At 65.4% G+C, this 130,582-nt stretch overlaps 12 protein-coding genes across 17 annotated transcripts; 7 read left to right on the forward strand and 5 right to left on the reverse strand.

Moving 5' to 3' along the window:
• Positions 1-2,695: 2,695 nt before the first annotated feature.
• On the forward strand, positions 2,696-6,205 carry DPP7 (dipeptidyl peptidase 7). The gene is made up of 13 exons (XM_047093759.1): positions 2,696-2,803; positions 2,878-2,991; positions 3,071-3,210; positions 3,292-3,455; positions 3,628-3,763; positions 3,837-3,918; positions 4,029-4,195; positions 4,369-4,429; positions 4,746-4,864; positions 4,943-5,099; positions 5,225-5,289; positions 5,650-5,720; positions 5,845-6,205. The coding sequence occupies exons 1-13, from the start codon at positions 2,722-2,724 to the stop codon at positions 6,044-6,046; spliced, it is 1,560 nt and encodes a 519-aa protein (XP_046949715.1). The 5' UTR covers positions 2,696-2,721; the 3' UTR covers positions 6,047-6,205.
• Positions 6,206-6,932: 727 nt separating this feature from the next.
• LOC124522354 (endoplasmic reticulum mannosyl-oligosaccharide 1,2-alpha-mannosidase-like) lies at positions 6,933-19,508 on the reverse strand. 3 transcript variants are annotated; one of them, XM_047093757.1, is made up of 13 exons: positions 19,272-19,508; positions 18,662-18,770; positions 17,849-17,964; positions 16,173-16,327; positions 15,770-15,882; positions 14,268-14,453; positions 13,423-13,571; positions 12,884-13,072; positions 10,789-10,979; positions 9,798-9,918; positions 8,809-9,006; positions 8,550-8,681; positions 6,933-7,852 (listed from the first exon to the last, which is right to left on the reverse strand). In XM_047093757.1, exons 1-13 carry the CDS (start codon positions 19,380-19,382, stop codon positions 7,640-7,642), a joined length of 1,983 nt encoding a protein of 660 aa, XP_046949713.1. In that variant the 5' UTR covers positions 19,383-19,508; the 3' UTR covers positions 6,933-7,639. The 3 variants fall into 3 exon arrangements, with proteins under 3 accessions (XP_046949713.1, XP_046949711.1, XP_046949712.1); XM_047093755.1 differs by lacking the exon at positions 19,272-19,508 and adding an exon at positions 16,432-16,633 and having other exon boundaries at positions 18,662-18,751; XM_047093756.1 differs by lacking the exons at positions 16,173-16,327; positions 19,272-19,508 and having other exon boundaries at positions 18,662-18,751.
• Positions 19,509-20,589: 1,081 nt separating this feature from the next.
• UAP1L1 (UDP-N-acetylglucosamine pyrophosphorylase 1 like 1) lies at positions 20,590-27,150 on the reverse strand. Its single transcript, XM_047093881.1, has 9 exons — positions 26,852-27,150; positions 25,970-26,174; positions 25,588-25,763; positions 25,113-25,285; positions 24,828-25,021; positions 24,213-24,353; positions 23,462-23,647; positions 22,824-22,890; positions 20,590-22,371 (listed from the first exon to the last, which is right to left on the reverse strand). The coding sequence occupies exons 1-9, from the start codon at positions 27,138-27,140 to the stop codon at positions 22,288-22,290; spliced, it is 1,515 nt and encodes a 504-aa protein (XP_046949837.1). The 5' UTR covers positions 27,141-27,150; the 3' UTR covers positions 20,590-22,287.
• Positions 27,151-31,663: 4,513 nt separating this feature from the next.
• On the forward strand, positions 31,664-36,520 carry SAPCD2 (suppressor APC domain containing 2). Its single transcript, XM_047093855.1, has 6 exons — positions 31,664-32,249; positions 34,654-34,766; positions 35,319-35,465; positions 35,807-35,914; positions 36,025-36,147; positions 36,221-36,520. Exons 1-6 carry the CDS (start codon positions 31,664-31,666, stop codon positions 36,347-36,349), a joined length of 1,206 nt encoding a protein of 401 aa, XP_046949811.1. The 3' UTR covers positions 36,350-36,520.
• Positions 36,521-48,289: 11,769 nt separating this feature from the next.
• On the forward strand, positions 48,290-53,239 carry ENTPD2 (ectonucleoside triphosphate diphosphohydrolase 2). Its single transcript, XM_047093691.1, has 9 exons — positions 48,290-48,406; positions 49,685-49,802; positions 50,324-50,474; positions 50,657-50,816; positions 50,897-51,124; positions 51,590-51,844; positions 51,927-52,046; positions 52,831-52,965; positions 53,036-53,239. The coding sequence occupies exons 1-9, from the start codon at positions 48,290-48,292 to the stop codon at positions 53,237-53,239; spliced, it is 1,488 nt and encodes a 495-aa protein (XP_046949647.1).
• A 1,965-nt stretch (positions 53,240-55,204) lies between these two features.
• NPDC1 (neural proliferation, differentiation and control 1) lies at positions 55,205-61,066 on the forward strand. 3 transcript variants are annotated; one of them, XM_047093785.1, is made up of 9 exons: positions 55,205-55,497; positions 58,124-58,270; positions 59,395-59,529; positions 59,625-59,798; positions 59,884-59,950; positions 60,027-60,111; positions 60,202-60,281; positions 60,508-60,604; positions 60,697-61,066. In XM_047093785.1, the coding sequence occupies exons 1-9, from the start codon at positions 55,386-55,388 to the stop codon at positions 60,763-60,765; spliced, it is 966 nt and encodes a 321-aa protein (XP_046949741.1). In that variant the 5' UTR covers positions 55,205-55,385; the 3' UTR covers positions 60,766-61,066. The 3 variants fall into 3 exon arrangements, with proteins under 3 accessions (XP_046949741.1, XP_046949740.1, XP_046949742.1); XM_047093784.1 differs by lacking the exon at positions 55,205-55,497 and adding an exon at positions 55,613-56,331; XM_047093786.1 differs by lacking the exon at positions 55,205-55,497 and adding an exon at positions 56,245-57,855.
• A 5,403-nt stretch (positions 61,067-66,469) lies between these two features.
• Positions 66,470-68,322, forward strand: FUT7 (fucosyltransferase 7). Its single transcript, XM_047093787.1, has 2 exons — positions 66,470-66,562; positions 66,660-68,322. Exons 1-2 carry the CDS (start codon positions 66,557-66,559, stop codon positions 67,674-67,676), a joined length of 1,023 nt encoding a protein of 340 aa, XP_046949743.1. The 5' UTR covers positions 66,470-66,556; the 3' UTR covers positions 67,677-68,322.
• Positions 68,323-70,260: 1,938 nt separating this feature from the next.
• ABCA2 (ATP binding cassette subfamily A member 2) lies at positions 70,261-91,173 on the forward strand. 2 transcript variants are annotated; one of them, XM_047093818.1, is made up of 49 exons: positions 70,261-70,377; positions 74,132-74,225; positions 74,496-74,498; positions 75,181-75,292; positions 75,370-75,533; positions 75,844-75,971; positions 76,174-76,272; positions 76,611-76,829; positions 77,165-77,535; positions 77,769-77,928; positions 78,707-78,835; positions 78,955-79,122; positions 79,191-79,287; positions 79,745-79,918; positions 79,994-80,096; positions 80,176-80,290; positions 80,505-80,695; positions 80,893-81,043; positions 81,117-81,321; positions 81,456-81,620; positions 81,710-81,890; positions 81,988-82,200; positions 82,639-82,835; positions 82,923-83,105; positions 83,340-83,524; positions 83,672-83,792; positions 84,073-84,306; positions 84,389-84,595; positions 84,849-84,951; positions 85,066-85,385; positions 85,459-85,672; positions 85,765-85,870; positions 85,967-86,078; positions 86,158-86,218; positions 86,290-86,464; positions 86,637-86,752; positions 86,832-86,979; positions 87,055-87,178; positions 87,300-87,432; positions 87,556-87,673; positions 88,297-88,475; positions 88,547-88,688; positions 88,763-88,897; positions 88,981-89,084; positions 89,180-89,272; positions 89,368-89,470; positions 89,604-89,741; positions 89,818-90,024; positions 90,424-91,173. In XM_047093818.1, exons 1-49 carry the CDS (start codon positions 70,312-70,314, stop codon positions 90,457-90,459), a joined length of 7,302 nt encoding a protein of 2,433 aa, XP_046949774.1. In that variant the 5' UTR covers positions 70,261-70,311; the 3' UTR covers positions 90,460-91,173. The 2 variants fall into 2 exon arrangements, with proteins under 2 accessions (XP_046949774.1, XP_046949775.1); XM_047093819.1 differs by lacking the exon at positions 74,496-74,498.
• A 3,618-nt stretch (positions 91,174-94,791) lies between these two features.
• CLIC3 (chloride intracellular channel 3) lies at positions 94,792-97,022 on the forward strand. The gene is made up of 6 exons (XM_047093794.1): positions 94,792-94,919; positions 95,719-95,828; positions 95,912-96,037; positions 96,185-96,291; positions 96,372-96,547; positions 96,626-97,022. The coding sequence occupies exons 1-6, from the start codon at positions 94,884-94,886 to the stop codon at positions 96,782-96,784; spliced, it is 714 nt and encodes a 237-aa protein (XP_046949750.1). The 5' UTR covers positions 94,792-94,883; the 3' UTR covers positions 96,785-97,022.
• Positions 97,023-97,502: 480 nt separating this feature from the next.
• PAXX (PAXX non-homologous end joining factor) lies at positions 97,503-99,308 on the reverse strand. The gene is made up of 7 exons (XM_047093795.1): positions 98,922-99,308; positions 98,777-98,837; positions 98,472-98,521; positions 98,201-98,391; positions 98,055-98,123; positions 97,800-97,884; positions 97,503-97,699 (listed from the first exon to the last, which is right to left on the reverse strand). The coding sequence occupies exons 1-7, from the start codon at positions 99,047-99,049 to the stop codon at positions 97,660-97,662; spliced, it is 624 nt and encodes a 207-aa protein (XP_046949751.1). The 5' UTR covers positions 99,050-99,308; the 3' UTR covers positions 97,503-97,659.
• Positions 99,309-107,192: 7,884 nt separating this feature from the next.
• On the reverse strand, positions 107,193-110,471 carry PTGDS (prostaglandin D2 synthase). Its single transcript, XM_047093906.1, has 7 exons — positions 110,300-110,471; positions 109,484-109,623; positions 109,296-109,372; positions 108,475-108,591; positions 108,223-108,324; positions 107,549-107,574; positions 107,193-107,344 (listed from the first exon to the last, which is right to left on the reverse strand). The coding sequence occupies exons 1-6, from the start codon at positions 110,411-110,413 to the stop codon at positions 107,549-107,551; spliced, it is 576 nt and encodes a 191-aa protein (XP_046949862.1). The 5' UTR covers positions 110,414-110,471; the 3' UTR covers positions 107,193-107,344.
• A 6,857-nt stretch (positions 110,472-117,328) lies between these two features.
• Positions 117,329-129,617, reverse strand: LCN12 (lipocalin 12). The gene is made up of 6 exons (XM_047093703.1): positions 129,331-129,617; positions 127,635-127,714; positions 127,445-127,561; positions 127,182-127,323; positions 125,469-125,586; positions 117,329-117,445 (listed from the first exon to the last, which is right to left on the reverse strand). The coding sequence occupies exons 1-6, from the start codon at positions 129,615-129,617 to the stop codon at positions 117,329-117,331; spliced, it is 861 nt and encodes a 286-aa protein (XP_046949659.1).
• Positions 129,618-130,582: the final 965 nt, after the last annotated feature.

Genomic DNA, 130,582 nt, shown 5'->3' on the forward strand with positions numbered 1-130,582 from the left:
GGCCTCACAGGGCTTCTCACGCCACAATCCAGAAGCACAAGCACCAGCCCAGTAGGACTTCGTCCAAAGCTGTGCATCAAAGGATGCGGAGTGCACAGAACCAAAGCCCACAGAACGGGAGAGAGTATTTGCAAACAACGTATCTGATAAGGAATTTATATCTAGAATACGTTTTTTTAAATGTCCAGAACAATAAAAAAGTAATGCTCAACAACAGATAAAAGCACCTTTCATGGGGCGCCTGGGTGGCGCAGTCGGTTAAGCGTCCGACTTCAGCCAGGTCACGATCTCACGGTCCGTGAGTTCGAGCCCCGCGTCGGGCTCTGGGCTGATGGCTCGGAGCCTGGAGCCTGTTTCAGATTCTGTGTCTCCCTCTCTCTCTGCCCTTCCCCCGTTCATGCTCTGTCTCTCTCTGTCCCAAAAATAAATAAACGTTGAAAAAAAAAATTTAAAAAAAAAAAAAGCACCTTTCATGACACGAAAGGGGGCTCAGCGTGTAGCGTGTGTAACTGGGCGTGCACACAAATGTGGCCCCGACCTCACGTGCAGCTCGCTCAGACCCAGATCACGGGCACCTGTGCGGGGTTCCCTGTCGTCCACACCCGCTGCTCTGTTGCTTGCAGCTTCGAGGGCTGAGGGGCAGAGCAGGTGGGGGGAGACAGGGCCTGTCTCCCCAGATCTATGGGCTGTGGAGGGGGGAATCAAGACCCAGCTTTGGCCCCAAAGCCACTGTCCCCCCTCCCCAGGGAGTCGGAAGAAGGGCTTCTGGACCCCCAGACGTACCCGCAAGCTCCGGGCCACCGGGTGTGGCAGGACAGTCAGAATTGGAATCCCCTTCTGGGCCTTCCCGGTGCTGCCGGGAGGGTTTGGAGGGAAGGATATGCTGGGTCTGCAGCTGGGGTAGGAGGGTCAGGCAGCCGAGCTGAGAGGAGAGGACGAGAGGAGGGCCTGCCTGGGGAGAGGCTGCCATCCAGGGGAAAGGAGCCGTGAGCCCTTCTGTCCTGTCCTGGCTTCTACCCTGCAGAGGCCATGGAGACCCTGCGAGGGCAGCTCTCTACTCAACGCAGGACAGGCAGCCCTGGGTGCGGGTCCCGGGACACAGGAACAGGGACACGGGGAGACGGGGACATGGGAGCTTGGGGGCATAGACACAGGATGGGGTCAGGGGGACACAGGGGGAGGGACATGGCACAGGGACACAGGGACTGGGACATGGGATAGGGACACAGGGATGGGGACAGGGGCACAATGATGGGCAAGTAGGGACACGACACGGGGATGTGGGGACACAGGGACGGGGACATGGGGTCCCAGGGACCCAGGGGATGGGGCCACAGGGACGGGGACAGGGAAACAACGGTGGGCAAATAGGGCTAGGGACACGGGGACATGAGGGACACAGGGAAAGAGGGACAGAGACACAGGGATGGGGACACGGGGATGTGGGAACGCAGGACCACAAGGAGCGGGGCACGGGACAAGGACAGGACATGGGGATGGGGGCACGGGGACAGGGACACAGGGATGTGGGGATGGGGACAGGGCCTGTGCAATGATTGTGGTGTGGCATTCGGTGACCATGGGGTGACCACACCCCTGGGGTGGTATGACATGACCAACAGTCATTGTCACCATGCTGGTTGCCACAGTGACAGTCCTGGGACAGTGTGGGGCGGCTAACTGGCGGCTCCCCGATCAGCCTGGCTTGGGGCCCCGGGTTCTCAGGCTGCAGCCAGAGCGCGGGACCCCAGCCTTGGCCTGTGCCAGTGCTAGACAGGCCGGACCTGGGCAGAGACTGGGGTCGTGCTGGCCAGGGACAGTCTTGGCACGGGGACAGGTGGCTCACCTTCCCTTTGTGGCCTTGGGCAGGGGGTGGCTCTGCTGATCTGGCCCCTCACGCATGCCCAGGACTGGATGCCAAGGGAGAGGTGGCCCCCCTGGTGTCTGGGCACTGGGTACGTGCCGCAGCCCCTGGCGCTGAGGGGCCAGTGGAGGGAATAGCCTGAGGGGCTGGGGTCAGGGTCCCAGCTCCCAGCTCCCAGCTCCCAGCAGGGGCCTGGGGCCGCCGCCTCCAGACCCGGGCTCTCAGCAGCTGCGTGTCTGCACTGTCCGAGCCCCCGCCTGGGCTCCGAGGCCCGTGCTGCCGCCACAAGGCCTCACACTGTCGCTTGGACAAGCCCCTTCCTCAGAGCTGGTGGCCTTCTGCGTGAGCCCCCTCCTAGCTGCCGCCACCCCATCTTCCCGAGGCTCCCCCACTTCTCCTCGGGGGTCAGCCCATGTGGCCTTCGCAGCCCTGCCCTCAAGAGCCCGCCCTCCCCCACGGGCCGTCACTAGGGGCGCAAGGTGGCCCAGGGCATCACCCGGCGGCCCAGAGGCTGGGAGAGGCCTGGGTGTGTCCCGGCTGGGGGGGGGGGGGGCAGCTGGGACACTGGCAGGTCTCTCCCACCTCCCCGTGACTCAGCAGTGGCCCCTAGAGGACAGGTGGCTGGGTGCACGTCCCCTGCCCCGACACCACGCCCTGGAGCCCTCTCCCGCTTCCTGTGTCTCCAAGGTGACCGTCTCCGTAGCGACACGGTGGGTGGCAGGAACCTGGAGGACCGGAGAAAAGGCATCACGAGCCAGGTGGGGCGGGGGAGGTCGGGCCCAGAGTCCAGCCCCGCCCGGGCTGTCACGTGAGGGTGGCACGCCGGTCATGTGACCGCAGCCCGCGGCAGAGCGGAGATGGGGACCCAGCTCCAGCCGGCCCTCCCCTCGGCCCTGACCCTGCTGCTGGCGCTGGGGCTGTGCAGCCCGGAGGCTGGGGGTGAGTGCGGGCCCGTGGGCGCCCCCCGCCGCCGTGCCCAGTGTCCCCATGCGCTGAGCACCGCGCCCCTCCAGCCCACAGAGTCCCCCAGTGTGACTTCCAGGAGGGCTACTTTGAGCAGCTTCTGGACCACTTCAACTTCGAGAGGTTCGGCAACAAGACCTTCCTCCAGCGGTTCCTGGTGTCAGGTGAGGTGGCCCTGGGGGTCCCGGGGCCCTGAGGTTCCGCCCTGTGCCTCACCCGCCCCCTCCCGCCTCTGCCCGACAGAGAAGTTCTGGAAAAGGGGCGAGGGGCCCATATTCTTCTACACGGGCAATGAGGGCAACGTGTGGTCCTTCGCCAACAACTCGGGGTTCATCCTGGAGCTGGCGGCACAGCAGGGGGCCCTGGTCGTCTTCGCGGAGCACGTGGGTACCCGCGCTGGTGGCAGGGGAGGGCGGGCGAGGGCGGGCGGGGCCCGGGCTCAGCCTCTCGTCGGCCACCCGCAGCGGTACTACGGGAAGTCGCTCCCTTTCGGAGAGCGGTCCACACAGCGCGGGCACACGGAGTTGCTGACCGTGGAACAGGCCCTGGCCGACTTCGCGAGGCTGCTCAGCGCGCTGCGGCGGGACCTTGGGGCCCAGGACACCCCCGCCATCGTGTTCGGGGGCAGGTGGGTTCTCGCCCGTCTCATTTCTCCCTGAGGCACAAACACGTGGCCGGCCCCAGGGCCAGAATTTCTGGAAGTCTCAGGTCCTCCTGGGGCCACCGTGGGCTCCAACAAGGGAGAGCGGAGAGGGGTGTTGCGGAGGCTGTGGCCCCAGGCGCTCTGTGTCCCCGCCCAGCTACGGGGGGATGCTCAGCGCCTACATGAGGATCAAGTACCCGCACCTCGTGGCTGGGGCGCTGGCAGCCAGTGCACCCGTCGTGGCTGTGGCCGGCCTCGGTGACTCCTACCAGTTCTTCCGGGATGTCTCGGCGGTGAGTGAAGGTTCTGGGGCCCACGGGCCGGACCAGGCTGTGGTGGCAGCTGCCACGATCCTCCTTTCTCCAGGACTTTGAAGGCCACAGTCCCAAGTGTGCCCAGGGCGTGCGGGACGCATTCCGGCAGATCAAGGACTTGTTCATACAGGGAGGTGAGCAGTCCCCCCCCACAGCCCACTGACCGCCCCTCGCCTCCCTCCTTCCCCCCAGTCCTCACCCGACAGCAGCCTCCGAAGGCCATCGTCCCGCCTTCTTCTGGCAGCTTATGACACGGTCAGCCAGGAGTTCGGCACCTGCCAGCCCCTCTCCAGCCAGAAGGACCTGACCCAGCTCTTTGGGTTTGCCCGCAACGCCTTCACGGTGCTGGCCATGATGGACTACCCGTACCCCACCGACTTCATAGGGCACCTTCCTGCCAACCCGGTCAAGGCAAGGAGACTCTGGCTGGGACCTGTGGACAGAGAGGGGCCCGGCTGCCCCGGGGTGGCCAGTGGTGGCCAGCCCGAGAGCCTTGAAGCCACTCTGGGGCCTGGGACCAGCGAAGGGTGAGCTGGGGAGAGGGCTGCAGGCCCAGAGTGTGGGTCTTTGGTTGGCACCCCTAGGTTGGCTGTGACCGGCTCCTGAGCGAGACCCGGAGGATCAAGGGGCTCCGAGCGCTGGCTGGTGCGTCTGCCCCTCGGCCCTGGGCCTGGTGCTGAGCGTGGGGGGGGTGGGTGTGGCTTGGGGGCAAGGGTCACGTGGAGGCCAGGAGCACAGCTGCCCCCGTGCAGTCCCTAGCCCGGCGGGGGCCGGTGGGGGAGGCTCTGCTCCACGGGGTCTCCGACAAGTTCCAGCCCGGCCACCGCCTGGCCACCCTCAGCAGCCGGAGCAGCAGCTGAGAGCCCCGCCCCCAGGAGCCCCACGCCTCACGGGCACGTGTCCCCCACCGAGGGGGCAGGGTGGCCGTGCAGGCCCCCGGCCCCAGCACCCCTCTCGCCAGGGCTGGTGTACAACTCCTCGGGCACGGAGCCCTGCTATGACATCTACCGACAGTACCAGGCCTGCGCGGACCCCACAGGCTGCGGCTCGGGCCCTGACGCCAAGGCCTGGGATTACCAGGTCCGGGGGTGCCGCACGGGGGTGTGGGGTGAAGTCGCCCGCCCCTCCGGGCTGACCTCGGTGTGTGGCGTCCCACAGGCCTGCACCGAGATCAACCTGACCTTTTCCAGCAACAACGTGACCGACCTCTTCCCCGACCTGCCGTTCACGGAGGGCCTCCGCCAGCAGTACTGCCTGGACACGTGGGGCGTGTGGCCCCGGAGGGACTGGCTGCGGATCAGCTTCGGGGCGGGAGGTGAGGCTCGAGATGGTGGCATCCTTCCCTCTGTGCTGAGCTGACCCCCCCCCCACTCCCCTGATCTCCGTGGCTCAGACCTGGGGGGCTGGGCCCGCTCTCCACCCCCACATCTGTGCTTTCAGACCTCAAAGCTGCCAGCAACATCATCTTCTCCAACGGTGACCTGGACCCCTGGGCAGGGGGCGGGGTGAGTCTCCCTGGGTTCGCCAGGCTCCGCTCGAGAACCGGCTCTGCCCTTGCCAGGCTGCACACGTGGTTCTGTGGGTTCTGTGCCGCCTTTGCTCTTGTTCCCGCTTTATCCCCTCCTCTCCTTTGCTTTTTTCCCTGAGTTCTTTGCGTGAACTGACACCTGGCTCGTTCATCTCTGTCCTTCCCTTTCAATGAGGCCGTTCAAGGCCACGTAGTGTCTTTAAGTCATGGCCTCGGCTGTGCCCCACGGGCTGGGACACGAGGCCCTGGAGCAGGTGGCACCGGGCGGGCAGAGGTGGGGTCGGCCGTGGCCCAGAGCACGGCGAGTAGCCGACGGAATGTCCTTTGGCCGACACAGATACAGAGAAACCTCAGCACCTCCGTCCTCGCTGTCACCATCCGGGGGGGAGCCCACCACCTAGACCTCAGGTGCAGTCCCGCCTCGGCAGGGGAGCGACGTGGGGCCGCAGGCCGTGGCCGGGTGTGGGCTGAGGTGGGGTGAGGCTCGGCTCGGGCCTGCTGCCCGGCTGAGGCCCCCGCGCCTTCTCCTTAGAGCGTCTCACCCACGAGACCCCACGTCTGTCCGGGAGGCTCGCAGGCTCGAGGCCAGGCTCATCGGCGAGTGGGTGGCCGCAGCCAGAAGAGAACAGCGGCTGCAGCTGGCCCAGCGTGGGGGACTCGGGGGGGCTGAGGAGCGCGCCCCGACTCGGGACCGGACAGGCCCGCTGGGGAGCAGCTCAGGGCGCTGGGGGTGAGGGGCTAAGGCCAAGGGAGGGGCCAAAGAAGCATCTGGTGGCTTGGCTGTGCACAGCACAGCGCAAAGCATGGTGTCTGTGGTCCTCATGGGGTGACAGACCGGGCACACTGCCACACCTCTCAAACCAGCCTCGTGTTTAATAAAACAAAGCCCTCAACCTGTGTGTGGTCTCAGGGCAAGGGGTGGGCGCTGGGGCCCCCTGTGGCCGGCCCAGGCGTCCTTCCGGGTGGCCCACTGGAGAGGGGGGCCACAAAGCTCTACCCACGACCGCTACTGCGGCTGCACCCCTGGGTGGGCAGCTGCCAACCAGGCCCCTGGGTGCAGAGGGGCAGCCAACAGCCATGAGGGGGTACAGACCCCACTTCTGAGACAGGCCCTGGACCCTGTTCCAGGCACAAAACACACGGGACTAGGGGCCAAGAGCAGAAGGCAGCCCCAAGAGCGGCCACCGGCCCCCAGGGCTGCTGGAGCGATGGGAGTATAGAGTGTCTGAGAACTGAGGTCCTGCCCAGCACTGGGAGCCTTGGTCTCTGCAAACGCAGAGAGACTCAAGCTTTTCAGGCAAAGAAGACCTTCCGGAAAGAGTATCACATAGAGAGGAGCTGGGCCTGTCCCACGGGGCCGCCCGGTTCCAGGAGGCAGGATCCCAAGCAGAAGCTGGGGTTTGTTTCTGGAAAAGCGCCCTGAGTCCGTGCTCAAGGAGGGAAGCAGCAGGTGCTGGAGGAGGAGCAGGTGCAGGGCATCAGCTCCCACGGGAACCTGGACTCCGTGTCCACACCGCCTCCTCCCAGCTCTCCAGCCTGATGGTGACGGTGAGAGTGTGACGCATGCCCCACCCACGGCTCAAGGAACACAGGTTCCATCACAGACACGGGAGACACCAGTCAGGGCAAATCCACGTTTATGCTGCCTGGAAAGTCCGTTCTGTCGGGTGGTCCAGGAGCAGGATGAACTTGTCCACCCGCCCCTCCCCGCCCCTGCAGGGCCGGGGGAGGATCCCTGAGTCCAACATGTAAACACCACAGCCGGCCAGGTGCCCGGATTCGCAGGAGGTCGCAAGTGCCCCCCCAGGACTCCCGGGTCAGGGCACATTCACAGACTCTGAGACCCCGGGCTGAACCGCATGTCGGGCTGTCCCTTCAGCTCATCTCAGAACACGTGTGGGTCCAGGAGACCCAGAGCGGCCCCAGGGGACAAGCAGAGACACTGGGGCCACACAGAAGACGTTTGGGGATCAGGAATGTAAGTCATGATTCAAGCAGGAAGGTCCCCAGCAGGTGGGGCCTCGGGGATTCACGGCGCTGACCTCACGACACCGTCCGACGTCATGAGAACCACAAGCCAGAAGTGCAAAGCCAGCGGCAAAGCACCGGGCGCCCAGCTGCCCTGACCACCTCTGAGGCCCTGAGATGTCAGGCTCGGTAACCCCCTGGGGAATGTCATCAGCCTGACCCTGGAGCACGGACAGTCGGCCGAGGGGACACGCCGCGGCCAGGGTCAAGAGAGCGAACCTACCCAAGGCCAGGGTTCCGAGGACAGGTACCCACAGACGCAAGACGTGTGAGGCCCCCGGGCAGTGCCCACAGGGGGGTCACCCCACCCTAGGCGGGGCCCAGATGGGCAAGGGGTGAGCCTCAGTGTTGAACACGTAGGCGTCCAGGCTGAGCAGGGCCGGGTCGTCGGAGAAGAGCAGGTACAGGTACTTGAGCGTCTCCCCCAGGAAGAAGCTCTCCATCTTGTCCCGGGGCTGGGGATTGAGGGGATCCTGGACGTTGCTGATGGAAGAATAGCCACCCGAGGGGACCTGCACGAGAGCGGAGACCGCGGCGTCACCACGGCTGCAGGCCCAGCCAGCTCCCCACGCCGGGCTCAGCCCTCGGGGGCGCCGGCGGCCGCAGGGCCCCCGGCCGGGGCCCCTGCGCCTCACCGCGGCACCCGTGGCCAAGGGCCGGGTCTGAGGCAGACGACGGCGGACCGGCCCCCCGGGAGCTCAGCCGCAGCTCCTCCAGACGGCCCCTCAGAGACGCCAGCCGCCCTCACGTGACCCGACGTGCAGCCCGTGCTCCGGAACCCGGAGGCGGCCTCCCGAAGGCCCCGAGCACCTGAGGAGGCCGGGACCCACCGCCCGGCCGCCACAGGGCGTACGCGGGTCGGGTTTTGGCGCTCGCGCTCTGCCGGGGTGGGTGGCGGGCCCCGGACACGGCGTGACCTCCGAGCCACGGCCCAGAGGGCGAGACGGGTGTCGGGGCCACGGTCACGGCGCCGTCTGGGGTGGGAAAGGGCTGCCCGGGGCCACACGGAGGATCCGGGAGGAGAGTCGCCCTGTGCACACCGGGCCACAGAGCCTGGTCCCCGAGACCCTGGGGCACGTGGCGCCGAACTCCCGAGGCCACGGCGAGCCTGCACCGCCCCCGCCCCCGCCCCCCTCTGGCTGCCCCGCTAAGGGAGCAGGGACTCGGGGCGGGGCGGGGCGGGGCGGGCTGGGCAGGGCAGGCGCTCACCCGCGTGTACTTGTTGAAGCTCTGCAGGATCTCCCAGCCCCAGTCCTGGTACTTGCGCTCTCCCGTGAGGCGGTGCAGGTAGAACAGACTCTCCACCGTCTCGGGCCGCAGCAAGTTGTGCCTGTCGGCCGGCTGGGCGGGGGACACAACACGGGCTGAGCTCCGCCGGCTGGGGTGGGGGGTGGGGGGTGGGGGGACACGGGAGGAGCTAGGCCGAGCCCGCAGGGCGCCCCCACGTCCAGACCCCGGCCCGGCTCACCTTGACCTGCACGTCCTTGCGGTCGCTCTGGGGGTACAGGTTGAAGTGCACGATTTCGGGGCTCAGCCCCGTCTCCATCTGGCGGTTCATCTGGTAGCAGGTGTCCATGAGCGCCCGGGCCAGCTCCATGTGGTCGGCGGGCAGGCCGTGGTGGGCGCCCAGAGCCAGCGTCCCTGGCAGGAAGCACACCAGGTGGTCCTGAAACCAGAGCGGTTTCCTCACCACTGTGAGTCGGTGGCCACGTGGGGCAGGGGCGGGGGCCGCACCGGGTGCAGGGTCCAGCGCTCCCTCAGGCCCCCCGCATCCCCAGGGGTCGACGGGCCTGAGCGGGGACTCCTCAGGGCCCACAAGGGCAGGAACGTGGAAAGCGACTTCACTACGGGCCCGGCCCCTGGAGCTCCACATGGGCAGGGGGGGAGGGTGGCGGACGGACACCCACCTGCCAGGGGAGCGGATGCTGACCCGGGTCTGGCCCTGGCCCCACAAACACTGATGGAGTACCAGGGGCAGGGGACAAGTAACTAGACCCAGGGCAGAGGGCAGGGAGGAGGAGAGAGGGCAGGGGGGAGGAGAGAGGGCAGGGGGGAGGAGGGAGGAGAGAGGGGAGGGGGGAGGAGAGAGGGGAGGGGGGAGGAGAGAGGGGAGGGGGGAGGAGAGAGGGGAGGGGGGTGGAGAGAGGGGAGGGGGGAGGAGAGAGGGGAGGGGGGAGGGAGTGGAGTCTTGGGCAGGGGGGCGGGGTCCTGGGGAAGGCACAGGGTCCCCGGGGGACGGGAGCGGCACCCCGGGGGAGGGGCCGGGGACCCATCACAGACCCCAGCCCCCCTTGCCGCACACCGCCGCGCAGTCCATCGTCGACCTGTGAGGGCCCACGCCCCACGACCAGAATCTGAGCCATCTCTCCAACGTCCAGACTCGCGAAGCCATCGGGGGCCCAGAAAAACGGGTGGGTGCGGCCCCCTACGCCCCACCTGCATCACGACCGTGCTCACCATCTTGGCGCTGAAGCGGCCGTGGGCCAGCTCCCCCACAAAGGTGAGCTTCCTGGGCTCAGACCTGCGCAGCAGATGCCTTTTGATTCCCTCGACGGCTTCGAGGTAGTCTTCCAGTAACCTGTGAACCGGCAGGCCCCGTGGGCTCAGGGCAGGTGGGTGCGCGGCCCGACCCCCCGCCCGGTTACCCAGGAGCGGGCACGTGGCCACGAGCTGCCATCCCCACGCTAGTGGCCAAGAGGCCTGGCCCTGTCTGGGGTGGCACCACGCCAGCCTGGAGATGCAGGCTCGTGGCAGTCGGCGGCCTGGGGCACACACGGGGCTGTGCCCGCCGCTCCCCCGAACAGGGTCGTTCCTCTCAGCCGGCCCCCGTGGACCACCCGGGACCCCCACGTGCCCACCAGGGTTCTCTCAACGTCCCCACGTTCAGGCGTGGGGAACTCCGGCTCCCCAGGCGTGATGCCCTGATCTCTGCCCGTAGGGGTCGGCCTCCTGGAGCTGCCCACCCCCAGCGGTCCTGGGCCGTGGTCACCCCCTGGCGTGAGACTTCAAGGATTTCCAGTCCCTTCACCAGAGTGACCTGCGTTTTCCCGACCGCACGACGAGGCTCCCCGAGGCACTGCCGTCTGGGAAGGCGCACGTCTGAAGCGTCAACCAGGCAGCGCGGGGAGGCCCAGGGGCCCCTGGCCACCTTCCGCTGGGGAGCGGACAAGCAGAGCCGCCTCCACGACCCCGAGGACGAGAGCTCGGCCGGTGAGCCGGGGGCCCCTCGGCCGGGCCCAGACCCCAGGCCCTGCCTGGCGCAGAGGGGCCGGGGACCTCCGTGACCAGCCAGGCGTCCTCTCTGGCACGAAGGCCGTGCCGGGAAGGGACACATCCCCCGCGGAGGGGCCGAGTCCGGGTCCGGCACGGCCGCTGCCTCCTGACCGAGAACTCGGGACAAGGGGAGCCTCGGGGACCCCGTCCCCGAGGCAGCAGAAACAGGCCTCACTGCGTCTCCTTCTTTCCGCCCTGGATCCACTGCTTCAACAGGTACTCGTAGTAGCTGTCGGCCCTGGCGCCCAGAGTGAACACTCCCATGTGAGTGAAGAGGCCGCTGTGCGTGTTGATGAACATGGGCACCAGCCCGTCCTTCTTCCCCGACAGGGAGTGCACACGCCTCGTCACCTCCTCCGCGGCCTCCTGGGACACACACACACACACACACACAAGGGGAGAGTGCGGGTGAGCCAGGGGGACGGGGCTGCTGGACCTCGGGCCGGCCGAGGAAGGCGGGCCTCGTCGGCTCCCCCCTCCTCCGTGACAGGCGGGCCCGTTCCCAGCGGAGGACGGAAGAGGACGGAAGAGGCCGGTGTCCCGGCCCACGGCGCTCCCCTGCCCGGCTGCACCGGGCAAGGGCTTCTGAGGGTGGCCCCAGCCACGCGGCAACCAGGTCCCCACCCTCACACGCGGCTGCCTCGATGAGCGGGCAGACGCCGAGGGCCCCGAACACGGGGCTGAGCTCCTCCTCCTGCCAGGGGACCGTGTCTGAAGGCCACAGCCGCGGTCCCCGGGACCTCCTGCCCAGGCGTGGCCGTCTGCTCCCGCTCGCTGGAGGGAAGGCAGGCGCGTCTGCTTCCGAGCCCGCGGTCGCGGCACACCCGCCCGCCGATCCTGTTCATCCTTCGAGACCCAGCCAACCTCAGCTCCTCCCGGGCAGCGCCACGCATCTGTGCTCCGTGGCCCTGTGCGCGTTTGCTCACGGCGCTCGGGACCCTGCGTGGGGAGTGACTTCCTGGCCTCCACCCGCCACGGACGCCCGCCCCCTTTTGCAAAGTCCTCTGAGCCAGGGACGGCTTCAACTTCCCTTGGGTCTCCAGCAGCTACAGGGATCTGGCATCGCAACGGCGCCCGGCCGGCGTCTCAGAGCAAACAGAGAGACGCTGAGCTTCCGGAGTACGAGCCAACGACAGGAAAGCCGCTAATCCGCCGACAAGCAGACAGGCACCCGGACGCCCACCTCCACCCGGGAGACGAACACGGGGCCTGTGGGCGTTTGGAAAACGCCACACGTCACCAGGACAAAATCCACAGCCCAGAGGAGGCACCCTCACGTGCCCACCGCGAAGGCTACCGAGAAAGACCGGAGGACGAGCGCGGCTGCCGCGGAAAAGCCAGAGCCCCGTGTGCGCCTGGAACCTTCTCCCGGGAGCGCCGCTCTTACCAGCCCCGCGTGGGAAACAACCCAGCTGCTCCTCAACGCACGAGAGCCCGGACAGCACGTGGTCCGACCGCACGATGGCAGACCAGCGGGCCACGAAAAGGGATGCTTCGGACACGTGCTACGACACGGGTGCGCTTCTCCCGGACGCTTCCAGCGCGGACGAAGACGTCACGCGTGGCGACAGAACCGGCCACGGACGGCCCACGCCGTACGTAGGACCTCACTCACGCCGAGCATTCCAAACAGAGAAAGCCACGCACGACAAGTGGATTTGCGGCCACCGAGGCAGGGGGCCCGGGTGGGAGCGCTAGGGTGCGCTGGCCTACTTCCTGAGGCGAGGACCTGGTTCTGGAATCAGACGGTGGCGGCCGCTGCCCACGTGGGACTGTGGCGCGACGTTCAAGCCAAGAGGCAGAACTTCCTGACGTTCAAATCGCAGCTCAGGTTTTTAAGGAAGAGGAAGAGTGACGAGGCAGAGCGCCAAGTCCAGAGGGTCCGCCGCGTGCTGGAGACTCACCCACAAGGAGAGGGACCCCGGCCAACGGGGGTCGGGGCGAGGGTCAGGAGCGAGGTCCACGAGGACCGTCAGCGACGGCCTAGCAAGGCCGACACCCACGACTGTGGGCCCCTGCCTCGCTCCCGGCACGGACCACCCCCCGGGGGCCACCACAGCACGAGGCAGGGGGCAGTTGGGACCCCAAGGACACGGGCCCGCGCTCGGACTCAGCCCCCAGTCGACACCCTTCCCGCCCGCGCAGCTGAGGAAAGGCGAGGAACGAGGGACCGGAAAGCACACAGGACGGTGGTCCTGCGGCCCGGGGTCAAGTCCACGCACGCCTCCGCTTGGTGTGACGCCTCCGGCCGGCAGGCCGGCCCCCCGTACCTGAAACTTCTTACTCCCCGTGAGGCGGGAGAGCTCTCGGAACTCCAGCTGAATGCTCGTGACCTCGGCCACCGTGCTGTCCGAGGTCCAGCGGGGCGGGTGGGCGGCTCCGGTGCCGATGTTCACGTCCGAGTATGGGATCCTGGAGGGCGTCTGGAACGCAGGCAGCAGCCGATTCCCAAAGTCTTCCTGACGACGCGACACGACGAGGACCGAGGTTTCCCGTCACACGGCAGCCTCGGCTCCGTTCCACGACGCCCACCCCCGCCACCCCGCCACCCGTGCTCACCCCCGTAAGTGGACACGGGACCTCACTGGCTTCACGTGGCCTCGGCGCTCAACAGCGGCGACACCGAGGAGCCCCGAGAGCGCTTCCCCACGGGTCACGACGGTGACAGGGACCTTCCCACGCAGCACGTGCGTGGGAGCGAGACCCAGACGACCGGGGAGACGGGAGACCCGGAACAGACCCCCGCCCCCGCCCCCACCCCCGGGGGCCCCTCAAGCCGCGGGACCTCCGCCGGCGCCCGGACACTCACGGCCTTCCTCAGGAAGAGGTCGTCCCCGGACAGGTGGTAGGCGCTCAGAAGGCCGCCCAGGATCCGGATCGTGCTCTCGAACAGGTTGACGTCCACGTCTTTCTGAAACCGGAGCTTCTTAGACACCCACTTGCGGGCTTCTTCAAACTCTGCGACGGGAGACGGGGTGGGAGCGGCAGTAGGTTACAGGTCCCGGCGCCCCCGTGACCGCTCGCTGGCTCTGGGGCCACGTGCGTCCTCGTGTCCCTCTCTCCCGGGGGGCCTCGCCATCACTTCCCACGGCAAGGGGACACACCGCGGAGCCCCCTGCACCCGGAGGACGGGCAGCCAGCGTGCCGTCGTGAGCACCAGCCCTGACGGGTAACGGCCACGGCACAAAGGGCCACGTGAGTAACTCAGGGGGAGCCTCTGGCCTCTACGGAACACCGGAAACGGACTCCGAGAGACCGATTCGGAAGTACCCAAAGACCCGTAGCCTCAACCACACCCCGTCCACGTGGCCTGAGAAGGGTGTGGTGGAGAGACCCGGGACGCCGATGGCCTTATCGGATCACGTGCCGCCTCCCACCAGGGAGCCCCTTTCCGGCTAGGACAGGAGCACGGGCTGGAACTGCCCCCGGACGCCAGCCCAGGCCTTCGGCCGGGAGCCGAGGGGGCGACTGCCCTGAGCGTCCCCGGGACGCCTGCCATCGAGGGACAAAGCGACTGCCTGCCACCCAGGGGAAGGGAGAGCTCCTCAGACGGAAACAGTGGCGTCTGCACCCTCCAGGGCACGGCTCGCTCACTCGCGCGCCCAAGCGTTCCACCGGGGGAACTCGGCCGCGTGCTCGGGGACGAGCAGGTACCTTTTTTCAGACCCAAAATCCACATGGTGTCCAGGGCGTCAATCAGCGTAAGTCCCAGGCCAAACCACTCGCTGAAGGACCTGGACACGGGTTTCAGCTCGTCGTGGCCCCAGGCGAACTTGCGGTAGCCGGTCCACGCGTGGCGGAAGGCGTCTATCACGGCCCTCTGACGCTCGTTCGGGGAGGCTGCGAGGAAGACGGCGGGTCGTGGGGACCGGAACCGCCCAGGGTTCAGACACCGCCCCTCTGCAGCCCCAAGCCGCGGGGCGCTCAGTGGGGTGGGGGGACACCGTCCGGGGCCGCAGGTCGGCAGCGGACGACCCCGAAGGTCGGGGCGCGGCACCGCCGGGCTCGGAGCCGCACGGCTGGACGCGGCTGCCAAGGTGGCGAGGCCCCCAGGGCCCACACGCGACGGCTCGGCCTCTCATCCGCCTGGCCTGCGCCCGTCCGCCTCCACCAGACGCCCGGCGGGCACGACCCTCTGGAGCTGCGGGGAACGCGCGGTGGGCGGCGGTGTTTGAGGCAGCAGACCGGTGCCTGCCGCTCCGCCACGGCAGCCGCGCTGTGCGATCCGGCCGGGGGAGCATCAGACGTGGCGGGCGGGCCCCGGTGACCTCCACGAGAGCGCCTCATCTCACAGGCGCCCGCGTCGTGCCTCAGCAGCTCTGGGTGTTTTCGGGGAGGGAACAGCGTGTGGCAGACACACCCAAGGCCGCCCTGGGGCCCTTCCAGGGTGGCCTCGACGCCGACCGAGGAGGTTTCTCCCCTCCACACGTCGGAGGACCAGGCACGAGTTACAGGGCCACCAGGCGGACAGAAACGTGGGCGTCGGCGGCTTCGCGACACGTGTCCTCTCGGTGTGGCCCGAGGCCCAGTCGTGTTGGTATCTGCGGCTCTGACATCGGTCCTCAGAGCCCCGCGACCGCTCTGCCTCCCCGCACACGCCCGGGCCGCCCGTCCCGGCTCTGGGCTCCTTCTTCCTCCTCCCCTCAGTGGCAACAGCGACAGGACTGGAGGGTCACAGCCTGGGCCCCAGGCTCAGCTGACCCGGCGCGAGCCCCCGCTCCGGGAGGCAAATGGCCATGGCCGCTGCCGGCCTAACCTCGGTTCTCCCGTCCGTGGAACGGGCCTACGACAGACCGATGACCTCAAAGGCCGCCACGAGAACCAAAGCAGACAGGCCGCACGGAGCGTACAAAGCGCCAGTGCCCCGGGGGCCCTCCACTACAGGTGCCAGAACGCAGGACCCCAGGACCCCACCGAGCCGGGGCCGTGTCTCCACTCTCCCCAGGCCCCGCGCCGGCACGGACGCGGGCAGTTCCCGCACAGGCGGCCTGTGGCGGCCGCGATGGGCCTGGGACCGCGGGCCGCCGTGGAGCCCCGTGTCCTCCCCAAGGCTCTACAGAGAGCTGGGGCCCGCCCGGGTGCCCAGCTGGGTGTCCACGCGCCCTCTCCGTCACCATGTCCGGGTGAGGCCCGACGGGGCGCAGGCGGGGCCTTACCTGGTTGGTTCTGAATCCCGGGGGCCTGTGAGGAAGGCTTGGTGGGGGGGCCCTCTGCCTTTCTCGAAGGGGGTTCGGTGCCCTGCTCCGGCTCGATCACTGCACCCCGCCAGCTTCAGGGAGAGGAGGAAGAGGAGTCAGCCGGCTTGAGGGCAGAGATGCAAACGCCCGCGGTCACAGCCTGGCTGGGCTCGTGGCGGCCCTCCGCTCCATGCGGCACGACGCGGAGAAGGCAGGGCCCCGCCCCCACCGGGGTCCCGCTCTCTCCACTGTCTGCTCTGAGGGGAGAAGCCGCTTCAGACAGCGCGCCGACCCTATCCCTTTGTTTTTCAGGAAACGTCAAACGGACCGGCCTCTGCGCATCTAGCGACCCGTGCTGCCTCGTCTCTGACGCTCCCTGTACCTGACCACCGTTCTCTGTGTGCTCTCTTCCTGACGAGCGTCGCCCACCACCTCGTCCCTCCGCCTCGTGTCATCCTGCCTCCGGTCCTTGGAGTCTTTGTCGGGGGCTCTAATCTGCAGGTTGGGCGGTCCCCGTCGGAAATGCCTCTGAGGCTTCTAGATCGAAACAAGAGCCACTCGTGAAAACAGTTCAACGGCCCAGGAGCTGCCACTCCGTTTCCACCTGGGATGCTCTCCCTATCAGACCCAACCCCACGGACCGCGTGGAATGGCTGGTGGAGCACGGCCCCCGGAGGAGATGCCTTCCCGCTCCCACGGCAACATGCAGATTTGGCCAGAAGATCCTTTCTCACGATCTCCGGGCCCTGACCAACCAGGACGGAGACTGTGCCAACGGGCTGGCGCAGCCCTGGGCAGTGGGTTAGCATCCCGGCCCGGGAGGGTTCCAGGCCGTCACAGACCCTAAAGGTAGCAATAAAGGGTCAGAGCCACGTCCCCGTGGATGGAGGCGCAAAGAACACTGTCCCGGGCCTGTGCCCCAGGACTCCCACCCTTTGTGCTCAGAACCGGGTGGCCAGGGCACCGGGTCCAGGGACGGAGCGCAGGGGCCCAGGCGTAGCCCGTCGTCAGCAGAGGGCAGGAGGAGGCCCCTCCTCCGCAGGACACAGCAAGGAGGCCGACTCAGGGATCGAACACATCTCTGCCGCTCAGTACCCACAGGACCCGTGAAGAGGTCCTCGTTGTAAAGACGCCAGTGCCACGGAGCCGGGACCCCCGTGGCCAAGAGGATGGGATCTGGCCGCTCACAAAGCACCGGGGCTGACCCAGGCCTGGGGCACAAGTGCCGGAGTCCGAGCAGCAGGAAAGGTCCCAGCGGCCCCGCCACAAGGGGCCCTGCGCCCCGAGGCCCGGACCCGGGGAGCCGTGCACACCGACCCCGGCCGCCACCACAGACGGGATCACGGGCCTCCCGAGCAATGGAAGCGTGTCTTTCGGCGGGCAACCGTGCAGGCGGGCTCTGCTCCCATCGCCGTCACGAGAGCCCAGGTGCACGAGAGCGGCCAAGAAGGGCGAGAGACGTGCGTGTCGGCTCCACGAGGGAGGACGTGAGCCGTTTGACACACAGCCTCCGAGTAAGACGGTTTGCAGAGAGGCCTCCTGGCCGCTCCCCGTGGGGCCCGACCCCAGCCCCCTTCCCCACCCACGCCCTCTGAAACTGCAGCTCCCTGAACAAGCCCAGCTCCCCCTGCCTCGGGCAACGTCACTGGACTCGAGCCCTGCTCTCCCGACTCTACCCAGGACCGGCGGCTGCCCAGTCTCACACCGCAGTTCAGCGTCCCGTCCCCAGCCTCATCCCTGGAGGCGACTGCTATTTTTCTCCCGGGATGGACACCACGGCCACCGGCCTGCTCCCGCCGGCCTGCAGCTCCTCCAGACAAGGGGCGGGTCTGTTTCGCTCACCAGCAGGTATCCAAGGGGAAGGAAGGAAAGAATACTCCTCCTCCTTGCCCCAAGCGTCATCCTACTGGCTCAGAATAATGGGCGCAGGGCGCGAACATCAGACAAACAACAAGGGAGAGAACTGCTCCCCCGTCCGTGTGGAACATCACGCGCGGTTCTGAAACGCCCGTGGGACCGACCCCGGTCGCAACCCCACGTGTAGTTCACTGAACGTACCTGGGGTAAAAGCCCCGGCGAGTTTTCTGGATTAGCATCTGCCTTCTGAGGAGCCGGCAAGACGGGCGGATCTGCTGGTCTCGCCTTCCGCTCTTCCGCTGACCTGCCATCCACGGCTAAACGAGAGAACAGATTTGATCCCAAACGTGCCGCACAGCCCCAAGGAGAGCCCGAGCGAGCGCGCGGAGGAACACGTCTAGGTGGGCGCTCCTCACCACGAGAGGACACCGTGAGACCTGGGGAAGGTCCTTTAAACCAACTCAAGAACGGCCAAGGGTAACCAAACCTTCCTCAAAGCACTTGGCAGCTTCTGTCCTGCAGCCCAGCCCACACGGACCTCCCCTCAGCGGCTTCCCCTCCAGGAAGCGCAGACGCTGGCCTATGTGCAGCTGTCTCCAGCCGCCTGCAGCGGCTCCTGAGCTTTCCTCCCCCACAGGGGTTCCCTACGCCCTCACCCAGACTGCCCGGGCCGCTGGGAACACACGGTAACACGTGTGAGGAAGTTCAGGGAGCGTGTCCGGTCCGGACGGGGCACGCGACCTCAGGACCCGAACGTCTCCGTGAGGCACAGAGAACGGAGAGGCCGGCCGGCCCTTACACCGGACACCCAGGAAGCAGGCGGGCAACATCACATTAACTCGAGCCACGTTCTAGCAGGGTGGCGAAAGACACCCTCCGCTCCTTTTCCTCTGCGCTTCTCGCCAATTCGCAGACGCTCCAGGCGCTTAAGGCGCACGGCCAGACCGCTTCTGCCCAGCCACCCGCAGTCAGTGACGCACACGCATGGGGTTGAGGCACACGCGCAGCCGGTACCTCTCCACTGGTCGGCCACGCTGATGTAGGACAGGAGCCCGCAGAGCACGAGAAACGTGAGGAAGAAAAGGATCACGTTGCGCTGTAATCTCGACAGCTGCTTCCATTTCTACGGGACGGAAAACAACACAGCTGGGACCCGTGCGACCGCTGCAAATTCAGGGAGGACAGGGGGTAACTCCCAAGGTCCGGTTTCTGAACCGGGGGAAGCGCCCCGGCGGCAGAGACTGACGAGCCGCGGGGATATTCCAGACGGTATAGGGGAACGGAAATAAACAACAGACGCAGAAGCCATACGTGTCCTATCGCAGGGGCAGTGAGGAAAGGCTCGCGCGACGCGCGTGTTCCGTCTCAGGCAGCCGGCGGGACCCCGCATCTGCCCCGATGTGGGGTGTCGATGCCCTGCAGCCCGAGACCGCGGGGCTCCTGACCCACCGCACCGAGGGGCAGCCTACAGCTTTCCCCCTCCCCGACCCCGCCCCGCCGAGCGCGGGCTGTAAAGACGGCCTGCGGCCGGCGACCACCGCTCCCCGGGCCCGGACGAGCGCCTGCGCTCCAGGCAGGGGGCGGCGGGCGGGCCGCGGGACCCCGGCCCGGCGCCGACCCTCACCCTCCAGCACGAGCGCCGCCGCCAGCTTTTGCTGCCGTCGTAGCTCTGGCCAAGGCTCAGCGTCACCGAAATGAAGTCCCGATGTGGCGCCGGCGGCGGCGGCGGATACATGACAGCGGTGGCGGCGGCCCGGGCGACCCCGCCCACTGGCGGCGTCAGGAGGCCGGGCTCTGAGAGGCGCCGGGGACTTCGCTGGTCCGACACCCGCGGGCAGCCATCGCAGCGCCGTCCACACCCCGCCCATCGCGCGCGCGGCCAATGCGCCTGCGCCGCGCCCTCCTATTCCCCACCGCGCCTGCGCCCGCCCTCGTGGGCCCCTGCGTGCGTGTTTACGTCCCGCCGCGTCGGCGCACGGCCGCACCTGCGCCGTGACGCGCTTGCCCGCCCGCGCCTGCGCGCAGCCCGCTGGCGCAGAGCCTGGGACTCGGCTGGGCGCCGCGTCCCCGGGACCGGCCGGGTCCGTGGTGTTGGCAGGACGTCCGGCGCCCCGCGCCCCCGCTCCGGGGCTCGACTCCCGGCCCCGGGCGGACTTCCCGGCCCAGAGCTAGTGGGGGCCGCAGCTCAGCGAGAGGACAGCGGGTCCGGTGCGAGCCCGAGTCGAGGCGGGGCGGCTTTCGGTGTCCGCTCTTCGGAGCCGATGGGCTTGGGGGCGCGCGGACGACCGCCGCGGCGAGTTGTGCGCGCGTTTCCCCTCAGTAGACACGCGGCAGGGCGGAGCGAGCCCCGCAGCGCCGAGGGCCGGCCCCCTCGGGTGAGCCCGCCGCCTCCCGCAGTCCAGGCCGCCGCACTTAAGTGTGTGTGGCGGGCTCCCCGGCGTGTGCGCCTCCCTGGCTTGTCTGAAGCTGCCCCAGAAAGCGCCTCCTGCTCTCCGCCCCCCCCCTTCCCTAGCGGGGGTCATCCCCGAGGCCCCTGCGGGTCTTTTCCCCACACAGGGCTCTGCCGGTAGTGCCAGCGGTGCCCTCGTGCGTCCGTCCCTGCACATGCCGACAGCAGGGAGAAGGTGGTATCTGGAGGGTGGATCACCGGGCTCTCCAGCTGAGGGCGCGGGAGCCCACCCCTGGAGACCTAGCCGGGGTGGGGTGGGGTGGTTCTTCCCCCCGCCCCCCCCCCAGGGTGTCAGCCTCACTAGGTGGTCCCTGGCCTCCCTGAGACCCTGGCGAAGAGCTGGGTGGGAGCTCGAGGGGACTCCTGGGCCGCCCAGAGCAGGTGCGGGCTCAGCGTGTGGACTCTTGCTCTCTTGGATGCACGGAGCTGGGAACCCCCAGTTGCCGTTCCCAGCACCCGTGCGGGTCAGAAACTGCGCTCGCCAGGCCAGGGATCAATCACGGCATCTTGCGTTTATTGGGAATCCGCCACGTTCTGCGGGAAATCAAAGAGTTTGGCAGCCTCTCAGAAGTCCGTGGCTTCCTTATCGGTTGTCTGGCGAGGGACAGTTTTGTGCTGAGGGGCCCGTCCTGCCTCTTGAGTGCAGTGTGCACAGCAGCGCGCACCTGTGAGCAGTGACCTAGGGCTCCACCCGTGTTCCTGGTTTGGGGACGTGCTTCAATCCTGTGGAAAAGCCTTTCCGAAGGCTCTTGTGCCTCGGATCTCTGGGCCGCGTTTGGAACTTTACGCGCGGCTGTGATTCTTTTACAATAAACGGGGTCTTTAAAAACAGGCCGTTTCAGTAGCTTCCCCAGCTGGTGTAGGAAAGAGGCTGCACGGTCGTTGGGCAGTGGCAGTGAGGAGCAACAGCTGTGGGCAGGACCCCGGACCTGGGCCCCCGCCTTGGCCGGCCCTCCTCTGTCCCAGGCCCTCTGCTTGCCAGCGGAGCAGCTGGGAGAAGCGTCGTAAGGCACGCGGTTCGGTTCTGAGGCCTGCGAAGGACTGGCACAGCGCGGGTGGGAGCAGAGTCCTCCTCTGGGCTTTGGGCCTGGCCCCGACCCCGCCGCCACGCCCAGGTCCGGGTGCGGGGACACACGTCCACCCTCCGCTAGTCCACTACAAGCCCCTGGAGGAGTCAGCGGCCTCTGAACCCACCGCCCAGGTGACCTCCTTGCCCTGGGGAAACCGGCTTCCGTGGGGGTGTCGCCGCAGCGCGAGGGCGTGGGAGCAGGCGGCCTGGAGGAGCGGGAGGCTGCATTCCACGCCGCCCTTCGCGTCAGCGGGCGGGGAGGTGCCCCGTGCTGCTTTCCGGAGGGGAGAGCCGCAGGCACTGGGGCCCGGAGCAGCAGGGCTAGGGGCCAGGGCCAGCGGGTCTTCCCCAGCCTCGGTGGGGCCGCGGGGGTGCAGCGTGGGGACCGTGGCCCCGTACGTGGAGTCTGTGTCTCCCTCAGAGAGCGCGGGAGGTCCGTGAGCACCGAGATCTGTCAGAAGCTACTGGCAAGCTGGTTGGGGGACGGTGCTCCCCGCCTGCTTATATTTCAGACCAGTTAGCCACCACGTGCGGCCACTGGAATTGGTCCGACTGGTTGTTGGGGAAAAGACCTAAAATTCAGCAGCCTGAACCAACCGTAGCCCTGGCCGAGGAGCCAAGGCCTCCAAGGGAGATGGAGAGAATTCACGTTTAGGTGTGCAGGCTGTGCGTGGGGGGTGGGTGGGGGTAGGTGGTGGGCCCGGGGGGGCTGGAGGGCTAGGCCGTGACCCCCCCCCCCCCCCCGCCTTGCCAGGTACTGGGTCAGCTGCAAGAGAGGGAGGGAGCAGCACCTTTGGACAGGTCACCCTGCGGGGGACGGACACCGTCCCCTCCTCTCGCCTCGTCCGTCCGTGGGTCTGCAGAAAAGCTGGAGTGGCCGGCGCTCCCCGCCGGGCGGATCTGCGCGTAGGGCTCGAGGTGCCGCCGTCCTCACGTACGTCTCCGCTCCGACAGAGGCAGGCCTGCTGCCCTCCCCGAGGACGCCGCACCTCTGCCTCTCGTCCAGACCTCACAGCCAGGAGCACGGCCAGAGAGCCCTGTTTGGTCACTTGTGTCCCCGGGAACGATGACGGGAGCGGCGCCACCCCTCAGGACCCTGGGGTTGGCAGGCCAGAGAGCAAGTCAGGGCTGCAGAGCCCTGGCCCGGTTCTCATCCAGGATCAGCGGGGATGGGAACTCCCGGCCTTGCAGATACGCCTCCAGAGCCTGGAAACAAGGATGTCATTACGTCCACACGTTAACCTCTGTCCCCAGGTGGGGTCCATATTCTGCCTTGAGTCCGTGTGGGGTAGGGCCAGACTCGCTCCCAGCACTAAGGGTCGGATGCCACTTGCAGACCCAGGCCCTCTTGAGCCCAGATCTTCTCAAAGGGTCCGCGCCAGCATTCCTTCCTTGCAAGGCTCCCACAAAGCCTGGCTGGAACCCTAGCCTCTGGCCTCACCTGATACCCTCCTGGCCTCTCCTGGTCCTTGGGGCCTCCTGATGCCTCACCCACCCTACATCCTAGAGGATCCTCTGTATTTGAAAAACTATTTGTCTCATCGGTAACGTGACGCAGAGCTGTGACTTTCCGCCCCAGCATCCACCACTCCCCAGCCCTCCTCCCGATCATGCATCCCTACCCCAGAAAAGACCTGAATGAGCCAGTCAACTCTCACCTCTCCAGAGTATGATACCAAAGGCGAGATCTCACAGATGGCAGGAGGCTCTCCGCTGCTGGGCAAGCTGTGGGAGCCCACGTGTCAGCACCTGCTCCAGGGTGTATGCCCTGGGGCTGGCCTTGCCTGGCCCAGCTCCCATAGATCTTTTCTCAGCACCACTCCCTTCCACGGCACCCCCAGAGCCCTCGGCAAACTGCCCCTGACTTGAGTGATCAGCTCTGATCTGGGCTGGAAGACACCCCTCAGCCCTGCAGGTAGCCCGCACAGGTCCCCCTGAGCAGCGCGATTTAGGTGGTGGCTCTGTCGTTTCCTTTTCCAGTCCCGAAACGTGACCTGCGTTGCTGTTTTTACACGTCATGCCTAGGTCTTGCTTTCAGAGCTTACAGATGAGTCAGGAAGGCTGGTAGCCACCCACCTTCCCCGAGGCCCTGAGCAGACCTTGAGGAGTTGGGCTCAAAGCTGCAGGCAGTCACTGTATGGCTGGGCCGGGTGCGTGGCCACCCATACTCAGCGTGGTGCTGGAGCCCAAGCTCCCATCGCAGCTCAGACAGCAGTGGAGCCGGCAAGGGCCTGGGGTGGGGAGCTGGACCCTGACACCCTTGTCCTTTGAGGAGCATGCTGACGGGCACACTCACCTGGGCAGCTCAGGGAGCCGCGCCCCACACGCGTCCAGAAAGCGGGCCCCTGCCTGCAGGGCCCAGCGGTAATGCTGCAGGAGCAGGGCGCGCCGAGTCGTGGTGGGGTTGTCGCCGGCAGCCGAGGCAGCATTCTTCAGAGGAGAAAACTCCTCCTCCCGAGACACTTCGAAGGCCACGAAGTTCCTGTGCGGACGACAGCTGGTGACCAGACGTCCTGACCCAGAGGCCCTGGTCCTGGGCAGGCAAAGCCTGCACCGGGCTCACGACGACTAAATGGTGGTCTGTTCCACGCAGGAGGCCCACAGTCGCTGCGTGTGTCTTTGTTTCTGAGATCCCTGGGGCTGCCTGATTTCCCCCCACCCCCCACCCCATTCCCACCTGCCAAACCCACAGACCCTGAGGCGCCAGATTGAGGGCCGAGTCCCCTGGGAGTCCCCCAGCTACCGGCCCGGGAACAGCCTCCTAACCCCGGCCAGGAGCAGACGGAAGGCTCAGGAGTGGCAGGGGTGGCCCCCAAAGCACAGCCCCCAAGACTCCAACTGCTCCAGATGTCCCCATGCTCACACTGCAGGGGCAGTGTGCGCCCCCTTCTCCTGGAGCCCGCCTACAGCCCCTAGCCCCCCACTGCAAAGGTGCACCCCCACTGTCCCCCACAAGCCTCCACTTCCCAGCCCAACTAGGTCTCAGAACCCACCACCAAAACAAGGAGAGGAGAGAAAGAAAAAAATAAACGACTTTTGCCACTAACTTAGCGAACGGGAACACATCAAACACAAACTTCTCCAGCTTTATCCCATTTGGTTTTAGCGGCTTTACCAGATTTCCCTCCTCATCCACGTACGGGACCTTCTTCACAGCCACGTGTGGCTTCAGCAAGGGCTCAAACTCACTTGGGGGGGGGGCGGGGAGACAGGAGAACAAAAGAAGGAAAGACACGGTTCAGAGGGGACACCCCTGGGAGCCCCCTCCCCACCTCTCTGCACACCTGGCCAGGCAGGATGGGCCGACAGATGGACACCGCAGGGCACAGGAGCCCCGGGAGCTGAGCCCTGTCTCTGGAAGGACACAGGCACCCTCTTACGCTCCCCAGCCCGCGAGAGAGACTGGCACCACTGGCCACATCCCCGCCCAGGTGAAATGGCAGCTGGCACGTCGCAGGGCAGAGGTGGGGCCTGAGGCCACAGCCACCGTGTGGGGAGGAAGAGCAGGCCAACCGGGCCCCAGAGCCTTATAGCAGCTGCTAGAGGTCTGGTGGCGTTGGCCGACTTAAATGCACCCCAACCCAGGCTGGCCCCTGACCGCAGCCCCACTGGGCTCAGGCCAGCCTCCCTGGCCAGCACCCTTGGCCACCTGGTGAGCACACCTGACGACAGCCCGGAGGAAGCCTCGAGTGAAAAAGTGGTTGCAGATGTTGCCCAGGTGGTAGAGGAGGCTCCCATCGGGCCCGCGAAGCCGTGCGGTCTCGGGGCTGATCTCGCTGTACTCCACCACCTGAGGGACTCCGTCCACCTGGCACACCACCCCCACCGGCTCCTCCGGGGACGCCTTTTCCACCACCTGCAGCCGAGGCAGAGACAGGAAAGGCTGGCTGGGGCGGGGCCGGGGCCGGGGCGAGGCAGGCAGCCGGGCGGTGGGCGGGGAGGCTCACCTTGGCCCCACAGTCTGCGCCGCGCAGCACGCAAAAGCCGACGAAGACAGGGTCAGCCAGCCGCACGAGAATGTTGTCCACACAGTACACGTGCACAAACTCCACTCCCCGACGCTCCATGTCCTCTAGAATCTGGTGGTCTGACAGTGCGCGGTACAGCCCTCCGTTGCCATCTGCCAAGGGAGAAAGGGACCAGTCCCCGGGGCTTCAGCCATCCAGTCCAGAGCCTGCTGGAGGCAGGAGAGGCCCCTGGGGCTGGACCTTGTACCTGAGGCAGCTCTGTGTCACTATCCAAGTAGCCCTATGGCTGTGTCACGCGACACATGGGAATCAAGGCCCAGAGAGAGGAGGCCAGTCGCCCAGGACCACACAGCCTTCTAGCGTGACGTTCTGGCCGCGTGCAGCCCTCCTGACCTCCGATTAGCTCCTTGTTCTAGACCAGCCAGCGCTTCCCTGACTCAGGGGCGCGGCATACCTGGGGCCATGGCAACCTTGTCTTTCTTCTCCAGGATGGCCCTGCCATCAAAGGTCACGGCAGGCAGCATGCGCTGCTCAAACATGATCACGTTGTTGGGGTCCAGGTGGAAGAAGTCGTGCTCCTTGAAGAACCTGGCGGTGGGCTCCAGCGTGAACTCACTCGTCATGATGTACCTGCGAGGAGAGGCAGGGCTGAGCAGGCCCTTGGAAGGGCCCGGCCGCTCGGGGATCCAGGGCTCCGATAGGGGCTGGCCTCGGAGTCCGGGCTGGGGCTGGGGCTGGGGCTGGGGGTTGGGACTCGAGTCTTGGTGCGGGGCGGGGCTGATGCTGCGTGGGCAGGGGGATCATTCTGGGGACAGGGTGAGGAGGGAAAGGCACACCAGGGTATGGCGCACTGGGTCCCGCTGCGCTCGCTGGCCAGCTGCTCCACCCGCCGAATCCGTTCTGCCTGCAACTGGTACAGGCTCTTCCCGCTGGGCAGCCCCACCTGATACATGCCCTTGGGGTAGGTCACGCCTAGGCGCGTGCCCTGCCCACCAGCCAGCAGCAGCACAGCCACCTTGCTCAGGGCGATCTGGTGGAAACCTGGGGGCAGAGGGTGCCGTGAGGGGACCCCTGGGACCTGCCATATAACCACCCCCTCACTTCAGAGCAAGCCAGACGTGTGCCCAGGACTCTAAAACTTCTGAGAGCCACAGAACAGAGATCTCCAAACAACATTCCGACCTCGTGTGGGCCAGGGCCCCATCCAAATCTGACCTTGTCCAGACCCATCAGAGGTCCTGATCATGTCCCCCAGGGCCTATTCCCAGCCTGGGTCCTTCAGAGGGAACACCAGGTCAGACTGGTCAGAGCAGTCTGGTGGGGGCCCTGGGCAGCTTCCCTCCAGGAGCACCTGCCTCACCCGTAAGGCCAAGAAGCCAAGAGTGCACCCGGGGCCAGCGCGGTTGTGAAACGGGGCGCGTACAAATGTGCGAGGGGTTCCCTGCTGTCAGTAGGCTTGTGGCCTGGGCAGCTGACCATCCAGGTGTGCGCCTGCACAAAGCGCTCGCTGGAGGGGGAAGCCGCCTGAGGGCGGCTGCCACCTTCGCAGCTTTTGGAGTCCTACACCTGAGTCGCGAGCTGGCGTGTGAACGGAGACTCCACAAAGGAACGAGGCGCGCCACACTCCTCCAAGTACAAGCTCTCCTGTCACCCCACTTTGGGCAAGGCCCCCTGCGCCGGCCTGGCCCACCCCGACCGGGGACCCCCGCCCCGCCTACCTTCCTCCTCCCAGAGCCGCCGCGTCTCAGGGTCGCACCGGCTCGCGCTGCCCACGCGCTCAGGGGGCAGGGGCCGCAGGCGCGCGGCCAGGCCGGGCTCCGGGCCCGGGGGGCACGCGCAGGCCGCAGCCGCGCGCTGGCAGTGCTCGCGCAGCGCCTCGGGCTCCAGCGCCTCCAGCTCGGCCAGGAGCGCGGCGCGCGGCCCCGGAGCCAGCTCGGCGCAGAAGCGCAGCAGGTGTTCCTGGCCCGCGCGCTGCAGCCGGGCGCGCACGTCCCGCTCCGAAGCCATGTCGCCGCGGTCGGCCGCGCGGGCACTCGTGACTCGCGCGCTCCTACCGGCGTCACGGGACCCGGCGGGCGGTGGCGACCCCCGGAGGGGCGGGGCCGGGGCGCCCCGCCCCCGCCCCCGCCCCGCCCCCGAGTGCCCCTCCCTCCTCCGGCCCCGCCCCTCCTCCAGGGGCCCCCTTCCCTCTCCCGCCTGACTCCGCCCCTATCCGCTCGGCGCCGGACGCTGAGGGGCCGAGTCAGAGGGCTAGCGACGCCCGAGGCGTGGGGACCCGGGGGCCCCGAGTCGGAGAGCCCCGAAACCCCTGATCCCGGCGCGTGAGGGCGGACTTCAGTTCTAACGTACCCCCCCCCTCTGGACCCCACAGCCCTGAGGGTCAGGGCACCCGACGTGGAGACTGTGTTTGCCTTGACCAAGACCCCTGCCGTCTGGGCTGGGGAGGATAGAGCCGAATCGCCAGTAGGGTCGGCTGTCTGGATGCCGCCAAGGCCTCCCAAGAGGGCCACCCAGCACCGGCGGGGTCTTCCTCCTTCACACCCTTCGTCCTTCGCATTGCCACGTAACCAGAACCGCTCAGGTTCGCCCTTCGCCCTGCCGCGTTATCTTAACTATGACTTTAAAATATTTTCCTATTATTAAAATAGCGATCTTGATGTCTATAAAGTCCCTTGTGAAAAATAATGAGAGTAGCTTGGGCCATCTGGGGACAAAGCTTCCAAAAAAAAAGTTTTTATTAAATCTTAAAGTAAAACAAATTCGAATGGCAGTTTGGGACCCGAAATGAGAAGTGACCTCTCCTCCAGATCTGCCCCAGCTAACCCCTGTTAAGGCTGTTACATCCACACGACTCGTGAAACAGAATGCTACGGGCACCAGTGACAGTCACGACAAAGTTTATTACAATGAGAGGCAAGGCCGACCGATCGGGACCAACACTCTTGATAAGAGTGCGCCCGGAACAGCCGGGGTACAGAGTTTTTATAGCCGATCACATCGTTTTATCATCACCTGGGAACAGAACAAAGAAACAATTTCCAGATGAGTTAGAAACAGTCGCCCAATGAGGTGTTTATTTTAGACTCTCTGCCTCTAAGTTGCAACCAGTGGATCTCCTTGACCCTGCCTCCGATGCTCTTTTCTTTGAACCTTTGTTTCCTTAATTGGTGAAGCCTAATTTACAAGAGTATGAGGGTGTTATTTTTCAAGCTAAGAGTTAGCCCTACACTACAATTTAACCCTTACAAGGCAATTGTGTCTCCGTGCAGGCGGGTTCTGTACATAGAAACTCCCACATGTTCCTTTCTTGGGTTAGGAAGGAGAGCTTCACAGCCCCCTGGGGGTGCACTCTAAATTCTGGTGGACTTTTCAAGGACGGCCTTAGGCCTGCCTCAGGACCTTTGCATTTGCTGTTCCTCCTACCTGGACCACTCTTTCCCAGAGACTTCCTGCCACACTCTGCCAGGTCTCTGCTCCTGTGTCACCTCCTTGGGAAGACCATCCCAGCTCATGTTGGCTCAGACAGCACCTTCCCATCCATCTCTGTTCCTTCCTGCCTTTCTGTGTTCTTTGCTGCCCGACTCCCCTCAGAAAGGAAACTCCACAACAGCTGGATGTAGTTTGGTTCACTGCTGTGCCCCCTCACTCTAGATGAATGCCCAGCACACAGGAGGAACTCAAGAAATGTTTGTTGGGTGAATGAGTGTTGAATCCCACATCTAGCACAGTGACTGGGCCACAGCAAGTGTTCAGGGAGTGCTCTCTGAATGAATGAATGAATGAATGAATGAATGGCTGCTCCAATAGTTTGTGGCAGTTGAAGGGCAGTTTGGGGCAGATGTTGGAGGTGTGCATGGGAGGTAAGGAACCAAGGAGCGGAGTAGGTCCCACACCCCAGGCCAGAGTCTAGGGGAACCCTTACCCCCTGCACATGTGCCCTTGAAGGCAGGTGTCACGTGAACTCAGGGCTCATCTCAGTCAGAGTGACCCCCAAATCTCACTTCAAGGTGGGGGTGGGGCTGAGATCGGGAGGGTTTGGACAATTGAGGCTGTGTAGCCAGAGGCACCTAAAGAGCCAGAAGAAGGAGAGCTGACCCACCCGGGCAGACAGGTGGGAGTGCCAGGGAGGCAGGGGTGAGTAACAGCCTCCTGGACCACCCGCCAAAGGCAGGCTTTTGGCCAAGGTCCCTGGTTGTTACTGCAGGAGTAGAGACCAGAGAATCACCAGAACTCGGCAGCTACCTGTCCTTGACTCCATGCTGCGTTAGGCAGGGGACAAAGGGGCCCAGTCCCCCTGTCCACCTCCAAGGAGCTCCAAGCTGGCACAGTGAGAACATGATCACCACGGGGATGGGCCCCTCAAAAAGCACAGGGGCCACAGGGGACCCACCTGGCTCGGGGCTCTGGGAAGCCCTGCGGGGGAGATAGCAACACTGGAAGGTACAGAGCTAGGAAAGTGTCGGGCCAGGCTAGAGAGGAGGAAGCGGTCAGAATTCAGGACAGGAAGTACACGAGGGCCACGCCTTAGTCCCACACCCAGAGCTGGGACTCACTCCAGTTTTTTCTGTACCTTCCTCCAGGGCCTAGCCAGAGAAGCCCACCGGGAGGCCGGCAGGCCAAAGGCCAGCGGGGACTTCCTCCTCCATGGCTCCAGATACTCTGAGCAGGCCTTGCTTTCTCTGCACGGTGGACTCAGGCTCACAGTGGCCCTGGCCTGGGTGCTGCTGGCCACGCTGTCCTGCTGTCCTGAGCTGTAGCAGCATCGCTTGCCGCTGCCCGCTGGCCTCCACACCCACACGACACCCCCCCCCCCCACCACCACCACCACGGAGCTGTCCCTGGGCCTCCCCATCCCACCCAAGGGTGGCGTTTCCACTGTGACCTCCAGGATGAGGCTTCCCATGTGCCGGTCACCCACTAAGCCTCCACTGCGGGCCAGGCTGAAGCCAGGCCTTGGGGTGGCCCTGTCCTGCTTCCAGAAAGCACAGGGAAGGACCCATGGGGAGAGAAGCACAAGAACTAGAAGAAAGCAGCCTTATGCTTTGAAGGTCAGGACATCTAACCAGACTTCCAAGGGTGGGTCAGGTACCTGAGTGGGGTTTCAAAGGACGCACAGTGATGGCCAGGAGCAGACAGGGAAACATGTTCCTGGCGGGACAGCTACCATGTGCAAGGGCCCAGAGGTGAGAGAACGCTGGGCACCCTAAGGATGGGGGATGGGGCAGGGTGTGCTGGAAGGAGAGGAGGAGGGAGAGGCGAACTACAGGAAAAGCGGCCTGAATGCTGTTCTGGGACTCTGGCTAGTTCTGTCCCTGAAGGGGAAGGCTGGGATGAGCTAGGCTCCACGGGGAAACTCCAGGCTCACAGCTTTCTAGGTGCTTCCAAAATTCCTTACCATAAAGGAGCCTCAACTCTGAGGCGTGTGAAAGGTAATAAAGGAAGGCCGCATTTACAATGGAGTCAGGAAGCCCTGACAGGGGGGCTCTCATGAACAGGGCACCTGTCCCAGCGGACCGCACGTCCTGGGCAGGAAGAAAGTCACCTTACCGCCCTAGCAAGAGGAAGTTCTCTCCTGGACGAGACCGCAGGCTAAGCCCCGGCCCCCTCCCAGACTGACCAGACAGAATGACTGGATGCTGGCTGGAAATGAAGCAGGGGCCGCTGGGGACACAGGGCTGCCTGGCCGGGAGCGCCTGGGGAACCGCTGGAGGAAGGGTCCGGCCAGGGGAAGAGCCTGGAGCAGAGGAGAGCTGGTCACCAGATGGGGATCTGGGGACACAGGAAAAAGTGGCTTTGTCCTGCAGTAGGCAGGAAAGGCCAGGCTATCCCCAGGGACAAGGGGAGGAGCCGGCAGCAGTGTGGACAGACAGGCCTCTGTAAGGGGAAGCGTCCTGCCGGCTGGAGCCCAGTCCTCTTGGGACTCTCCTGGCAAATGCGCCCCAGAGTCGAGGTGCCTGGGCCCGGGGACCCTCAGCGAAGAGCCCCCAGGGGAGTCAGACAGGGAAGGTGACTCCCAGAGGAGGTGTGCTCCCCATCCTTACCCCACGAGGCCACCTGGGGACAGGTTTTCGTAGGGCGCCGGGCCCCGCCCCTCCGAGAGGGCTGAGCCGCCGCGAGAGGAGGAGGGGGAGGAGAAAGGGGTCCGCTCGGGGCTCCGCCCGCCACCCGCGAGACCCGGAGGAGGCCGAGTCGGGACCCCGCCCCCAGGCTAGTACCCGTGTCTCGGCGCACCCCCGGCCCCTCCCCGCACGGCGGCGGGAGCGCGCGGGGCGGGGCGGGGCCCTCGGCGGAAAAATCAAACCGGGCTGGCGGCCTCTCAGCCAATCCGGGAGCAGACGGGCCGGCTTCGGCCAATGGCTGCCGCGAATGCTAATGAGCGCTGACGCCACGAGAAGGGTCCATTCAAAAAGTCGCAGCTATTGTCGCGCCGGGTTGCGCGCGCCGGCCGGGCCCCGCCGTCGGGCCCCGGGGGGACGCAGCGCGGGCGCCGCGGGGACCGAGCCCAGGACGGAGCCCGGCGGCGGCAGCCCATGGCCGGAGCCGCGATGGCCGAGCCGGGCCACGGGCCCCCCGCCGCGCCCGCGCCCGGCACGGAGGGGCTGCCGCGCGCCTTCCTGCAGAGTCTGCGCACGCTGTTCGACATCCTGGACGACCGGCGGCGGGGCTGCGTGCACCTGCGCGAGATCGAGTCCCGCTGGCAGGGCGCCGACGCGCGCGAGCTGCCCCGCGGCGTGCTCGAGGGCCTGCGCCAGGTGGCCCCGGCCAGCGGCTACCTGACCTTCGAGCGCTTCGTGGCCGGCCTGCGCACCTCGCTGCTGAGCGCCGACGGCGGCCCGCGGGGCCAGGCGCGCGCCCCGGCCCGGGGAGGCTGCCCGGCGCGGCCCGGGGGTCAGCCGCCGCCGCCGCCGCGCCTGGTGTTCGCGCCGGCTGACGAGCCGCGGACGGTCCTGGAGAGGAAGCCCCTGCCCCTGGGCGCGCGGCCCCCGCCAGCCGTCCCCGGCGGCGCGGCCCGGAGCCTAGAGAAGCTGTGCGGACCCGCAGAGGCAGCGCCCGGTCCCGCGGAGCCCGAGCGGCCCCAGGGCGCGGCGCTGGAGCGGAGCCCGAGCGCGGACGCTGGTGAGTGCGGGGCGGCCCCCAGCCCCGCCTCGTAGCCGCCCCCCGCCGAACCCCCGCGACCGGCGCCTCAGGCCAGAGCCGCAGAGGCGCTGCGGCCCTTCTCCTACCGCGGGGGCCGGTAAGCGCCTGGAGGGAAAGCGGCCTCCTGGGTTCCCGGTGTGCTCAGGGGCCAGCCCCTCCCCCTCCACAGCGGGAGGCCATCGTAGGGCCCAGGGGCTGGTGGACGACTCCCAAACTCCACCGGGAAGCCACTGTAAGGCCTGAGCTGAGCACTGAGGACCCCTGCCCCACACCTGGGGACACTTAGACCCTCGGTCGTATCCGTGGTAACTGCCTAGGCAGAGTTTTCCTCTAGTGCAGAGGAGAGAGGGGCCCAGGCTGGGCGGGGCCCTCGCTGCCCTTTTGGGTTCTCGGTCCCGCAGCTCCGCTCAGACGGCTGGGCTTGCTGCCTCCACCACTGAGGCCAGGGCCCGCCGAGGTGGCCCCGAAGGACCTGGCCTGGTTGCCAGGAAGAGCGAAGCGGTGGGTGAGTCTCCAGCCCAATCTTCAAGCCTGCAGGGGCGACACCAGGGAGAGACCCAGGCGCAGCCGCTGTGGATGGACGGCCGGCTGCTTGCCTAGCTTCCGGTCCAGTTGGCAGTGCTGGGAGATGGCTGAATGGCTCCCCTGTGCCCCCCCGCCCAGTGTCTTCCCTGGAAATAGCACCTGCACTATGGCTGGCGGCAGGGTCCAGACCCCTCAGCCCATTCAGCCTGCACCTGTGCGCTACCTGGTGCAGGCCTCCCGCCACCCCCCCCCCCAAAGGCCGCTGCCAGCCCTTTCTATGCCTCCACTGCTCTGCCAGCTTCATTGGACCTCCACCCCAGCCTTGCCCGTGTCCCCCAGCCCCATGACTGGTGCTTGGAGCCACAGTGGCTCCTGGCCTCTTTGGTGCAGCCGTCCAGAAGCCCACCCCAGGCTGGGGGCTCCCCCTGCTCCTCACTGCCCAACCACTCTGTCCCTGTGGTGTGGGCAGGCAGGGGGCGCTTCTGAGTGCAGGGCTAGTGCCGTCCCTGTGGCTGCACGTAGTTGAAAATCAGCCGTGGGACTGGGGTTTGGAGGCCTCAGACCTGCAGTCCTGTTCTGTCCGGGTGCCCGACACCACAGAACAGCTTTAGTCTCAGGCCAGGCTCTCACTGTCACCTTTTCCAGGCAGAGACCCAGACGAGAGGCATGGCATGTTTTGGCACTCCAGGCTCCCCCAGATTTCCAGGAAGAGAAAGCCCTCATACTCACAGAGCCCCCCCCCCCCCCGCTCCAGAGATCCAGGGCCCCTTCCCTATCCCCTGCTGGAGCTCAGTGCACCCAGGCCTGCCCTGGCCCCCTTGGTGCAAGCTGCTAGCTCAGGCCGAGACGGGGACAGACAGGGCTGCGTCCGCCTGCTGGGCCCTCTGAACATCCAGCGTGCTGTCATCTGGGCATCTGGGAGCTGCCCCCACACCAAGCCCGGGGGTTCTGAGGTTCCATGGTCTCTAGCCTCCCTCTGCTGTATCTTCTGTGCCAGCCATGCAGCATGGGCAGGTTGGGACGTGAACTCTGGGCTGGCTCGGAGCCCGTCTGCCAGGGCCGGCTGGAGGCCTGCAGAGACCTGGTGCCAGCCCTGTGGACATGTTCCCTCCTTGCACCACCGCCCCCAGTGCAGGGGGCAGAGCCTGTGAGGCTGAGCCTGGTGTGGGGGGATAGGGCTCGGGAGCCAGCAGGGTGACCTTCTCCACACCCGCACCCTACTCTGCCTCGCGGGTTGCCCTGCACGCGCTCCCTATCCCCCGGGGAAGTCAGCTGGCCCCGATGGCTTTTCAGCCCCAAGCACACTCAGCTGCACACACTTCACCTGAACGGACTCCCGTCACCCCTGAAGGCCCCGGCAGACCCGGAGGGAGAAGCAGGGACGGCCAGAGGCCTGCTCACTCCCCCTGTACTTAGCAGCCCATGAGCCCCTGCAGTGTACTCGAAGCACCCCGGGCAGCGGGAGTGCTGAGAAGAACCGGGTAAAGCCCCTGCCCCAGGGCGCTCGTGCTGGGGCATGTGTGTGGGCGCACACATCTGTGTTGTGTGTACAGGCAAGCAGCCTCAGCGGTCACACGGCCCTTACCAAGGGAGGGGTGAGGGGAGCTGGTGGGGATGGAGTGGGGAGCCAGCCGCCAGCCAGGCACAGAGGCAAGGTGTGTGCCGCGCTGGGCCGTTGCCCGTGCCCCCAGGATGGGTCGAGATGGGGAGGGCCCGTGCAGAGGCTCTGAGTTGCCCGTGGCTCCAGAGAGACGTAGGCCTGGACTCCCAGCTGTGCACCGCCAGGCTTGGGGTGGGGGACGTTGGGCTTGATCAGGCAGGCCTGGAGGTGACCCAGGTCCTTGCTCCTCTGCGGCAGGTGCAGCGGCCTGCAGGGCCCGGGAGCTAGGCATGGGCGATGCCCATCGGGCCCCCCGCGCCCGAGGGGAACGTCGGAGGCACACCATCACCAACGGCGTGGACTGTGACCTGGTGAGTGAGGGCTCTGGGGGATTCTCCGCCTTGCCTGGGATAGGACTTGGCCCCCACGCTTGGTCTCCTGGACCACCCCTCTGCCCGGGAGGTGGCAGTCAAGCCTGGGTTCTGGGGGACCTATGGCTGGAATGTGAGTTAATTACAAACATCTGTCCCCTGTCTGGGTTTGAATCCACCCGAGACGTGGCTCTAGACCACACGAAGAAGCCCTTTAGGGAGAAAGCAGCCTCCGTGCACCATGCAGCGGGCACGGCCCCTCCCCGGAACTGCCCCTGCACCAGCCGGCCTCACGAGGCTGTCCTTTGCCAAAGCTGAGCTCGGGGGTGTCGCCTGCGTTCCTTTGGGGAAGCTGCGTGGAGGGGCCGAGAGAGGACAGCCCGCCCGCAGGGGGACAAACGGGGCGGCGCTTCCCAACACGGGCACGCGTAGGACTCACGTACAGGCGCGCGCGCCGGCAGAGCTGTGCTGGCGCGGCTGGCCTGCGTGGGCGCGCGTCGTGTGTGTGCGCGCGCGCGCGCCATTCACACGTGTGCGTTGCCGCACGTGCAGCTGAAGCAGCTGAAGGAGCTGGAGCAGGAAAAGGAGGTGCTGCTCCAGGGTCTGGAGATGATGGCCCGGGGCCGCGACTGGTACCAGCAACAGCTGCAGCGCGTGCAGGAGCGCCAGCGCCGCCTGGGCCGGAGCAGGGCCAGCACCGTGAGTAACGCCGCCCGGGACCGGGCTGTCCCCGTCCCTAGGCAGGGTGACCCCCTCCCTGCACCTGCAGGCACCACCCACCTAACCCCAGGCACCCCCAGGCAGGCACGGGATGCCCTATTCCGGAACACATCGGCCGTCCCTCCTCCCAGGGTGCTGGGACCCCCACCCCCGACACACACGCACACACACCGTGATGTCCCCCACCGGCAACACCCGTAGGCTCCCTCTCTGCTCAAGCAGTAATTTGGGGAGACAAGGGTGCCACCTGTGAGGGCTCTTCTCGAGGCACGGTGGCTGGTCCTGCGCTCTGACCTTCCCCTTTTCTGCTTTCCTCTCAGGACCTTGGGACCGAGGGGAGCCCCCTCCCGCTGGGCCGGCTGCTGCCCAAGGTCCAGGAGGTAGCCCGGTGCCTGGGGGAACTGTTGGCCGCGGCCTGTGCTGGCAGGGTGAGTGCCCCCCAGACCACCCAGCGCCCGCCTAGGGCCCGTGCCCGTCTTGGCGCCACCCCTCACCCTTGTCCCGGAGGCTAGGCCTGCCTGACTGTGCCCTCCCGTAGGCTCTGCCCTCATTGTCCTCGGGGGCCCCGTGCCCAGCCCTGGCCCCCACCTCACCGTCAGCCCCAGGCTGGCAGCAGCAGACCATCCTCATGCTGAAAGAGCAGAACCGGCTCCTCACGCAGGTGAGGTGCGGGGAGGGGTGCAGGGTGGGGGCTGGAGGCCCGGGGTGCCCTGACCGACCTCCCGCCCGTCCAGGAGGTGACCGACAAGAGTGAGCGCATCACGCAGCTGGAGCAGGAGAAATCTGCCCTCATCAAGCAGCTGTTTGAGGCGCGCGCCCTCGGCCAGCAGGATGCTGGGCCCTTGGACTCCACCTTCATCTAGCCGGCCACGGCCGTGGGCGCGGGCGCGGGGCTCTTAGGACCTGGCCTGGCAGTCAGCCTGGGCAGGTGCCTCCTTGAGCCCCACTTAGGCTAAAGATCACCTGACTGGCCTGGACACGGGTTTCTTCCTCTCTTCCAGCCGGGGCTCCCCCAGGGCGCCCCCCCCACCCCCAGCCCAGGTGGGGCCAGCAGGCAGGCTGTGCCCCGGAATGTCTTGTGGCTCCAGATACGGACTCGGTCCTGGCCTGGGGGGCTAAACCGGGGTGGGGCTTCATTGTGCTGTCACAGCCTGAAGCTGCTCCAGCGGCTGTCAGTGGTCAGCGGGGGACTCCCCCTCGTGTTTACCTGGTCTCCGGCAGCCCTGGGCAGCCCCGGCTTTGTGGCAGGCCTGTCCTCTCTGACCCGGGGTCTCGGGAAAAGATAGCGGTTTCCCCTGGCCTGCACTTCCGACCACAGCCAGCAGAGGGGCCTCACACACAGTAGCCAAGAGCTGCCTTGGAGCCGCCGCTGGGGGTTTCCTCCCGGGTCTGAGTCAGGGTCCCTGAGGGGGGCTGGAACACCTGGGGGCCTAACGGGTGATTGGGCGCAGGAGCCCCAGGTCTAGGGGCTGGCTGTCCTTCAGCCGGGAGCACGTGGAGGAGAAAAGGGGTGGTTTCTAGTAGTGGGGTCTGCCTGTGTCTGGTTTTGGGGGAGAGTGATCAGAGTTCATGCCTGGGCCGAGGCTGGCCTGCTTGCCCCTCCTCACAGATCCCAGACCCTAAAATAACTCGGGCCAGCTGTCACTCCTCCTTGCCAAAACTAAGCCCCACGGAGCGACCTGTGACCCAGGCTCAGGGCCTTGGGCCCGCCAGACACCCCAGCCAGGGCAGGATGTAGTCACCAGGGTTGCTCTGGTGTGCCCCTGTCCTGGGGAGGGCCCTGTCCCCAGGAGTGATGTCCGCATGGGCCTCCCGGATGTGCCCCAGGGTTCCTCATAGGCCAAGCGCCCCCACCAGGACCTACCCCACATGATTCGGGGCCGGACAGTCAGCTCCCACCTCCGGTCTTTGCAAATGCTCTTCTGTCTCCTGGAACACCCTCCCCCTGCTTCACCCGGCTTGCTCCTACCCGGCCCTCCAGGATGGAGTGAAGGACCGCCCAGAGGCCGGAACAGTGAAGGTGGCAGCCTCTGGGCGGGCGGGCTCGGCAGCGGTGACCTCCGGGGCGTCCGCCACGCCCGGGGGTTCTGCGTTCCCTGTGCTGCCTTCACGTGACTCGGGGGGCAGGAGGTGGCGCATTGTCCGCCCCAGGCGTCTTCTAGCGGGAGACCTTCCGCAGAGCGTGCCCCTCCAGCTGAGGGAGATGTGGAGTGGGCAGGCAACTCGGATAGAAACCCCTCGTCCTTGGGGCTCTGTGTGGGGTGAACAAACGGGTCCTCTCTGCAGTCTGAAGTCAGGCGACCTGTGGGGCGCTAGAGGCCTCAGGGGAGACTTTTAAGCGGTCCTAGTCTGCTGGCAGAAGCCAAACCCTGCTCGGCAAAGCGCCGGTGACATTTGGGGCCAAGTAAGTGTTGACGGGGGAGGGGCTGTCCCCTCCTGTGTGACGCTGACCGCCCTGGCTGCTGTCCACGCACTCGGTTCTGACAACCAAAATATCTCAAGACGTGCCAAGGCGTGGTGGCGGTAGAGACGCTGTCCCTGCTTGAGGATCCTGTCCCAGAGGAGACCCTAACTTCACTTGGTCTTAAGCGTTCTCGGAGGTCAAGTTCCAAGGAAAATGAGCATCTCCAAGTTAGATTTTTTTGCAAACACTGTGAGGAGCCTCCACGACGAGCCAGCAGAAACCACCGATTCTGCAGACGGTTCAGACAGTGGAGCGATCAGAGAATATAAGATAATTTTTATTCGTCTAAAGAAATAAAAAGGATTCTTGAAAATATGAACAAGAATGAGTCCTCATACTTTCTTATTCTGTGAAAGTACAGTCTATAAAGGTGAGCAGTAAAGCCTAAAAAAAGAAACTTAAAAATTGAAATTTAAAACTCAAGTGGACTAAACTTGAGATGAAAATGCTAGTGAAAAACGAGCTTAGGAAATGATCCAGAACGCAGCCCAGAGACAGACCGGAAGCACAAATGAGAGGGGGCGTCCTGGAGGGCGGAGGGAGAGGGTCACCCATCTGGTTGCATTTCCTAAGAGAGGACGAGGAAGGAGGCACGGTATATGAAGATAAACTAGCTTAAAGTTTCCCAGAGTTGTCTGAAAACCTCAATCCTCAGGCCCAGAAATCCCAACAATTGCCAGCCAGGCTGAATGGGAAGAAACGCACATTTTCTCTTACAAGATCACGAAGGAGCCGAGACGAAACCAGTGGCCTCCAGGGGAAGTGCCATCAGAGCTGGAGGGGAGCGGCTTTGATGGCCAAGACGTAGACTCGCTGCCCTCCAAGGCCAGACCCAGAGAAACTCAAGAATGAGGGCAAAATAAAAACACTTCAGAAATAGTTGAAAGTTTACCACCGATAGGACTTCACTAAAGGGCAATCTGGAGGAAGGACTTCAGAAAAAAGGCAGAAGTCAAGAAGGAACCCTAAATAAGGATGAGTTTTCTCCTGCTGCAGAACAAATTAGCTTCAAGCTCAGTGGTTTAAAGTAAGAGTTATTGTCATTTTCTAAATGTTTACTTAGCATGAGAGGAGAAGGGGGGAGAGAGAAGCCCAAGCAGACCCCGCACTGCCAGCGCACAGCCCGACGCGGGGCTTGAACTCACGATGAACCGTGAGATCGTGACCTGAGCTGAAACCACGAGTCGGACTCGTAACTGACGCCCCCAAATCTATAGTTCCTTTCTTGCCATTTCTGTGGGTGAGGAGCTCAGGAGCAGTTGCACTGGCCAGTTCTGGCTCGGAGCCTTCTGGGCCGCCATCTCCGACGGGCCCGCTTCCAAGAAGGCGCCCTCGTGGGCTGTTGGCGGAGCACCTCCGGGCTCGTCACCTCCAGCTTCCTCACATCACTGCAGCTGCACCAGAGCAGAGACCCAGGAGAAGCAACAGTGAGGGAGCCACGTGCCTGTGAGGACCTGGGCTCAGGAGTCCCGAGTCACACCCTCGTTTCACTTAACTTTGTTCGTTAGAAGCCAGTCCTCAGTCCAGTCCTTTCTCAAAGGGGTGGGAGGGGAATCAGGCACCACCTTTTCAAGGAAAGAGAATCAAATAATCTGTGCACATTCGACAGTGCTTGAGTTGTTCGAAGAAGGGACAAGATACCACTTTAAATTTTATTTAGTGTGTCTTGAAATAACTGGGAGAGCCAGGGACAACACCTTCCCAAGAAGGGAGGCGCAGGCGGACAGGGTGAGAAAAGGAAAAAAAAGTTCGATCTTTAAGAAAAAGCAAAAAACCCCAAAGCACAATAAGGTGATAGAGCTACATCGGTAATCACAACATAGGTGGATGGATTAAACTCTAATTGTCAGATTGCAGTTTTACGAACTCGGATAGCTGTTTTAAGAGACAGACCTAACATATGGCGTCAAAAAAAGAAAGAAAAGCTTGAGTGGTTGTGTTAATATAAAACAAAATATATTTTAAAGCAAAAGACATTGCTAGTGATGAAGAGAGTAACTAATGATAAAAAGCTTGGGGCGCCTGGGTGGCTCAGTCGGTTGAGCGTCTGACTTTAGCTCAGGTCATGATCTCACGGTCCGTGAGTTCAAGCCCCGCGTCGGGCTCTGTGCTGACAGCTCGGAGCCTGGAGCCTGCTTCGGATTCTGTGTCTCCCTCTCTCTGCCCCTCCCCTGCTCATGCTCTGTCTTGCTGTCTCTCTCTCCTAAACATTAAACAATAAAATAAGAAAACAACGACAGTGAGCTGAGCTGTTACACCCCAATCAGAATAGCTAAAACGAAAACTAGTGATAACATCATATGCTGGTGAAGATGTGGAGAAATAATCGCTCGTATGTTATTGGTGGGAGTGCCAAGTGACATAGCCGCTCCGGAAGAGACTTTGGTAGTTCCTTTAAAAACTAAAATTAACACGCGGCACCTGGGTGGCTCAGTGGGTTGAGTGTCTGACTCTTGATTTCAGCTCAGGTCGTGATCCCAGGGCTGTAAAGTTCAGTGTTGGGCTCCGTGCTGAGCACAGAGCCTGCTTGGGATTGTCTCTGTCTCCCTCACCATCTGCCTCTCCCCCACTCATGCTTCCTGTCTCATTTTCAAATAATAATAATAATATAGAATACCATATATGATGGTTTGTTAATTTTATGTGTCAACTTGGCTGGGGTATGGTGCCCACCCGTTGGTCAAACAGCTATTTACATATGGCTGTGAAGGTATGCATTAGATATGTTTAGGATTTGCATAAAGCAGATCGCCCTGCATAATGTGGGTGGGCCACATCTAATCAGTTTAAGGCCTTCGACCCCCCCAAAGAGGAAAAGATTCTGCATCTGGAGACGCTCTTTGGGCTCAAGACTGCAACGCTGACCCTCCCTTGAGTCTCCAGCCAGCTGCCCTGCCCTGCAGACTTCACACTTGCCAGCAATTACTTTCTTGGGCATTTATCCCAGGACAGTGAAGACATTTTCATGCAGGAACATGTGTTCATAACAGCCTTACTGGTAATAGCCCCAAACTAGAAACTACACAAGTGTCTTTCTCTAGGTGATTAACCCAACAGAGTAGATTCACCCACACCCTGGAATACGATTCAGCCATAAAAGGAAGGAGCCATTGCTGTGCTCAACAATGTGGGTGAACTTCAAGGAAGTTGCTGAGTGGTAAAAGCCAATCTCAGAAGGAGAGGTTGTACCTGATCCGTTTACACAACAGTTGTGAAGTAACACAATTACAAAGGCTGAGAACTCACGTGGGTGTGGCTAGAAAGGGGTAGCATGGGAGCGTCTCGTGAAGGTCAGTTGAGTTTCTTGGTTGGTGGTACACATGGCTGCGAGTGTGATAAGACTACAGAGAGCCACACGTGTGCACACGCACAGACACGTAAGTGCATGTAAAACTGGGGGAATAGGGGGGCGCCTGGGTGGCTCAGGTGGTAAGTGTCCCGATTCCAGCTCAGGTCATGATCTCACGGCTCATGTGTTCAAGCCCCACATTGGGCTTGGTGCTGATGGTGCACAGCCTGCTTGGGATTCTCTGTCTCTCCCTCTCTCTCTGCCCCGTCTGTACATCGTCTCTCAAAATGAATAAATGAATCTTTAAAAAAAAAAAACCCAAAACACAAAAACAAATGAAATGCCCATCTAGGGCACTGGGGAAAAGGTATAAAGGATTTCCGTGCACATCTGGACTAAATTCTTCTATGAACTCAAGCTATAAATGGATATATGTCAAGACTTGTCAGAACAGTAAAAAAAAAAGAATTGATGAACCTACCATCACAGTTGGAAATTTAATACACATCCCTAATAATTGGTAGGCTGTGGTAGTTTTGAACACTACTAATAATTTGATGTCACGGGCAGAATTAGATTAACGCGTTAGTCAGTCTTACTAACTGGAGAACACACATTCTTTTCAGGCACACGCGGAACAGGTCTAACTGTTTACGACCACATGCTGGGGAAAAAGCCAGTCCGACAAATGTCAGAATATATTTGAGGATGGCTCTCAGACAGACCTCGCGCTCTAATCGGGATGCAGGGAAGTTCCAAGTCAACACCAAAAAGGGAACCAGAAGGAGCCCAGACTTCTGGATATTGAAATACACACACCTAAACAGCTCAAGTGTCAGATAAGAAAGTCCAGTGAAAGTGGGAAAAGTTGACCTAAATGGAAGCAAAAAGCATACAGCAGCCAACATACACAAGAGGGAGATGTACCCAGACACTTAGATACTCACATCAGGAGAGAAGAAGGCTAGTCAGTACTGAACTGGGCATTGAACTTCAGAATTTCAGAAGCCGGAAAAAGACCTAGCAGAATAAATAACAAAGCATATGGAAGGAAGAAATTATACTTAATTTTTAGTGAACATTTACTACATACTTGCTACTTTTCTCGATCCTGGGGAACAGACAACCGGAACAGACACAAAAATTCCTGCTCACATAATACGCTCAAGGTGGAGTGAAAGAGACGGGAGTACAAATCAGCGAAACAGAAAACAGGCCTCAGAGGGAACATCGCTGAAGGGGAATGCGTGGCTGAGAAGACAGACACCTGGCCAGAGGAGTCATCCGGGCGGACGGAAATGCTAGAAAGAACATGACCTGTGCGGCAGGAATTAGGCAGATACTAACAGCTCGTGCCTGTCCGCTTGAAGTGGATACGTTGCAGGAAAAACTCCAGGCCTGCGTGCTCCTACAGGCAAGTTCTCAAGGAACAGATAATGCAAATGCGATGTAACTTTTTCCAGAGGTTTGCGATGCTAATATAACCCTGATGGTCAGACCGAAGAGGGACTTCACAGGAAAGGACAAGTACAGTCTAACTCACTGTTAATCTTCAGAATAGAACTGTCACAGGGCGGGCGGGGGGTGCGGGGGGGGGGTGGGTTTAGCTGGTGGAGCATTTCGGCTCAGGTCATGGTCCCAGGGTTTCTGGGATCAAACCCTGCAATGGGCTCTGTGCTGAGCATGGAGCCTGCCTGAGATTCTCTTGCTCTGCTGCTCACGAGCTCGCTCTCCAAAAAAAAAAAAAAAAAAAGGAATAAAATTGTGAGTTATTTTGCGAACCACGGGAAAGCCATAGGCACATCCAACGGGAAGGAGAGGATGTTGTGTTATGGAGACGCTGGAAGCTGGGAGGCGTTCTTCTGAACCCACGTCCACTGGAGAGAAGCAGGGGGTCGGGGTGACGGCCACTGGTGAGCGGCGGGGGGGGGGGTCGGCTTCTTGCAGGAGAGGCGGTGCATCTGTCCCCGGCGGGGCGGGAACCGGGATTCTTTCCCAAGGACACTCTTCCGTGGAGCCTGCGCTGGGGGCTCCTTCCCGACGGCGCAGCGCCCCCTTCTGGCTGCGTTAGCGAGGTTTCTCCAGGAATGTGCCCACGCAACGGGTGTTTACATTCAGGGCCGCTTGTGGCTGAAATACCGACAGGGTTTTTCAAGGGACTTGGTAAGCTGGTTCGAGAGATTTCTGTGGAGGAGCTCAGGGCTCCAGCCAAAGAAGCAGGGAGAGGGGACTTTCCTCCCAGAGATCGAGACGCGCTAGCGCTCCCTGGCTGAATGCCCTGTGGTGTGGGCACGGGCCCGTGTCGCAGACCGGCCGGGGGCCAGGCACGCCCCGCCCGTCAGGGCAGAAAGGCCAGCCCACGGGATACAAGGCCCGGGACGACCGGTTCCCCAGGCGGGAGAACGGGAATCGGAACCCCTTCCTCTCACCCTCCACAAAAAACACGTCCAGGGGCGCCTGGGTGGCGCAGTCGGTTAAGCGTCCCACTTCGGCCAGGGCACGATCTCGCGGTCCGGGAGTTCGAGCCCCGCGTCAGGCTCTGGGCTGATGGCTCAGAGCCTGGAGCCTGTTTCCGATTCTGTGTCTCCCTCTCTCTCTGCCCCTCGCCCGTTCATGCTCTGTCTCTCTCTGTCCCAAAAATAAATAAACGTTGAAAAAAAAAAAACAAAACACGTCCAGGTGGATCAGACTCACAATCAGCAGGACGCAAAAACCTTTCGATTTTTTCCCCGAAGTTAATTCACTTCCTTTGAGAGAGGCAGAGACGGTGTGAGTGGGGGAGAGGCAGAGAAAGAGAATCCCAAGCAGGCTCTGCGCGGTCAGCATAGAGCCGGACGCGGGGCTGGAACCCATGAACCGTGAGATCATGACCTGAGCCGAAACCAAGAGCCTACGCTTAACGGACTGAGCCCCCCAGGCGCCCCTCGAACAAAGCCTTTACAAAGCGAGTCAGGAGAACACCCTACGACCTCCCGGTAGACTACTCACACGAGACCCCATAGGAGCAGAAAAGCAACACATCTGGACTAATTCAGAGTTTCCGTGACTTCGCTGCCAGGACGAACGTTCAGAGTCTACATAAAGAATGCCTGCAAGTGAATGCGAAAACATAAACAACCTCTAGAAAAGGCACTAAGGGCCTGAACAGGCACTTGCACAGCAGACAGGAAAAACACCCCGTCTCTCCAGAAACACAGGAAGCGCCACAGAAATCTCGAGGGTCCATGTTCACCAGCTTCTCACAAACCGTCAAGTTGTGACGTCAATTCCAAACGTCGGAGAGGACGCAGGGGAACCAACACTGTGTGTCTGGTCTTGGGAGTGCCGGATGGCGCCCTCATTTTGAAAACAATGTAGTGTTTGCTGGGGATGCTCACACACATGCATACAACCACCCACTTGTTCCTAGGAAGTTCCCCCAGGGAAATGCGTGCAAATGCAAATGCAAATGCAAAAAAACAAAAACAAAAACCAGCCTGGAGCTAGAGACCCCTGCGTGCTCGTGCTCATGCTCATGCACTCGGATGATGACGTGCAGGCTTGGGGGAGCCAGGCCAGAAAACGGTGCAGCAACCACAATACACCAACCACAACTTCAGAGGTCTACGTGGACGGACCTCAGAAGTCACCTGAGCGAAAGAAGCAAGTTACAGAACCATCTGTGCAGCACGTAAACATAAACTGCGGTCCAGCACCAGGAAACGCAACAGATATATTTATTTAGGGGGAAAAATATATATGAACGCAAATGCGTGGATAAGTGGAACACTATAGAGAGAAATATGAGACTAACGAACGTAAAACCCAAGAAAGTGCGTGGCTCCGACTGGGGCCACGGAGGGGTCTTTGATGTACCCGTTCCCCTCTTGTGTGTTTGTTTGTTTTTTAATAGGTTTCACGCCCAGCGAGGAGCCCTGTGCGGGGCACAGGACCCACGACCCTGAGAAAAAGGCCTGGGCTGAGATCACAAGCCGGATGCTTAACCCACTGAGCCGCCCAGGCGGCCCCGTGTTGTTAGTCTTCCCACCGTGCACAATTGCCCCACCTGCTCTCCTGTGTGTCTGCTGTGCCTCACAAGGCGCCACAGCCTTTTCCCCTTCCCGGGGTCCCTTTGGTCAATCCGCTCTCCTCAGGACAGGTGGTGGGTGGGCCTCCCCTGTGCCCACACCGTGCGGTTCAGGAGCACCCCTAGCTCACTGTGCATGCACAGATCCTGGTGCACAAGTGTTTGCTGAATGACTGAATGAGCACGTGAAGAAAGGGAGCAGTGAGTTGTGAACGTGAATGAAGGGAAGGGTCACCAAAGTGGACTCTGGATGTGGCCGGAAGGGGGAGCCAGAGCCCTAAAGGCCAATCACAGGAAGAATCATGACTTACAGGCCCCACCAGGGAAAGATGCGCACTACCTCTCCTATGGGAAACCCACCCCCTCCCTGAGACCCACCAGTGGCCGTCACTCTGAACTCTCGCTTTTCTCCAGTGGACGTGGGCTCAGAATAACCCCTTCCTCCGTCTCCTCCATAAAACAGCATCCTCTCCTTTCTTTGTCAGATCTCTGCCTGTAGTTTTGCTGGAGTTTGTAAATGGCCAACTGCGATTCTGTCATCCCCAAGTACACCAATTTTTGCTAGTCAAATAGACTGTCTTATTTTTCAGGTGAACAGAGTGAAGGGCCTTTACCGGTTAAGAGGTTTCAGCCATAAGACGCGGCGCCTCCCAACGGGGAGACTGAGGCAGGCATAGCCAAGATGTCAGTGGGCCTCAGCAAGGGTCCGCGACCTGGGAGGCCTGGATCCCTCTGGCTGCACCTCTGCAAAGGCATTCCTCTGCCAGGACCCAGGGCCAGGCCACATGTAGCACATCTGGAGCCCTCCTCCCCCCCCACCCAGTCACCCCTAGGTTCCCAGAGGCCCCTCCCATGGTGAGTTCCTGCCAGGAGCCCCCTTTCGTGCCCCCCCCCCCGCCCGCCTCCCACTCAGGAAGGACGTCTCTGCACCAAGGAGGGAGGTTGCGGCCCCGGTTCCGTCTCAGAGAGAACTCACTCTCAGGCTTCGTCCTGGCTGCCCCCTGCTCCCTGCCTGCTTTCCTTCTCTTCCGGGACTAATCTGGGCCCTGGGCCATGAGCCCTCCCGCATCCAGGCCTCCACTACCCTGGCCCCATCCTCTCCCGGCTGGTGGGTCTCCGTCCGAGGACCAACCAGAGCATCAGGGAACCGTGCCTGGGCTCAGTGCGGTGAGGTGTGGGGGCCGGGAGGGGGGCCAGCACAGGGTGGGCGGGCCTGTAGGCAGCGCCCCGGCTGCCCTTTCTTGCGCTGGGCTCCCTGTGGGCCGCCTTTGTCTCTTTCTTTTCAACTTAATCTGCAGGCCTCTCCCTCCTCTGGGCTCTCCCTGTGGAAGAAAGGCCTAGAGGGAGGGGCGGGGGGGGTGCCCGCAGAGCCAGAGCCCTGTGCTGGCCACACCCGGAGACTCTGCTGGGGCCCAGCCAGACGGGGTTGCGAGCAGGCTGAACCATCTCCGGGATTCCCACCCTTTCTGCTGTCGGGGTCCAGAGCTGAAAGAAAAGCTCCTTCACTGGGCCAGTGACACCAGCCCCTCAGCCTGGGCAGCATCCCAGCCCAATTGTTCCTGCTGGTTCCAGCCAGCCCGGGTGCTGCCCAGACCCTGTCCCCATCAAAGGCCACCCTTTGGCCACCACCTCCCTGCCCCCAGTCACTGGCGCTCGGGGTGGTCTTGCCACATGGCTCCCTGCTGTTACATGGCTGGGATTCTTGGTGCCGGAATTCCTGTTTTGCCTAAGGCCCGGAGTGGGGGTGGCTCCCGGCCAGGGAAAGGGGTGATGCTTGGCTAGGCTGGCTCACAGGGTGCCTGGGGAGTTAAAGCACAGAGGCCAGACGGTTCAGGGGATTAAGGGCAGAGCTGAGGTCCAGGGCTGGCTGAGCGCTTCCCTATCCCAGTCAGCATCCAGGGACCTGTTGGCGGACAACCAGGGCTGGGAGATCTTCTCCCTTATCTCCTTGTCCGGTGCACAGAGGACCCTCCTCCTGCTCCCCACCCCCTGCCCTCCCCAGTCCAGGCTTCTGGGCACCCCACTCTCCAGGCAGAGGGGGTGTCAGGGATGGGCCAGCCCCTGAGCCAGGAGACTGGCACTGGTCCATATGAGCTTGGGCTCTGGTCTCTCAGGTCACTGTAAGCGTGACCACCCTGCCCCTTTCTCTAGGTGTGTCCTCACCTGTCACCTTGGCACTACGGCTGTGTGTGGGATAGGTCTGGCTTCATGTTGCTTGGCTGCCCTGCTTTGAGCCCTCAGCACCTTGAGGGCAGGCCCAGACTGGGTCACTCTGATGTCCCCAGGGCCTGACTGTACGTTTGCAGCTACCTGCCGTGCGGCCTACAGCTGGGTCAGCACCACTGGCTGGCTGCCCCTTGATTTCATGGAGAGTACGGCAGGACCCCAGCCGGGACCGGTGCAGCTCCTGTCGCTAGTGGTGGCTCCTTCCGTCAGGATCGGGCCGGAGAAAAGCTGGCCACGCCGGCGGCCTGGCCCTCTGAACGAGGCTGCCTGAGAGCCAGCCCAGCCCACCCTTCCAGGCCAGGCCTCCTGCCTAGACTCTCCTGGAGAGGGCTGGGGTTTCTCTAGGTCCTGCCCAGGGGAGGTGGGGAGAATCCCCCAGTGCCCACAGGCCGACCCTGGTAGCCAGCACGAGGGGTCAGGGGGACGCGGCAGAGGGGACGAGTGTCGGAACTGGGCGGACAGGAAGCAGGAGGTGCTCGATGGCCGCGACCGGGGGCGCTGGGAGGGGCGGCGCGGGTGATTCAGCCGACACTTCTCCCACCTGCGCTCGCGGGGCGGGCGGGCAGTGGGCGGGGCGGCCAGTCAGTGGGCGGTCCTGGTCCGCCAGTGGGCGGTCCTGGTCCGCCGGTGGGCGTGGCCAGCCGTGGCCTCTGTCCGCGCCCCGCCCTGGGCGCCTACCCCCGGGCCCCGGGCCCCCGGCCTCCAGCTCCCTGCCGCCCGCCCCTTCGACAACGCCTGGTGCGCCCGCGCCCCCGCCCATGGCTGGGAAGGTGCTGTCGCTGCTGCCGCCGTTGCTGCTGGCCGCGGCGGGCCTCGCCGGGCTCCTACTGCTGTGCGTCCCCACTCGAGACATCTGGGAGCTGCCCGCCCTCAAGGTGCACGCTCGGGCATCCGGCGCGGTCCGCGGAGTTGCGGGCCCCGGCTGGGAGGCTTGGACCCGAGCAGGGCCAGGCTGCGCTCCCGCGGCAGCCGGGGACCCCCCCCCCCACCCGCGCTGCGCTGCGCTCCTGGCCGGGCGGGGGGTGGAGTCCCGGGAACTCCCCGCTCGCGGTGCCCGTCGCGTAGCCTGTCAGGGACGCGGCCGAGAAGCTGTCTCTCCGCTCCCCAGATGCAGCCCCAGGACGCCCCAGGCTGCGGCTGGATCCGCCGCCCCCAGCCCTGTGCTGCGCCCCAGGGATACATACCCTCCGGGTTCAGTCAGATGGGGTGCGGCGGGTGTCAGAGCCTAGGGACCCCTCCCCACCCACCCGGTGGCCCTGACAGTGCGGGGTCTGCCCTTGAGGGGCGCCCGGTGGGAGGACAGGCCCGGCTGGTCCTAGAGGCGTTGGGGTGGGCTAGGCCAGATCTGCTCCCGCCAGGCTCCTGCAGTCCTGCCGGCTGCCTTGACCCTTTATTGGACTGGTAGGAAGAGAGCTTTGCTGGGGCCATGTGGGTGCTCCAGGCCCCAGCAGCCCAGGATGGGAAGTCGCAGGAGTGGGCGCTCTGTAGCCAAGGGCCACAGCTCGGGGGCTGCTGAGGCTGGGCGGCGGTTAGCCCGCTGATGCTGCTGTTCCCGGATTGGGGAATAGGCCTGGAGAGGCCCCTTTCCCCTGCTCAAGAGGGCACGGGCTCCAGTGGGGCTCTCAGTGCTGGGAGCCTGGCCCTTGGAACTGCAAGGAAGGCCCACGTGGCCCCTCTCAGCTCTGCAGGACCCAGCTCAGAGGTGCTGGCCTCGAGGCTCCGGGAGGGGGTGCCTTCAGGCATGCTCCCACATCCTGAGGCTGGGCTGAGGTCAGAGAGGTAGGGACACAGACGTGGAGAAAGCGTGGGTGCAGGTGTTCCTGCGACTGGGTTTCTCTACTGCAACCTGGGGACCTCACGTCCCTAGGGCGTTTCCGAGGGTGGTCCCGGGACTTTTCTGACACTGACACAACCCTTCAGCTTGCCCTTGCCAGGAAAGTTCCTGCAGTCAGAGGAGAAAAGGCTCCTGGCTGTCTACCCCTGCCCCCATTCTCTCCCCTACCAAGCCGTGTCTCTGTGGTCGTCCCTGCCGCCTGAACCCCAGTACTTCCTTCATTCTGGAGGTTCCAACCTTGCCACAGGGTGGGGGTGGGGGGAGACCCGGGGAGCCAAGGGGCGTGGCCTCAGGTCCCCACCCTCACCCCCATTCCCAGTACGGCATTGTCCTGGACGCGGGCTCTTCGCACACGTCCATGTTCATCTACAAGTGGCCTGCAGACAAGGAGAATGACACAGGCATCGTGGGCCAGCACAGCTCCTGTAATGTACGCGGTAAGGCCCCCTGCGCCTGGACACCCACTCCACTCACTGTAGGACCTCAGGCGCCCTCTCTGGCCTTAGCCTCTGAAGTCAGGCGCCTTGGCTCGATGCCACTGGGGCCTGCTCCAGGAAGGAGCTGCAGGAGCCTCCCAAAGAGGCTGGGACCCTGGGCCTGGGAGAGGCTGCAGGCAGTTCATTCTAGAAAGTAAGCCTCAGGCAGTGACTGGGAGGTTTGGGCTTTGCCTGGCCCAAGACTGGCACACCCAGGCAGGCCCCTTGGGAGGCTAGGCCAGATTGACAATGCCTAGTGCTTTATCCTGGCACCTGGGCCCACACCCATGGGCGGGCAGCAGCCTCAGAGACTCTGGGTGGCCCAAAGGCAGGTAGGCCCTTTTGTCTCTGAGGGCTTAAACTGGGAAGGTGTGTCCAAGCTGCCACCGGGCTTGGGAGCCCAAGGTCCCCAGCCCTCCTGGCCCATGGCTCTTCCAGGGGCTGGCTGTCAGGCTTGGGCCCATCTCCCTGTCCCCCTCCAGGAGGGGGCATCTCCAGCTACGCAGACGACCCTTCCAGGGCTGGCCAGAGTCTCGTTGAATGCCTGGACCAGGCGCTTCAGGAGGTGCCCAAGGAGAGCCATGTGCACACGCCCCTCTACCTGGGAGCCACAGCAGGCATGCGCCTGCTCAAGTGAGTGTGCCCTTGACCTTCCTGGTCTCCACAGACCCTCAGCATAGGGTGGGCCCCACACACCCTCAGCAGCGGCCCTGAGCGGGGACCCACGCGGCCGACCGGCCACACACGGTGCACCCCAGCAGCAGGATCTTGGCTCCCTGGCGAGGATGGCCCTCAGAGTCCTCCCTGTGTTACAGCCTGACCAGTCCCGAGGCCTCGGCCAATGTGCTCGCGGCTGTGACCCGGACGCTGACCCGGTATCCCTTCGATTTCCGTGGTGCCCACATCCTCTCGGGCCAGGACGAGGGGGTGTTCGGTTGGGTGACGGCCAACTACCTGCTGGAGAACTTCATCAAGGTGGGCCCGATGGTCAGCCCAGCGAGCCAGGGGGCGTGGCACCCACCCACCAGCTGACCCCCACCCTCCGCTCCCCACAGTATGGCTGGGTGGGCCGGTGGTTCCGGCCAAGGAAGGGGACGCTGGGGGCCATGGACCTGGGGGGCGCCTCCACACAGATCACCTTCGAGACGGCCAGCCCAGCCGAGGATCCAGCCAATGAGGTCCGGCTGCGGCTCTATGGCCAGCACTACTGCGTCTACACCCACAGCTTCCTCTGCTATGGCCGTGACCAGGTCCTCCGGAGGCTGCTGGCTGGTGCACTCCAGGTGCCCCACCACCCCTGGCCCGCCTGCACCGCTGTGCCCTCCTGGAGGGAGGGGGGTGAGAAGAGATGGGAGCTGAGGGTTCAGAGCAGAGCCTGGACCGAGGAGGGCTCCTCCGGCAACAGGAACCAAAGCTGGGTTGTAATCAGCTGGCAGGATAGATGCGGAGGGATCCTTCCTGGGGAAAAGCCAAGTGGTGGTGGTGGTGGGGGGGGGGGGGGTCTGGCGAGTGCCTGACTGGGGGAAAGGGGGGCCAGGGCCAGGTCTCCAAAGGCCTGGATTTTGTCCAGCATATAAAGGGAAGCCATAGATTGCTCCTGAGTGCAGAAAGCGATGTTGCCCAAGCGGGACTTACGAGAGAGTCAACAGGCAGGCCCTCTGGGGAGGCTTTCCAAAGGCCCTGGGCAAGGGGTAGCGGGCAGACTCTGGAGGGAGAGTGATGCCTATCACAGCCCTACATTCCCCTAGACCCACGGCTTCCACCCTTGCTGGCCGAGGGGCTATTCTACCCAAGTGCTGCTTCAAGACGTGTATGAGTCTCCGTGTACCGCGGCCCGGCGGCCCCAGACCTTCAACAGCAGCACCCGGGTCAGCCTGGCAGGGAGCAGCGACCCTGCCCTCTGCCGCGGCCTCATCTCAGGACTCTTCAATTTCTCCTCCTGCCGCTTCTCCCGATGTTCCTTTAATGGCATCTTCCAGCCCCCAGTGGCTGGGAACTTCATGGTGAGTCCAGGGGGTGGGAGTGGGGGCGGGTGCCCTGTGGCGTGTGGGGCCTGCTCATGGGGAGACCGTACCCCCCTTGCAGGCCTTCTCTGCTTTCTTCTACACCGTGGACTTCCTAAGGTCTGTGATGGGGCTTCCCGTGGCAACCCTGCAGCAGCTGGAGACAGCCGTAGTCGCCGTCTGCAACCAGACGTGGAGTCAGGTGAGGCCTACTCCCGCCTTCCCCGGGGTTGCCCCGGTCAGCTGGAGGCCCCGGTCAGCTGGCATCATGCCTCCCTGAGGCCCGACCCTAGAACCGAGATCTGGAGGACAGAGCGAATAGCAAAGGCCCCGTGGCAGCAGGGCGCACAGAGGGAGATGGGGTGGGGACTGGTTGCAGCGGGAAGGACCGGCGGAGTTTAGGGGTGGGGAAGCCAGACTTTGAAGACAACACCCAGGCTCCTGGGGTCTGCCCCCGGTTAGACGCTGTTACCAAGTAAAGGAAGACGGAAGCGCTTGCTCAGGCGGAGTGTCAGGTGTCTGCCAGACCCCGGGAGAAACACAGTGTCTGTGGGCTCTGGTGGTGACCGAGGCCCCGTCCTGTCTTCTCTGGGTCTAGTCGCGGGCAGACTTGGGGGGGGGGGCGGGGAAGCGGGGGACAAAAGGCCAGCCCAAGGCCCATGCGGAGGGCCTGGAGCTTCTCCTGTTGCCCTGACCACGGGCTAAGGTCGCTGCCAGCCTGCTGCGCCCTGGGTGGTCATCCCTGCTGTGCCCCCGGGGGCCCACCTCCAAGGCAGGGGTGTCCACTGCCATCCATCCACAAGTCACACTGTCCTTCCTGGAGGGCACAGTCCTGCCCTGGGCGGGGAGGAGGTGGCCCCTCTGGCCCCTCACTGCCCGTGGGTGTGTGTTGGGGGGAGGGGTGCGGCACGCCGCCGGCCAGCGCTCCTCGTGGGCCGGGACCTCCAGGTGGCGGCCGGCCCGACAGTCTCCCCCGCGCGTCCCAGCTGCAGGCTAAGGCTCCAGGGCAGCGGGCCCGCCTGCCCGACTACTGCGCGGGGGCCATGTTCGTGCAGCAGCTGCTGAGCCGCGGCTACGGCTTCGACGAGCGCGCCTTCGGAGGGGTGACCTTCCAGAGCAAGGTAGGAGCTGGCGGGGGTGGGGGTGGGGGACCCCCGGGCCGCGCGGAGGCTGAATGCCCCTCGCCCGCAGGCCGGGGACACCGCGGTCGGCTGGGCGCTCGGCTACATGCTCAACCTGACCAACCTGATCCCCGCCGAGCCGCCGGAGCTGCGCAAGGGCACAGACTTCAGGTCCTGGGTCGCGCTTCTCCTGCTCTTCGCCGCCATGCTTCTGGCCGCCGCGGTCCTGCTGCTGCGCCTGGCGCGCTCGGCCGGGGCGTCGAGCGCCATCTAGCGGCGGGCCGGGTCCCGGCTCCCCGTCCCACCCGTGACGCCTCCGCCCCCAACGCTGCTCAGGCCGAGACGGGGGGCCGGGCCCACGGGGGACCGGGGTGGGTGAAGGGTGCCACCTCCGGCCCCTGCCTGCCTGCTGCAGCCTTCTCCAGCCTCCAAGGTCTCCTGCTCCTCCCCGCGCCCCCCCCCCCCACTTCCTGGGGGTGGGGGATTCAGACCCCCCCCCCGGAGCCCTGGGCCGGTGACTTCAGGACTGGGTGTCTAGGGACCCCCACCCCGCCCTCGGGAGTCTGGGTCTGCATCGGGGCGGTCAGAGCCCACAGGCTGGGAACGCAGCGCTTCCTTGTGACAATTTTGTAATAAAAGCTTCTTCCTAGAGCAGCGGAATGTTCCTAGGGTGGGGCCTCCTTGCTGCTGCCTGCCCTCCCTCCCTCCCCACAGCTATGTTGGCCAGGAAGGCCTGCTGCTGGTCCCCAGGGTGGCCCCGGGCTCCTTCTCCTTCCTTCTTCTCTGGGCCCGGACCGGAGCGGTGAGGGAACCCTGGTCCCCTGGTCCCCTGCTCCCAGTGTGTGGCCTGGAGTAGCTGTGGGGTGGCCGAGCCAACACAGACCCCGTGTCCCCTGAGTCTTCTCCGGCCAGCAGTGCCCCTGCGGCACCTCCAGATCTGCATCAGTGACCCAAGCAAGATTGGAGCTGGGCCCTGGCCTGGAATTGGCCTGGGGGTGGGGGTGAGGGCGGGGAGCGTGGAGGTGGTGCAAATAGTGGGCAAGGCAGCTGTCTGGCTACAGTCAGTGCTGGACGAGTGAGGGGGGCGGTGGACAGACCCTCGGCAGGAAGCGGTGTTGGGGGCTGTTGTGATCAGGGCCAGGAGGGCCGCGGGGCCCATTGCTCAGAGAGACGAACCCCGTGAAGAGGCTGGGCTGTAAAGCCCAGGGGCCGCCACACTGGGACGCGGCTCCCTTCCTGCCTGGGTGTGGTCTTCCGCACCCAAAGAAGCACCAGGTGCCCCCACCTGCCGCTCCTGCAACCTCCTCCCCCAAGCACTGTTGCACTGTTCGTTAATTTAATTTTTTAATTTTTCCCCAGCATGGGAAGGCATGGTCTTGCCTGTGTCTCCCTGCCCCCAACCTTTCTAGAGAGTGAGTGCCGACACCATTTCTGTCTGGTCATTGCAGCGCTTGAGGGCAGCGCTTGCTCTGGGGTTTTGAGCCATTTCACGAGCCCGAGGGCAGCCAGCCCTACCTTTGGGATTGTGACACAAAGGGCTGAGAAGACGCATCGGGTGTGGAGGCTCACCCCTGTTCTCTGGGCAAGGTGAGCCGGAGGGAGGTTTCCAGGTGGCAGGGGTGGCTGTGCTCTCTGGAGGCAACCGGTGCGCTGTAAGGGTGTGCATCCATAGGTGCGTGCTGCCGTGAGACCTCAGGGAGCTAAAGGCTGTCACCTAGGGACCGTGGACAGCTCCCAGCCGCTCCAGGTCGCTCTTGCCCCCTGGCGGCCTCACTAAGAGCAGCCGCCCCATTCCCCCGAGCGGTCACCAGCACCCGCCTGGTCCTGCGAGGGTCTGCTGCTGTCCGTGTGTCCCTGAGGGCCCAGGTGCGGACGCACCTGTCCACCCGTGTGCGCCTAGTGTCCCTGTGTTCCTGGGGCTCGCGCCTCCAGGCCCAAGGCAGGTGCCCCGCTCCAGCGGGGCGGAGGTTGGGTGGGAATTGACGACAGAGAGGGGACCCGAGGGAAGTGTGTCCCGCGGAAGCCCACCCCAGGCCTAGCCGGGTTTGTGGAGGACAGAGAAGGCCCCCGGCTGCAGAGGCCACAGAAGTCGGGGCGCCCCGAGGCCCCGAGCGAGGAGGTGGAATCGGAACTAGAGGAAGGGGGAGGGGGCGCAACCTGGAGGCGCCGGCCCGCCCCCGCAGGTGGAGCGCGCAGGCGCACTCCCCGAGCGCCTCCCGCCGCCGCGCCTGGATCCCGGATCCTTTGCCGCAGCGTCAGCGCCGCCGCCGCCGCCTCTTTTCCGCCTCCTTTCCTCCTCCGTCTCCGCCTCCGCTCCCTCCTCCTGCTCCGGCTCCTCCGCCTCCCGGACGCGGCGCCCGCAGCCCGCGCCGAGCCCCGGGCCGCGCGGTGCCATGCTGCCCCGGCGGCGGCGCTGAAGGATGGCGACGCCGGTCCCTCCGCCCTCCCCGCGACACCTGCGGCTGCTGCGGCTGCTGCTCTCCGGCCTCGTCCTCGGCGCGGCCCTGCGCGGTGCCTCCGCCGGCCGCCCGGGTGAGCCAGCGCGTCCAGCGCAGGCCGCGGGGGCGCCCGGGGGCCGGGGAGCGCTCGGCTGCGCGGCGCCGCCGCCCTCGCCCGGCCGCAGGCCCCGCCTCGCCCGGGATGGGTAAACAGGCTGGGCCCGGAGGGCGCGGCGCCCTAGGGGCCGCCGAAGGGCTCCCCCGGATGGCCCTTCTCCTGGGTTCCTGGCGGCGAACCCGAAGTTCACGCGCGTCTGGCCTTTGTCTCTGGATCCGTGGGCTTGTTGTGTGTGTGTGTGTGTGTGTGTGTGTGTGTGTGTGCGCGCGCGCCTGTGTCTGAGGAGGGTTCTCTCCGGGTGGGCCCGCTGCTGGGAGTCTGTCCTGTGCGCGTCTGTGTGTGTGCGCTTCTCGGCCTCCGCGTGTCCGGGCCTGGCTCCGGGTGCCTGCCGGCCTTGCTGCTGGTGTCCGTCCTGGGGACTGCCTGTCCCCGTGCGTCGGGTGGCAGTGGGGACGAACCTTACCTTGCTGCGGTGGGGGAGTCTGAGTTGTCCCAGGCTTAGGGGCTTGTTCTGGCCTCAGTGGGGCAGGAGGGCTACCAGTCTGGAGCTTCCTCCCTCACCTCCTGCCCTGGAGGGCCCCCTTATGCGCTAGGGGCTGAAGGGCATCCCCCAAGGTATGCTCCGCAGAGCCCGAGGAGCCCAGCGTCCTGGGAGACGGGCAGTGAGGCTCCAGGTCCGAAGGTCTGCGGGAACCCAGGATCCAAAATGCACCCCCACTCCAGGGCTGAACTGGGAGACTGTGCTCACACATTCATTCACTTCTCCTGGCAGCAGCACAGGAGAGGTGCTATTCTTAGCCCATTTTACAGGTGAGAAAACAGGTACAAAGAAGTTAAGTGACTGGTAGGTGGTACAGCTGGGGTGCCAACCTGGGCCGTGTGGTTCTGTGGGAGGCCTCCAGAGGCCCCTTGGGCATAGCACCCCTGGACAGGCGGCTGGGGCACGGCTGGCCAGGGATCGTGAAGGCTGCCCGCTGAGAAGCTGACACTAGAGCACGAAGGGTGCGGCCTCCCGAGGAAATGCAGCCTCTGTGCTGAGCCCCTGGGGTGGGCAGTTGCTGTCCCAGCTGCTGATCAGCCTTATGCTCTCACAGCTGTGGGATGTGGTGCCAGCCAGTCTCCAGCTGCCGCCGTTCCTGGGGCCTCGTCCTGCACCCGAGGCGGGGGGCGGGGGGGGGGGGAATTTCCCAGGATTAGCGAGGCAGCAGCCATGTCTTTCTAGGCTGGAGGACTGGGAGTGGAGGGAGGCCTCTGCAACCCAGACCCTGGCACCAGCTTTGCGCTTTGGGCCTCTACCCCTGGCCTAGTGCACTCTGGGTTCTCAGCACCAGGAGCAGGGACTGTCTGGCTTCCTGGGCACCCAGCTGGTGGGTGGGGTCCAGACTGATGGGCTGACACAGGCTTAACGTTTAACTAGCCCACGCCCCAGGCCGGCTTTCTGATACCGGTGCCTGTTGACCGGAGGTAGTGCAGGATGGGGTCCCCGGGATGGGAGTCTGCCTGCTTGCCGCAAGGACTGCTGGGACTTCCTGCCTACAGACAGGAGGCTGGGAGTATCAGGTTACCAAGGAAACCAAGTCAGGCCAGCCAAGGTCTGGAGAAGGACAGGGCTGGGGAGTCCCTGATCCCTCACATACCTTGGGCTCTAATCGTCCTCCTGCAGTATACGTGTGCGTGGGGGGGGGGGGGGCTAGGTAGAGAGGAGTAGTCCTAGTCCTCCAGAGATGCCCCATCCCAGCCTCCCCAACCAGAATTGATGGGCCCGCTGGGTATCTTCCGGGGTCCTCTGGCTCTGCTGCTCATACCTGGGGCCAGCGTCCCAGGCCTTGGGAGAGTCCCACGTTTCGAGGCAACTCTCCTGCATCTGAGAAGGGAAACGGGCGTGGAGGCCTACTAGCTGTGCATACAGGACTCCCCGGTCCCTGGCAGCGTGGCTGCAAGAGTGACCCTGGCCCGGCTTCCGTATTTCAAGCAAGTCAGATTTGCTGACCGCATGCTAGAGCTCCCCAACCCAGCAGTTTCTCTGTGCTCTGGTGACAGGCCAGAGGTCAGACGCTGGAGGAAGGGCTGTCTTCCCTTGTTCTGGGCTGTCTTCCGGCTCTGCTCTGGGGCTGGGGGATGGCATGCTGGGACTTGCAGGACAGTCCTGACGTGGTGGGAGAGGTGGGCGGCCGGCATCCTACGCTGTCCCTGTCAGAGACGGGCCTGGGCCCCACCTTCCGGGGCTCCCAGCCTGGATGGAAGGTCCAGGGCTTGTTCCGGGCACGTTGCAACTGCAGGCAGGACCCGGAGGGCCGCACGGCCCTGGCCAGGAGCACTGTTGCTGTGCAGCCGGTGAGGGAGGGCTTCCTTACGGGGCTGGCTCAGGCCTCCCAAGTGGACCCTGGGGAGTGGGTGGGGCAGGGAAGTTCCAGTAAAATGTTGGGACTGCTTGTCTTCCTGGTCCTGATTTCTGGCTGTTGGGAGGAAGGGCCTGCCCAGAACAATGGCCGGAGCCAGGCCAATGGGTCAGCTCAGTGGGGGAGGCGTGGCCAGGGCGGTACTGTCTCTGTGCAGGGGCTGAGCCAAGCAGGGCGGTGACCCGGCTCTGCTTCCTTCCTAGATGCCGCTGTCTGTCCTGGGAGCCTGGACTGCGCCCTGAAGAGGCGGGCACGGTGCCCCCCTGGCGCGCACGTCTGTGGGCCCTGCCTTCAGCCCTTCCAGGAAGATCAGGAAGGGCTCTGTGTACCCAGGATGCGCCGGCCTGTGGGTATGGGAGAGAAAGATGTCCTCCCCCCTCCCCTGTCCGGACACAGTCGCCACTCAGCCTTGGCTCCTAGGTCCCTCGAGCTTTCTCAGGTGCCGGAGACTCTTCTGTCTCCGAGTAGCCTGGTGATCTTTCCAGATAGCACCAGCCCAGAGCCTGGCAGTGCGCCGAGGCCTGGGGCAGTTAGCCCCTACCGGGACAAAGGGTGTGTGGTGTGAAATGCTGGGGTGACTCCGGGAGAGAAGGGGGTTAGGGCTCCCCAAGTCCTATCCCCTGGGCTGCCCCGCCTCCTCGCCCAGGGTGACCTCTTTCTCCGTGGCTCACTCACCCTGTGCAGTCCATGTGGCTTACCGACCGATCTGAGCCCAGGATGTCTGGACAGCCAGCCAGGTGTTGAGTGACTTCAGGTGTGAAGGGGATTACAGAGGGATGCCGGGGGAGCTGAAGTCTGGCGGGGCAGGAGGACCTTCCTGGCTGTAGGGGAGGCAGGGGAATGAGATGTACAGGCTTGCTTCTAGAAGGTGGCAGGCGTCCTGCTCTTTCGATGCTGTGCAGAGTGTCGGCCTGGAGCCTCTGTCTGAGCTGTGGAGCCCACGGCAGGGACGGGGAGGAGGAGCCGAGACACCAGCCCTACTCAGAACTCAGAGAGCTGCCCTCAGTTCCTACTGATGACCTGGTTGGGGGGGGGGACAGAATGGGGCCTCTCCCCTCTTCTTGAGGAGCCACTGCCTGTCTTGGTAGAGAAGGGGTGGAGTGATGCATGGGTAACAGGTAGGGCGAGGAGCACCCTGCCCTTCTCCTCCTAGCCTCTGCACGGTCCCCTAACTCCTCTGCTCCCTTGCCCCCACCCCCACTTTCCTGGGAAAGCTGCCGCTCCTGTGGACTGCCTTCGGCTGTCACCATGGCAACTCAGGATGGCCGGGGCTGGCAAGCTGGTACCTGGTCCTCTGGCCACCACCGGCTCCTGGGAGGAGCCTGGAGGGAGAAGGAGGCCTAGGCCTGGAGTCTGCTTCCCGGACCGGCCTCACCTTCTCTGGAGGGCCGCCCGCAGCTGGCGTTGCCAGGGATGGGCCAGGAGCCTCTCCATCTGATGGCCCCTCCCCCCACCCCACCCCCCACCCCCCCAGGGGAGAACCTGCCCAGGCCGAGACTGGAAGACGAGATTGACTTCCTGGCCCAGGAGCTGGCCCGGCAGGAACCCCGGCACTCCAGGCTCACAGCCCAGCCCCAGCTTGAAGGCGGACAGCAGCACCTGGAGCCCGGTGAGCCCCAGCCGGTCCCCCTGCGTCTCCCCACCACTTTTGACCCCCCAGGCTGGTCCTGTGCTCTAACCTTACCCCCTGCCTTCTCTCTGCAGCAGCCACCCTGGGGCTCTCAGAGCGTCGCCAGGACCCCAACCTGGGCCTCCCCTCCACTCGGGGAGCCCCTGCACCCACGGTCCACACATCCTTGGGCTCCCCGGTGTCGTCTGGGCCGGTGCACATGTCTCCCTTGGAGCCCCGGGGCGGGCACGGTGACGGCCTCGCCCTCGGTAGGTCTGCGGGTCTGTAGGTCTCCGTGGGCCGGACGCAGGGTCCCGCCCAGAAGGCCGTCCTCACCGCGCCCCCTCCCCGCAGTGCTCGTCGTGGCGTGCTCGGTAGCCGGCGCGGCTGCTCTCGCCGTGGCCGCTCTCTGCTGGTGCAGGTGAGCGCGGGGCGGGCCGGGCGGACTGGGGACCGCGGGCGGCGACCCCGCGGGTCTCAGGCTCCACTCCCCGCAGGCTGCAGCGAGACCTCCGCCTGACTCAGAAGGCCGACTACGCGGCCCCGCAGGCGCCGGGCTCCCCCGCGACGCCCGGGATCTCGGTGCGTGGCCCCGCCCCGCCGCCCCACCGCCCCGGCCCGGCCCCTCCCCGCCCCGCCGCGGCCTGACCTCCCTGCCCTCCCCCTGCACAGCCGGGCGACCAGAGGCTAGCGCACAGCGCGGAGATGTACCACTACCAGCACCAGAGGCAGCAGATGCGGTGCCTGGAGCGGTGAGAGGCCCCACCCGGTCCGCCCGTCCCCATACCGGCCAACCTACCCGGCCCGGCCCCGCCGGCTTCGGCTCGCCCACCCTCCTCCCCCCGCCCCCCCCCAACCCCCCAGCCCGCCGCCCCTGCCCTTGGGCTCTGGGGCCAGACGCTCCGAGGCCCCCCTTGCAGCCCGGGCCACCGGCGCTGGAGGGCGTGGGAGGACCGAGCCGTCCCGCCCCCCACCCAGGCATAAAGAGCCGCCCAAGGAACTGGAGTCGTTGTCGTCCGACGAGGAGAACGAAGACGGCGACTTCACGGTGTACGAATGCCCCGGCCTGGCCCCCGTAAGTGCTGGGGCCGGGGGTGTGGGGGGGGGTACTTACTGCCTCCTGGGCCGCTCCCCCGTGCACCCCGAGCCTGACACTGGCCTTCACAGACCGGAGAAATGGAGGTCCGGAACCCGCTGTTCGATCAGTCGTCGCTGGCCGTGCCCCTGCCGCAGTGACCCGAAGGCTGCCGCCCACCGGCTCGCGGCCCGCACGGCCCACGGGTGGGGAGGGGCAGGGCTTGGAGTTTCCCCCTACAGAGACCGTGTTGAAGGTGGGCGTGCTTGTGGCTGGGCCAGGGCACCAGGGCGGGAACCCCTCATTGAGCAGACTCAGCCCCGGCCTGCCAGGGACCACGTTCCCCTTGCACCTGCCCTCTGGAGTGGGAACCGCAAATGAGGGGGTGGGGCGAACCCCCTAAAGACCAGGCGCGGATGAGGCACCCTGGAGACAAAACCATTAAAATACGTTTCAAACCCACCACCTTGGTGTGTGCTGGAGACCGGCCTCCGTCCCACCATCTGGGGCTGCGGAGGATGGGGGTGCAGTGGGGACCTGGGGCTCCTCCCACGCTCCGAGGGTGGGGGAGGGGCATCTCTGCCCCCTGCTGGGGAAGAGAGGCTTTATTTTTCCACCAACACGGAGGCCTCACCCCTACCGCAACTTCTCTCTCAAGTCGGGGAGGGAGGGGTGAAATGTGGGGCCAGGCGGGTCTGGAGTTGGTACCACCCCCTAAAAGAGCCCATTCCGTGTATGCTAAAAAGGGCAGCGGAGCGGGGGAAGTGGGCGCCCACGCACACCTGGCAGTGGGCACCCGAATGCCATTCTGCTGTTGCCCACCTGGGCCAGAAGGCGGGGAAGAAGCAGGCGCTGAGTGTGGGTTTGTTACAGGGACCACAGAGACACCTGGGCCCCTGCAGCACGTGGGCACGGCAGGCAGAGGGACCTGAGGGCTGCGGGCTGCACGCAGACCAGGGTGGAGCAGGTGAGGGGGGAGAGGTGGCCGGGGCCCTGAGTGTCAGGAACGGGGTCTTGGCCCACACCAGCCACCCACCCGGGAGCAAGGATGCCGGTGGAGGGGAAGAGTGACCTTCAGGTGGAGGTTCAGAGCGGGGGTGAGGGGGACCGCGCTGTGTCATCAGAGGTGTGGAGGGGATTCAGGGAAGAGGAGGGCCTACTGCAGACGCGGACGGGGTGCAGGGATTGGACCCGTCTGCCCCACTGAGGCCGGGGGGCGGGGGGAGAGGGTTGGGTTCAAGAGAGGAATCTGAATTTCTTTTTTAATGTTTACTCGTGTATTTTGAGAGAGAGAGAGAGAGCGAGCGGAGGAAGGGCAGAGAGGGAGAGAGAGAATCCCCAGCAGGCTCTGTGCCGTCAGCTCAGAGCCAAACGTGGGGCCCAACTCATGAACCGTGAGGTCCTGACCTGAGTCAAAGTCAAGTTGAGCCACCCAGGCACCCTGAGAATTCTGAACTTCAGGGGCGACCCTGAGAGAGGGAGACAGCCGGGTTCCTGAGGAGAGACCGGTGGGCTGGGCTGGGGGAAATGAGGTTGCCCCTGCTTGGAGCACACGGCCTGTCCTAAAAACGTCTGTCTCTGGGGCTAGTGCCCACAAGGCTGGGGAGTCCTTTCTCCCCACCCTGGCTCCTGGGCCGTGGCCTTGGGCTGGCCCGCAGCTGGGAGCCTCAGTTTTCCTTCTGTGCACTGGTGTGGGAGATGGAAGGAGGCAGGTGCAGGGAGCTGGGAACCTGTGTGGGTGAGGGCAGGGTGACGATCGCGTGTCCGCTGTTGCTTACTCTGTGCCTTCAGGGGAGATAGCCACGGAGGGAGAGGTGTGGAGGGTCCCAGCCTCCCTCAGGAAGGCCCAGGCGGTCTGCATTGCTGGCTGGCTCCTATATACCGAGGGCCAGGAGGTTCCTCTTGAGCTCTGGGGTCAGGCCGGGTGTCAGGACCCTTGCCTTTCCCGCTTCCTGTGGCCTGACCTGGGCAGGAGTGGCCACCAGGGCTTTGCTAGCTTCCGTCCCCAGTGTCCTTGCTGCCTGCTCCCCAGGGCCTCAGACAGGAGGGTCCTTCTTCCTGGGCAGCTGCAGTGAGGCAGGAACCGGTATGTCTGGGCCAGGGAAGCAAGGGCAGGGGCTGGGGTCCTCCAGGCAGTTGGGTCTCCCTTGGCATAGGCCCGAAGCAGCTCAGCAGCCCTCTCCCTTCCTGGTTCAGGCCTTCCACTGGCCTCAGGCGACCTCAGGCAGGGCCAGTCCCTGCTTTTGCCTAGACTCCAGCCACCCTTTTTCCCCACAGGCCCAGGATACAGTGGGCTGCCCTGGGGTGGGGGCTCAGGGCCCAGGAAAGCTCTGTCTCCACAGGGACTTTGGAGACCCCAATCCTGGGCGAGGGGCCCATTACCTTCCTCCATACCACCTGTAGCCTCGTATCCCCGCCACTGCTCCTGTTGCCGTCCCAGGGCCCCTGACCACGAACAACCTTCTTGGCACAAGAGGCCGATCCCATCTCTGCCCTCTGGCCCGACCCTGTGCAGAGCCGTCCTGCTTTAGCTCTTTACCAACCTTCCCCAGCTTGACATTCTCCTTGAGCATAGGTGACGAAAGGTGACATTCTCACAGCCCAGCAGAGACTCCGAGGTGACACCCATCTGTTGGGAGATACCCCCACCTCCGCCAGACCCTTACCCTGCAAGAGTGTAAGATCACATTTGGCACAGGACGTGGGGTGGTCCCTTAGCCAAGACCCTATGAAGTGGGCACTTGCTATGTGCAGACCCCAGGAGGTGACGCCTTCCTCCTGCAGTTCAGACACACTTCCCTGTCCCCGTGGGTGGCTGGCTGGGCTGGTTCCGAATCCCAGTCCCCCAGCTGGACCCCCACCCCGGGTTTCGTGCGGAACAGAAAGAGACGAGGCAAACTCAGTGCATGGGCATCTGGCGCTGGTCTTGGATGAGGAAGTGAACGTGCTCCCGGCCTGGGCGGGAAGGGAAGGGGTAGGAGAGGAGGCGCTGTGCTGCTGGCCTGGACCTGTGTGCCCTGTGGCTGGTCCACGTGGCCTCTGCAGCTCGAGATCAGAGTTGTCTCCCGCGGCAACTGGCTCCGGCACAGCCCTTGTGCTGCACCCCCAGCCTGGGGGCTCCTTGGCTACCTGCCACTCTCTGCACCCGCCTTCCAAAGGCTTCCCTGAACCCCCAGCATCATCTTGCCTTTGACGATGAAGCGTGTGCTGCCCTTGCTCCCTCCCCTGCGGGAGCAGGTGGCTTTGGAGCACGGCCACCAGGGGGCCTTCTGGGCACAGGCATGGACTCTGCCCTGCTCAGGATAACCCTTGGCCGGCAGGCAGCTAGGCTGTGGCCCCCCTTCCCTGAGGCAGCCCCCCAGGCTGGAGCTAACGCTGGTCCAGCCCTCCACCGCCCTAGGTGCTGCTGCCTGGCCGCTGTCTGCAAGGGGGAGGTGGCCAGTGGCCCGCCCTCCGTCTGGGGCAGGGCCCCCCACCCCCATCTGTGGTTCCTTCAGTGGGTGCCCACAAGGAGGCTGGCCCCGAAGCAGCCCCGAGGGCTCAGCCGGGGGAGCCACAGTACGCTCCTGCTCCCAAGATGCTCCCGGGCTGCAGAGATGGAGTTGGGTGCCCGCCTGCGTCCCAGAGAGTCACAGGGCCTGGGGTGAGGCGGCAGGATGAGGCCCCCGCTTTCCCTTTGACTCACGCTTTCTCACCTTCTTGACTTTCCCCTGAGAGCGTCTCATTCTGACCTGTTTCTAGGCCAAACCTCAGGGCCCCATTTCCCAGCCAGCAGGTTTTCATGACGGGGGGCCGCCAACCCCAGCTGGCAGGTGTGTGACTGGGGAGCAGTGGACCTGCGGCGGAGGGCAGGGAGGGTCCTTTCAATCCACCCAGAAAGGCAGCGGGCCCTGGGCGTGGGTGAGGCCTGTGGTGAGCGCCTTGGCCAGCCTGGCCGCGCAAACAGGAAGGGCACGGGTGCCAGCAGCCAGAAGCCAGGTCCTAGCTGGCTGCCGTGGGATCGGCCCCTGCCCACCTGTCCCCCTGCCCACCTGTCCCCCTGTCCCCCTGCCCACCTGCTGGGTGCCTGCCGCAAGGAGAGGCGGGCTGAGGCCGGGGTGTGGCTGCTCTGTGGTACCCCCGTCAGTGAAGAGATGCCAGGGTGGGGCCAAAGGCTCAGCGCCACCCGGGGCGTCCCCCTAAACGTCGGGGGGCGGGGGCTCCGGGCAGGCCCTGGTGACCACCGGCAGGGAGTCAGGCCTGGCTGCGGCACCCACACCACAGGCTGCCAGATGGTTGCCGCCAGACCCCATAGCCTCCCTCCCCTCCTTCCACGTTGCGCAAAGCCCCACTGCAGCTCGGAGGTTGTGCAGCGGCAGGGGAGCCCCACGGATGCCACACTGCCCCCTCTCCTGCACCGGCCTCTGTCTCCTCCGTGGATCTCACGCCAGCTCCCGGCTCCACCCTGACGGCAGTCTGGTCCTCACTGGGGGCGCGGGGGCTGGGAGAGGCCAGCAGCTTCGGGTGCCACAAAGTGAGAAAGGATGGGGACGGCGGGCTCTGCAAGGTCCCCAGAATGGGGTGGGGCAGCAGACCCAGCCAATAGTTCCTGTTTGCCCTTCCTTCCACAACAGCCATCCCGCAGATTCGAGAGCGGGACTGGCCTGAGGCCTCCAGAAGCTGAGCACGAGGGCCAGTCCTTGCCCTGGCACGTCGGGGACCACGTGAGGGTCCAGCCAGGGTGAAGGAAGCAGATGGGCGCTGGCTGAGCTGAACGTGGGGAGGGGGCCAGAGCTCAGGGGAGGCCGACCTTGCTGGTTTGCCGTGTCTCCCGCTCAGAGGAACTGGAGAAGAAGGGGAAGGAACTTGACCTCCAGGCCTGGGCCCCCAGAGCTGGCCGGAGGGCAGCGGTGGGGGTGGAGAAGGCCTCTGGACTTCTGCCTTCCTTTTCCTGGAGCAGGCGCCGGCCCCCTACCTGCCAGCGTCAGGGACACAGCGACTCCTTCCCTTTCCACCCTGGAAAGCCCCCTCCCTGTCCCCACCCCCACCCTGGGCTGTGGGGCCCGGAGGAAGAGGCCTGGAGCCCCCAAGGGCAGGCCCCTGCCCATACTCCAGGCTGGCCAGGACCCTGGGACTTCCGTGGACGTGTGTCCTTGGGTGAGGAAAGAAGGCACGTGGCCCTGCAGCCCACCCTGGGGCCAGGCCCAGGCTGGCGCCTGCCCTTCCTAGGCACGTGCTGTGGCCTGGTGTGGACGCTCCCGGGACCCCGGGGCAGTCCCCCTCCCTGGGAACCTGGGTTCTGTGGCGAGGCAGGCGTGCTAGAGGCGGCAGGGGTGAGGAGGGGCGGGGCAGCGCCGTGAGAAGCTGTGGCCGAAGGCTCAGGCTCAGGCTCCTGGCAGGGCGCTGAGCACAGCAGGTCTTTGCGGGGGTCTGGGAGTGGCAGAGCGGGCAGGCGTTGGGCAGGGGAAGTGGGTGATGCTACCGCAGGAGGGGCCTCCCAGGGAAGTGCGCCCTGCTTTCCGGGCCTGGGTGGTGGGCAGTGACTGGGTCCTTGCCAGCGGGGCGCTCTTCTGGGAAGGGGGCCCCCCATCGGCCCAGGACGGCCCCTCCCCTGCTGGCCCCAGGCCCCTTCAGCAGGGGAGCGGGGCCTGGTGTGGGCTCTGGATGGCGCCCCTCCTGGAACCACCTACCCCCCTCCCCCACAGCCAGAGGCTCGGAGGAGAAAGCCAGCGGGCGGGCAGGCGGGTGAACCAGGATGGTGGCTGTTGCCAGAGGTCACCCCCAGGGCGGGGGCCGGGGCGGAGCGGGAGCAGGAAGATACCCTGGTTTCTGTCATCTTGGGCAGATGAAAGGAGATCGCTTCCAGGTGGGGCCGGGCGCGGGGGCGCAGCTGTGATTTCAGGGCGCCTCTGCCTAGCGGCTGCTGTGATTTGAGATCCTCGGGTGGCTGCAACCGGGCGCTGTGGATGAGCCATGCTGGTGAGTGCGTGGTCCCCCGGGAGACCTGGGCCGGGAGGAAGGGGCCCGCGGGGCGCCCCGGGAAGACAGCCGCTCTCCCCCCGCGTGTCCCCTGTAGGATGCGGCCCCGCTCAGAGGCGTCGGGCATCTGGGGGTGCTGGCCGGAGCCGCCCTGCTCTCCACCCTGTGGTTCCTGTGGCAGCTCGGGTGGGCCCCCGCGAGGGTCCCCGCGGCGCCGCCCGCGCTCACCGTCCTCGTCTGGCACTGGCCCTTCGCCGACCAGCCCCCGGAGCTGTCCAGCGACACCTGCGTCCGTTACGGGGTGCCCCGCTGCCGCCTGAGCACCAACCGCAGCCTGCTGGCCAGCGCGGACGTCGTGGTGTTTCACCACCGCGAGCTGCAGAGCCGGCGGGCCCGCCTGCCCCTGGCCGAGCGGCCGCGGGGGCAGCCCTGGGTGTGGGCCTCCATGGAGTCGCCCAGCCACACCCGCGGCCTCGGGCGCCTGGGCGGCGTCTTCAATTGGGTGCTCAGCTACCGGCGGGACTCGGACATCTTCGTGCCCTACGGCCGGCTGGAGCCCCACGCGGGGCCCGCCCCGCCGCTGCCGGCCAAGAGCGGGACGGCAGCCTGGGTGGTCAGCAACCTCCAGGAGCGGCAGCGGCGCGTGCGGCTGTACCGGCAGCTGGCGCCCCACCTGCGGGTGGACGTGTTCGGCCGCGCCAGCGGGCGGCCGCTCTGTGCCAGCTGCCTGCTGCCCACCGTGGCCCCGTACCTCTTCTACCTGGCTTTCGAGAACTCGCAGCACCGAGACTACATCACCGAGAAGTTCTGGCGCAACGCTCTGGCCGCCGGCACCGTCCCCGTGGTGCTGGGGCCCCCGAGGGCCACCTACGAGGCCTTCGCGCCCGCCGACGCCTTCGTGCACGTGGACGACTTCGGCACGGTCCGAGAGCTGGCCTCGTTCCTGGTGGGCATGAACGAGAGCCGCTATCGGCGCTACTTTGCCTGGCGGGACCGGCTCCGCGTGCGGCTGTTTGGGGACTGGCGAGAGCGCTTCTGTGCCGTCTGCACCCACTACCCCCGCCTGCCGCGAGACCGGGTCTACCGGGACCTCGAGGGCTGGTTCCAGGCCTGAGCCCTGGCTGCAGGAGGAGGCAGAGGGGGGCGGCCGGGCGCTGGCGGTGTGGGTGGAAGGCTGGATGTTGAAATCAAACCACCGGGCATCCGGCCCTGATGCGCAGCCGTGAGGGTAACGTGGAGGCTGGGGTCAGAGGCTAGAAAGCAGGGGTGTGGGAGGAGGGGGACGATCTGGGCAGGCTGTCTGGAGGAGGCTGGTGAGCACTGGGGCGAGCGTTTGGCGGTGAAGGTTGAGAGCAGGGAGTTAGTGGGGGTGCGTGTTGCTAGTTGATCACAGACACAGGCTCCCGCGACCTCTGAGGACCTCCCTCCCCGCCTTGGTGACATGCCGGGCGAATCGAGGCTGTGCCAGACACGGCGGCGGGGAGGGGGAGAAGGCCAGAGGCAGGGCGCTGGGCCCGGGGGGCATGCCCTCCTGCAGTCCGTGGGGGGAAGGACCGCGCCCCCCCGACCTCCTCTGTAACGGACCGCTGGCCCGGGTCGTGCGGGCACATCACCCTTGCCCTCCACGGTGCCGGAGCCCCGGTGTGCAGACCTGTGCCAGGCCCGGGGACACCACACGAGCACACCAGTTCGCTGGCCTCTCCCACCCGCGGCCCACTCTAGGGAGGGCAGCTGCCAGTAAAGGGCGAACGAGAATGGCATGTGCTGACTCTTTGTCTCTCTGCCCCCACCCCCCGCCGTTTCACCCCTGCCACACAGGCCTCCTTGTCCTGAAGGAATCGGGCCTGCTCCTCCTCAAGGCCTCTGAGCTCCCTGTGCTTGAGAGACCCTCCCCCACACTGCTCTGCCCGCGCCTCCCAGCTTCCCTTAGCCGCTGCCAGATGCATGGCATTGGAGAGCCTTCCCTGACCGAGGCGGGTGGAGGGTGGGGGTGCCGAAATCTGAAACCTGGCTCTGGGGGGGGGGGGTCAGAGATACCCCGTCTTAAAGACCCTGGGATTTCATTTTCAGGCTGCAGAGGCGTCTGGGGTGTGGCAGGGCTTGGTCTGTGGTACCGGGTTCTCTCTGACAGGTGGTTGGTGGCCGCAAGGGCAGAGGTGGGTACTGACAGTGGGGCGGTCAGGGCAGCCCCCGTGGCAGGCTGCGTGTGGGGGAAGGAGCGGAGAAGCTGGTGGTGCTGACGGGGGCCTCCAACAGGCTGAGCCCCTGGGGCAGGGGACAGGATTGGCCCCTGCCCCAGGTGGGGTTGGATGGCATGTGGAGGCAGGAAGCTGCCCTCCCCCTGGCAGTGGCTTGTGGGAAAGGCCTGCCAGTGACTTCCTGCCCTGACCTAGCAGGGAAAAGGAAGCGTCCTCAGGATGTACGGTGGGGTGGGTGGGGGACCGTGCCCCCCACCCACCCACCCCACTGTAAAGAAGGAGCTGGGAAGGGGCAGGTAGCTGTGGTTCCCCCCAAAGCCTGCCATTCAGCTTAGGGTGCGCCCTCTATGCGATCCACAGACACTGGCCATCTCCCGGCCTGGGCCTCCCGTTGGCGAGTGGGGAGACTGAGGCTGGGGAGGAGCCACCCCAGCCACCCACAGAGGCTCCCTGCCCCCTGCTGGCCTCTGCTGGCCTCCATGGGAAGCGGCAGCCTCACCCCACCAGGCATCAAACCGCCTCTGCGGAAATCACTCCATTCCAAATTCCGTGTGTGGAGGCCTGGCTCGCTCTGCTCTCCCAAACAGAGAGGAAAACGAGCCCCTTACAGTGGGGGCAGCCTCCGTCTCCTCAAGCACCCTGCCCGCCCCACCTGCCGGGAGCCAGAGAGCTGCAGCACCACACTCCCGGCCCAGCCAGGCCCATCCTGACACTTGGTCAGCAAGTGGCTCCTTCACAAGGGACCAAGGGACGAAGTTCTTCCAGCGGTGGGACAGCGCACCTGCAGCGCTTCTCACAAGAGCCGCCACCCCCCACCCCACCCCCCCCACCCCCCCGCCTTAAGAGGCGCGGGTCGGGAAGCACCTGGTGGGGCCCAGAACGTTGCTTCCGGACGACCTGAAGGCAGACGTTGCCCGCCCTGCACAGGTGGGACCTCCAGCCAGTGCTAAGCTTTCCCCTCCCCACGTGCGGGTGGCCACACCCTTCCAGCCTGGCAGTGACCCTGGGGACCGAGACCTGGCTCTGACGTCCAGGTGAAATCCCTGCCTGCAGCACTTGAACGCGGGCGGGTGGAGGTGGTGACACGGTGGGAGCCGAGCCTCCCCTAGCATCCCTTCAGGGCGCCCTGGGGGCCAGTGACCGCCTTGGGGCGCCTCTGCGGGAGCGCGAAGATCCCAACGGGGGCTGCTGTGCGCGGGCCCGATGCCCCCGGGAGAAAAGCGCCCCGGAGGGGCGGGATGAGTCGGTTTAGACGGCGGCTCTGGGGCACGTCACTTCAACGCCTGGCGAGACGGGGGCGACCAAGGAGGCCGCCCGCGGCGGGGCAGAGCTCCAGGAACCCGCGCGGATCGCGGCGGCGGGCGCAGCGCCGCGCGGCGCCTTTAAGCGGGGGCGGTGCGGGCGGGGGGCGGAGCCAGCGCGGAGCCGGTCCCGGACGCCCGAGGCCCCGCCCCGCGCGGGCGATGCCGAGCGGCGCGGCGGGCGGCGGGGCCGGCGGGGCGCGCAGAGGAGCGGGCCGCGGCGCGAAGGCGGCCGGAGCGCGGCCCCGCCATGGGCTTCCTGCACCAGCTGCAGCTGCTGCTCTGGAAGAACGTGACGCTGAAGCGCCGGAGCCCGGTGAGCGACCCCGCGCGCCTCCCGGCCTGCCCCGAGCGAGAGGGCGCGCGCACCGGGGCCGGCGGCGCGCTTTCCGCGCGCACGTGCGGCCGGGCGCGCGCAGACCCCGGGCGGGCTCTGGGGGCGGCGGGCCCGAGACCCCTTCCCGCCGGACCCCGCCCGCCCTGGCCGGCTCCGGGCTCCGGCCTCCGGCCTCCGGGGAGGGGGCTCGGCCGTGCCCAGCCCGCGGCCCGCGCCCGCTGACATTCGCGGTGCTCGGCTGAGTCACGGGATGGGCGCCCTGCGCGGCGCGCTCTTGGGGTCTAGCTGCGCGAGTAGGGGGGCGAGCGGTCCCAGGACCCTGGGGTCGCGGGAGGCCCTGGTTCCCGGGACAGAGGACAGGCATGGGGGGACTCTGTCCAGCCCAGAGGCTCCTTGGCCTCTGGGCCCAGCCCCCCTGGAGTCCCTGCAGGGACCCTGCCCCTTCCCTCCCTGCACCACCCCTCTGCCCTTGGGCAGACACCTCTCTTCCTCCCCCTTCTCCTCCCTTTCACCCTCCTCCTCCTCCTCCTCCTCCTCCTCCTCCTCCTCCTCCTCCTCTTTTTCACCCTTCCCGAAAGTCCCTTAGCCCGTGCTCCTGCCTTCTCACCAATGGGAATGTCCTTGCTGTGGCAGCATCGGCCAGCCTGCAGCCCTGCACCCTTTTGTCCTTTGGGGCAGTCCTCCCTGAGGCCCATCCGCCTTCTGGTCTCCCCAGCCCTAGCTTCCTTTGGGAGCCGGATCCTGCTATTTGGAGATGTGACCTCCAAGCACCCCAGCTGTCCGCCCGTGCCTGGGGCGGCCAGGGGCCTGAGGGTACAGGACACAGCAGCTGTCAGGGGCAGAGGCCCTGGTGAGGAGCCAGCCTGGGGCAGAATGGGTACCATCACGCCGGCCCTCACCGCTCTTGCCCCGGGAAGGGCAGGGCCATCTCCTGTTGTCCTGCCCAGCCGACAGCAGCACATGCACCAGAGAGGCCTGGGCAGCTCCGGTTTCTGAATGGGCCCTGGGGATTTTCCACAGTGAGGCCCAGAGCAGGCTGGGGTCCAGAGTGGGGGCCCGAGGAGGAGGCATCCCCTTGCCCACCTGGGGCCCAAGAGGCTCCTCTCCCACCTGACTCTGAGCCCAGTGGGGCTGATGAGCCTCTGCATGGGTGCCTCCTTGAGAAGGGCTCTGGAGTGCATAATCAGAAGCCCAGGGCTGCAGGCAGGGTGGGGTGGCCATCATCACCATGGCTGGCAGGAGTGCCCTGGGCACCTGAGCCTGGCAGGGAGCCGGGGTTGAGTACACTCCCTGCCCACGTGCCTGGGGCTGGCTGGCACCGGGTCCCATGGGTCAGGCCTGCAGCCTCTGGTGCACCTTCCCCTGCTTCAGATTTGGGGTTACTGGGGGCACCAGGGCAGGGCTCAGGGGAGGAAGGGAGACTGGGATGTGGGCATTAGCATTATCCCCAGGGTTCTCAGCAGGAAGGGCCCCCAGGGGCTGGGAACAGAGCCTAGAATGATGGTCCCTGCATCCACCGGAGACCTCAAGGCTCAGGGAAGGGAGCAGCAGCTTGTGGGGCACCTGGCAAGCAGGTGGGAGGTGCCTTCTGCCAGATACCCGGGAGTGGCCCCACCTGCTAGGTTGGGCCTTCCCTAGAGTCTTCCTGTACCCTGCCCAGCGGCACCACCAGGGACTGGTTGGGCCACATGGAGGTCCTCGGCCTGAGGCCACAGCAAATCAGAAATTCCTCCTCCAGGGCGGCTAAGGCCTTGCTGGGCTCACGCCGCGGGGCTGGGGCAGGGGCTGGCCAAGTGCCTGGCCCGCTCCTCCTGGCCCCCCACTTTCCTGGGGAGGTCTTGGGCTTTGGAGTTGGACCTGCGGGCTTGGCCAACAGAGGTTCTGCTCTGCGTTCTATGCGCTTCTCTGGGGGAGGGCTTGGTTCGGAGGGAAGGGACGAAGGCCCTCTGTGCCCTGCTCTTTCACTCTTCGCATCTCTGTGCCTTGGTTTCTCCATCTGAGTGTCGCCTATCCCCTCTTAGCTCGGACGGGTCTGCCCTGCTGTAGGGACGGCTGTGGCATCACCCCTGGGGTCAGGGTCAGGCCGCTCCGTTCAGGTCTCCTCTGTTCTCCCCTTGACACAGCAGGAGGTGGCTCAGGCCCAGAGTGGGCACCCAGGCCCCGGCAACACCACGGGGGCACTGGGCTAGTCTCAAGGGACTGGGGTTTAACCACCTTGCCGGCCGCGGGTGGGGTGCCCAGGTGGGGCTCCCAGGTGGGGCCTAACCTGCACTGCCTGCCTGTAACCAGATGCCCCTCTGGCCGCCCGCCCGCCCGCCAAGCAGGCCTCCCTCCTCCCAGCAGCTCCTGCGCGGCTGTTGCTATAGCAATGAGGAGGTAGCCGCGGCCTGTTGCTGCAGTTACGTGGTGGAGGTGCCCGGTGGCAGGGCGGGTGTGGGTGGGGCTGGCACCGCGGCCGCGACCCCGCGCGCCTGCGTCGCCACTCGCATGCAGCCACCCTCACTCTGTGCCCGTCCCCAGCCCCGTGGCTGCCCATGGTGCCTCTCCAGCTAGCCCTGGGAGGGGGTGGAGGCTGGCACGGGCTGGGGCGAGTGTGGGGTGCGGACACACAGTGGGGTGTTCCAGGCCACAGAGCACGATTGTCAGAGTGCGGTAAACAGGAGCAGCTGGTCCACCCCAGGGGACCGGGAGCCCGGGCCCTGGGCCAGGCGGAACGCCACCGGGGTGGGGGCTCTGAAGCTGCTTTGGGGGCAGGGGGCGAGGAGGAAGGAATCCTGGAGCCTCTGAGAAGAGCCAGTGAAGTGGAGGTCGGGGTGTGTCTTTGGGCTGAGCAGGGGGCTCCCCCTCAGGGCAGCTGGCCTGAGGTCCCGTCTCTCCACCTTCCCTCCCTGAGCCGGGAGAGGTGGGGGTGGTCACGGGAGGCCTGGGTCCCTGGGGCTGCTGGCATTTGTCTCCCACACAGAGCAGTTCCATCAGGGCTCACCTTGGCGCCCGGGGGGGGGGGGTGGCCGGGGCAGTCCCAGGAATACTGAACAGGGGTGCTGGGGAGGGCAGGCAGGGCTGCTGAGCGCCCCCCACTGCCGCGAACCACGTTGCGGGGGGGGAGGGGAAGGGGCCAGGGCGGAAGAAGGTGCCTGTGCCTCAGGGACTCAGGGCTGTCAGGCCTCTGACCAGGTTTCTCTGGAGGCTCAGGACCCGGGGCTAGAGCCATGCCTCCTCCTGTCCAGGCTTTGGGGTGTGATGACGGCTGTCACAGCCGGGAGGACTCACCCTGGGGGACTGAGGGAGCTGAGATGGGGCCCACGACCACCTCCAAGATCCTAGCCTGGGGAAGGGGAGGCTGAGCTGGGCAGATGCACGGGTCAGAGTAGACCACGAGCTGGCTGTTTTGTCTCTCCTGGCAAGTCAGTGTGGCAAACAGGACCCGGGCTAGGGGGCGGGAGACCTGGTTGGCTTGGGCCAGACAACACTCGCAGTTGCGCCCTTCGAGAAGGCCCTTGAAGGAAGGGGGTGGGGCTGCAGACTCTGTTGGCCCCCAAGGGCCTGCGTTGACCTTTTGTGGCCTCTGTGGGAATATGTGGGGCCCACGCTGGCTCTGCCTACCCGGAAGACATCTGTCTGGGGAGCGGGGGGGGGGGGGGGGGGGGCTCAGGCCTGTCCCGTCCAGCCCCCGGCAGGTGGCGTGGGAGGCCAGGCTGCCGGGCAGGTACCTTACTCAACCCGCCCTTTCCAGTGGGTCTTGGCCTTTGAGATCTTCATTCCGCTGGTCCTCTTTTTCATCCTGCTGGGGCTTCGGCAGAAGAAACCGACCATCTCCGTGAAGGAAGGTGAGTGTCCTTGGGGAGGGGTGCCCAGGGCACAGCTGGGGGGTCAGGGTGGGGTAGGCGGTCCTCACCGCATCACACGTGCCTGTCCTGTGTGCACGCGGCCACAAACGTGTCCCAGCTGCCACGCTCCCCCGCGCGGTCCCTGGCCGTGCCTCCTGGCTGGGCTAGGGGCCCGGGCCGGCCGCGGCGGCCATCCCTCACGGTTCTCCTCTGTTCTGTTTTACCCGTCCCCCGCATGGTCTCTTGTCCTCCTCCTGGGCCTGCATGCAGTCTGTAAGTGAGGCCTTCCTGGTGCAGCCTGAGCGTGCCCCAACCCCGCTTGCATTAACAGCCTTTCCGGGCCTGGCTGCGTCCTGCAAAAACCCCTCTCCGCTGTCAGGGACAGCTGGAGCACTGGGGGACGGTGGGCGGTGGGCGCTGAGCGTGCCTGGGCCACGGTGGCTCCCTTCTGGGGGTTTCCATCTCTCTGTGGGGTCGCCCGGCCCTGCTTTGCAGGCCCGGGGCCAGGTCACCTGGCTGCTCCCCCAGCAGACCCCTGTGGGTTCCTGCGTTCTCTCTGCTAACCAGCTGGCCAGAGAGGTCAGAGGTCACTTCCCGGTGGGGGGAGCCCCACGTGCTCCCCTGGGCTGTGGCACCCGTGCCCCACCTGAATTCTTGGGGAAGGCGTCAGGGCACTTTGGCCTTGGCTGGCTAAGGGAAGAAGGACGCGCTGGGAGTTGGGGGCAGGGATGGCGAGATACCCTTTGACCTCTGACCTGCTGGGGTCCTTTGCACCAGAGCTCTTGGCCCTCTGCCCCCTGTCTGCTGCCTGAAGCTGCTTTTCCTCCCTGACTTTCTCTAAATTTCTTTATTCGGCTTCATCTCCCTTCCCTTTCTTGACTCCTTCCCCGTCTCCTGTCCCTCTGTCTCCACCCCTCGGGTCCTCTCACCTGCCCTGACCGCCAACCCCCCCCAGCTTTCTACACGGCAGCGCCGCTCACCTCTGCGGGCATCCTGCCCGTCATGCAGTCTCTGTGCCCGGATGGCCAGCGGGACGAGTTTGGCTTCCTGCAGTACGCCAACTCCACGTGAGTGCCCCCCACCCCGCCCTCCGGGAGCCCACCCCCCTGCGGAGGCCAGTGGGTGACCTCGGATGGTGGTGCAGGGTCACTCAGCTTCTGGAGCGCCTCAACCGCGTGGTGGAGGAGGGCAACCTGTTCGACCCGGCGCGGCCCAGCCTGGGCTCGGAGCTCGAGGCCCTGCGCCAGCACCTGGAGACCCTCCGCTCGGGCCCGGACGCCTGGGAGAGCCTCCCGGCCAGACCCGCAGGTGCACACCGGGCCCTGGGCGGGCTGGGCCGTGCCTGTGCGGCGGGGCGGGGGTGGAGGCTGTTGAGACCTGAGCTCTGGTGTCAGCTGGGTTCAAACCCCGGCTCGGTCACTTCTGACCGTGGGCTCGCGGCTGGGCCTCCGTCTGAACCGTCACTCCGAGTTCCCGGGGCAGACGTGCTCGGGTGGTCCCGGCCGAGCTGACCGCCACGGTGGCCGAGCCTGGTGCGGGGAGCTCGGCGCTGAATCTGTTCTGGGTGCCTAGACCCCGGGCCCAGCTGGCCCTCAGCGCCATCCTTCTGCCTGTCCAGTGCCCTCCTTCTCTCTGGGCTCGGTGGCCAGGGACCCACGGGAGCTCTGGCGTTTCCTGATGCAGAATCTGTCGCTGCCTAACAGCACGGCCCAGGCCCTCCTGGCTGCCCGGGTGGACCTGCCTGAGGTGAGGTGGGGCAGGCGGCCTCTGTGAGCGCGTGTCTACTCCTGGGCAGCTGCCAGCCCTGGGCACTGCCTTCCACCCTCCTCCCCTGCTTGTAGGAATGGAGGGCACGGGGGGGCGGGGGGGGGGATGCGGGGCTCTGAGGCAGCCCCGGGGCCAGGCTCTGGCACCTCCTGGCCTGAGCCATGCCCCCTTTACACCCCAGGTCTATCACCTGCTGTTTGGCCCTTCGCCTGCCCTAGATGTGGGGTCAGGACTCCCCAGGGGTCAGGAGCCCTGGAACAACCCCCTATTCCGGATGGAGGTGAGAGGGCCTCTTAGTGGGATGGGGGGTGTGCTGCCTGCTTCTGCCAGAGCGGGTGAAAAAATGGGCCCCCTTGATAATTCCGAGCTTCTCCTGGGAAGTGAGGGAGGTCTCTGGGAGTCTGGCTGGCATGGAGAAGGGGAAGGCGGGACAGTGATGTGTGTCGTCCATCCCTCCACCCCCCACCCCCCCCCACCCCCCCGTCACAGAACCTGGGCTGTCTCAGACTTGACACAGTGGGTGGCGCAGGGGGCGACCCGAGGCCTTCTTGGGTTAGGGCTTTGGTTTCCTCTGGGCTGAGGCTCCCGCCCAGCGGTTCCCCTGTGCCTCGCCCCCAGGAGATGCTGCTGACGCCTGCCCTCCTGGAGGAACTCACGTGTACTCGGGGATCCGGGGAGCTGGGCCGGATCCTCACCGTGTCCCAGGGTCAGCAGAGGGCGCTGCAGGGCTACCGGGATGCCGTCTGCAATGGGCAGGCTGCAGCCCGCGCCCAGCGCTTTTCTGGGCTGGCTGCCGAGCTCCATAACCAGCTGGATGTGGCCAGGATCGCACAGCAGGTGAGTCCTGCCTGCCAGCTGGCCCACAGGTCCACTGTGCTGGGGCTTCTCGGTGTCCTAGGGACCCCCGGGCCCAAGGCTGTCAGTGGGGCGTGCCCATGGGTGGGTGTCCCGCGCTCCCCCAGTGGCAACCATGCCTCGTGTCCCCTGCCTCACCCCGTGGCCTCACCCCAGTGTGCTTCCTAGCCCCTCGCCAGTGCTCACCTTCTCTCGGGATGCCGACCCTCCCGCATCCTCTCATCCCAGCCTGTGCCCTCCCTGGCCCACCTCCAGGTCGGCCCCCAGCCCCTGCTCCTCCTAGGCCTGCATTTCCCCACATGCTCATTTCTCCTCAGCTGGGCCTGGACACCCCCAACGGCTCGGCTCCCCAGCAGCAGCCACCACCCCCACAGCGGCTGCAGGTGCTGCTGGAGGACCTGCTGGACGCCCAGAAAGTTCTGCAGGATGTGGACGTCCTCTCAGCTCTGGCCCTGCTGCTGCCCCAGGGTGCCTGCGCCCGTCGCGCTCCGGGGTCCCCAGCCAGCGGCCCCGGCAGGATGGCCAACGGCACGGGGGCGGCGGCGGTGGGCACGGGCTCCAACTCCACAGCGGAGGAGGGAGCTCCGTCCGCTGCGGCTCCTGCCTCCTCCGACGCGCTGCAGGGCCAGTGCTCTGCCTTCGTGCAGCTCTGGGCCGGCCTGCAGCCCATCCTGTGCGGCAACAACCGGTAGGTGGGCGGCAGGGAGACAGGGGTGGGGGTCTGATCCCAGGCCTGGCTCTGACCCCCGCCCATCTTGACCCCGGGGCACCCGGCTCTGTATCCCGGCCCCATGCCCCACCCCTTCCGATGCACCCCTTCCACGCTGAGGTCCCGCCCCGTTAGTTCTTGAGGCCCCACCTCCACCCCCCCCCCCCATCCAGACCCCGGGCTCCGCCCCTCACGCCCCACCCCCACCCTAGCACCATCGAGCCCGAGGCACTGCGGCGGGGCAACATGAGCTCCCTGGGCTTCACCAGCAAGGAGCAGCGGAACTTGGGCCTCCTCGTGCACCTTATGACCAGCAATCCCAAGATCTTGTACGCGCCAGCGGGCTCCGAGGCCGACCGCGTCATTCTCAAGGTTGGCCAGTCTGGCGCGCCGTGTGCTTGAGCTGCACGTGTCTCTGGGGCAGGAGCTGAAGGAGCTGGGCACCGGGTTCTGCAGGCCGGGGACCCCTGTGCCGAGCGGGGTTGCTAGAATTGGCACGGGAGGGGCGCAGCTGGCACTTGAGCACTGACTCGGCTCTGCGGGGGGAGGGGGAGAACCCACAGGGGGCGTTTAGGGTGCAGAGGCCCTTGGGGGCCAGGCATGGCCAGGGCCCGCAGTGCTGGTTTGGACAGAGGAGAGGCTGCGTGTGAGGATCTCTGCAGCATCCCGTGGGTGACGATTGGGTGGGGTAGCTAGGCGGTATGGGACCAGGTGAAGGCAAGGTGTCGGTGGCCAATCCGGGGGAGTCCTGTCTGGGAGAAGTAGAAGCTAGGGCTGGAAGTGGCCCCGGAAAGGGGGGAGCCTCTGGAGGGGTCTTTAGGATGACCGGGGGCAGGGAGGCAAGGGCCAGGTGTCAGGACCCTGGAAGGGACACGTGGAGAAGGGCCCGACAGAGAAGGCAGGAAGGCACGGCTGGCGACGCAGGGGAACCCCGAAGCCATGTTGCCCCAGGAGCCAGAGCAGAGCCTGTTTTGTGGGGTCACTGCGGAAAGGTTGGGGAGGGGAGGGTTTCGAGCTTCTAGGTGGCAGTCTGGCCAGAGCATCACTGGTTTCGGGGAGGACCGGCCCAGGGGGAGCAAAGGAGTGGAGGCCCCCCTTGCTGGCTGGGGTCCGCCCTGAGCCCCATGACCCGTGCCCTCACCCTCTGCAGGCCAACGAGACCTTTGCCCTTGTAGGCAACGTGACTCACTACGCCCAAGTGTGGCTCAACATCTCTGCCGAGATCCGCAGCTTCCTGGAGGAGGGCAGGCTGCAGCAACACCTCCACTGGCTGCAGCAGGTGCCGGGGGTGCTGGGCGGGGGTGGGCTGCAGAAGGTGGCGGGGGTGCTGGGCCGGGGTGGGGTGGGCGGAGCCCCCCGTGTCAGCCCCGCCCCCCTGAGCCAGGCTTCCACCCCCAGTACGTGGCGGACTTGCGGCTGCACCCCGAGGCGTTGAACCTGTCGCTGGAGGAGCTCCCGCCTGCCCTGCGCCAGGACAATTTTTCGCTGCCCAACGGCTCCGCGCTCCTGCAGCAGCTGGACACCATTGACAACGCGGCCTGCGGCTGGATCCAGTTCATGTCCAAGGTGGGGTGCGTGGCCCATCGGGCTCCGCGGGGGCCGGGGGCCGGCTCCAACAATGCCCCTCCCCTCAGGTGAGTGTGGACATCTTCAAGGGTTTTCCCGACGAGGAGAGCATCGTCAACTATACTCTCAACCAGGCGTACCAGGACAATGTCACCGTGTTCGCCAGTGAGCTGGTCCCCCTTGGGCGGGTCCCTAACTCCTGTGCTTCTGCCTCCCCCCCTCCTCCAGCCCTAGCCTCGCGTCTCTCCATCACAGCCCTCCTGTCCGCCTTACCTGCCCCTGTGCCCCTTTTCCTTCTTCGGCCTTGCCCCACCTTGGTCCCCCTCCTCCCTAGCCCTGCCCTACGACTCCCCTATCTTTTCCCAGCCCCGCCCCTCACCCCCTAGCACTGCCCCAGACCCTGTACCCTGCTTCACGCCCCGCCCCCATCCCAGCCCTGCCCCTGCAACAGGTACCCTCCCAGCTCCCCGGCCCCACCTTTTCCCTGGACCTGCCCCTCATGCCCCAGTGGTGCTCTGGCTAGACAGTCCCCTTCATGTCCCCGCCCCTTCCTCCCTTCACACCTTCACCCTGCAGCCAGCCTGGGCTCTGCCCCTCCACCTGCCCCTCGTCCTGTCTCCAGGCGTGATCTTCCAGACCCGCAAGGACGGCTCCCTGCCACCCCACGTGCACTACAAGATCCGCCAAAACTCCAGCTTCACTGAGAAGACCAACGAGATCCGCCGGGCCTACTGGCGGCCGGGGCCCAACACAGGCGGCCGCTTCTACTTTCTGTACGGCTTCGTCTGGATCCAGGGTGAGGGCCGCTCCTGGGGCAGCCGGGGTAGGGCCCGGCCTCCCCCCTGCCGTGGCTGACCTCTCCCACCTGCAGACATGATGGAGCGTGCCATCATCAACACCTTCGTGGGGCACGACGTGGTGGAGCCTGGCAACTACGTGCAGATGTTCCCCTACCCCTGCTACACGCGAGACGAGTGAGTGTGTGTTGGGGGGGCCGGGGGCTGGGGCTCAGGCTGAGCCCCTCCCCTCACGCCCCGACCCCCCCCCCCCCAGCTTCCTGTTTGTCATCGAGCACATGATGCCGCTCTGCATGGTGATCTCCTGGGTCTACTCCGTGGCCATGACCATCCAGCACATCGTAGCAGAGAAGGAGCACCGGCTGAAGGAGGTGGGGGGTGGGGGGGATGGAAGGGGGAAGTGGGGGGGGGGGAGGGGGCAAGGATAGAGGCAGGGGGACCAGTGAAGGTGGAGGGGAGACTGTGGGCACCTCTCCTTCCCTGGGCCTGGCTGGTAGGGGCAGAGACCCGTCATTCCTTCGTGGCACCCCATCCCAAGCCTCCTGCCTGCATCCCCCCCCCTCCCCCCCGGCCACCTGCCCACAGGTGATGAAGACAATGGGCCTGAACAACGCCGTGCACTGGGTGGCCTGGTTCATCACGGGCTTTGTGCAGCTCTCCATCTCTGTGACGGCCCTCACGGCCATCCTCAAGTACGGCCAGGTTCTCATGCACAGTCACGTGCTTATCATCTGGCTCTTCCTGGCGGTCTACGCTGTGGCCACCATCATGTTTTGGTGAGCACCGTGGGGCTGGCAGGGGGCTGGCAGGGAGCCTTGCTGGGCCCTGGCAGAGTGCCTCTCGCATTCACCCAGAAAACGCAGAAACAGCCCTTCTGGAGCTCCTCTGTACCCCGGGAGGTGGTGCCAGGAGGGCTCTGGGCTGTGCCCTAAGGGTCGGGTGTGGCTGATGGCCGTGGCCCCACCCACCCTAGCTTCCTGGTGTCTGTGCTGTACTCCAAGGCCAAGCTGGCCTCGGCCTGCGGTGGCATCATCTACTTCCTGAGCTACGTGCCCTACATGTACGTGGCGATCCGCGAGGAGGTGGCCCACGATAAGATTACCGCCTTTGAGAAGTGCATCGCGGTGAGGATCGGGGATGGTTGGGGGTGGGGCGGGGTGCATCCTCCTTCCCCCGCTGACACCACTGTGCCCTCAGTCCCTGATGTCCACAACAGCCTTCGGCCTGGGCTCCAAGTACTTTGCCCTGTACGAGGTGGCAGGTGTGGGCATCCAGTGGCACACGTTCAGTCAGTCGCCTGTGGAAGGTGATGACTTCAACCTGCTCCTGGCCGTCACCATGTTGATGGTGGACGCGGCCGTCTACGGGGTGCTCACGTGGTACATCGAGGCGGTGCACCCAGGTACCAGCTGACCCTTTGCAGGGGGAAAGGAGAGGGTGTGTGGCTCCCTAGAGGGTGCACATGGCCTGGGGTGGACCTGACACCAGGCCCTGGGTCAGCCTGCCTTCTGCACCACCCCCCCCCCCAACCCCTAGGCATGTACGGGCTACCCCGGCCCTGGTACTTCCCACTGCAGAAGTCCTACTGGCTCGGCAGCGGGCGCACAGAGGCGTGGGAGTGGACCTGGCCATGGGCTCGCGCCCCCCGGCTCAGCGTCATGGAGGAGGACCAGGCCTGTGCCATGGAGAGCCGGCGCTTGGGTGAGGCGGGCACCCAGGGGGCGGCTGGGGCAGTCACTGGGGTTGGGGGACCCCGGGGCGTCCTCAGCTGACCCGCGGCCCTCGTGCAGAGGAGACGCGGGGCATGGAGGAGGAGCCCACCCACCTGCCGCTGGTGGTCTGTGTGGACAAGCTCACCAAGGTCTACAAGAACGATAAGAAGCTGGCCTTAAACAGGTTGAGCCTGAACCTCTACGAGAACCAGGTGGTGTCCTTCCTGGGACACAACGGGGCTGGCAAGACAACGACCATGTGAGTGTCAGTGCAGGGGGTGGGTCCTCACCAGGTGGGCAAGCAGGGTGGGGCTCCCGGCAGGAGGTGGGGGTCGTGACCCTGCCCACCCGCCCAGGTCCATCCTCACGGGCTTGTTCCCGCCGACCTCGGGTTCGGCCACCATCTACGGGCACGACATCCGCACGGAGATGGACGAGATCCGCAAGAACCTGGGCATGTGTCCGCAGCACAACGTGCTCTTTGACCGGCTCACGGTGGAGGAGCATCTCTGGTTCTACTCGAGGCTCAAGAGCAGGGCCCAGGAGGAGATCCGCAAGGAGATGGACAAGTGGGTGGGGTGGGGGCGGGGCTCCGGGGCGGTGGCGGGAGCCCGCGTGCGCCCCTACATGCGCGTGCGCCCCTACATGCGCGTGCGCCCCTACATGCGCGTGCGCCCCTACATGCGCGTGCGCCCCTACATGCGCGTGCGCCCCTACATGCGCGTGCGCCCCTACATGCGCGTGCGCCCCTACATGCGCGTGCGCCCCTACATGCGCGTGCGCCCCTACATGCGCGTGCGCCCCTACATGCGCGTGCGCCCCTACATGCGCGTGCGCCCCTACATGCGCGTGCGCCCCTACATGCGCGTGCGCCCCTACATGCGCGTGCGCCCCTACATGCGCGTGCGCCCCTACATGCGCGTGCGCCCCTACATGCGCGTGCGCCCCTACATGCGCGTGCGCCCCTACATGCGCGTGCGCCCCTACATGCGCCGCCCTGCCCGCAGAATGATCGAAGACCTGGAGCTGTCCAACAAGCGGCACTCGCTGGTGCAGACGCTGTCGGGCGGCATGAAGCGCAAGCTCTCCGTGGCCATCGCCTTCGTGGGCGGCTCCCGCGCCATCATCCTGGACGAGCCCACCGCTGGCGTGGACCCCTACGCGCGCCGGGCCATCTGGGACCTCATCCTGAAGTACAAGCCGGGTGAGCGGAGCGTGGGGTGGGTACAGGCGGCCCCGGCCAGCCCCACCCAGCCCAGCGCCCTGAGCCTGGTCCCTCACCCCCCTCCAGGCCGCACCATCCTGCTGTCCACCCACCACATGGACGAGGCCGACCTGCTGGGGGACCGCATAGCCATCATCTCCCATGGGAAACTCAAGTGCTGCGGCTCCCCGCTCTTCCTCAAGGGCGCCTATGGGGACGGTTACCGCCTTACTCTGGTCAAGCGGCCTGCTGAGCCTGGGGACCCCCAAGGTCTGTGCTGAGACTGCCTGAGCCGGCCTGGGGTCCCCCTCTCCCAGGACCCCCTTTCCAAGATCAGTGAGCTAGAGGGGCGGGCCCTCAAGGCTTACCTTAGTGAGCCTGGGGTGCCCGGTCCCTCTCCTCGGTCCTCCTCTTGACCTGGCTGGGCTCCCCCGTAGAGGATCCCCCTCCCCCAGCCCCCCACCCCCCCTGGTGAAGCTCTTCTCCATTCCCCACCCCTCCTAGAGCCAGGGCTGACGTCCAGCCCCCCAGGCCGCACCCAGCTGAGCAGCTGCTCAGAGCCCCAGGTCTCCCAGTTCATCCGCAAGCACGTGGCCTCCTGCCTGCTAGTCTCCGACACGAGCACAGAGCTCTCCTACATCCTGCCTAGCGAGGCCGCCAAGAAGGGGGCTTTTGAGCGCCTCTTCCAGGTATGGGGTGGAGTGAGTTCCGGGGCGGGGCGCGGAGGGGGCGGGGCGCGGAGGGGGCGGGGTCGTGGTGGTGGTGGAGTGGGCTCCAGGGCGGGGCGCAGAAGGGGCGGTCCCTGCCGCATCGGGTCACGCACGGCCCTTTCCCAGCATCTGGAGCGCAGTCTGGACACTCTGCACTTGAGTAGCTTCGGGCTGATGGACACGACGCTGGAGGAGGTGTTCCTCAAGGTGTCAGAGGAGGACCAGTCTCTGGAGAACAGTGAGGCAGGTGGGAGCCCCGCTCCACCCCACCTGACCTTGGACCCGCAGCTGTCTGCCCACTCTAGCCTGGTCTCTGGGGACCAAGGATTCTGGGTGGGAATAAGGTGCCAGGGTTCCTTGCCAGGCTGGCTCTGGGGCTGAGGAGCCTGGGTAGGTGGGTGGCCATGGGAATTGGGGCGCCCCAGGGTGAGGTGGGGTGAGGGTCTTGGTGGGTGAGCATGGGGACTGGGGGTGGCACGCTGGTCTGAGTCCCCCTTGTCCCCTCCCTGGCTCCTGTGCTGTGGCAGATGTGAAGGAGTCCAGGAAGGATGTGCTCCCAGTGGCGGAGGGCCCGTCGGGGGAGGTGCACGTTGGCGATCTGGCCCGGAGCACAGAGCTGGCTCAGTCACAGGTGTCACTGCAGTCCGCGTCCTCGGTAGGCTCTACCCGTGGAGACGAGGGGGCCACCTACGCAGATGTCTATGGCGACTACCGACCCCTCTTCGACAACGCGCAGGACCCCGACAACGTCAGCCTGCAAGGTGGGGGGTGCGGCTGGCTGGGGCCGGTAGGGTCCCTGGGGGGTGGTGTCGGGCCGCCTGCTCAGCCCCCCTCCCTGCGCAGAAGCTGAGGCGGAGGCCCTCTCGAGGGTCGGCCAGGGCAGCCGCAAGCTGGAGGGCTGGTGGCTGAAGGTGCGCCAGTTCCACGGACTCTTGGTGAAGCGTTTCCACTGTGCTCGCCGCAACTCCAAGGCCCTGTCTTCCCAGATCCTGCTCCCCGCCTTCTTCGTCTGCGTGGCCATGACTGTGGCCCTCTCCGTCCCCGAGATTGGTATGGCCGTTGGGTCAGGCAGCGTGCTGGGGGGACCAGAGCCCCACTGCAGTGGGGTTGTGGCTCTTCCCCCCTCCTGGACCGCCCACTCTGGGCCTGGCGGGCACACTTGGGGGCTTATTGGGGACTCGGGCCTCCTCAGGGCCAGGCCCCCAAGCTCCAACCCTGTGGGTATTGGGAAGAGGGGACTGAGGCCTGGGGGCCGCCAGCAGGCAGTCAGAACCTGCTCAGGTTTCCTCGTGCATCCTGCCAGGTGACCTGCCCCCTCTGGTCCTGTCACCCTCCCAGTACCACAACTACACCCAGCCCCGTGGCAACTTCATCCCCTATGCCAACGAGGAGCGCCAGGAGGACCGGTGAGGCCATCTGCTGGGCAGCTGTGGTGGACAGGGGCCGGGTGAGGGAGGGGAAGGTGGGCGGGCACTCATCCCCCCCTGCCCAGGCTAGGCTCACACCGCGGGTTTCCACAGATTGCGACTGTCGCCGGATGCCAGCCCCCAGCAGCTTGTGAGCACGTTTCGGCTGCCGTCGGGCGTGGGCGCCACCTGTGTGCTGAAGTCTCCGGCCAATGGCTCGCTGGGGCCCACGCTGAATCTGACCAGTGGCGAGTCACGGCTGCTGGCCGCGAGGTTCTTCGACAGCATGTGCCTGGAGTCCTTCACGCAGGGGCTGCCGCTGTCCAACTTCGTGCCGCCCCCACCCTCACCTGCTCCGTCCGACTCCCCTGTGTCCCCAGAGGAGGATCCCCTGCAGGCCTGGAACGCTTCTCTGCCACCCACCTCTGGGCCAGGTATGGGCCCGCCAGGCTGCCCGGGGGGCGTGGGACGGCACGGACCTAAGCTGACTGCCGGCTGTACCCGCAGACAACTGGACGTCAGCACCCTCCCTACCGCGCCTGGTGCGGGAGCCTATCCGCTGTACCTGCTCTGCGCAGGGCACCGGCTTCTCCTGCCCGGGGGGTGTGGGTGGGCGCCCGCCCCAGATGCGGGTGGTCACAGGAGACATCCTGACCGACATCACTGGCCACAACGTCTCCGAGTACCTGCTCTTCACCTCTGACCGCTTCCGGCTGCACCGGTGAGTCAGGTGGGGGTTCGTGCCAACTGTGGGCGAGGGGGCAGACCACCCACTGCACGCCTGGCCTCACGCCGCTCGACCTACCCGCCCAGGTATGGGGCCATCACCTTTGGCAACGTCCAGAAGTCCATCCCAGCCTCGTTTGGTGCCCGGGCCCCAGTCATGGTGCGGAAGATTGCGGTGCGCAGGGCAGCCCAGGTGAGCGGCACAGCCCCGGGCCCTGCAGCGTCCAGCGGTGGCCGGCATGCTGCAGGGACCCACGGTGCTCTAAGGCTGTTTCTGCGTCCCTCCCAGGTTTTCTACAACAACAAGGGTTATCACAGCATGCCCACCTACCTCAACAGCCTCAATAACGCTATTCTGCGTGCCAACCTGCCCAGGAGCAAGGGCAACCCGGCAGCCTATGGTGAGCCTGGGTGGGCTGGGCTGGGGGCCGGGCAGGGTGGGCATGGAGCAGGTCCCTGAGGCTGCCCTCCCATCTGCAGGCATCACCGTCACCAACCACCCCATGAACAAGACAAGTGCCAGCCTCTCCCTGGATTACCTGTATGTATGCAGGCAGGTGGGGGGGACGAGGTGCGGGTGCTGGGCAGGGCTGATGGCTGCCTTGCCCCCAGGCTGCAGGGCACAGATGTGGTCATCGCCATCTTCATCATCGTGGCCATGTCCTTCGTGCCAGCCAGCTTCGTGGTCTTCCTGGTGGCTGAGAAGTCTACCAAAGCCAAGCACCTACAGTTTGTCAGTGGCTGCAACCCTGTCATCTACTGGCTGGCCAACTACGTGTGGGACATGGTGTGCTCCTCCTGCATGGCTGAGGGGGGTTCCCTCTACCCCTAGACCCCTGCCGTCCCCTCCCCCTGTCTCCTGCCAGGCCCACTGGTTCTGGCCCCAGCACCCCCCAGCCCCACTCCTGGACCCCTCACCCCTGCTCCTGGGCCCTCACCTGCCACTCTTGCTCTGGTAGCTTAACTACCTGGTCCCAGCCACCTGCTGCGTCATCATCCTGTTCGTGTTCGACTTACCGGCCTACACGTCACCCACCAACTTCCCCGCCGTGCTCTCTCTCTTCCTGCTCTATGGGTAAGGGGGAGTGGGCCGGGAGGAGGGCCTGGGGTGGGGGCGGGCTCCCCGTGACCGCCTCCTGCCCGCCTGCCCGCAGGTGGTCTATCACCCCCATCATGTACCCGGCCTCCTTCTGGTTCGAGGTGCCCAGCTCCGCCTACGTGTTTCTCATCGTCATCAACCTCTTCATTGGCATCACGGCCACCGTGGCTACTTTCCTGCTGCAGCTCTTTGAGCATGACAAGGTGGGGCAGCGGGGTGGCCGGGCGTGGTGGGCAGCAGGGCCGAGGCTGTGCCCGTGACCCCCCGTCGCCCTCCAGGACTTGAAGGTTGTCAACAGTTACCTGAAAAGCTGCTTTCTCATCTTCCCCAACTACAACCTGGGCCACGGGCTCATGGAAATGGCGTATAACGAATACATCAACGAGTACTACGCCAAGATTGGTGAGCGGGGTGGGTGGGCGTGCGGAGGGGGGTCCGGCCTGGCCCAGAGATTGAGGGTTCAGGCGTGAAGGACATGGCTGCCGGGGGCGCAGGCACAGGCCCTGAGCCGGCTGCCCCACAGGCCAGTTTGACAAGATGAAGTCTCCATTCGAGTGGGACATCGTCACCAGGGGGCTGGTGGCCATGACGGTCGAAGGCTTCGTGGGCTTCTTCCTCACCATCATGTGCCAGTACAACTTCCTGCGGCAGCCACAGTGAGTGGGGGAGTGCAGGGAGATGTGGGGGCCAGTGGCCGGCCGGGCACTGCCCGTCTCCCTGCCGTGGCCACGGAAAGTTGGGGAGCACTGGGTGATGACTCCGCCACCCTGTCCCCACAGGCGAATGCCAGTGTCTACCAAACCTGTGGAGGATGATGTGGATGTGGCCAGCGAGCGGCAGCGAGTGCTGCGGGGGGACGCTGACAATGACATGGTCAAGATTGAGAACCTGACCAAGGTGGGCCCTGGGCTTGTGAGATAGAGGCCAGGTTGGGCGGGGCCCAGGTGGGAGGCGGGGCCCAGGTGGGGTGTGTTTCCTAGCAGGGGTGGGGCCGGGGTGCGGAGGGTGTACCAGGGCCCAGGTGGAGCGTGTTTCCAGAGAGGGGCGGGGCCCAGGTGTTCGGGTGGGGCCAGGTAGGGGCGTGTTTCCAGGCAGGGCGGAGCTCAGTGGGGGGTGGGGGTGTTTCCAGACAGGGGTGGGGCCCAGGTGGGTCATACTTGCAGGCAGGGGCGGGGCCCAGACAGAGGGCGGAGCCCATGTGGGGGCCATGTTTCCAGACAGGGGCAGGGCCCCGGTGGGGCATGTTTGCAGGCAGGGCGGCGCCCAGGTGTGTAGGCGGGGCCAGGTGGGGGTGGGGCCCAGGTAGGGGTGTGTTTGCAGGCAGGGGCGGGCCCAGGCAGAGGGCGGGGCCCAGGTGGGGGGGCGTGTTTGCAGGCAGGGGCGTGCCCAGGCAGAGGGCGGGGCCCAGGTGGGGGGTCGTGTTTGCAGACAGGGGCGGAGCCCAGGCGGCGGTGTGGTTCAAGGGCCGGCCAGCCCGACTGGCAGCCCCGATGGGTGGGCTGACCCTTCCCTTCCACCAGGTGTACAAGTCCCGGAAGATAGGCCGCATCCTGGCTGTGGATCGCCTGTGCCTCGGCGTGCGTCCTGGCGAGTGCTTTGGCCTCCTGGGCGTGAACGGCGCGGGCAAGACGAGCACCTTCAAGATGCTGACGGGTGACGAGAGCACGACAGGGGGAGAGGCCTTTGTCAACGGGCACAGGTGCGGGCGGGCGGGCGCCTGGGCGGGTGGGGTGACTGCGGCCGCCGGTGCTGATGGCACTGTGTCCCCAGTGTGCTCAAGGAGCTGCTCCAGGTACAGCAGAGTCTGGGGTACTGCCCGCAATTCGACGCCTTGTTCGACGAGCTCACAGCCCGGGAGCACCTGCAGCTGTACACGCGGCTCCGTGGCATTCCCTGGAAGGACGAGGCCCGGGTGAGGGTCGCCCAAGGGGGGGTGGGGCGTGGCGGGCAAGAGGGGCAGGCCCTGACGCCAGTCCTCGCCCCCAGGTGGTGAAGTGGGCCCTGGAGAAGCTGGAGCTGAGCAAGTACGCCGACAAGCCGGCCGGCACCTACAGCGGGGGCAACAAACGCAAGCTGTCCACGGCCATTGCGCTCATCGGGTACCCGGCCTTCATCTTCCTGGTGAGCCGGGGCGGGAGGCGGCCGGCCGGGCCAGGCGGGGTGGGCGGGCCGCAGCCGCTGAGCCTGGCGCCGGCCGCCCCCAGGATGAGCCCACCACCGGCATGGACCCCAAGGCCCGGCGCTTCCTCTGGAACCTCATCCTCGACCTCATCAAGACGGGGCGCTCGGTGGTGCTGACGTCACACAGGTGCTCCCCCACCCCGGCGCGCCCCGCCCCCACCCCGCGCTCCCCGCCCCCCGCCCCGCGCGCCCCGCCCCAGCCCCTGCGTCTCCGCCCCGCAGCATGGAGGAGTGCGAAGCGCTGTGCACGCGGCTCGCCATCATGGTGAACGGGCGCCTGCGCTGTCTGGGCAGCATCCAGCACCTGAAGAACCGGTGAGCCGAGCCGAGGGTGCCGGCGGCGGGAGGGGCGCGGGGGGGTGGGGGGGGACGGGGGGCTCGGGGCTCGGGGCCACAGGCCTGTCCCGCAGGTTCGGAGACGGATACATGATCACCGTGAGGACGAAGAGCAGCCAGAACGTGAAGGACGTGGTGCGGTTCTTCAACCGCAACTTCCCGGAGGCTGTGCTCAAGGTGGGCGGGGCCCCAGGGGGCGGGGCGGGGCGGGGCCCCGGGGGCGGGGCGGGGCCCCAGGGGGCGGGGCGGGGCCCCAGGGGGCGGGGCCGGGCGGTGCGCCCAGCCGCCTCTGACCTCCCTGCGTCCCCAGGAGCGTCACCACACGAAGGTGCAGTACCAGTTGCAGTCGGAGCACATCTCCCTGGCTCAGGTGTTCAGCAAGATGGAGCAGGTGGCGGGCGTGCTGGGCATCGAGGACTACTCGGTCAGCCAGACCACCCTGGACAACGTGAGTGCCCCAGCTCGGCGCATCGGGCCAGCCTGGGCTGCAGCCCGCTCACCCACCCACGCACCCCGCCCGCCAGGTATTCGTGAACTTCGCCAAGAAGCAGAGCGACAACCTGGAGCAGCAGGAGACAGAGCCCCCCTCGGCTCTGCGGTCTCCCCTGGGCCGCCTGCTCAGCCTGTTCCGGGCCCGGCCCGCCCCCACCGAGCTGCGGGCACTCGTGGCTGACGAGCCCGAGGACCTGGACACAGAGGACGAGGGCCTCATCAGCTTCGAGGAGGAGCGGGTGAGCCCGGCCTGTAGGGTCAGGGCAGCCAGGCTGGCCAGAGGGCTCCGGCTGTTTATAAGGAGAGGGCTTGGAGAGGAGTGGCCCCGGGGACTCCTGCCGCCCTGAGGGATCCGTCGGATGCTCAGGACTAGGGTGGACACAGGAGGCTCCCGGCACAGGTGGAAACAGACTGGTTGTAGACCCCGAGACACGTTGGAAACCTTGAGGGATTCCAGACACGGGCAGAGCAGAGGTGGGGTAGGGGGGAGCAGAGCCTGGGGACACAGGAGCCACCAGACTTGGCCACTGAGGGAGAACTCACGGGAGACAGAGGTGGGGGATCCAGTCCCAGGCCCGCGGGTGCGTGGGGTAGCGGACGCCTCCCCCAGCGCGGCTCACCTGCCGTGTACCTACCAGGCCCAGCTGTCCTTCAACACGGACACACTCTGCTGACCGTCAGGCGCTGGCTCAAGGACACGCAGTGGGGACAGAAGTCAGGCGGTGGCCGAGGCCCCACCCTGTGCCCCCCAGTGCCCGCCACGAGGCCCTGGAGTGGGGGCCCCCTCCAGCCCCTCACCTGTCCTCAGCACTGCCTGAGGCCACTGCGCTGCCCTCCCCTGATTGTGCCAAAGGTTGGCCTGGCCCTGGGCCGCACACACCCTCACCCTGCTCTGCCTTAAAGCCTTGGGGTCTGGCCGGCCCCTAGCCTCTGCCCCCGTCCAGCTCTGCCCACCACCCCCAGGGCCACCAGGTGCCACCAGACCCTGTTGGCCGGGCCTGGCTCCTGAACGGGCCTTTCTCTGACACCTGAGACTGATGGGGCGGCCTGGGGCTGAGGATGGGGACTGGGTTAGGTCCCGCCCCCGGCCCTTATTTATTTTGCTGTAGGAAGAGGCCCCCTCATCCTGCTCTCATTTGGGGAGGCCCCCACCTGAGGGAAGCCGTGGGCATGGGCCAGGGAGGGGCTGCCTCAAGGGGGTGGGCCGGGCAGCAGGAACGGAGAAGCTGCCCCGCTGGCCAGACGAACAGCCGGATCCCCTCCCCACCCCTGCCCCCTGCCATTGCTCTCTCCCACCCAGCTTGGCCCCCTGCACACCCACCTGCCCGGGAGCCAGACCTGTACATAGCGCACAGATGTTTGTTTTAAATAAATGAACAAAAAAACCAGCGCCAGCCCGCGTGTGTGGAGTGGGGCGTTGGGGTGAAGATGGGCCCGGTTGATGCTGGTATGGCCCCTGCCCCACAGGTGCATCTGGAGCGTCCCGGAGTGGTGGGCCCAGCGTGAGGGGAAGGTGGCTGGGTTAGCCTGGGGGGAGGGGGTGGGGGGGGAGGGCCCTCATCCCTGTAAATAGCTGTTGCTACAGATGGGGAGACTGAGGCGGGGGCTGTCCATCACCCCCCTCCCCTGCCCCGCCTACATAGCCCAGACTGCCTGCCCAGAGGCAGGTCCTGAATGGGCTGCTCTGAGCCACGGTTGCCCGCCCTTCGGGCCTGTGCTCCCTGAGGCCTAGACCCTGGGCCCCGTGCCCACTCAGGGCCCATGGACAGTGTGCGCTGGGCTGTGTCCCTCTCACCCAGGATGTGGGAGGGCTCTCAGGAGGAGGTGGTCTCTGGGCTGAGACCGGCGTCCCGGTGGAGCGTGTGCAAAGGTTGGGGGCAGTGTGGGGACTCCCGGGGACTGCAGGGCTCGGTGGCAGTGGAGTCTTATCCCAGAGCCCGCACCGCTCAAGCTTGGCCGTGGTCAGTCTCCCATCGGAGACCCCTTCTAGGGGGCTGGAAGGGACACAGAAGGTTCCGCGGAGGACGGAGGGCCATGGGAACAGCTTGTCTCCCAAAACTTTTTACCCCAGGGGGTGGCTGCAAAATGTCAGGTTTCTAACGAGTTCATCTTTTCTGCGTTTATTAGCTGGCATTTTGCTTAAAGATTTCCACTTTTAGAAACATATCGTTGTGGATTCACGGCTTTTTTAAAAATCACCATGTTACCGTCATTGCTATCCTCTAAATTTTTTCGAGTTCACTTATTTTGAAAGACAGAGTCACACAGGAGAGGGACAGAAGGAGAGAGAGAGGGAGAGAGAGACTCCCAAGCAGGCTCCATGCTGTGAGCACAGAGCCCGACAACGGAGCTCGAACGTCACGACTAGAGCCAAACTCAGGAGTCGGACACTCAACCGACTGAGCCACGCAGGTGCCCCACTAATATTTTCAATGTACATAGTATTTACTGTTTTGGCCATTTATAAGTGTACAATTCTATTGCCATCTTTTTTATGCTCAAACTGCCCCAGATGTGGCCGGTGGGAACCCCTTCGTGGTGGCTTCTGTGTCCTTTTGACTTGCCCTGGACATTGTTTGGAGCACTTCTTTTCTGTTACAATTTCCAGGCCTGCTCATTACCTCCCTGACCCATGTCTGGATTCAGCAATTTTCCAAGGAGCCCCGTTTCTTTGGGGGGAAATGGGTTCTGGAACCCCCATCTGGACTCTGGCTGTGCCCACTGCTCCTTGGCTCTCTCAGGGGGCAGAGCTCCCGCTCAGATCCCAGTGCCCCCCCAGTCCTCCCCCCCCCCCATAGTGTCCCCGACAAGTCTGTTAAAATGTCACCAGGAAGGGCCCACAGACAGGGCTCAGGAGAGAAATGTTTCTAATGTGTCACGTCCTGGGACTGTGGGCCGAGAACCGTCCCCAGGAAGGAAGAGAAGGACGTGAAAAGACAAGGACAGCAGGCCCCCGGGCCCCTCCAGGGGCTGCTCTGTGGATGCGGCCGGGGCACTGTCAGGGAGGTTTATTCAACGCCCAGTAGGTCATGGGTCAGTTAGGGCTGGTGACCGTGAGCTTCTGGTCTCATTTATTTAAAAACATTTACTAGGAAATCATGGTAGAAAATTCAGAAGTCGGAGGACATTCTCGTGGCTTTTTCCGAAAGCTCAGGGCACAGACTCGCAGTGACTGCTATGTAGTGCTTTTCAGTTTGCGGGGCTCTTCTCTCACTGGTCTTTGCTAGAGCCGTGAATCACCGCTGGAAGCCCCAGAGATCTATCCCCCCCCAGTCTGGAGGCCGGAAGTCCAAGATCACCGTGCGGGCAGGGCTGGCTCCTTCTGCGGCTGTGGGCGAGGGTCTGGCCCCAGCTCCCCGGAGCCGCCCCCCAGCTGCCGGTGGTTTTCCGGCAAGGCTCCGCGTTCCTCGGCTTGGAGAAGCACGGCCCTGCCCTCTGCCTCCACCTTCGTTCGTGTGGCGCCCCGTCCATGGGGGTCTGTGTCCAAATCTCCCCCGTGTACAAGGACAGTCGTATTGCGGTAGGACCCCCCCCCCCCCCGATGACCTTATTTTACGTTGATCTCTGCAAAAAGTCTGTCTCCTAGTCAGGTCACATCCTGAGGTGCTGGGGGCTAGGACTGCCGCCGTGACCCGGGGCCAGTTCGGCCAAAAAACCACCAAACCTCCGGGCCCCCCCTCTGTCCTCTCCTGTGAGCAAACCAGGACTCTCCCACGGAAAGGGGGCTTGCATCAGGGGGACGGCCCGGATCTGTCTACACGTCCCTCGTGTGTCCCAGGACACCCGTGGGCTGATGCCCCGTTTTGCCGGCCGACAGGGCATCCGGAGCGACGCCGAGAACGTGGTTACCGCGTTTCTGCTCACCGCAGCCGCGGATGTGTGCTTCTTCACAGCAGCGTGAAGTTTCACGCCTCCCCCCACTTCCCGCTGGGGTGCGTGCGTTTCCTTGTTTCTGCACCGCCGGGTCCTTCGTCCAGCTCACCGTTTGTCCTACGGACGTGTGAGGGTATTTTCACAGGCGCGGAAATCCGCACGGGACATCTGGCGAAGGGTGCAGGTGTGGGGGCCTTTGTGCGGCATCGAGGCAGGAAGTGAGCAGGCCCAGCCCTGCCCCCACCCCCACCACGCGGAGGAGCAGCTGAAACACCGGTGCTCGGACTGGAAGCCCAGCCCCGGCGGGGAGCCAGGGCCCAGCCCCAGTGTCAGGCCCGCACCCGGGCTGCGTCTGGGGTCCTGGACGGCGTGGGGTCCCAGAAGGGGCCGGCCGGCTGGAGGCCCTGGGGGAGGAGGCCATGGGGGCGCCGGCCACCCTGACGGGGGCGGTGCAGGTCGGGGGGGGGGGGCGGGCGCTGTATGCACAACGTCCCCTAGTTTTTTTGTTCCAGCCAAGGGCGGGGAGGGCGGCAGCAGGGGTCAGGAGGTTGCGGCTTCCAACCCTTCTCCTGGTGCTTCTTTTTAAAGGTTGAGAAGGAAAGAAGCCTGCGTGGAACCGATTGCGAAGGGCAGGGGTGCGGGGTTGGCGGAGAAGAGCTACCTGAGCAGGAGGGCAGTGGTTCTGGAATGTGGGCGGGCCTGGGGGCGGGGCTCTGCCAGACGGAGCACAGTGGTGTCCCGGGCGTCCCTTCCAAGGAGGCTTAACGCTCTGGTAACGCCCTGGTAGGCAGCTAGGGAAACTGAGGCTGGGGCCAGGCTGTTCATTTCTCCTCCCCACCCCCCGGCTTTCTGGGCTGGGGACCCCCGACAGATAACGGGGTGTGCACTGCAGGGCTGGGGGGTCGGTGGCAGATCCCGATCTAGAGCTGCCTTCTCCCCAGGCTGGCACCCTTCTCTCCCCGCCTCCACGTCCCCCATTCTCCGCCCCCATCCCACACCCACCCTGGGGTGCTCAGGTCCCCAGCCCCGCCAGCCCCGAGCACGCAGTGCCCCCACAGTCACACCCTCATGCTTGGACACGGTGCCCCGACAGCCCCGACAGCCTCGTCCACCTGCGTAGGTGGCTTGTCAGGGCGGGCCCTGGGCCCGGGAGGGCGGGGCACCCCGGGAGCCTTAAAGGGCTCTCCAGATCCCCGCCCTGCCTCGGCCACCACAGCTCCTCGCCATGGCAGAGACGGCCAAGCTCCAGCTGTTTGTTAAGGTGCCGCTGGGCTGGGAGGGAGGTCTGGGGAGGAGTGTGCTGTGCGGGGCTCCGGGGCTCTCTAGGGAGGGCGGTGGGTCTCCGAGGCAGCATCTGTGTCCTTTCCTCTGTGGTGGGCTCGGGCAGCCCTGCAGAGGCTGAGCAAAGAGGGAGCAGGACCGGGGAAGGGCCCGGTGAGCTGTCCCCAAGGGCGTGGGGTGCTGACTCCCAGCCCTGGCTCCTGGACCCAGCCCAGCCCTCCTGGGGGAAAAGCCCCTCGGTGGGGACGCGACAACCAGGCAGCTGGAGGCCAAGGCCTACGTGGAGCTTGAGGTCAGTGAGGCAGGTGGGGGCTGGGCCAGGCAGCCCCGTGGACGGTCACATCGCTGCCCAGATCTGGGGTCCCTGTGCAGGGCTGCGAGGCCCCGGCCTCCTCCCCACTGTGGGAGGTGGGACAATGAGTGTGCAGGCACCCAGTGTCCAGTCCGGCAGGGTGAATCACTCAGAAAACAGCTCACTCGGCCCACCCCACCCTGTGACCCGCCTGTGGGGCCTGGAGACCAGCAGCCTGGCCTCTGCCCAGGCTCTGAGGATAAGGGTCAAGGGGCCAGGCTCCAGAGCTAGGGTCCCAGCCCCATGTCCCTGTGCCCCTCCCCAGCTCCCAGGGACCACGCCAAGGGCTCTCACGTGTCGAGGTCATACCCAACCAAGCTGGAGCCCGGGACCATTCCCGGCTCTTGGCCCTGGGAGGCAGGGTCCCCTTTGGCGGGAGTCTTAGGTCTGCTCTCTTCCCTGGCACCCTCTACTCCATGCGCCCCAGGCAAGCGAGGATGGTGAGAGCGTGGGACACTGCCCTTCCTGTCAGCGGCTCTTCATGGTCCTGCTCCTCAAGGGCGTGCCCTTCACCCTCACCACCGTGGACATCCGCAGGTGAGCCCCTTGCCCCCACGGGACCGCTGCCTGGTCCCTGGCCCTTCTGACCAGCAGCCTCCCCACCTGCCTCATGCCCACAGGTCCCCGGATGTGCTTAAGGACTTCGCTCCCGGCTCGCAGCTGCCCATCCTTCTCCACGATGGCGACACCAAAACAGATACACTGCAGATCGAGGAGTTTCTGGAGGAGACGCTGGGGCCCCCCGAGTGAGGGCCCGGCCTGGCAGGAGGGGCGATGGTGGGGCGCCCAGGGAGGGTGCTCCCAGGACAGAGCCCGGGAAGGATGCTGAGGGTCCCCGCAGGGAAGAGGGCCTGGCTCAAGGGTCTGACCACAGATCCCCTGCTTCCCCGCAGATTCCCCAGCCTGGCGCCCCGCTACCGGGAGTCCGCCACGGCGGGCAACGACGTCTTTCACAGGTTCTCCGCGTTCATCAAGAACCCAGTGCCCACGCAGGACGATGGTGAGGAGGGTCAGGAGCGCGGCCAGGGTGGGGGGAGCTGGCCCAGGCCGGGCCTCACCGCGCCCCGCCCCCCCCCCCAGCCCTGTACCAGCTGCTGCTGCGCGCCCTCACCAGGCTGGACAGCTACCTGCGCGCGCCGCTGGAGCACGAGCTGGCGCGGGAACCGCAGCTTGGCGAGTCGCGCCGCCGCTTCCTGGACGGCGACCAGCTCACGCTGGCTGACTGTAGGCTGCTGCCCAAGTTGCACATCGTGGACGTGAGTGCCGGGCCGGGGCGCGGAGCGCGGGGGGCGCCCCCCACAAGGCCCTGACCGCGCCACGCCCCTCGCCCACAGACGGTGTGCGCGCACTTCCGCGGGGCGCCCATACCCGCCGAGCTGCGCGGCGTCCGCCGCTACCTGGACAGCGCGCTGCAGGTGAAGGAGTTCAAGTACACGTGTCCACACAGCGCGGAGATCCTAGCGGCTTACCGGACGGCGGTGCGCCCCCGCTAGCCGCCGCCCCCTCTACCGCCACCCCCTGCCCCCTCTTCTACAGCCCCATAAACGCATCTCTGCCCCAGCAAGCATGCCCTGACATCCGAGGGACCAGAGGGCCCTTGACTTCTGCCACCCCCAAAACCCCCACCATGGAACACTCCGTCCCCACGACAGCCTGGAATGATGGGCCGAGGACCCAGTGGGTGGCTCTGCTCCACTCACCCTGTCGGGGGTGGGGTGGGGACTAGATTGGGCTCCCAAACCAGTCAGGCCAGGGTGGGGCTGCAGGATGGCCAAGGAGGGTGGGGACCAGAGCCCAGACTGGGCACCTAGAGGCTCCAGGTCGGTGGGTGGGGCCGGCCCACATTCCTCAGCCCAGCCCCAGGCGGCAGGCCACCACCCTCCAGCTTCCACATGACCGGTGGTGTGGGACACTGGTGGCTGTGCCTGTTGGGTGAGGTCTGGAAGAGTGAAGTGTGTGGAGTGGAGGGGCCGGCAACAGAGTTCCAACCTTGAGGAGCCCTGACCTGCCTTCCAGTCCCTCTCCGCTCCGTCGAGAACCGGGCAGGGGCGGCTGGGTGAGCCTGTAGAGAGTGGTGCTCCCCCCACCCCCACCCCCCAGGCGGTGCGGAAGCTGGCCCATCTGCTTACACACTGCGGCCCGAGCCAGATCGCAGGCCCAGGGAGACCCCTGATCCCTCTCCCCCGGCCAGACCCCAGGAGCCAGAGCATGGCCGTTTCCTCCACCTGAGGAAGCCATTTATTTAATGGGGAAGGGGTCCGAGGAGCAGGTTTGTTCCCCTCTGGCAGCAGGACGGGCTGTGGGGTCTCAGGCGCTGTCCCCACCGCATGAGCAGACTCCTGGCAGGGTCACACTTGGTGCTGCGCCTTCAGGGGCTGTCAAAGTCTACACCACTGGCTGGTTTCTTACTGGGAGAGAAGCGGAAGAGACACTATGGTTTTACGGAGGGAGGGGCAGGGGTCCAGGGCTGGGCCAGGGGCACAGGAGGGAGGGGCAGGGGGTGAGTACCTCTTGAAGCCAGGGTTGATGAGGGACTCTCCTGGACACCGCCTCCTGACCCCAAGTCCAGGGCCACCTCTCTGAGGGTCCGGGTCTGAGGGCAACAGGACGGGACGGGGCTTCCTGAGTCGGTAGAATCCCAGAGCCACGGCCCCCTCTCCGTGCACATGCTGTCTTTGGGGCCCGACTCTTGTTCTGGGGAAGGGGAGTCACAGAGGGAGGAGGAGCACAGCCCCCACCGAAGTCCCAGGTGACAGGCCTTACCTGGTAAGAAGAACTGAGGCCCTGCCAGACAAGGGCTCTTTTTGGGGCTGGTGGCTGTCACCTGCAGGCCTGGGGAAGAAAGCCAGGAATGGAGGCACGAGCAGGGGACCCTAGTGAAGATTCGGGGTACCTGCTCCCCACCCCACCTGCCAGCTGCCTCTTCAAGTGGCACACTTGCTCTGCCAGACCCAGTGTCAGTGCCCGCAACCTGGAGGCTGCCTCTGGGCCCGGCACCTTGGAGAGCTCGAAATCCAGGGCCCAGGGCCCCCCGGAAAGGGTTAGGGACGCTCCATCCTCCCGCGGGGCGAAAGTCACAGCTTGCTGCTCACAGGCTGCCCTGGGAAAGGAGGTGTGCTGAGTGCGGTGTCCAGACCCCCAGCTCCACACCCACCCTTCCTTCCCCGCTCAGCGACTCACCTGAGCCGGGGGGTGATCTCCTCAGCCGCACTCAGGCCCAAACGGGCTTTCTGCAGGGCACAGGGGCTGGTCACCGGCTGCCCGAGACTCTGGAGCCACCCCGAAGCTGCCTGACGGAGGGCCACCCAGGACCCCGGGCCAATCTTAGGGCTACAGTTACAAAGCTGGGGGAAGGGTGTCCAGACCCCCCCAACCCACCCCTACCGCGGGATCCCAGACCGCCCCCTGCGATCCCAGAGGTGGTCCGCACTGCAGGTACGGAGTGCCGGGGGCTTCCAGGCCTGCCCGGCAGCCCCGATACCCACGAGGGCCTCCAGGCTGTCCGCCGTGAAGCAGGTGCTCCAGAGTTCCGCGGCGTCCGTCACACTGTGGGGGGAGGGGCTGTCAGGCGGAACGGCCCGCAGAACTGTCGGCGCCCCCGGCGCCCCGCGCTCCTCGCCAGCCACTTACTAGAGGTTGAAGCCGCCGCGGCCTCCGTCCTCGCTTCCCTCCCCCTCGCAATAGCACACGAAGCGCGGGGGCCCGGGCCCCGGCGGCAGCGTGCAGAGAGGCGGCGACAGAGGCGGCGGCGGCACCATAGCACCGCGGCCGCGGCAGGGACACCACCCGGGAGGCTGCGGGCCCCAGGGCGCCTGCGCGGGAGGACGGCTCCGGAGCCGGGGGCGGGGCTTACGGCCCAGGTCCCGCCCCGAAGACCCAGGCCCGTCGCGCCGGCGGCGGGGCCTGGGGGCGGGCTGGAGGGGCGGGGCTCGGTCTCCGGGGCGGGCGGGGTCCCCCGGGCGGGCCTGTTCCGGGTGCGGTTCCCGCGTCCGCGCGGAGGCCTGCGCGCCTTCCGCGCGCGGAGTCCGGGGTTCCCTCCCCCGCCGCTTCGCCCCCTGCTGGTCCCAGCGGCCTCGTCCTGCCTTCCGCACCTGCTGTCGCCCTTCCCGAGATACTGTCTCACGTGGTCTTTAGACGCGCGAACTTTCCTAACGCCGAACCGCGGCAGGTCGGAATACGACCGTGAATAAAGTGTGGCGGCCAGCGCACGAGGCTCCCGGCACTCATCCATCCATCCCCTCCGTTGTGCCTTCCCTTGTCCTAGTCTTGAGCACTTTGCTTAACAGACAAGGTCTCTGGTCGCCTGGAGCTTGTGAGAGCTAATGGATTGGACAGATAATAAACGAAACGTGAAACTCTCGCGTAGTCCACGTGCGGTCGGAGCTGTGACCCCGGGGAATCGAGGGACGATGGTGACGCGCCAGGATGGGGGATCCCAGGCAGAGGGGCAGCCACTGCGGACGCCAGAGGAAGGCACAGAACGGTTCTGCTCAAGGCCTCGCCAGAGAGTCAGGGTGACCACAGGGCAGTCGTGGGGAGGGCTGAGGCTGGGCCTGTCGGCCGCGCTGCTGATGTTGTCCTGCCCCTACCCCCGCTCCCCACCGTGTGCCTCCTACGGCCCAGCCTGACCCTCCCTTACGGTCCCCTGGGTGACAGCCTCGGTGACCCTCCCTTACCGTCCCCTTGGTCCCCTCAGACTCACGGGCTTCCTTTGGGGCTTCAGTGAAGTGCCAGCTTCTCAGTCTTCCTCAGTCACCTGACACAAAGTGTCGCAGCCTGCCCACTACCTCCAGCCCTCTCTCCTGTTCTGTGTACTTGCTTTCCAGCCCTGTCACTAGATAAAGTACCTCTGGCCACTTACTGTGGGAGCAGACTGTGAGACGGCCCCAACCGGGCCGGCCTCCTGTGTCTCTGCCCCATCGCCGTCCGGTCGAGTAACTTGCCCCTCCCTGGCCAGGAGACTGGAGCGATGGGCTGCCCGTTCTTTCTCCTTGACTCGCCCACCACCACACGTGGCGCAGGACCAAGGCCTGGCAACAACTAGTGAAGGGCTGGCACGCAGACCCCCTCCTGGCCGAGCCTTCTGGGGAGAACGCAGCCCTGGCCTGTGGCTTGACCACGGCCTTGTGGGAACTCTTGCGCTAGAGGCCCGAGATCACCCAGGACCAGATTCCTGACCCTCAGAAACGGGGGGAATACATGCTTCTCGTTTCCAGCCAGGGAGTTGGGGGGTAATCTGTTATCAGCAGGAGGGAACGAATGCATTTTTCATCCTGTTTACGGTGGTTCCCCCAGAGGTCCGAGGAGGGGGAGGACTTCACATCTGTTTCACTAGCCTCGCCTTCAGGGCTTAAATACGGCATTCAGTAGATATTGTGAATGAGAGAATGCAGAGTGGGGGGCTGCTGGAGGGCTTAAGCAGGGGCGGAGCGGGGAGGGGCACAACTGATTTATTTGTAGAAGGCCCACATTGAGTGCCAGGAGGAGAAACAGCTGAGGGCTGCACGGGTGGAGGTGGGGGTGCAGGGAGAGTAGCAGAGGGCTGCTGAGAACCCCTCGGGGCAGAGCTGACTGAGGCTGGAGCGGGGGGAGGGGTTGCTCAGAGCGGAGGTGGACAGGGGTGAGGTGAGGGGGGTAGAGCTCACAGGTGCCCCTGTCCGTGGGTGGTGTGGGCACGCCCTTCCCCAAGGTCGCTGGGCTGAAGCAGGTTTGGAGAGAGCCTGGGGGCCACTCCTTTGCTGTAGGAACTCCGAGACCTGTCGGTGTCCGGAGGGGATGCTGAAGTCTACTGTGTACCCAAGACTCCGGAGGAGGGTCAGGTGTGGCAATGGGAGTGTGGGGCCACCAGCCCCCAGGACCCCCTTAAACATTCCTTCCTCTGGGCACAGTGCCGGGGGCCTGGGGGAATGTTTCCAGGGAGAATGCGGCACACTCAACGGAGTCCCCCAGAGTTACTGGCAACGGTCAATGGCAGCTTGTGTGGAAGAGGGTTTTTTGCCCATGTGGTTACGGATCTTGAGATGGGGAGATTTTCCTGGATTATCCAAATGCTGTCATAGATGTCCTTAGAGAGAGGCGGAAAGAGATTTCACTAAGAGGAGACTAAAGCCTCTGGAGGGAACGCGGCCCTGACAACACGGTGATTTCCGCCCAGGGGCACAGATTTTGGACTTTGGGCCTCCAGAACTGTGAGGAGGTAAATGTTACGTTTTAAGCCACCAAGTTTGTGATAATTGGCTACAGCGGCCACAGGAAACCAATACAAGACCTGAGCCGAGGAGTTCAAAACATGGTAAGAAAACCGAAAGATCTGTTTTCATTTTAGACACAAGGGTCTAGAAAATGTAACTTACCAGCCCATCTTCCTGCAGGGAGCAATCTTCTTTAATGTGGGTGTGGGTACGTGTGGATATCTGGGCGCCAGGTAGGTGGGGAAGGGAAAGGACACTGGAGGGAGTGGGGGGGGGTGCAGGGGGAAAAGGGTGGCCTCTCACCCCAGGGCATGCAGGGCTGAAGCCTGAGAGCTGGGAGAGGAGCGCTCCTGGCCGGGGCAGCTGTGCTCTGAGGCAGGCGTGGGGCCAGCATGTTCAGGGTGGTCAGAAGCAAAGATGGGAGGGGATGGGGTCAGAGGTGGGCGGATCGGGGAGGGCCTTCTTCTTTTTCAAGTTAAAAACATTTTTTTTTAACTTTTATTTATTTGGAGAGAGAGAGAGTGAGCAGGGGAGAGACAGAGAGAGGGAGACAGAATCCCAAGCAGGTTCCGTGCTCCCAGCACAGAACCTGATGCAGGACTCTAACTCAGGGACCATGAGATCATGACCTGAGCTGAAATCAAAAGGCGGATGCCCAACCGTCTGAGCCACCCAGGCGCCCCAGGGAGGGCCTTCTCGGCCAGCTAAGGACTTTGGCTTTTCCTGTTGGGGCGATGGGACCCCCTGGGGGCGGTTGGGAGCCCAGCAGGGAACGAGCTGATCCAGGGGACGAATTCCGTGGCTTCCGGGCGGGGAACTGGCTGAGGACTGCCCCCGTGTGGTCTGAGCGGGTGGTGCAGGACGGCATGAGCCCCTAGTGAATATGTTGGTGCCGGGGGCACAGCCCTTCTGGTTTCCTGAGGGGTCCTATGGGGCTGCCCCACCCCAGAAGAGGGCCGCCCTCCCTGGAAAAGGTGTCCATAAGGCCACGGGGGGAGCAATCTGCATCTCCCCACTCCGGCCCTTCCCAGGGGACCTGGGGGGGGGAACAGTGGGGGAGGGCAGGACCACCGGAGCCTGGTGGCCAGGCTTCCTGCACCGCTTGCCAGGGGAGCGCATCCCCACGTCTCCACCTTAAACCTTTGTTGCTGCCGTGACAACCTTTGTCCTTCTTCTCTGGGTCCATATGGAAGGCGAGTGACGACAGATAAATCAACCCCTCCATCCGCTAATTTATCACCTGGAGCTCAGACAGCATCTCTCAGCAGACGCCTCCCTAGGTGGGCAGGCAGCACCTTGCCTGTCAAGAGGGTGGGACGGTGAGCTCACAGGTCACACGTGTGGGAGGGGGCTGGCTCTCTGGGCCTTCCCACACACTCTTCCCCATCCCCAGGGCTCGACTTCCAGACTGGTGTTGTGCTGGGGGCGGGGGGATGGGGGGGGGGAAGACCGTGTCCCCAGGTGGGCCAGAGGCTGGCATGTGGGTTGGGGCAGCCAAGGTGCCCAGGTGTTGGGTGCAGGTGTGGAGGGGCTGTCTGGGGCCCCCAGAGGGTGACCTCCCAGCCCAGAAGGGCCCCAATCAAGGCAGCAAATTGGGCAGGACAGGGCTGTGTTTTTAATTAAAAATGTCCAGCCAAGGGCGCCTGGGTGGCTCGGGTGGTTAAGCGTCGGACTCTTGGTTTCGATTCAGGTCACGATCTCACAAAACGTGAGAGAGATCGGGGCCGAGATGGGCTCTGCGCTGACAGTGTGGAGCCTGTTTGGGACTCTCTCTCTCTGTCTCTCTCTCCCTCCCTCTCTCTCTGCCCCTCCCCCACTTGCACTCTCTCTCAAAATAAAAAACTGAAAAAAAAAAAAAAAAAGAGCGGCGATGTTATCCTACCCAGACACAACGGCAGGACAGAGTTTTGTGCATACCCCGCTTTCCTCTGGCTCTGGGTCAGGGGAAGTGCGGGACGGAGCGGCCCAGACACCTGCTCTGTGCTGTGGAAGGAAGGGTCCCAAAGGCCCAGGAGGTCCCCTGTGTCCGCGGGAGCTCTGGGTGGCCGCCCCGGGGCTGGGCTGCTGAGGCTGGTGCCCTGGTGCGTGGGGAGGGGGAGCAAGTGGCAGGAAGGCCCCTGCGATGCCCTGGTCAGTCTGGATGAGCTTGCCTCCCTTGGAGCAGAGCCTCGGCTCCTTCCAGGCCAAGCGCCTGCCCGGCCCTGAAGAGCTCTGCTCGGCCTAGCGAGGGGTCCCACCCTGTGCCCGGGAAACCACCGTGGAGGGTCAAGAAATGCAGAGCCACGGGCTTTAGGAGAGTATTTATTGTGCGGGGGATGGGTGGCGGACAGAAACGGTGTGCTCCTGGGGGAAGGCCCCGTACAGCATGGCCCCCAACGGGCACTCCTGGGAGGACTCTTTCCTGCAAACAAGGGGGCAGGTGTAGTGGGGTGAGGGCCGTCTTCTCGCCCCCTCCTGCCCTCCCTGGGCCCAGCCCCAGGGCCCCTCTGTCCCTGCCCACTGCTGTCTGCTGTCCCACCTTGATTCTATGGTACCCACCCCCCTGCCGCCTGCTCCCGGCAGGAGGGCCCCCACAGTTCAGCCTTCTGGCTAAGAGGGGTCTCCACGGGTCTCAGGGCACCGCGCGCTGCATGCTGTGGGGACTGGCGTCCAGGCCGGCCCGAGCACTCACCTAGGAGAAGGCGCCAGCACACTGGTCTGTGGGAGAGAGTGGGGTCTGAGGAACCAGCCAGAGGCCCCTTCCCCAGGGGGGGAGGCCCCCGACCGCCCCTGAGGAGCCAAGCCTCCCTGCCTGCAATCCCCTTCGGAGAGGCCACTGGCCAGGGCACTGGCCCGCCCTCTTCTGGCCCAGATAGGTCTGGTGCTTGTCCCACACCTGGGGGGAGTGGTGCTCCCAGTCTGAGTCTCCTGCAGCCCTGAGCTGGCTCGGGGACAGCACTCACCGGACTGGGGCAGCAGGGCGCCCTGGCTGGGGTTTAGGCCCACTTGGGGTGCCAGCTGCTGCATTTTCTGGGCACCTTCAGGAAACAGCTCCGGGGCGCGGGCTGAGAGCAGGGAGGGTTGGTGAGCAGAAGAGGGCAGGGTTGGGAGGAGGAGGGTGGTGGAAGGCGGGGTGGGGTGGGGTGGGAGGCAAGGGGAGGAGGCACGGGGGTGGGGGGAGGGGTCCGGACCCCTCTACCACAGACATGGGGGTCCCCAGGAGACCCAGGGACACAGCGGTCCAGCCTGCCATGGACCTGGAACTTGCTGGAATGTGTGCGTGGGTGGCGGTGCAGACGGACCTTGGGCACATGGCTCCCAGAGGCGCGGCCTGCGCCTGGTGACCAGTGGGGGGACGGGGGTGCTGGGAGCCCCTCCCCCCAGGACGCCCACCGTAGAGCTGCAGCCAGACGCTCCTGACGCCTGCCTTCTGGGTCTCCACGTAGAGCACGGCGAAGTGCTTGTAGTCGGTGCTCACCACCCGGATGTCGGTCTGCGCCATGGCTGAGGGGGAAGGGCCAGCTGAGCTGCCTCGGCCCGGGGCCCGCCCCCCGCCTCTCTCAGGAGCCCCCCGGCCCTGCCCAGCCTCACCCGCGTCGCTGAACTGCCCGTCAGCAGCCCCCTTCGTGAAGGTCGTGAGCATCTTCTGGCACCCGCCGTCGGGCCTGGGGAGGAGGAACCACGGCGTCCCCAAGGCCACCGCTTGGGGACTCTGACCGCGTCGGGTGGGCCGGGGCCCAGGCCACCCCAGCACCCCTGTGCCCCCTCCCAGCGCTGCTTAGAGGTGAGGCAGCCCTCTGGGGGACAGGGGGCAGGCGTGAAGTACTTGGGGGAGCCCTACGGCCAGGACACGTGGGGTCTCCCCTTCAGACACACACACGCCCCGGGGACGATGCTCCTCCACGGCTGAGGCGTCTGCTGCGGCAGCCTGACCCCACCAGGGGCCTGGGACTAGCTCGCTAGTGTGCCAGGGACACCTGTGTTCTCAGTGGCTCACACTGGCCAGGTCTAAGGCCCAGTCCGAGGTGGGGTTTGTGGGGTCACTTACGTAGGGTACCCGAACTTGAGGGCCAGGTCACCGTTGTCCAAGGGGGTCACCAAGACCACGGGCATCTTTGTGTCGTCCTTGGAGTTCAGGAAGTCCTGGTCGTCTGAGGCCACCCCGACCACGTACCAGGTGCCCTGGAACTGCAGGGAGGGTGCGGGGAGAGCTGGGGCCCTGCATCCTTATCAACCCTCACCCAGGTGGGGGGCGGGCAGCTGCGACTCCTCCCGGTTCCAGGCTCTGGGGAGCCGTGGTGGGCACAGGCCACAGAGCAGGCCTGCTGTCCTCCCCAGCCCAGCCCGTGCCCAGCTGATGGGGCAGGTGGAGGGGGCTGTCTCCCCTGTCCCCCTGACTTGAGCTGAGCCGGGACCGGAGGATCCCCAGGGGCTCCCCTGGCCCTCCGGCCTCTCTGCGGGTCATGCACCCCCCAGGTGGAGAAGCAGGGCAGGTAATTCGCGAGGAGGAGGGGCTGCCAGGGCCCACCTGGCTGGCATCGAAGTTGGCCTGGATGGGGACCTGGCCCTGGCCTAGGGACAGCCTGAGCAGGACAAAGACGGAGCCGATGAGCAGTGCCTGTGGCATCTCGGAGGACGGTTCTCAGCAGGGGACCTGGGGTGGCCTCTCCTGTCCGGCATTTATGACCCCCGAGTGCGCTGGCGTGGCTGTCTGCTGGCCTGGGACCAAGCCCACTGAGCTAGGCTCGGATGGGGTTGTGCCCAGCTGCCCCGCCCATGCCCGGCGGCGTTTCCTGCTGGGGAGGCAGCAGGTACTCGGATGCAGGGGGAGGAGGAGTTCTGGCAGGCTTTCCACGGTGTCTGCCCCCAGCTCTCTGCGCACACATACCCCCCGCGCAGTCCCCTCCTCCGGGAAGGCTGCCAAGAAGCTCCCCGTCCCGTCTGAGCCTCACGGCCCTCGGTGCTTCTGTAGGGCCAGGCTGAGGTTTGCCCGTGGGGGGCGGTGCAGGGGATCCTGCCAGGAGGGCTCCGGACAGGGCCTGAGGGGTGGCAGACGGCAGGAGGTGGGGGCAGGGCCGGGCAGGGAGACCGTGCTCCGGGGCCCAGCGCCGGCCGTGGCGCCCGGGGCCTGGCGAACGGGCAGGGCTGTGTACTCTCGACGCCCAGGCCGGAGAACGGGGGACTGGAGGCGCTACAGTAGCCAGAGAGGACGTGAGGTTGTCCGGTGGTCAGCCCACTCTCCGGGGCAGCCCAGGGTGGGGGGCATGGATGCCGAAGCCACCTTCCTCTCTGTCCTCTGGTAACACTGGTCCCTACCCCGTGTTCTAATCCCACACCTTCAAAAGCCCATCGGGTACAGAGCTCCCCTGGGCCTCAGGCCTCTCCGGGCTCGGGGTGAGGGGGCCAAGGGCACCTGCCTGGGGAGTAGATGAGGGGGCACCACCCAGAACCGGCCAGCAGGAGGGGCCGTGGTGCGGTCAGAGCCCAGCCTGCGCTGGGTGGGGGACGTGAGGGCGCCTCTCCGTAGCGGTCCTGACTCCGGGCCCGCCCACCGGGACCGAACACCAGTGCGCCCTTGCCCAGCGTCCGAGATTTTACAGACGGGAAGGGGAGACCGAGGCCCAAAGTGAGGGGGGGGGTGCGTGCGGTCAAGTCCCCAGGGAGCTGGCCGGAGCCAGGCGCAGGGCCCAGAGCGGCGAGGACTGCAGGAAACACAGGCGACAGCTGGATTGTTGACTTGCTTCTGGAGTTTATTCTCAGAGCCAGGATAAAGTCTGAGGGGGCAGAGGTGGTGGCAGGGAGGAGCCAGGACTGGGGGCTCGGGGATCCCGGAGGAAAGAGCAGAGCAGGGCGCGATGGCCACATCCTGGGGGCTGGGGTGGCCTGGCAGAGAGAGCGGCATCCGTGGGTGGGGCGGGCAACACCAGCTCTCCCACCCCCAGGGTCCCCAGGTTCCTCTTTACTCCCGGGAATCTCGCGGAATTCCCGGGGGAAGCCCCTCCGCCTCGGGCAGCCCCCGGGACCACCCTGGGGTGGTGGGGTGGGTGATGGCAGGTATGAAGCCAGCCCACAGCCCACCACACTCACCTATCTGTGCTCCTCCATGCACCTGTCTGCCAAGAAAGAACCCGGGGCCGTGGTCAGCACCCCAGGCCAGGGGCCACTTCCCCACCTGGCCCCCTCCCTGCAGCCCTGGAGAGCGGTCTCAGTGGAGGCCCCCCAAACTGCTGAGTCCCTCACACTTCAGCACTCTCTCCCCTCCTCCAAACAAAGAGGGGGTCGTGCCCCCAGCTGGGCCCAGAGCAGGCTGCCTGCCTCAGGGGGGCCGTGGGCGCTCCGCCCAGTGTGGCTGCCCCCCCTGCCCCCCCCACCATGTTCCCATAGCACCGCTGCCCTCCACAGGCATCCCACCCAGCCCACTGGTTCTGTTTCTGGGGCCCGTTTCCCACCAGGCTAGGGACCCCTGTGTCCTGAGGGCCGCCCAGGGGCCTAGAACACCGTAGCTGCTTGGTGAAACTGGGCCGGCGGGTGGGGGGGGGGGTGCTGTTCCTGGAGAAGGAGTATCTTCCTGTGCTGCGCCCAGGGCTGCAGGCCAAGGTCACAGGGTGAGGACAGACTGCCCCCACTCTGGAGGCCACAGTGTGCCGGTCCGTGGGCGGTCTGACCGGATGCACTCCACCCCTCAGCCTCCCTTGAATCAGACTTGCCTGCCTCAAATCTGACCTTAATCCTCCTCCCATGAGATTAGCAGCCCCCCTCACCGGTCTTGGGCAGGAAGACAATGGCATCCTCTGTGAAGCCCCGGGTCTTGGCAAAGGTGCTGAATTTCTCCTTTACCTCAGCCCTTGGGGTCTGGGTGCGGCCTGGGGCAGGAAGGAGAAGCCACTGGCCTCAGTCGGGGAAGGTCTCTGCTGCCCCCACCCCTGCAGTTTAGGGACCCGCCCCTTGAGACCCGCATCTGTGGTCGGGTGGGCCTCCGGCCAGAGCGCGGGTCGCTGGCGTGGGGTACGTACTGTAGAGAGTGGCCATGTGGAAGTCCTGGCCCGGGCTTTTTGTGCCCGCCGTGTACAAAAGCGCGTACTCCTCGTAGTCGGTCGCCACCACCCACACGTCGTGGGTGCTGCCCCAGTCTGGGAATCCAGGAGAGAATCCCAGTCAGGGACCCTGTCCCCCAGCCTCTGGCCCGCTTCTGCCCGGGCTGGCTGCGGGAGGGAGCCAGGGATGATCCCCTCCCCCACCGGGACAGGCAGCCAGCCCCCAGCCTCCTGTCCGCACAGCCCCTGAACCCTGCGGGGGTCCAGTGCGTTCAAACCAGAAGTCCTGGGGGGTCAGCAGACAGAAAATCAGGGGCTCATGGCGCAGCCACAAACCTCTGGGCTAGAACGGGTCAGAACCGGGGAGAGACTTCCCAGTGGGAAGGCCTCCCCAAGGAAGGGGGTAGATGGTGGGGTGGGAAATGAAGAGGCGCCTGGCCCTGGTTCTGCAGAACTGTGGAGAGGTGTGAGGGGGGCTGGGGGGCTACCCCAGTGTGCTCTGTCTGGCCAGCAGAGCAGAGGCCGGCAGCAAAGATCTGGGGGAAATTCCATCATGGGGGCGGGCAGGGAGGGGCCCGGCGGTCGGCTCCAAAGAGGATCCGGTGTCCTAGAGAGAGGGTTCCTGGTCCCCCACCCGGGAGCCTGGGGTCGATCGGGCCAGGCCTTGGGCTAGCTGACCCCGACGAAGGGGCCACCAGCCCACTCCGTGTACTGCTGGGGCAGGAGGGTTGCCCAGAGCCACCGCCTGCAGGTTGCCCGGGGCTGGACCCAGGGGTCCCCAGCAGGGGGGCCCCACTCACGGGGACTCGTGTAGCTGTAGCAGCCTGGGGTTTCCGCCGGCCGCAGCAGCAGGGTCCGGGTCTCACACTGGTCTTTCCTGTGGGCAGGTCACCGAAGGGGTCAGGGGTCAGGCCGGGGGCTGTCCCTAGATCGTGACCGTGGGGCGGGGAGCTCTCGGCCCCCCCGAAGCGCGCGCCGCCCCGCCCACCTGAGGAAGGTGGTGGTGAGGTTGAGGCCTCCTTCCGCGCTGGGGGCCACCACTGATATGCACATGGACAGCGCGTTCTTCTTCTCCCGGAACCAGCTCGAGTTGGAGGCGAGGCCCGAGGTGAACCAGCGCCCCAGGAACTGCGGCGAACGGACCCCGCCCGGGTCGGCCAGGACCCTCCTGGACCGACCTGGGTGGGGGCGCCCCTGCCCCTCCCCTCCGGTCTCCAGCCGGGCCCCGCCCCGGCCCCGCCCCCGGAGGCCCGTCACGCCCCCCGCCGTCCCCTCCGCGCGGCCGGGCTCCGTCGGTCGCGGGAGCGGGCGGCAGAGGGCGCCCCGGCCGTCCCTGGAGGGGTTGGGCGGCCGCGACGCCGGGGGAAGGGGCGCGGGGCGGGGCGCGTGGGCGGGAGGACCGACTGAGCGCGCCCGGGTTCCCGTGGCCCTCCCCGCGTGCCGTCCCCGTCGGCGCGCTCGCGCACGATGTGTCCTGAGACCCGGGTGCGGGACGTGTGCCTGCTTTCCTCCGGGCGTCGTGAGCTGAGAGGGGTGGCCGTGTTTGGACGGCGCACGCCCGCGCTCGGCCCGCGTGTCCGCAGGTGCCGTGTGCGCGCTCACGGACACAGGTCGGCCTCCGTGGCTCAGTTCTCTTGGTCGGCGAATTGCTTTAGGCCCAGGGAGGCGGGTGGTTCTCCCGCTCGGCCTCCTCCTTCGCTCAGCTCCCCTCTTCCCGGGAAGACATCTCGGCCCCCTGCAGAGCGCCCCCCTCCCCTCGCAGCGCCCTGTGCCGCCTTGGGGACTGGGCAGGGGAGCCTCTCACCTTGTCCTGTTGGAAGTTGGGCTGCAGGGAGACCTGGGCCTGGGCCCGCGTCTGCAGGACTCCCAGGACTCCCAGCAGGACCAGCCCCATCCACAGCGTGTGCAGAGCGGCCATTGTCCTGGAGCTGAATAGCCACCCGGGCCGGTGGTGCCAGCAGCGAGGGTGGAGTGAGGGAGCCGGCAGGAGGAGCAGAGGCCACTGGAGAGACCCCTATTTATGGGCCTGGCTTGGCCTCCACCCAGGGCCCAGGGACAGCCCACTGCAGGCTCGTGATGCTGGGGGAGGACAGAGCCGGGAGCCCAGCTGCAGGCTTGCCCCCCACACGGCTGCTTATGTAAGAGGCTCTGACCCGGACCGCCTGGGCCCTGCCACCTGGGGCTGAGTTTGGGGCGGGGGTCGGGGGGGTTGCAGGCAGAGGCTCCTGCAAACTTCGTCCTCCCTCCAGTCCCCGCAGCCTGGATGGGGGTGGGGGCACGTGCCCCGGGGCCTCCGGCCACTTCTGGGCCCGGGACCCCCTCTCACAAGCCCTACCGTCATTCTGTCTCCAGGTCCAGGGACCCTGGGAGGGGACACTGTTCATACGGTATGAGTTTGGTCCTGGAAGGCCTGGCGGGCTGGGTGGTGACAGGAAACTTGGGCCCAGGTAAAGGAACCCAGTCTGCCCCTCAGTGCGGCCGGAGGGCCAGGTGTGCGGGGCACGGCTTCCTACGGTCAGCTGTCGGGGCTCTGGCCTGTGGTCCCCTGGGTACCCTTCTCAGCCTGGGCCCCCCCCCCCTTTGTGCGGGGCCCGCCCACCAGTGTGGCCCAGCAGCACCACGTGAGACTCGGGGCAGTCCCTACCTAGGGCACCCACCGAGACCAGGGCTGCTCACGGCCACGTGTCTCCCCGCCAGCACAGGACTCAGGGACACCCCCACCTTACAGAGAGGGCTGCTTCCAGAACTCACACGTACCGCCTTGCCTCTGCTCCAGCCCAAGGTCACCCTAGGCCGGCGGGGTCTCAGCTCAGGGCCGAGTGGGGTCGACAGCGCTGACCAGCTATGAGTGGGTTGGGTGTGAGTGTCCTGAGGGAGGCGGGGAGCCTGGGCTCTGACCCTGGGAGAGAAGACGAACCAGGGCAGAGTTCCCGTGTGGGTGCAGACACAGAGGGGCTATAGGTGTGGCCCGTGGAGGACAGGAGCCCGTCATCTCCGGGCACAGGCCCAGCCCATTCAGGGGGTGCCGGCTCCTGTCCCAGGGCTTCTGCCCAGAAGCTGGGTTCTTGGCAGCCCTGGCCTCTGGCTTTGGAATGGCCCGGAGGCTGTTCAGAAGTGATCAAAGGGAGGCACAGGGTCAGGTCAGCGCCCTAAATGGGACCAGCATGGGCACCGCCACCCACCTTGCGAGGGCAGGGGGGTGGGTACCAGCTCCAGGGATCCTGGTGATGTCAGGGCACCGGGCTTCCTGGCCCTGGCTAGACCCCTGCCACGGGACCATTGCAGGTGGCCGCGCGTGCCCTGGTGGGACTGGGCTCCCCTTCTGAGGCCGGGATCTCAAAACTGCTGGTGAAAACAGGTGTGGCCGTCCTGTGGGAAGGGCTGAGTGGCTGCAGGGAGGGCCCGGGACACCACAGGTCGGAGCCTGCCTCTTCTTCCCTCGGCGCCTTTGCCCTGCAGCCCTGATGGAGGCCAGGGATGTGAGATCGGCGTGTGCCGCCCTTTGTCCCCCCTCCCCCGTGGCCCAGGAGTGCGGGAGCACAGGCTGGGCTTATTTAGGGGGTACTGTGGAGCTACATCATCACGGCAGCTGGGGGAGCAGTTGGGTGGGCAGAGGCCAACGTGAGGGGGTGAGGTGGCAAGAGACAGGAGATGCCCAAGAGGGTGACTGGCAGCGGTGCAGGGGAGGGGGTGGGGGTGCAGGGGAGGAGGGGGGTGGTGCGGGGGAGGGGGGCAGCGGTGCAGGGGAGGGGGTGGGGGTGCAGGGGAGGGAGGCGGCGGTGCAGGGGAGGGGGCAGAGGCAGGCCTGAGACTCCCACCCTTCCACCCTGGCCTCCTGTACCTCGGGAGGGCACAGTCCTTTGCCACAGTCCTGAAGGCTGTGGGATGACAGTCCATCAGAACAGGCAGCCGTTGGGGGGCTGACCCCACAGGACCCTGCACTGGCCCAGGAATAGATCTTGGAGTTCCTTTCAGGCTGGGACGGGGGCAGGAAGAGGAAGGTGGCAGGAAGGCCCGGGGGACACCGGTTGCACCCCGCGTGGGCACCAGGTCTCCTGTCCGTTCGTCGGCCGACAGCCCTTTGGCCTTAGAGAGACCCGCGGCTCTCTGAGTGGCTGGGCTAGAGGTCCCTTTCCAGGCCAGGCTGCCCCTGGACAGGAGCACCTCTGTCAGCGGTGAGCACATGCCCCACGGCAAGGCGGCAAGGTGACCCAGGACGCCAGACCAAGGGCGTGGAGGGAGAGGTGATCTAGGGCAGCAGGACCCCGGACGTGTGGGCCTCAACAGCTGTCATCTGGGCCAACCTGCCAGGAGGGGCGCTTGCAGCTGGATCCCCAGGGGGGTGTCCCACGGATCCTGGTGGTGGGACAAGGTCCTCCTGAGGACAGAGTGGCTCCTGGAGGCCCCGGGTGTCTGGCCCCCAGACCCAGTGCCAGGGACTGAGTCCCTCTTCCTCCATTTCCCTGGTGGGGGGCAGAAGGCCAGGCAGCCCCCGTGCCCCTTCTCCCCCAGTGGCCGTTACCGGAGGGGACGACGTGCTTGTGGGTGAGGACAGAGGCCCAGAGGAGCAGGAACTGCCCCTTGGTCCCCCTGTGGCCCAGGTGGCTTTCCGTGAACATTGTGGAGGACAGGGCCTGACCTCGGGGGGGGGGGGGGGGCCTGGGTCCGGGCGGGGCTGGCTGCTCTCATCTCGGGTCCCTGCGTGGTGGGGTGCAGACTTCTAGAAGGGTGCCCGGTGCCCTGCTTGCCAGAAACCTGGAAGGGCACGACAGAGAACCGGCTGTCTGGGCCCACCCCCCGTGGCGTCGGAGCCCCTCCGGGGGGAAGGGGACCCTGCCCTGCCAGCACAGGCCGCCACCCAGGGAGGCACATCTGTGTGTGGGGTGGGCCGTGTGCGCCCCTTCGGGAGGCCCCGCTGCCCGTGCTGCTCCGGCGGGCGGCACGCTGAGCTCACGCTCTGGGACCCAGAGGGGGGTGACCACCCAGGCAAGATGGGGGCCGGGGCTGCAGCCGGAGGGGCCACGAGCCTCATGCCCCCAGCCCAGCCCGTGGTCAGAGGAGACCCTCCCCTCTCCGGGGGCCTTCCCTGCATAGCCCTCCCCCGGGTGCTGCCTCCGTCTCCTGGGCGACATGCTGAGGCTCCAGTCTCCTCTGCCAGTGGCTCCCCCAGCTCCTGGAATGACCCTCAGGCCCCTTCCCACTGTCCCTGGCCCCCAGAGCAGAGCTCCCGACACCTGCCTTCTCCACTCCCGCCCCCCAAGTGCTCCGGTAACAGGGCTGCCCAGCGGCCAGAGCCGGACACCCTGGGCTGGCCAGTGGGGGGTCGGTAGCCCCTTCCCCAAGTCCTCATCTGCCCCTCCCGGCACCTCCCACCCGTAGTGAGCACCCCGACGCACACTGGTCTCCCAGCCTGCACCCTGCCATCACGTTCCTGCTGCGGCCCTGAGGACCCCGCCAATGTGGACCAGGGTGACCCTGGTTCGGCAGGGACGGGGTGATGCTGGCTGGCGGCTGGCGGCTCTGAGCCTCAGTTTCCCTATCTGTGCAGAGGGAGTGGGGATGCTCCCACCTCACAGGACTCATGGGAGTTAGGGGGTATGGCTCTCCCAGCTCTTGGGACAGATCTGCTCCCGGAACCTCTCTGTGGCAAATGGGGAGCTTCTGTCCGCCTGTGGGCAGAGCTGGGCTGAGGCCGGGGCCCTGGGCCCTCCCCCCTGCTCCGGGCCCTCTCCCCAATCCTTCTGGAAGGGGACCCTGAGCAGGTGTGGGGGAGAGGGGGTGCCTGGGGCACAATTCTGGGGCTCGGTAGGTAGGTGCCCCGCAGCCACTGGGTCCGGCAGGTAGGGGAAGAGGCACCCTGAGAGCTCAGTCACCTTTGCCTGGTCCAGGCAGGGTCCTACTGAGCTGAGCTGCTTGTAAGGTGTCGGCCCCCTTCTCCCCCACCCCCTCGGATGGTGCATGATGGAGGCCTGGGGGGGCGGGCGGGGGCGTCCAGGGGCCCCCCCTCGGTCCCTCCCCGCCTCTGCCTCTGCGGTCACGGGACTGCCCCCGCACCCTCTGCTCTGAGCTGCGCCCTGTGTGGCCGGCTGCCCCGGGCTGGGCGGTCTCTGCCCTCCGGGGGCCCCTGCTCAGCTGATGTGGGGACGGGGGATGGGGTGCGAACGTGCTGGATGCCGGGGCTGGTGAGGCCCCTCCTGGCACCCACTGAAAGCAGGCGCGCCCGGCCTGGCAAACCAGGCGTCGCTTTGTGGCTCGCAGAGGGCCGGGCGGGGTGGCTGACGGTGCATGTTCCTGACCCGCCAGGGCAGGGTCCCCCTCTGAGCCTGCGGGACAGACGGAGGTGTCTCCGGAGCCCCACGCCAGGACCTGGCGGGGGAGAGATGCCCGGAGGCTGACCTGGGAGCCCCCCCCCCCCGCCCCCGCCCTCAGGTCAGGCAGCACGCAGACAGCTCTGGACGCAGGGACTTCTGGGGCCCCGTGGCCAGAGACCCAGCCGGGCGCTGCTGAGACCTGGGGCCCAGGCGGAGGCGGAGGCCGGCCATCTGCCTGTGGAGCCGCTCTGGAAGGCAGGGATGCCGGGAGTGGGCCTCATCCTTGAGAGGTCATCGAAGCCACTCCCCTGCCTCTGGCCCGCCAGGTCAGACACAAACCCGGGGCCCAGGCCCAGCCTTGAGCTCGTCCTCCGGGGGGGGGGGCGGGCAGTGTCCCCCACAGATGGTTGGCTCTCCAGGGCCGAGTCTGTCCCAGCGCTGGTGGCTTCTCACTGACCTGCAGCTGACAGTGTCCTCTGGCCTCCGATAGGGACCTTGTGGACCCTCCCACCTTCTACTTGGCAATCAGCCGCCCCCCCCCACCCCCACCGACCCCAGCTTGTGGGAAGGGGCCTTGAAGGAACCCTGAGTGGGTGGGCAGAGGCGGCCCCTCTAGACCCCACCCTACCCCCTCAGGCCCTGCCCCCTGCCCTCTGGAGGTGCCTCTCAGCCTGGGGGCGGGGGGGTTACCCCACCCCAAGATTCTCCTCGCATGGAAGGTGTTGAGGAGACTGGCTGGTGGATCCCCAAGGATCTTAAATAGGGAAGATGCCCTGAGTCACGAGAAGCTGCTAGACAGAATATTCTGGAAAATCCCCAAAGGCCTTCTCCCTTTCTCCGCCCCCTCCCCAGGATCTTGGATCAGCCCTATCTCCAGGGCCATATTGGGAAAGATGGCCATTGCCAGGTGCCAGCACCGGCCAGACCTGGAGCAGAGAGTGGGGGGCGGCAAGGTTATGCACCTGGTGGGGCACTGGGACCCACAGAGGGAGTGGGGTGCTGGGTCTGCAGCATGGCACGAGGGCAGGTGCCGCGGGGGCAGGCAGCTCAGACCTCCAAGTACAAGGAAGGTTCTATACCCCTCCCCCGCTCCAGCTCCTAGACCGGCCCAGCCTTCAGGGCCCCGGGGAAAGAAGGCCACCAGGGACAGAGACAGGATGGGCGCAGGGGGACCAGTGGGGTGTGTCTTGCCCGGTCTGGGCAGAAATGCAGAGAAGGCCTTGTGCGGGAACACCCTGAGTCCAGGGGCCTCCTTAGATCCAAGAGCGGCTCTCCGGTGGGGGAACCTGGGTGAGGCTGACCCCTCCTGGTAACCTGAGGCCACTTCGGGCAGGAGGAACCCAGGGCTGGCAGAGGGAGAGAAGCCTGCCCCCTTCAGTGCTCCTGTAAGCCCACGGCCTTCCATAACCGTGACAGTCAGCGTCAGGGTGACCCGGACAGATGGCCTCCAGAATCCAACCAGGCAGTGAGTGTGGGGGGTCAAAGCATACCCCCTCACTTGTTTGAGGGCTGGGTGAGAGGTCTTCGGGCTCCTGTGCCCCATGCGCCCTGGGGGCATCGGCAGATGGGCCCTCCCGGGTCACCACCAGCTAGCCCAGGTATCCCTCTCCTCGAAGACCCCAAAGCCAGAGGACAGTTTTGTGCGGAGGCTGGCTCATCCAGGGCTCCCGTGGAGTCTCCCGATTCTGGAAGTTTCCTTGCCTCTATGGCCTGGCCACATCAGGCTGGCCCAGGCGTCTCCAGGACCTCCTGGCCCCAGCAGAGGAAATCAAGTCTCCCGCTGTGGCCCAGGCCCCTGGTCCTTGGTCGTGGGCCTGACCATGCCCCCGACGTGGGCTCTCCTGCCTTTCCCTGGGGACTCGGGGTGACTTCAAGGGGATGGGACCACAGCTCTGAGCAGGTCCAGCCCCAGGGTGGGCACCTAGCAGGGCTGCGGGAAGGGCGCTCTGGGCCCTGTGGGCCTGGGCACGTCCTGGCACCCCAGGAAGCCCTCTGGGGTCCTTGCTCCCCAGGCCCTTGGCTGGCCTCCGATACATGCCATCAGAGATGGCCCGTGTGTAAGGGCGGCTCTGTGGGTCCTGAGAGCCCAGGACGGTGCCCGGTCCTCAGGGCGAAGGCACCCGAGGGTTAAGTGAGGACGGGGTTGGAGAGGACATCTCACTGCGGCCTGGGTCTAGAACCTGGGTGCTCTGGGAGCCACCCGCAGCCTGGCCTGCAGCCCTCACCCACCCCACGGGTCATCTGGCGGTCATGCCGGCTCCTCCTGGCACCAAGTGTTTATTTCCGATGGGGGAGGAGTACGGGGACAGATGTGGCCTCAGGGGATGGAGCACAACAAGGCCTTGATGGGCACTGGGAACCGTCTCTCTGGAGGGAAAGGAACCATCCAGTCTGGCAGCCACTGGTCCTGGAGCCTGGAAGTCACCCTCTGTCCACTGTCTTCCGCGGCCGCCCTCCCCAGGGGATGACCCTCCCCGACCTCCCACGCACCTCCCCCTCCGAGTGTGCGCCCCGGCCTCTGGCTAGTCCCCGCTGGAGGTCTGGGCCCTGCAGACCCCTGCCCTGTCTGGGGGCCGGCTGGGCTCCCACACGGGGCTGAGGTGGGCGTAGGACTGTGAGCAGCAGTCACGGAGGGCATCCTGGAAGAGATGGCAGTGGGTCCAGGAGACCCAGGTGGGGCCTGCTCCGTAGTAAAGAGACGGGACACTGGGGGGCCTCCCAGGGTTAGAGAGGGACAGTCGGTGGCTCTGGAGGTGTGGGCCGGGGGTCACGGAGCCGCATCTAGAAGAACCAGAGTCTTCTGGGGCTGCAGAGACGGGGAGCTGCAGGGTAACCCCAGAGGAGCCGGGGTCACAGGGCCACAGGGCCAGAGGTCAAGGGAGGTCACGGAAGCCATGGCCTGGAATGGGGCCTCCGGACCGGAAGGATACAGGCTGTGCCCACTCCCGGACAGAGGCTCGTCCTCTCCTGTGTCCGAACGCTGGTCACAGAGCCCAGCGGTCCCAGAGCCATCGGGACAGTTGTGCCTGGGACTTTGCCCAGCCGTGGGGGAGGGGCTCTCAGCCCCAGAAGAGGGGTCGGGATGGGTTGGGAGGTGAGCAAGACTAGGGGCCACACTGCCCAGGCTCACCCCAGGACCTCATGCCCGCGTGGGTTTGCATGGCTGACGTTGGGGCCGGGGCCTTTGTCCGGTTCGGCCACGGCTGGCTCCTCGGCCCCGACGTCCCCTGGGCATCAGGCAGGGACGTGTTTGGCGGGGCCACCGACTGGTGGGGCTTCTGGCCGGGAGGATTCGGGAGGAGGCAGCGTGGGCGCCCCGAGTGTGGGGGGCAGCCATCCTGCCCCGGCCCGGCCAGACCCAGGGGAGTTTGCCAGCTGGTGAGCAGGTGGGCCAGCGGGTTTCTCCCTTGACTGGGCACAGGATGAATCGCCCCCTGCTGGCTCGTCAGCAGGGTCTGCAAGGTGGCAGCCTCACGGGCCCCCACAGGCCAGGGCACGGGCGCCCTGTGGGGGGCTGCCCTCGCTCTGAACACCCAGAGTCCGGCCTGTGCAAAGCCCTTGAACTGCAGCCAGACTTGGGAAGGGACCGGGTTAGGCGGGGCCCCGGGGAGGGTGTGCCCCAGACTCCCAGAAGGCCCCCGGGGCTGAGGTGGGTGGACGGCAGTGTTTCTGTAGCTGCGGGGTGGGCACTCTGACGGGGGCCAGCCACGGCCCCTCACCCGGGCAGCCCCCCCACCCCCGGCCTCTGACTCTCCCTGGCATCGTCAGTGCTGCTGGGGAGGGGGCTCCTGGGCACGGGCTCCCCAGGGCAGGGTGGGAGGGGGGCCCTGCCCATTCCCAGCCCCCTGTGCTTTGGGCCTGGTGGGCGGCACCCACGGGAAGGCAAGCGGGAAGCCATGACGTCCTTCTAGCACTTAACGAGCTGAACGCAGAATGTGGCTTCGGGGTCGTGGCCTCCTGTGGGGGCCGCGGCAGCACTGTTGGGGGCTGGCGTCTCTCTGAGCCTCGGTGGAGGAGAGCCTCATCTCTGCCAAGACAGGGCTGCGGGACTGTGGGGGGCTGTCCTTCCTTCCCTTCTCCCAGGCTCAGAACCTGGGCCGGTCTCCATCCTCTACCGAGGTGGGGGGTAGTGTGTCCCTGCCTCACTGTGTCCCTCCCCGTCCCCGGACATAAACAGGTGTGCCAGGGGTCAGGCCTCTGAGCATCTGCAAAACCAGCGCCCGAGGGCAGGGGAAAAGGCCGCGTCCCCCCCCCTACCCTTTCCTGTGCCCACGCTGCCCACGCCCTGTCCCCGCCCCGGCCCCTCTCCACCCCTCCCTCCAGCTCAGCCACAGCCCTGAGTGGGCGTGAACTTGGCCATCTGCAGGTGGTTCCGGGGTGGGGCAGCTCCCTGCACTTGGAGCAGCACCCCCCCCCCCCCGCCCCGCTCAGCCTGGGGGGGGCGAGGCCGGGACAGCGGGGCCCAGGGAGACGTGGATGCCACTCACCAGGTGCTATGGCCCCGGGGAGCCTCTTGGGAAGCGAGGCCTAAAGCAGGCCCCAGAGATGCAGGGGAAGGGGTGTGCGTGGAGGAGACGAGAGACCGGGCCGGCTGTGCCTGATCTGCCCCCGCCCCAGCCCCCGCCCCAAGAGTGGAGGCTGCTTCCAGGGACAGCCCCAGGCCTCCCACCAGTCACAGAGGCAGCCTGTGCCCCTCAGCCGGGGCCCTCTCCGGCTGGGATGGGGCCAGGGGACCCCGCCGAAGTGCACGGGTGCTCCCGGGACATCTGCCGTCCAGGGTCCCGGAGTGCCAGCAACTGACAGCGTGGAAAAAACCCAACCTCCAGTTAATCCGCACAAGCCCACGAAATGAAATAACTTCCTTCAAAACAAAATAGCTTTCTGCCAGAGCATTCCTGCCTGATGCAGGCCGCGCATCCCGTGGAGAGAGCTTTCAGAAGAAACACGAGAGAGACGGTGTGTTTCACAACAGGCGTGATCGAGCCTACACCTGCGTGTGTGTGCGCCCCGTCCGAGTGTGTGCATGCATACGGCAGAGGTCGTGTTTCTGTGTCCCCCCCGCCCCACAACCTAGGAACCTTAGGCTGCTCACCAGAATAGGGAGGTGGACGGTCAGGCCCCCTTAGGGTCCTCGGGTCACGGTGCCCAGGCCCGTGGCCCGTCCGTCCCCAGGCTGGTTGCACGGCCACCGAAACCAACGCCCTCCCTCCCCAAGCCCCACCTCTCGAGCCCACCCCCGTTTCCAGTCTGCCAGGAGGACATCAGAGGTGGTCTCCCGACGGCCACACAGGGAGGAGCCTCTGGGTGAACCCCTCGTCTCCCGGTAGACCACGGGTAGCGGGTGACTCCGGACACGCTGACGTCTGGCCCTGGGGCAGGGCAAACGGAGCTTTAGCCATGGTCACCTTGGCTCTGAAAGCCTCCTGTGAGCCCCGCAGCGAAGCAGGAAGGGGTGGGGTCACTCTGGGGACTTGGGGCAGGGGAGGCCCAGCCTGCAAGATCCCTGGTGAGGCTCTTCACACCCCCAGGGTCTGTGCCTTCCCCCAGCTCCCAAGGACCAGTCACCTCACATGCAGGTGGACCGGGGAGCCTGGCCTGCCTGATGGAGTTACTCCTCCATGCCGGGGCCTGACCCCTTCGGCCCCTCTGTCTGGCCCCGATCAGGGCCTTGGGGGGGCGCAGCTCAGCGCTGGAGGCCTCGCCCAGCCCCCGTTCCTGGGAACGTGCCCCTTCCCGAGCACCCCCCACACAAGCCTCACCCCCTCTCTCTACCCAGCAGAGGGGTCTCAGGACACCCCGGGCAGCTCACTCAGTCCTCCCCACACCCCAGGATGACCAAAGGGACTCCTCCCCAAGACCCCTTCCCCACCGTCCTCCTGCCACGTGTGGAGTGGGTGGCCCCTGGCCACATGCATGGTCCTCAGTCTGGGCATCGTCCTCCATAGGGTCCCTGTGTCCTGTGTGTGTGTGTGTGTGTGTGTGTGTGTGCGCGCACGTGCACGCGTGTGTGCGCGTGCATGGCAGTGGGGAGGCATGAGGTGACTCGGGAAATTGGCCACCAGGCCCAAGTTACCCACCATGTGGGGGTGGCGGGGAAAAGATGCTCCTCCAGGGCCCAGAGTGGGCATGGGGCCTCGGGCCTTAGACAGACGGGTACAGGGCAGGGCTGGGGTGGGATGGGCTCCGGTAAGTTCTGCACCCACAGGCCCAATGCCCCAGGCTGCCCGCTCAGACCCCTGCCCTGTGCACGAACTACCCCGGCCAACCTGCTCCCCTCCCTTCCCCCTCCAGGAAGCAGGCGGGGTCAGCTCTGGAAGCCCCCAGGGGCTACTCCCGGCCCCAGCAGGCCCACATGGTGACAGGGCTCCCGGGCAGGATAAAGATACCTGTCCCGGCCATCACAGGGTCCGGAGTGGGGGTCAGCCGCACGATGGGGCCAGCAACCCTAGCAGGTCCCACAGCCACCCCGGCCTGGGCCAGTACTCTGGGACGAGCCCCGCCCGGTCTTCCCTCCACGCGGCCCCCATCCCTGAGGCATCTGAGGATGTCCTGTCCCTGTTACCCGGCTCCCAGGTCCTCTCCTCAGTGATGCCCCTCCACCCTTGCCCTGCAGCTGGGTCTCTGCTCCCGGCCCCCCTCCACTCCCACGTCCCCAGCGTGTAAAGTTGTTTCCTGAGGGAGGCATATGAAGGTCTCCCTCAGCAACGGCAGATTTGTCTCTCTCCTTGCGGTCCTGTTTTTTGCTTTAGCTATTCTGAGGCCATATTATTAGTCGCATACAAATTTAAACTTCTTAACGGTTCTTCATGGATTGATTCTACCATCGTTATGAAATGACCTAGCATTTCTGTACCCTCATGTCTTAAATGTTTCTCTTCTAAAACAACATATGATAGATGCTTTTCAAAATCCTCCGATCAGCCCTTTCTTTTAAGAAGCGTATTCAGTTAACTTTACTTAATGTAACAATATATTGGGGTTTCAATGCACCATCTTATTTTGTGCTTTTTATTTTTCCCACCTGCTCTCGCCTCCTTGACACTCTGGATTATTTTTCATCCACTCATCATTTCCTTTCTATCAATGTAGGGTAGTGTGTGTGTGTGTGTGTAAGCACATGTATATTTTCTTCATGGTTATGGCCAACATTATAGCGTCCAGCTTTACCTTGACAAAGTCACCTCTCCCTCCTTCCAAACAATGCCATTTTTGTCATGTTTTGGAATTCATACATTTAATCTCCAAAACATTATTGCTGTTGCTTTATGTGGCCAAGATTGGTTTTCGAATTCTCCACCTGCTTACTGCTTTCTCTGTTCTTTGTTCCCACTGGAGCTCAGGCCTGGTGTCTGGGGTCACTTTTTTTCTCCATGAATCACCTCCTTCAGGGTTTTCTCCATGGAGCACCTTTTAGTGACACACTCTGTCCCATCAGAGCAATTCCAGGCTGGAGGCCTTACCGGCTGTGGGACAGTGGGGGTCAAGAAGTAAACACAGCTGTCCCTTGACCTCACAGCGACTTGGGGCAGGGCGGCCCTCGGCCTGCAGAGACACAAGAGGCGACACACTGAGCGATTCCAAATCAATCCGGCCTCCTCCCCAGAGGCGGGACTAGATCTGCGGTTGCCGGGGCTGAGGTTGCCGAGGACCAGTCGCAAATGGGCACCAGGGAGCTTCCCGGGATGATGGAATGTTCCGCATCTTGATTTGGGTTGTGTTGACACAGGGCATCAAAGCGTACAATGGAGTCACGTCTATTTTAGTGTATGTCAAATAGAAGTTCATATTTTAGAAATGAAGACTAAGTCAGGACTTTTTCAGACAAATGGAACCCCGGGGAATTCATCACTAACAGATCTGCAATGAGGAAATTCTAAGGGATGCCCTTCAACTGGAAGGAAAGTGCTCCTGTGGGAGCAACCGTGGTCTAGGAGGGTTGAAGAGCAGAGAAAAGGCTGGGCGTGGGCAGCCCTGTGGACCGCCATCTTGGTCACCCTCAATACGTCTTGTGGGGAATGAAATATGTTTAGAATTAAAACACATGGCAAAAATAGAACAAAATCTCAGAGGGTATGAGTGGAACTAAAGTGTTGTAAATGATTCCACTGCCCAGAAGATGGTGAACGTGTTAATTTATATTCAACATGAGCAACTCAAGGATGAGCTCATAACCCCCCGGCTATCTCAAAAAGAAGAGTCAAAAGTTTGAGAAAGCAGGGTCTCCAAGAGCCATCTGAGCGCTCGTGATCCCGGCAGTGTCGTTCACAACAGCCACGGCGCGGAAGCAGCCCACGGGTCCGCTGACAGGTGAAAAGATAAACAAAACAGGGTCCAGCCGACCACGGAATATTAGCCTTAAAAAGGAGCCAAATCCCGACACCTGCTACAACTGGGCGAACCTGGAGGGCACCGTGCTGAGTGACGTCAGCCCGTCACAGGGGGACACGTCCTGTAGGAGCGGACGCTCACCGGAGGCCCTGGAGGAGTCGGAGCCACGGACACGGAGAGCGGGAGGGTGGGGCTGGGGGAGGAGGGGAGGGTCCACGTGTAACGGGACAGAGTCCAGTCCGGGAAAATAGTCCTGGACACGGGTGGTGAAGGCCGTACAACCGTGTGAATGTGCCTGATGCGCCAGGAGTGAGTACTTAACGAGGGTATCAACAACAAAAGGGCACCTGGGGGGCTCGGTCGGTCGAGTGTCTGACTTCGGCTCGGGTCACGATCTCACGGTTCGTGGGTTCGAGACCCGCGTCGGGCTCTGTGTTGACGGCTCGGAGCCTGGAGCTCACTTCCGATTCTGTGTCTCCCCCTCTCTCTGCCCCTCCTCCACTCGGTCTCTGTCTCAAAACAACAACAACAAAAATAAAACATGAAAAAAACAACCACGACAAAGTAATATTACAAGCTAATAAAGAGAGAAGATGATGTAACAAAGAAATTGTTTAGTCCAACAGGTGGGAGCAAGAGCGCCTGACCTCAGATGAGGGGGCCCAGCACACACTCCTGTGGTCCTGCAGGTGCCCTGGCCGCTCCCACCCCCGGGCCGGTCCCACGGGGGGACCTGAGCCACGTCCGCTCCCTCCCAGAGCTCTGCGCCCATCCGTCCTGCCCCTGCTGCCCCGGCTCGTCCCCACCACGCGTGCTGAAGCCCCCAGCAGGCTCAGATGCGGAACCGGGGCCCCAAAGGGTCCCTTGGCTTTGCTGGCCATCCCTCCCGGGGAGCTGCTGTCCCTGGAATGGGCCCCCCAGAGCCGGGGAGGGCTCCCCTGCAACAGGCCAGTTTCTCTGGCCACCCAGACAACAGTCCTGTCCTCCCGTCCATCTTACTGCCCTCAGAGACCCCGGCCGCTGGGACACAAACAGAGCGATGCTGGCCCATCAGTTCCTGGACACAGTGTCCCCTCAAACACCACAGCCATAGCTCAGGCTGGGCTCAAGGGTGTCCACCCCAGCCCAGACGCCCACCTTGAGCGGGGGAACACAATGCATGGCCCTCGCCCATGTCTGCCCTGCCTGTCACACGGCCGCTAGACTCCTGACCTGCAGGAGGGGGCTTGGTGGAGAGAAATGGCCGACCGAGGCTTTCGGAGGGTTGGGACCCAAGCAGGGACAGGGTCTTGGAGGCGGCCTTCCAACCCCTTCCGGCCTCAAAAGTCTCAGGTGCCAGCGACAACAACGTGTAGCACCTGCCCCAGGGGTCCGAGGAGCCCGGGGACCCGGTGCAGCTGGAGTCTGTGTTCAGGACTCGGCGGGACCCACCTGTGTCCTTGGCCCCAGGGTCTGAGCCCTTCACTTTATAGGGTTTCTGCTTGTCAGAGGTTCATGCAACACTGAGGGATCCCAGGGACAGGCCGGGCGCTGTGCCTTCCAGGACATGGGGAGGGACGTCCGGCCAGAGAGCGCACCTGCTCTCGCCAGGCTCAGAGAGAAGCTGCGGGGGGCGTCCTGGGCAGCCAGCCAGGGGACAGCTGTCACAACACTCAGGCCGGCAGGCAGCGGTACTGACTCTGAGGAGCTACGTCAAGCCACCTGGGCCTGCTGGGACCCACACCGCAGCCCTCACTAGAAGCGGCAGGGACCCCTGTCCTCAGATGACAGGGCTGGGAGGAGGGCCGGGGGGAGTCGGGGACATCCTCCAGGGCCCTGAGTGAGTCCTGCCTGGCACTGAGGAATGGGGACCCTCCTCCCTCTGCCCTTGATAGGGACACCACGTCAGAAGACCCAGAGAAGTCGTGCACAGGGGTCCTGTGTAGCTCAAAGTCGTAAACTGCACTTCAGACTAGGAAACAAGGCACATCCGTCCTTTCCTGGAGGTGGAGACTAGGGTCACGTGCAGGGGTCTCCGTCCCTGGCTGCCCCCCACTTCTTCCTCTCCTCCCTCTCCCCCCTCTCCAGGCCGGGTCTGCCCAGCCTGCCCACCCAGCTTGGGCTCCTGCCAATGGGTGAGGGTGGGTGGGGCGCCTGCCTGGGAGGAGGGACACCGCTGGAGGGGCGTGGCTGGAGAAGGGCCACGGGGCCTCTCAACCAGGGGCCAGACCCCAGATCCCTGGGGGACCTCCCTGGCTTTCACGTGTGCGGCTACCTTGGCCTCTGCCCTGGGTTTGTGCACGACAGCTCGCCACCATTTGTGGCCTGGAAGGCTCACCCGAGACACAGCCTCACGTTGGCAGGACCGGGGGAAGCCCCAGGCGGCCCATCGATATCACTGTAACCGCTGCAGGGCTTTGTGGGACCTCGGCGGGCAAGGCCAGGAGGAAGCAACGTCCCCGTCCCAACAATGCTGCAGGGCCAAGGCACGAAGGCTGGCCCAGGGCCATGCACGGTCCACCTGCGTTTATTTCCTTCTGCTGACCCTGGATTGGGGGAGGAGCAGGCCCGGCTTGGGGGCATCCACTCGGGCCAAAGAAACTCGAGCTGACACAGAGCAAGACACCTCTCTAGATGTTGTTTCACCTGTGGTGGGGCCAGCTCCACTTTGGGCCCTGGGCTTGGCCCGCTGCCCCCCTGCTCGGAGCGCCGTGGGGACCAAGATGGGGGGAGACTCGGGAGGGCTGGTCCTGTCTGGGGTCGGGCAGCTGTGAGCTGCCCTCGAGTGTGCACAAGCGTGCCGGAGTCCCGGGCTGTGGCTCTCCGTACCCGAAGGGTCCGTACACCCAGTGGAGGTCAGGCCTAGGGAAGTCGTCCCCGCGTGCCCACCGGCAGGAAGCCAATCCCGTCGGCGCCCCCCGCCCCCAAGGCCGGGGCCTCTGTATCGAGATACGAGGATACGAGGCCTGCTCGTGTTCTGGGGCCCCAGCTGCACCCCTCATGGCAGCTGCAGGGCTCAGAGGGGGTGTGGGGGTGGAGGTGGGGTCTGTGAACTTGCCCAGTGGGGGGCTGAGTGGGGAAGATGTAGGGGCCTTGTCCCGGGACCAACTTGTGCAATCCACGAGGGCCTGCAAAGCCACACGCGCGTGCACACACATACACACACACACACACACCCCAGGAAGCCTGGAGGGCAAGGACAGGCCTGGTGGGCTGGAGTGGGTGAGTGTGCTCAGAGGCCCCTACTTCGGGCTCCCCCTACCCACCCGAGGTCACAGTGGGTCGCACGCCTGGATCCCAACACGGGGCATTTATTTCACGCCGAGAGCAGAAGAGGGCAGTGCGGGGCAGTGACACAGGCCTTGGCCGGGGAGGAGCTGCGTCCACCTTCAACGGCTGCCCGGACAGGGGGACCAGTCTGATGGGGGAGACAGAGCCTCGGATGAAGGATGGGGGAGAGACTGGGGGCAGAGCTGGGAGGAGCAAGACGCACAAGAGAGAGCTGGCAGCTTCCGGGGAGGGGAGAGGAATTGGGGCTGAGGGAGAAACGGGCTGGGGTGGGGGAGGCCGGCCAGGGACCGAGGGACGTGCCCTCCAGGGCGCCACCCTGCCCCCGCCCGGGCCCCCAGACTCCCCGAAGACACGCAAGGGGGCGCTCAAGCGCTCGTGCTTGTGAGCACGGTGTCCAGTGTGCGTGCACCTCTGTGCACACGTGTGCGTGCGTGGGTGTCTAAGTGGTTACATGTGCACGTGTGTGTGGAGGTCCGCGCGTGTTTTATGCACACGTCTGCCAGTACGTGTTCACGTAGCCCCACACCTGTAAAGGGCCAGAGGTGGGAGGGGCGGGGGTGTGGCGAGAAATGTTCCCGGAAGGGGGAAGGGGTGGCCCAGGGTGGAGGGGTGGGGGTGGGACAGGGATCAAATATGGACCCCCCCCTCCCCGCCGCACTCTGGGCTCAGGCTGAACCCTCTGGGGCCGCCAGGGCCCCACAGGTCGACCCTGAACACAGTCCACACTCACCCGCCGGGCTCCCACAGGGCTTTTGAGGCCCATGGGCAGCTACCTACGCTGGGTCCGGGCTCCCGCCCCAGCCTGAGAGCCCGGGACCGGCCAAGTCCGGGAAGACGACGTTGTTATCCGAGAGGCCCTGAGCTCTGACCAGGTGGACGAACCTCTCCAGCACCCGGGTCCGTATCACCCACGTCCTGCCTGGGGCCCGATGAGCGCAGCACGGCCCTCAGCGACCGGGGCGAGTGGGGGCGCCCTGCCCCTCCCCCGCCCCCCCCCCCGGTCCCTCCGGCTCTACTGCGGCCGCCGGCCAGGCACTCACACAGCAGGCTGACCGTGAGGACGCTCTGACCGCCCGACCGTCTCCTGGACAGCATCAGAGCAAACACGCTGTAGTCAGTGTCGTGCACCTGGACCTCCTCGGGGCCTTTCCCGGGCGCTGAGGGGTGACGGCGCAGCGTCAGGGGCACGCCCACCAGCGCCTCCCCGCCTCTCCCCTGTCGCCCCCTCACCCGCTGTGTTGTCCACTGAGAAGCCCCCAGGCTGGGCCGCTGCGATCAGCACATAAGACCAGGTGATACAGCGGTGGCCCCTGTGAGAGCAGGGATGGACAGAGGAGGAAGGTTCCAGAAGCTGGCCGGACCGCTGGTTTCCTTCTGCCTTTCTCAGGGGCGGGCCCCGAAGTGGGCCCCTGAGAGAATACAGCTGTCTGTCTGGAGGAGACTTCTGTGTGAAGCCACGGGCACGGCCCAGCACACTGCTCTCCCCAGGGAGGCCTGTGTCCACTCCGTGGGCCCCGGGGCCGCCCTGTGTCCCTCCTGGAGGAGCAGCCAGGTGTGGGCGGTGACCTTGAAGCCTCTGCCCAGCCCACCCGCGGACAGCTCCTCCTCAGCCTGGAACAGGACCTGAAACGTGCGCGCGTGTGCCATCGTGAGGGGTTTTCTAGGCCACGGTGGCCCCTCTGGGAATACGGAGTGGGCCCAGCGGGCACTGCCCGGCGCCCCCGGCCTCAGCCGTGGACTTCGCGGAGCCGGGCGGGGCGGGGAGGGGTGGGGGCTGCGGGCGGCTGTTGTTGTGCGGGGCCTGGTTCCCCCCCCCCCCACCCACCCCCGCCCGGGCTCAGTCCTCGGGGAGACGGCCAGCAGTGCGGGGTCCTCTCCAGGTGAATGCGCCTGTTTAAGCAGCAACCAGGTGCAGCCTGGCCTGCAGGCCGGGGAGAGGCCGCATCTGCACTGGGCTCTCTGTCCCCCACGGTCCCCCCAGTAATCGACCTCTGGCAGGAACCAGGCCAGGCAGATGCCCCCGAGAGTCTGAGCCGCTCCGGTGCGGGATTCTGGGGTGGCTGGTGGTGCAGGTGGCTTCAACGATGGTCGCCGGCAGGCGAGGGCAGGGGCCGAGTGGAGCCCCTCAGAGGCTCTCGGCTTCTAGCGTTAACCCTGGTCTACGTGACAAACCGCCCTCGTTTCGGGCTCCTCATTTATCTAACGTGGGGCCAGAGAGGTTTCTGGGCCCTCTGCTCCCCCATAGCCAGGCAGGTGGGCAAGGAGGGGGCAGGGGCAGGACTGCAGGAGATCTGGGGAGGGGAAGGAAGCCCTCGTGGCATCGGTGTCCCCCGAAGGGCGGGCTGCGCCCCCCTCCACCTCATTTCAGGCAGCTGTCTTTGAAGACACCCCACTTCTTCCCAGCCAGGGAGCAGGCACTTTACCCAGGCACACTGACCAGACCACCTGTCGCCCTGGAGGCAGCAACTGATCCAGGAGGAGCACCTGACTCCAGGAGAAGCAGTCAGAGGCCGTTGCCAGGCCGACCAGGATGATCTCTTTTCTGGAATTGAAACCCTGAAAAGCACATCAGCCTAGGCTGATGTTTTATCCCTGTGAGGTGAGAACTTCCCTGAACAACAGAAGTCCAGGGCAAGCAGAGCTGAGAGAGAGAGAGAGAGGGAGGAGGTGATGGGGACTGATCACACTGTTTGAGCTCCTGGATCCAGCTGTACCTGAAATCCATCAGCGCCCAAGGCCCTTCAGAGTCTGTGATCCGGTGAATGCCCCCCACTCTCGTGTGTGTCCCCACAGCTGGCTTAGGTCACTAGCAGCCTGGCTGAACTTTTGGAAGAGGGTCTTGGGAGAACATGGCACGGGGGCCCATGCTGGACCTGAGTCATGAAGCCGTGGCTTCTGGAGGTACAGGTCAGGGATCCTCACTCACCGGGTCATGGCATATGACACTTTAAGGCTGCCGTTTTCATTCTTCTCGAACGTCGCAGTGAACGGGCTCAGCAAGGAACTGTCTGTCTTCCTGTGGGTGCTGCCCGCCAGGCCGACAACAAACCACTCCCCCTGGAACTGTGGGGACCCGGAGTCGGCAGAGCCCAGGGCAGCCCTGACACCCTCGCCAGGCAGCCTGTGCCTGCGCCAAGCCGGGGGCTGCCCTGGGTCTGGCAGGGACAGAGTGACCTGGCCCAGTGGCTGGTCTCGTCCAGCCTGTTTCCCCATCTGTGCGGAGGGACTGAGACGTCCCCACCTCACGGGGACTGGCAGGGGCTACGGGAGGGAGCAGCCGCCCAGAAGGTCTGTTCGGGGCCCTTTTCTGCTGGATGTCAGGAATCTCTGGGGAGGACAGTGAGACCAGCCTGGCCACGCTGGGTTCCCCGGGTGGTGCCTTCCCCGGCCACCATGGCCCTCCTTTCTCCCTGCACTTGGACCCTGGCTTTCTCCCCATCCAACCCGGCCCCCACACCTGGTCTTCCTGGAAACTCTGTAAGACGGAGGTCATGCCTGGCTGGGTGTTTGAGGTCTGGCCTTTAAGCAGGATGAGCATCACCCACAGGGCAGGCCAAGGCCCCGTGTCAGCGGGGACGGAGAAGTAAATGCTCATTGTCGCTGTGGTCTCAGACGCTCACCTCTTTATGGGCCCACCTGGCAGGTGCCCCTCCCCGGGGGTGTGCTCCCCGCACCTTCCTGCTCAGGACTGGCAGAAGAGGTGGGTGCGGAGGGCTTGGGGGTGGGCTGGGCAGGGGCGGGCCCTCTTCAGATCCCGCCCACCAAAGATGGAGGGCATCTGGGTCCCAGCCCAGGAAGGGAGGTGGGCAGAAAATGGAGGTGCTGGGGGTGCTTGCTGGGCCCACTAGCTCCCAGGGATGTCCCTGGACCTTGCTTTCTGATTCCTGAGACCCCCCAGCTCCACACCTCCTTGGGACCCCTTCCCAGTGTCCCATGCCAGTGAGGGGGTCAGAGGCCCCAGGCGCCTCCCTAGCCTAGCCCTACCCTAGCGGCATTCCTGCTACCAGGTGGAGGGCAGAATGTTCCATCCCACACAAGGAGCTTGACCTTTTTAGTCCCAAAGGTCAGGGGCACAGTGTTCTGCTGCAGGAACACAGTGTAGAGTCTGGCCTGCCGCCCCCACACCATTCCACAGTCCCTGAAATCACAATGTGGGGCAAGAACAGGGCCAAGTGGCC

This window comes from Lynx rufus, unplaced genomic scaffold (genome assembly GCF_022079265.1).
Source record: "Lynx rufus isolate CCGP_SWC_20201006 ecotype Redwood Valley unplaced genomic scaffold, mLynRuf1.p SCAF_36, whole genome shotgun sequence".
NCBI classification, from domain to species: domain Eukaryota; kingdom Metazoa; phylum Chordata; class Mammalia; order Carnivora; family Felidae; genus Lynx; species Lynx rufus.

Bases quoted from the DNA above. Each gene is read 5' to 3' on its own strand.
- DPP7 (XM_047093759.1), top strand. From the start codon at position 2,722: ATGGGGACCCAGCTCCAGCCGGCCCTCCCCTCGGCCCTGACCCTGCTG. The intron at 2,804-2,877 runs GTGAGTGCGGGC...GCGCCCCTCCAG, and splicing joins GTGCAGCCCGGAGGCTGGGG to CCCACAGAGTCCCCCAGTGT. The intron at 3,764-3,836 runs GTGAGTGAAGGT...TCCTTTCTCCAG, and splicing joins TCTTCCGGGATGTCTCGGCG to GACTTTGAAGGCCACAGTCC.
- LOC124522354 (XM_047093757.1), bottom strand. From the start codon at position 19,382: ATGTATCCGCCGCCGCCGCCGGCGCCACATCGGGACTTCATTTCGGTG. The intron at 13,572-14,267 runs GTACCTGCTCGT...CTCCCGTCGCAG, and splicing joins GATTTTGGGTCTGAAAAAAG to AGTTTGAAGAAGCCCGCAAG. The intron at 7,853-8,549 runs GTGAGCGCCTGC...GCTCTCGTGCAG, and splicing joins GCTTCAACAAGTACACGCGG to GTCCCCTCGGGTGGCTATTC.
- UAP1L1 (XM_047093881.1), bottom strand. From the start codon at position 27,140: ATGGCTTCGGAGCGGGACGTGCGCGCCCGGCTGCAGCGCGCGGGCCAG. The intron at 25,286-25,587 runs GTATGCCGCGCC...CTCCCTTGGCAG, and splicing joins CAAGGTTGCCATGGCCCCAG to ATGGCAACGGAGGGCTGTAC. The intron at 24,354-24,827 runs GTGTGCTCACCA...CCCCCCCCCAAG, and splicing joins TTCCTCCGGGCTGTCGTCAG to TGAGTTTGAGCCCTTGCTGA.
- SAPCD2 (XM_047093855.1), top strand. From the start codon at position 31,664: ATGGCCGGAGCCGCGATGGCCGAGCCGGGCCACGGGCCCCCCGCCGCG. The intron at 34,767-35,318 runs GTGAGTGAGGGC...CCGCACGTGCAG, and splicing joins ACGGCGTGGACTGTGACCTG to CTGAAGCAGCTGAAGGAGCT. The intron at 36,148-36,220 runs GTGAGGTGCGGG...CCGCCCGTCCAG, and splicing joins AGAACCGGCTCCTCACGCAG to GAGGTGACCGACAAGAGTGA.
- ENTPD2 (XM_047093691.1), top strand. From the start codon at position 48,290: ATGGCTGGGAAGGTGCTGTCGCTGCTGCCGCCGTTGCTGCTGGCCGCG. The intron at 49,803-50,323 runs GTAAGGCCCCCT...GTCCCCCTCCAG, and splicing joins CAGCTCCTGTAATGTACGCG to GAGGGGGCATCTCCAGCTAC. The intron at 50,817-50,896 runs GTGGGCCCGATG...CGCTCCCCACAG, and splicing joins TGCTGGAGAACTTCATCAAG to TATGGCTGGGTGGGCCGGTG.
- NPDC1 (XM_047093784.1), top strand. From the start codon at position 56,139: ATGCTCCGCAGAGCCCGAGGAGCCCAGCGTCCTGGGAGACGGGCAGTG. The intron at 58,271-59,394 runs GTATGGGAGAGA...CCACCCCCCCAG, and splicing joins CAGGATGCGCCGGCCTGTGG to GGGAGAACCTGCCCAGGCCG. The intron at 59,530-59,624 runs GTGAGCCCCAGC...TTCTCTCTGCAG, and splicing joins ACAGCAGCACCTGGAGCCCG to CAGCCACCCTGGGGCTCTCA.
- ABCA2 (XM_047093818.1), top strand. From the start codon at position 70,312: ATGGGCTTCCTGCACCAGCTGCAGCTGCTGCTCTGGAAGAACGTGACG. The intron at 75,534-75,843 runs GTGCACACCGGG...CTGCCTGTCCAG, and splicing joins CCTCCCGGCCAGACCCGCAG to TGCCCTCCTTCTCTCTGGGC. The intron at 87,674-88,296 runs GTGGGCCCTGGG...CCCTTCCACCAG, and splicing joins AGATTGAGAACCTGACCAAG to GTGTACAAGTCCCGGAAGAT.
- CLIC3 (XM_047093794.1), top strand. From the start codon at position 94,884: ATGGCAGAGACGGCCAAGCTCCAGCTGTTTGTTAAG. The intron at 94,920-95,718 runs GTGCCGCTGGGC...CATGCGCCCCAG, and splicing joins AGCTCCAGCTGTTTGTTAAG to GCAAGCGAGGATGGTGAGAG. The intron at 95,829-95,911 runs GTGAGCCCCTTG...TCATGCCCACAG, and splicing joins ACCACCGTGGACATCCGCAG to GTCCCCGGATGTGCTTAAGG.
- PAXX (XM_047093795.1), bottom strand. From the start codon at position 99,049: ATGGTGCCGCCGCCGCCTCTGTCGCCGCCTCTCTGCACGCTGCCGCCG. The intron at 98,522-98,776 runs GTGGGTATCGGG...TGTGCCCTGCAG, and splicing joins CGGACAGCCTGGAGGCCCTC to AAAGCCCGTTTGGGCCTGAG. The intron at 98,124-98,200 runs GTGGGGTGGGGA...TTTCTTCCCCAG, and splicing joins CTTGAAGAGGCAGCTGGCAG to GCCTGCAGGTGACAGCCACC.
- PTGDS (XM_047093906.1), bottom strand. From the start codon at position 110,413: ATGGCCGCTCTGCACACGCTGTGGATGGGGCTGGTCCTGCTGGGAGTC. The intron at 108,592-109,295 runs GTGAGTGGGGCC...CTGGATTCCCAG, and splicing joins CTACAGCTACACGAGTCCCC to ACTGGGGCAGCACCCACGAC. The intron at 108,325-108,474 runs GTACGTACCCCA...TTCCTGCCCCAG, and splicing joins CCACATGGCCACTCTCTACA to GCCGCACCCAGACCCCAAGG.
- LCN12 (XM_047093703.1), bottom strand. From the start codon at position 129,617: ATGGGGAAACAGGCTGGACGAGACCAGCCACTGGGCCAGGTCACTCTG. The intron at 127,562-127,634 runs GTGAGGGGGCGA...GTCACCCCTCAG, and splicing joins CTCAGTGGACAACACAGCGG to CGCCCGGGAAAGGCCCCGAG. The intron at 125,587-127,181 runs GTAGGTAGCTGC...TTGGCCCTGCAG, and splicing joins GGCGGGAGCCCGGACCCAGC to CATTGTTGGGACGGGGACGT.